The sequence below is a fragment of the Bos taurus genome, chromosome 5, assembly GCF_002263795.3.
Source record: "Bos taurus isolate L1 Dominette 01449 registration number 42190680 breed Hereford chromosome 5, ARS-UCD2.0, whole genome shotgun sequence".
Classification (NCBI taxonomy): Eukaryota; Metazoa; Chordata; class Mammalia; order Artiodactyla; family Bovidae; genus Bos; species Bos taurus.
The window spans coordinates 103,438,197-103,566,543 of record NC_037332.1 but is presented as its reverse complement, the minus strand read 5'-3'; the positions used below and the strand labels follow the sequence as shown (position 1 = coordinate 103,566,543).

The 128,347-nt window shown below is 50.7% G+C and overlaps 8 protein-coding genes, 2 long non-coding RNA genes and 4 other non-coding genes across 21 annotated transcripts; 10 read left to right on the top strand and 4 right to left on the bottom strand.

The window, feature by feature from the left end:
• The first annotated feature begins 12,189 nt into the window (after window positions 1–12,189).
• On the top strand, window positions 12,190–19,674 carry LRRC23 (leucine rich repeat containing 23). The gene is given in 8 exon segments (NM_001038199.2): window positions 12,190–12,357; window positions 12,849–13,021; window positions 13,106–13,215; window positions 13,666–13,919; window positions 14,736–14,866; window positions 16,402–16,538; window positions 18,506–18,803; window positions 19,355–19,674. Coding segments are annotated over 6 exon segments (1,029 nt in total). The 5' UTR covers window positions 12,190–12,357; window positions 12,849–12,898; the 3' UTR covers window positions 18,780–18,803; window positions 19,355–19,674.
• A 331-nt stretch (window positions 19,675–20,005) lies between these two features.
• ENO2 (enolase 2) lies at window positions 20,006–28,168 on the top strand. 2 transcript variants are annotated; one of them, XM_005207151.2, is made up of 12 exons: window positions 20,006–20,119; window positions 21,254–21,353; window positions 21,891–21,986; window positions 22,115–22,173; window positions 22,468–22,537; window positions 23,000–23,133; window positions 23,358–23,580; window positions 24,442–24,639; window positions 26,230–26,431; window positions 26,684–26,792; window positions 26,953–27,011; window positions 27,319–28,168. In XM_005207151.2, exons 2-12 carry the CDS (start codon window positions 21,269–21,271, stop codon window positions 27,386–27,388), a joined length of 1,305 nt encoding a protein of 434 aa, XP_005207208.1. In that variant the 5' UTR covers window positions 20,006–20,119; window positions 21,254–21,268; the 3' UTR covers window positions 27,389–28,168.
• An 8,396-nt stretch (window positions 28,169–36,564) lies between these two features.
• Window positions 36,565–45,246, top strand: ATN1 (atrophin 1). 2 transcript variants are annotated; one of them, NM_001205748.2, is made up of 10 exons: window positions 36,565–36,753; window positions 38,003–38,190; window positions 38,442–38,579; window positions 38,713–38,826; window positions 39,527–41,523; window positions 41,674–41,896; window positions 42,268–42,964; window positions 43,857–44,000; window positions 44,317–44,497; window positions 44,676–45,246. In NM_001205748.2, the coding sequence occupies exons 2-10, from the start codon at window positions 38,164–38,166 to the stop codon at window positions 44,707–44,709; spliced, it is 3,555 nt and encodes a 1,184-aa protein (NP_001192677.1). In that variant the 5' UTR covers window positions 36,565–36,753; window positions 38,003–38,163; the 3' UTR covers window positions 44,710–45,246. The 2 variants fall into 2 exon arrangements, with proteins under 2 accessions (NP_001192677.1, XP_005207191.1); XM_005207134.5 differs by lacking the exon at window positions 36,565–36,753 and having other exon boundaries at window positions 38,100–38,190; window positions 39,530–41,523.
• On the bottom strand, window positions 37,621–41,747 carry LOC132345344 (uncharacterized). The gene is made up of 2 exons (XR_009494640.1): window positions 41,659–41,747; window positions 37,621–38,156 (listed from the first exon to the last, which is right to left on the bottom strand). It is a non-coding gene; the product is annotated as an uncharacterized lncRNA (long non-coding RNA).
• Window positions 45,247–46,110: 864 nt separating the features above from the next.
• Window positions 46,111–46,172, top strand: LOC112446853 (U7 small nuclear RNA). The gene has a single exon (XR_003034939.1). It is a non-coding gene; the product is annotated as a U7 small nuclear RNA (small nuclear RNA).
• On the top strand, window positions 46,112–47,957 carry C5H12orf57 (chromosome 5 C12orf57 homolog). Of its 2 annotated transcripts, none has more exons than XM_059886300.1 (3): window positions 46,112–46,489; window positions 46,770–46,946; window positions 47,727–47,957. In XM_059886300.1, exons 1-3 carry the CDS (start codon window positions 46,438–46,440, stop codon window positions 47,876–47,878), a joined length of 381 nt encoding a protein of 126 aa, XP_059742283.1. In that variant the 5' UTR covers window positions 46,112–46,437; the 3' UTR covers window positions 47,879–47,957.
• Window positions 47,958–48,353: 396 nt separating this feature from the next.
• On the top strand, window positions 48,354–64,044 carry PTPN6 (protein tyrosine phosphatase non-receptor type 6). Of its 3 annotated transcripts, none has more exons than XM_005207130.3 (16): window positions 48,354–48,659; window positions 54,761–54,883; window positions 55,058–55,252; window positions 57,751–57,940; window positions 58,087–58,203; window positions 58,289–58,402; window positions 58,558–58,654; window positions 58,996–59,075; window positions 59,240–59,389; window positions 60,381–60,512; window positions 60,632–60,786; window positions 62,712–62,779; window positions 62,877–63,028; window positions 63,125–63,216; window positions 63,536–63,676; window positions 63,846–64,044. In XM_005207130.3, the coding sequence occupies exons 1-15, from the start codon at window positions 48,646–48,648 to the stop codon at window positions 63,648–63,650; spliced, it is 1,794 nt and encodes a 597-aa protein (XP_005207187.1). In that variant the 5' UTR covers window positions 48,354–48,645; the 3' UTR covers window positions 63,651–63,676; window positions 63,846–64,044.
• Window positions 64,045–66,986: 2,942 nt separating this feature from the next.
• Window positions 66,987–68,888, top strand: LOC112446758 (uncharacterized). Its single transcript, XR_009494639.1, has 2 exons — window positions 66,987–68,555; window positions 68,675–68,888. It is a non-coding gene; the product is annotated as an uncharacterized lncRNA (long non-coding RNA).
• Window positions 67,223–67,287, top strand: MIR200C (microRNA mir-200c). Its single transcript, NR_031344.1, has one exon. It is a non-coding gene; the product is annotated as a microRNA mir-200c (primary transcript).
• MIR141 (microRNA mir-141) lies at window positions 67,629–67,718 on the top strand. Its single transcript, NR_030864.1, has one exon. It is a non-coding gene; the product is annotated as a microRNA mir-141 (primary transcript).
• PHB2 (prohibitin 2) lies at window positions 68,858–73,469 on the bottom strand. Of its 2 annotated transcripts, NM_001046198.1 has the most exon segments (10): window positions 68,858–69,202; window positions 69,390–69,395; window positions 69,884–69,960; window positions 70,289–70,366; window positions 70,769–70,872; window positions 70,966–71,095; window positions 71,507–71,691; window positions 72,578–72,657; window positions 72,967–73,051; window positions 73,215–73,401. In NM_001046198.1, coding segments are annotated over 10 exon segments (900 nt in total). In that variant the 5' UTR covers window positions 73,342–73,401; the 3' UTR covers window positions 68,858–69,174.
• On the bottom strand, window positions 70,457–70,701 carry LOC112446882 (small nucleolar RNA U89). The gene has a single exon (XR_003034966.1). It is a non-coding gene; the product is annotated as a small nucleolar RNA U89 (small nucleolar RNA).
• A 114-nt stretch (window positions 73,470–73,583) lies between the features above and the next one.
• Window positions 73,584–79,279, top strand: EMG1 (EMG1 N1-specific pseudouridine methyltransferase). Of its 2 annotated transcripts, NM_001046197.2 has the most exons (6): window positions 73,584–73,884; window positions 77,724–77,825; window positions 77,939–78,080; window positions 78,411–78,469; window positions 78,552–78,701; window positions 79,014–79,279. In NM_001046197.2, the coding sequence occupies exons 1-6, from the start codon at window positions 73,717–73,719 to the stop codon at window positions 79,125–79,127; spliced, it is 735 nt and encodes a 244-aa protein (NP_001039662.2). In that variant the 5' UTR covers window positions 73,584–73,716; the 3' UTR covers window positions 79,128–79,279. The 2 variants fall into 2 exon arrangements, with proteins under 2 accessions (NP_001039662.2, XP_005207206.2); XM_005207149.5 differs by lacking the exon at window positions 79,014–79,279 and having other exon boundaries at window positions 73,593–73,884; window positions 78,552–79,007.
• Window positions 78,519–115,542, bottom strand: LPCAT3 (lysophosphatidylcholine acyltransferase 3). Its single transcript, NM_001024546.2, is given in 13 exon segments — window positions 78,519–79,870; window positions 80,107–80,229; window positions 80,345–80,503; window positions 80,581–80,728; window positions 81,151–81,317; window positions 81,488–81,574; window positions 82,099–82,207; window positions 83,011–83,189; window positions 83,565–83,602; window positions 83,723–83,816; window positions 84,462–84,568; window positions 85,326–85,433; window positions 115,334–115,542. Coding segments are annotated over 12 exon segments (1,458 nt in total). The 5' UTR covers window positions 115,479–115,542; the 3' UTR covers window positions 78,519–79,870; window positions 80,107–80,112.
• Window positions 115,543–128,347: the final 12,805 nt, after the last annotated feature.

Genomic DNA, 128,347 nt, shown 5'->3' with positions numbered 1-128,347 from the left:
GGATTAATTATTTCTTTAAGGTGACATGCTGTATAAACAAAGTGGAAAGGAAAACATTTTCAGTATTTATAAAGAACAAAAAGTTAATGTATCTGCGTGTTGGTTTTAATAGATGCCCACCAATTCTTTGATATTCTTCACTTCCTGGAGTGGAGCCTATTTCCTCTCTACTTGAGTGTGGCCTAGACTTAGTGACTAGATGCTGAAAAGAGAATAAAGTGGAAGCGATGTATGTGTTTTGGTATAGGGGCTTCCATCTTAGTCTCTTTCTCTCTTGGGAGAAGCCAGTTGCCTAACTGTGAGGACATTCAGGCAGTCCTATGGAGAAGTCCATGTGGTAAGGAACAGTCCTTTCAACAGCCATGTCACTGAACCATCTCCAGCCTCAGTCCATCCACTGGATAACTGTAGCCTCAGCTAAGATAGTTTTAGATTCCGGATTCACAGAAACTGATAAAATAAATTCCCTGGTATGAAAAATAAATGACCCAATCAAAAAATGGGGCCAAAGAACTAAACAGACATTTCTCCAAAGAAGACATACAGATGGCTAATAAACACATGAAAAGATGCTCAACATCACTCATTATCAGAGAAATGCAAATCAAAACCACAATGAGGTACCGTCTCACGGGAGTCAGAATGGCTGCTATCCAAAATTCTACAAACAATACATGCTGGAGAGAGTATGGAGAAAAGGGAACCCTCTTACGCTGTTGGTGGGAATGCAAACTAGTACAGCCATTATGGAGAACAGTGTGGAGATTCCTTAAAAAACTGGAAATAGAACTGCCATATGACCCAGCAATCCCACTGCTGGGCATACACACTGAGGAAACCAGAATTGAAAGAGACACGTGTACCCCAGTGTTCATCACAGCACTGTTTATAATAGCCAGGACATGGAAGCAACCTAGATGTCTGTCAGCAGATGAATGGATAAGAAAGCTGTGGTACATATACTCAATGGAGTATTAGCCATTAAAAATGCATTTGAATCAGTTCTAATGAGGTGGATGAAACTGGAGCCTATTATACAGAGTGAAGTAAGTCAGAAAGAAAAACACCAATACAGTATACTAACACATATATATGGAATTTAGAAAGATGGTAATGATGACCCTATATGCGAGACAGCAAAAGAGACACAGTTGCAAAGAACAGTCTTTTGGACTCTGTGGAAGAAGGCGAGGGTGGTATGATTTGAGAGAATAGCATCGAAACATGTATATTATCATATGTGAAACAGATCGCCAGTCCAGGTTTGATGCATGAGACAGGGTGCTCGGGGCTGGTGCACTGCGATGACCCTGAGGGACGGGATAGGGAGAGAGGTGGGAGGGCGGTTCAGGATAGGGATCACATGTACACCTGTGGTGGATTCATGTCAATGTATGGCAAAACCAATACAATATTGTAAAGTAGCCAAGGTAAGGAGCAGTGGCTGCGCTTTCCTGGAGCAGCCGTGAAGAGATACCCCACGTCCAAGGTAAGAGAAACCCAAATAAGATGGTAGGTGTTGCGAGAGGGCATCAGAGGGCAGACAGACTGAAACCACAATTACAGACAACTGGCCAATCTGCTCACATGGATGACAGTTTATCTAACTCAGTGAAACCAAGCCATGCCATGTGGGGCCATCCAAGATGGATGGGTCATGGTGGAGAGGTCTGACAGAATGTGGTTCACTGCAGAAGGGAATGGCAAACCACTTCAGTATTCTTGCCATAAGAACCCCATGAACAGGATGAAAAGGCAAAAAGATAGGACACTGAAAGATGAACTTCCCAGGTCAGTAGGTGCCCAATATGCTACTGGAAATCAGTGGAGAAATAACTCCAGAAAGAATGAATGGATGGAGCCAAAGCAAAAACAACACCCAGTTGTGGATGGAACTGGTGATAGAAGCAAGGTCTAATGCTGTAAAGAGCAATATTGCATAGGAACCTGGAATGTTAGGTCCATGCTGCTGCTGCTGCTGCTGCGTCGCTTCAGTTGTGTCTGACTCTGTGCGACCCCAGAGACGGCAGCCCACCAGGCTGCCCCGTCCCTGGGATTCTCCAGGCAAGAACACTGGAGTGGGTTGCCTTTGCCTTCTCCAAGGCATGAAAGTCAAAAGTGAAAGGGAAGTCGCTCAGTCGTGTCCGACTCTTAGTGACCCCGTGGACTGCAGCCTACCAGGCTCCTCCATCCATGGGATTTTCCAGGCAAGAGTACTGGAGTCGGGGTGCCATTGCCTTCTCCTGTTAGGTCCATAAATCAGGGCAAATTGGAAGTGGTCAAACAGGAGATGGCAAGAGTGAACGTTGACATTCTAGGAATCAGCGAACTAAGCTGGACTGGAATGGGTGAATTTAACTCAGATGACCATTATATCTACTACTTTGGGCAGGAATCCCTTAGAAGAAATGAGTAGCCATCATAGTCAACAAGAGTCCAAAATGCAGTACTTGGATGCAAGCTCAAAAACGACAGAATGATCTCTGTTCGTTTCCAAGGCAAACCATTCAATATTACGGTAATCCAAGTCTATGCCCCAACCAGTAACTCTGAAGGAGCTGAAGTTGAACGGTTCTATGAAGACCTACAAGACCTTTTAGGACTAACACCCCAAAAAGATGTCCTTTTCATTATAGGGGACTGGAATGCAAAAGTAGGAAGTCAAGAAATACCTGGAGTAACAGGCAAATTTGGCCTTAGAGTACCGAATGAAGCAGGGCGAAGGGTAATAAAGTTTTGCCAAAAGAATGCACTGGTCATAGCAAACACCCTCTTCCAACAACATGAGAGAAGACTCTACACATGGACATCACCACATGGTGAACACCGAAATCAGATTGATTATATTCTTTGCAGCCAAAGATGGAGAAGCTCTATAAGTCAGCAAAAACAAGACTGGGAGCTGACTGTGGCTCAGATCATGAACTCCTTATTGCCAAATTCAGACTGAAATTGAAGAAAGTGGGGAAAACCACTAGACCATTCAGGTATGACCTAAATAAAATCCCTTATGATTATACAATGGAAGTGAGAAATAGATTTAAGGGACTAGATCTGATAGATAGAGTGCCTGATGAACTATGGATGGAGGTTCGTGACACTGTACAGGAGACAGGGATCAAGACCATCCCCATGGAAAAGAAATGCAAAAAAGCAAAATGGCTATCTGAGGAGGCCTTACAAATAACTGTGAAAAGCAGAGAAGCAAAAAGCAAAGGAGAAAAGGAAAGATATACCCATTTGAATGCAGAGTTCCAAAGAATAGCAAGGAGAGTTAAGAAAGCCTTCCTCAGTGATCAATGAAATGAAATAGAGGAAAACAACAGAATGGGAAAGACTAGAGATCTTTTCAAGAAAATTAGAGATACCAAGGGAATATTTCATGTGAAGATGGGCTCAATAAAGGACAGAAATTGTATGGACCTAACAGAAGCAGAAGGTATTAGAAGAGGTGGCAAGAATACACAGAAGAACTATATAAAAAAGGTCTTCACGACCCAGATATTCACAATGGTGTGATCACTCACCTAGAGCCAGACATCCTGGAATGTGAAGTCAAGTGGGCCTTAGGAAGCATCACTATGAACAAAGCTAGTGGAGGTGATGGAATTCCAGTTGAGCTATTTCAAATCCTAAAAGATGATGCTGTGAAAGTGCTGCACTCAATGTGTCAGCAAATTTGGAAAACTCAGCAGTGGCCACAGGACTGGAAAAGGTCAGTTTTCATTCCAATCCCAAAGAAAGGCAATGCCAAAGAATTCTCAAATTACCACACAATTGCACTCATCTCACACGCTAGTAAAGGAATGCTCAAAATTCTCCAAGCCAGGCTTCAGCAATATGTGAACTGTGAACTTCCAGATGTTCAAGCTGGTTTTAGAAAAGGCAGAGGAACCAGAGATCAAATTGCCAACACCCGCTGGATCATCGAAAAACCACGAGAGTTCCAGAAAAACATCTATTTCTGCTTTATTGACTATGCCAAAGCCTTTGACTCTGTGGATCACAAGAAACTGTGGAAAATTCTGAAAGAGATGGGAATACCAGACCACCTGACATGCCTTTTGAGAAACCTGTATGCAGGTCAGGAAGCAACAGTTAGAACTGGACATGGAAAAAAAAAAAAAGAACTGGACAGGGAACAACAGCCTGGTTCCAAATCAGGAAAGGAGTACATCAAGGCTGTATATTGTCACCCTGCTTATTTAACTTATATGCAGAGTACATCATGAGAAACTCTGGGCTGGAAGAAGCACAAGCTGGAATCAAGATTGCCAGGAGAAATATCAATAACCTCAGATATGTAGATAACACCACCCTTATGGCAGAAAGTGAAGAAGAACTAAAGAGCTTCTTGATGAAAATGAAAGAGGAGAGTGGAAAAGTTGGCTTAAAGCTCAGCAGTCAGAAAACTAAGATCATGGCATCCAGTCCCATCACTTCATGGCAAATAGATGGGGAAACAGTATAAACAGTGGCTGACTTTATTTTTCTGGGCTCCAAAATCACTGCAGATGGTGATTGCAGCCATGAAATTAAAAGACGCTTACTCCTTGGAAGGAAAGGTATGACCAACCTAGACAGCATATTAAAAAGCAGAGACATTACTTTGTCCACAAAGGTCCATCTAGTCAAGGCTATGATTTTTCCAATAGTCAAGTATGGATGTGAGAGATGGACTGTAAAGAAAGCTGAGTGCTGAAGAATTGATACTTTTGAACTGTGGCGTTGGAGAAGACTCTTGAGAGTCCCTTGGACTCCAAGGAGATACAACCAGTCCATCCTAAAGGAGATTATTCCTGAGTGTTCATTGGAAGGACTGATGTTGAAGCTGAAACTCCAATACTTTGGCCATCTGATTTGAAGAACTGACTCATTTGAAAAGATCCTGATGCTGGGAAAGATTGAGGGCAGGAGGAGAAGGGGATGACAGAGGATGAGATGGTTGGATAGCATCACCAACTCAATGGATGTGAGTTTGGGTGGACTCCGGGAGTTGGTGATGGACAGGGAGGGCTGGTGTGCTGTGGTTCACGGGGTTGCAAAGAATTGGACATGACTGAGCGACTGAACTGAACTGATTGTGAAGTAATCAGCCTCCAATTAAAATAAATAAATTGATTTTAAAGAATAAAATAAAATAAATTCCCTGGTAGCTCAGATGGTAAAGAATCCACCTGCAATGTAGGAGACCTGGCTTTGATCCCTGGGTTGGGACAATTCCCTGGAGAAGAAAATGGGAACCCACTCCAGTATTCTTGCCTGGAGAATCCCAGACAGAGGAGCCTTTGCGGGCTACAGTTCATTGGGTTGCAGAGTCAGACACAACTGAGTGTCTCACCACAAGCTACTAAAGTCCTGCAAGCCATGTGGTCAGCCAAAGGAAAAAAAAAAAGAATTGCACCATAGATCCTCCAAATCCAGTGGCTTACCATTTTTTCTCTCATATAAAAAATAAGTCTGGGGACTTCCATGGTGATCTTGTTACTAAAACTCTGTGCTCCCAATGCAGGGGGCCCAAATTAAATTCCTGGCCAGGAAACCAGATTCCACATGCTGCAACTAAGAGTTTGCGTGCCACAAGTAAAGATCTTGCATCCCACAACGAAGATGGACGATCCTGCCTACCACCACGAAGACCTGGCTCATCCAAATAAATAAATATAAATAAATATTAAAAAAATAAGTCTGGAGATACACAGTTCAGAGCTGGTATGATAGCTTCATAATATTTCAGTATTCTAGTCTGCTTTCCACTTTTGTGGAAGAGGCTTAACATCTTTAGTCATCAGGGAAATGCAAATCAAAACCACAATGAAATACCACTTCACATCCACTAGGATAGCTACAATCAAAAACTATAACAAATGTTGGCAGGATATGGAGAAATTAGAACCCTTAAAAACTGCTGGTGGAAGTGTAATGTAGGGCAACTACTTTGGAAAAAGCTTGGCAAGTTCCTCAAAAGGTTAAATATAGAGTTAACATACGATCCACTTACAATTCCACTTATAGGGAAAAAGCTGCCAACAAACTAAGCTAAAATATCTGAGGTCCAGTTCTATTTGTAATAGATTTTTCAAATGAAAATAGTTTCTTCCTGGGGATTTTCATGTAATATTTTATTTCAGGCTCCTAGCAAAATGCCTGATACATAGTAAGCATTCAATATAGATAGTTGAATAAATGAATGAATATATTGAAACTATAAATATTTTTAAAATTTTTTAAATTATTTATTATTGGCCTCACTAGGTCCTTCTTGTTGCACTCAGGCTTTCTTTAGTTGTGGCAAGTGGGGCTGTTCTCTTGTCATGGCTCTCCAGTTCTAGAGGACGGGCTCAGTAGTTGTGGTGCATGGGCTTAGTTGCCCAGGAGCATGAGGAATCTTCCTGGACCAGGGATTGAACCCATGTCCCTTGCACTGGCAGGCAGATTCTTAACCAAAGGACCACCAGGGAAGTCCAAAACTGTAAATATTTAATGAATGAATGAATGAATATTTAATGTGGCAAAGAATCATGTCCTCCTTTGGAATCCATTAATTTCAGCATCAGTTCAGTTCAGTCGCTCAGTCGTGTCCAACTCTTTGAGACCCTATGGACTGCAGCACACCAGGCCTCCCTGTCCATCACCAACTCCCGGAATTTACTCAAACTCACGTCCATTGTGTCGGTGATGCCATACAACCATCTCATCCTCTGTCGTCCCCTTCTCTTCCCACCTTCAATCTTTCCCAGCATCAGGATCTTTTCAAATGAGTCAGTTCTTTGAATCAGGTGGCCACAGTATTGGAGTTTCAGCTTCAGCATTAGTCCTTCCAAAGAATATTCAGGACTGATTTCCTTTAGGATAGACTGGTTGCATTTCCTTACAGTCCAAGGGACTCTCAAGAGTCTTCTCCAACACCACAGTTCAAAAGCATCAATTCTTTGACCCTCAGCTTTCTTTATAGTCCAATTCTCACATCCATGCTGCTAAGTCACTTCAGTAGTGTTCGACTCTGTGTGACCCCATAGGCGGCAGCCCACCAGGCTCCCATCCCTGGGATTCTCCAGGCAAGAACATTGGAGTGGGTTGCCATTTCCTCCTCCAATGCATGAAAGTGAAAAGTGAAAGTGAAGTCGCTCAGTCGTGTCCAACTCTTCGAGACCCCATGGACTGCAGCGCACCAGGCTCCTCCATCCATGGGGTTTTGCAGGCAAGAGTACTGGAGTGGGTTGCCATTGCCATAGAGTTCAATATTTTGATACTCAGTATTATTTTTGTATTGATATTATTTCAGTATATAACTAACAAAAATGAAAATATACAGCTACACAAAAATTTCTACATGAATGTTCATAGTAGCATTATTCATAATAGCCAAAAAATTGAAAGAACATGTCTATCAACTGATGAATGAAGAAATACAATAAAATCTCGTATAAACCAGATATACAATAGAATATTGTTCAGCAATTAAGAGGGCTGAAGTACTGATATGAGCTATAATACAGATGAACCTTGAAAACATGAATGAAAGAAGCCAAACACAAAGAACTGCATGTTGTAAAACTTCATTTATATAAACTATTTCAGAACAGTTCTTTTTTTTTAATATTGCTATGATGTTTTATTAGTGGCAGTAAATTGTAACTTATTTCAGCAAGATTTATCATTAATGACAACCATATTACCTAAATATTCTGGATTGAAACAATATTTAAATAATTAAGTTATGTGCTTCATATCTGCACACATTAAAAAACATTTTATATGATTAAACACAAAAAGACTAAAACAATTTTTCCAATCAATTTTAAGTAAAGCAGACACCACAGAGCTGAAGAATTACACATTTTGACATAGGTAAGGCTATTTTTTTATGACCAAGTATTGTTTATAAGTTAGGTGTGCGTGCTTAGTCACTAAGTTGTATCTGACTCTTTGCGACCCCATGGATGGTAGTGGGTTGCCCTTTCCTTCTCCATAAGAACAGTTCTGTTAGTAAGAAAGAAGCGAAGAAAGCATATCAGGTAAGCAACTGGCAGTTTCCACCACAATTATTATTCAAATCATAAAGAGCTCCTACAAAGCAATTTTAAAAATTAGTGAATGACTCAGGAGCATGAGAAAGGACATGAAAAGGAATTTTGTAAAATAAATACAAACAAATACATAGACATATATTAATAAAAAAAAAGTCACTGACAATCAAAAATACAAATTAAAATAATAATTTTGTGGCTGTTTGATAATGGCTATTATCAAAAAGGGTCTTCCCTGGTGACTCAGCGGTAAGGAATCTACCTGCCAATGCAGGAGACATGGGTTTCATCTCTGGGTCCGGAAGATCACCTGAAGAAGGAAATGGCAACCCACTCCAGTATCCTTCCCTGGGAAATGCCATGGACAGAGTAAACTGGAGGGCTACAGTCCATGGGATCGTAAAGAGTCTGACATGATTGAGCAACTAAACAGCAGCACTCCTTGGGGGTGGACATGTTTATCCTTATTTCATAAATGTGAAAATGAAATCTCAGTAGAATGATATAATGTGCTGAGGCACCCAGCTATTGAGTGGTAGAGTAAGTTTGGAACCTGGTGACTTTGACTTTAAAACCTTGCTAGTACCATGATCATGACATATTGTGGAAAGCTCTTAGACAGGTGGGAATACCAGACCATCTTACCTGTCTCCTGAGAAACCTGTATGTGGCTCAAGAAGCAACAGTTAGAACCCTATATGGAGCAACTGATTGGTTCACGATTGAGAAAGGAGTACGACAGGGCTGTCTGCTGTCACCCTGTTTGTTTAACCTATATGCTGAGCACATCGTGAGAAATGCCAGGCTGGATGAGTTACAAGCTGGAATCAAGATAGGTGGGAGAAACATCAACAACCTCAGATATGCGGATGATACAACTCTGATGCTAGAAAGCGAAGAGAAACTAAAGAGCCTCTTGATGAGGGTGAAGGAGGAGAGTGAAAGAGCTGGCTTAAGACTAAATATTAAAAAAAACTAAGATCATGGCATCTGGCCCCATTACTTCTCGGCAAATAGAAGGGGAAAAGGTGGAAGTAGTGACAGATTTCCTCTTCTTGGGCTCCAAAATCACTGCGGTTGGTGACTGCAGCCATGAAATCAGATGATTGCTTCTTGGCAGGAAAGCAATGACAAACCTAGACAGTATGTTGAAAAGCAGACACATTACTCTGCCAACAAAGGTCCAAGTAGTCAAGGCTATGGTCTTCCCAGTGGTCACGTACAGTTTTAAGAGCTGGACCATAAAGAAGGAAGAATGCCAAAGAATTGATGCCTTCAAACTGTGGTGCTGGAGAAGACTCTTGAAAGTCCCTTGGACAGCAGGGAGATCAACCAGTCAATCTTAAGGGAGATCAACCCTTAATACTCACTGGGAGGACTGATGCTGAAGCTGAAGCTCCAGTATTTTGGTCATAGGATGTGCACAGATGACTCATTGGAAAAGTCCCTGATGCTGGGAACAATGGAGGGCAGGAGAAGAGGGAATCAGAGGATGAAATGACTGGATGGCATCACTGATGCCATGAACATTAACATGGGCAAACTCTGGGAGATGGTGAGGGACAGGGAGGCCTGGCGTGCTGCAGTACACGGGGTCGCAAAGAGTTGTACGACAACAACAAGGAGTACCATGATACTAAGTGAACAGGCCAGGGCAGGAGGTGATATTTCCTGATTTTCAACTCACCACAATCTCCATCAGACGCTTTTCCTGTTCTATAGTCTGTAAGATAACAATCACATGGCATCTTACCTTGTGACCTTGCCGTATCCACATCAGATTCTACAGGATTGATAACATCCCCCCTCCCCCTAGGTAGGAATTGTGTCATAAATATTAATCTCCCTTAGCCTTAGTTTCCTCTTCTCCCAAGTAGCTATCTCACAGGACTGGGGTGGAGATTCAGTAGCACTTGCAAAGGCATCTCTCGTGATGTATGGCACAAGCGCTCCAGAAATATTTGTTGCATCTCAACCTCTCTTTGCAATCTCCTTCAAGTCACACAGGCTTGAGTGCCTGGGTGTGGCTGTATTGGTTCTTGTCGATGATGATGATGATGTTAATGATCTTAGTTTCCGAACCAGGTATCAAACCTGTGCCCCTTGCCGTTGAAGTGCAGAGTCTTAACCACTGAACCATCAGGGAAATCTCACGATTATTATTTATATGACTGTGTTGGATGAGGATTATTATCCTAGGCTCCTGTTGGATTTTCTCCCTTCATATCACACAAAAGGTTTGCATCAAATGATGAGGATAGAATGGCCCCACGCTGGATTCAGCAATCCATAGAGCGCTTCAGCATAAGTCATACTCTTACTCCATCTCTATCAGTTGGTACCCGTAAGCCTATTTTACAGATGGGAAAGTGGAGTCTTAGGTAAATTGCTGGTAAATTGCTAGTAAATTGCAGATTTGTCAAGACTCCAACACAGAGCTTAAAATAACATTGGGCCTGGGAACCTTCCATTCCATGAAGCCATCTGCTAAAAGTCTACTTGAAAATAATCAATAGGTGGGACCTATGAGAAGGTGGGGGAACCAGACCTTGGTATTTCTCAGTCAGTTCAGTTCAGTCGCTCAGTCGTGTCTGACTCTTCGAGACCCCATGAATTGCAGCACGCCAGGCCTCCCTGTCCATCACCAACTCCCGGAGTTCACTCAGACTCATGTCCATCGAGTGAGTGATGCCATCCAGCCATCTCATCCTCTGTCGTCCCCTTCTCCTCCTGCCCCCAATCCCTCCCAGCATCAGAGTCCTTTCCAACAAGTCAACTCTTGGCATGAGGTGGCCAAAGTACTGGAGTTTCAGCTTCAGCATCATTCCCTCTAAAGAAATCCCAGGGCTGATCTCCTTCAGAATGGACTGGTTGGATCTCCTTGCAGTCCAAGGGACTCTCAAGAGTCTTCTCCAACACCACAGTTCAAAAGCATCAATTCTTCGGTGCTCAGCTTTCTTCACAGTCCAACTCTCACATCCATACATGACCACAGGAAAAACCATAGCCTTGACTAGACGGACCTTTGTTGGCAAAGTAATGTCTCTGCTTTTGAATATGCTATTTAGGTTGGTCATAACTTTCCTTCCAAGGAGTAAGCGTCTTTTAATTTCATGGCTGCAGTCACCATCTGTAGTGATTTTGGAGCCCAGAAAAATAAAGTCTGACACTGTTTCCACTGTTTCCCCATCTATTTTCCATGAAGTGATGGGACTGGATGCCATGATCTTCGTTTTCTGAATGTTGAGCTTTAAGCCAACTTTTTCACTCTCCACTTTCACTTTCATCAAGAGGCTTTTTAGTTCCTCTTCACTTTCTGCCATAAGGGTGGTGTCATCTGCATATCTGAGGTTATTGACATTTCTCCTGGCAATCTTGATTCCAGCTTGTGTTTCTTCCAGCCCAGCGTTTCTCATGATGTACTCTGCATATAAGTTAAATAAGCAGGGTGATAATATACAGCCTTGATGTACTCCAATCTATTGTTCCACGTCCAGTTCTTTTTTTTTTTTTCCACGTCCAGTTCTAACTGTTGCTTCCTGACCTGCATACAGATTTCTCAAGAGGCAGGTCAGGTGGTCTGGTATTCCCACCTCTTTCAGAATTTTCCACAGTTTATTGTGATCCACACAGTCAAAGGCTTTGGCATAGTCAAGAAAGCAGAAATAGATGTTTTTCTGGAACTCTCTTGCTTTTTCCATGATCCAGTGGATGTTGGCAATTTGATCTCTGGTTCCTCTGCCTTTTCTAAAACCAGCTGGAACATCAGGAAGTTCACGGTTCACGTATTGCTGAAGCCTTGCTTGGAGAATTTTGAGCATTACTTTACTAGCATGTGAGACGAGTGCAATTGTGCGGTAGTTTGAGCATTCTTTGGCATTGGGTATTTCTAGCTCTTGGTATTTGTCCACCTTTTGCTTCAGGGAATGAGTTGCTTTTGAATTCACAATACTCCTGCATAGAGGTAGTCTCGTTCCTTAAGGTCTCAGGTGACTTACTGGCTAGCCCCGCCCTCTGCCCCTCCCCTCAGTGTACTAAGTCACGCCCACTGGCTTTTTAGCCCTGGGCCAATTACCGCGCCCCATCCGGGTTCCTAGGACTGGGAACCGGGGCTCGTCACCAGGCAACCACTGGCCCACAGGCTTCTCGGCGGATTTTCAGTTCGCAGGTCCTCTCAACGGCTGCCAGCTGCGGGAGCCTAGTGCCCGGTCCCCCGTTGCCATAACAGCAGTATACAACGCCTCCTTCTCCCTTGTCCTCTACCAGACAGCTCTTCTCTCTCGGAGCCAGACCTCTCCACGACAGCTTCTGGTTGAGCAGAACCAGGGTCTGTGTCCCTTCTGCCAAAGAGGATTGAGTGGGAGGGTTGGAGCCTGCGTGACCGGCTGGTGTCCAGGAAGGGACAGGGAAACGTGGGATGGAAGAGTTAGAAGAAAGGACTGGAGCAGGGGTCAGGGATGGAAAGGGAGGGAAGATGAGATGTCGGTAGGGGATTCTGGAGAAGAAGGTGGCTTCAGGCAGAAGTGGGAAGAACTGGCGAAAGGGGAGCCCAGGAAGCTGGACAACTAGCTGCTGGAGGAATTGGAGCCACTGAGAGGGACAGAAAAGGTCGTGGGGGTCTGGGAAAGCATCCAAGGGGAAGGGATCCTTGGTGGGAAGTGTAAAGTGGAGGTTGGGAGTCAAAATGCGATGTTCACAGGGATGAGGAAAGAAGCATGGCTGGCAAGAGATCTGGGGGGTGATAGGGTGATGGAAGGGGTACCCATTAATGGAGGTGAAGGAGGGAGCATTGGCTAACACCGTGATCATCTCTCTCAGGGCAAGGACCCAGCCTGATCTGACTCCAGAGCCTTCAGCAGGGAAGACAAATGTCAGATGAAGATGACCTGGAAGACTTTGAAACAGACCAGGATGATCTGGAAAGGGAAGATGATGAGAAGGAGACAGAGGAGTGGGAGGACTACAGGAAGGAGGGAGAGGAGTCCGAGGATGTGAGAACTTGGAAGCGGAGGGATCTGGGGTTAGGGGCTGGGGTTGGGCTGGAAAGGCATGCCTGAGTCCACTTCCTCCTGCAGTGGATATCCACGCCCCTCACAGAGGACATGATGAAAGAAGGGCTTTCTCTGCTCTGCAAGACGGGTAATGGACTGGCTCATGCTTACGTCAAGCTGGAGATTAAAGACAGGTGTGTTTATGGGGGACCAAAAGCAGGCCAGCGTTGTGGGACCTAGTCTCCTTTCTCACCCTCCATCCTGGGTGTTTTGGCTGAGTTTGGATCTCTGTCATCCTGGGCCAGCTAGGAGGGAAGGATAGAGTCTACCTCTCAGGAGACTGTGACCCCCTGCATCAGAGCTGGCCTGCGGCATTGGAGGCTGTAAGGGGATAGGGTGGGGTGGAGATTCCAGCTGGACTCCCTCACTTGTCCTCCAGAGTGCCGGTTCTCAGCCCTTCACAGACACGAGGTGCCTGCTTACGGCTGAGAACCCACCTACCTTCTCCTTCCCCTCCCCGACTCGCCCATCTGTCAGTCGCTCTTCTCTCCACTTTAAGCCATCTTCACGCTGCCCTCTGCTTTAGCACCTCTAACAGCCCTTGCTGGATTCTTAACCCTGAGCCAGCCTCTGCTACCTCCTAGGGATCTGACAGACATCCACCTGTTGCGTTCCTACATCCATCTGCGCTACGTGGATGTTTCTGAAAACCACTTGACAGACTTGTCCCCACTCAATCACCTCACCCACCTGCTCTGGCTCAAGGCCGATGGCAACCAGCTTCGGAGTGCCCGGCTGAACGAACTGCCCTACCTGCAGATTGCCAGCTTTGCCTACAACCAGATCACTGACACAGAGGGCATCTCTCATCCTCGTCTGGCCAGCCTGGATCTCAAAGGTGGGGCCTTAGGATGGGCCTCCCACAATTCCTTCCTCGCCTGGGGCCAATAGCAGTGGGCAGCATGGACCTTGGCTATGCGACATAGCAACCTACATTATTCACTCACTCATTCAGACACCCGTGGCAGTTCACAATGACAGTTCTATGTGCTGGAGATATAGGAGTGAACAAAACAAAGAAATTCCCTATTCTTGTATAGCTTACGTTCTAGTTGGGGAAGGCAGGTAATCATCGATGATCACAATATTTAATTTTATTTATTTTTTGGCTTCACCATGCAGCATTCAGAATCATAGTTCCCCAAGTAGGGATTGAACCAGTGCCCCTGAGTGGAAGTGTGGCGTCTTAACCACTGAACCACCAGGGAAGTCCCAACGATCACAATAAATAAGTAAATTTTTATAAAGCGTGTTAAAAGGAGATAAGCGTTAAAAAAGAACAACAAAAAAAGGGAAAAGTACAATGGAAAAAATAGATCAGGGTAAAGGAAATGGGTGGGGGGAGGTGGAGATTTCAAACAAGTTGGCTAGGACAAATGTCATTGGGAAGTTGACACCTGAGTGAAGACTTGAAGGAGGAGAGGGAGTTAGCTGTATGGATTGTGGGGCACCCCTCATTCATGCCTCAAAGACTTAGGTGGGCACATCCCTCAGGCCCTTGGGCCACCAGACCATCGCCCCAAGGCCCTGTGGGTGTTACATCTGGAGCTGGCCCTCCTCGTATCCACCTGGCATTAGAGAAGATGATGCAGAGGCTCTATTGCTGAAAACTCGGGGTGGCCCTCTGAACCCTTCACACCCTCCTTCTCCTCAGGGAACCGCATCCACATGGTGACAGGTTTGGATCCCCAAAAACTGATCAGCCTGCACACGCTGGAGCTTCGGGGGAACCAGCTGAATAGCACCCTGGGAATCAACCTCCCTAAGCTGAAGAACCTCTTCCTGGTAGCGCCCTGGGTCACAGGGTGGTGGGTGCTGGAAAGGGGGCACTGTCCTGGGGGCCAGGATACCAGCTTCTAGAAGGTGGTGGTTTAGTCACCAAGTTGTGTCTGACTCTTGCAGTTCTATAGACAGAGGAGTCCGCCAGGCTCCTCTGTCCATGGGATTTTCCAGGTAAGAATACTGGAGTGGGTTGCCATATCCTCCTCCAGGAGATATATCCTCCTTCCCGACCCAGGGATCAAACCCTCTTCTGCACTGCAGGTGGATTCTTTACCACTGAGTCACCAGGGAAGCCTGGCTTCTAGTGGACTCACCTACTAACTTCATCATCCTTATGATAATTGGCATTATTTCCAAACACCGAGCATTTGCTTGGTGCCCAATGCTGTGAGGATGCAAAATCCAAATAGACAAGGTGTTCACCAATTAACAGGGCTAATAGTACACAACGTGTGGATGACATAGAGACAGTTTGCTTTGATACAGGTTGGGACACCATGTGCATAACTGAGGTACAGGCATCAGGCTAAGGAGGCCACTTAGGTGTCTAGTCTTTTAATTTTGGGGGCGGGGGCTGGGCCACATGGCATGTGGATCTTAATTCCCCAAACTGGGCTCGAACCCATGTTTCCTGTGCTGGAAGTCTTAACCACTGGACCACCAGGGAAGGTCCTGTGTCTAGTCTTTTAAGCCCTTGAGCTTCTTCATTCCAAAATGCTGCTGAAGCCATGTCTCCTTGGTGGAGCAGTGAGGCTCTTGGGCTGGGAGGTAGTGGGGGTGGGTTGAAGCATTTTCTTCATCAGAGGTGGCTGTGGTGGGCTGGATAGTAGGGTTTACTGCTAACCTTTCTGTTGGTTGAAAGCTTCTCCTGGATTCTTTACTATCTACATGGAACTCTACTCACCTCCACTCCCCTTTCTCACCCTCTCTACCTCTTAGATTTGCTGTTTTGCAAATCTAAGTAAAGAATCTGCCTGCAATGCGGGAAACCTGGGTTTGATCCCTGGCTGGGAAGATCCCCTGGAGAAGGGCATGGCAACCCACTCCAGTATTCTTGCCTGGAGAATCTCATGAACAGAGGAGCCAGGTGGGCTACAGTCCATGGGGTCTCAAAGAGTTAGACACAACTGAGTGACTGGCATGTGCGCATGCGCGCACACACACACACATATAATTCATTATTGGCTGTGCTGGGTCTTCATTGCTTTACTCCAGTTGCGGTGAGCAGGAGCTACTCTCTAATTGTGGTGCAAGGGCTTCTCATTGTGGTGGCTTCTCTTGTCATGGAGCATAGACTCTAGGGTGCCTGGGCTCAGTCGTTGTGGTTCCCAGGCTCTAGAGCACAGACTCAGTAGCTGTGGCAGGTGGGCTTAGTTGTTCTGCAGCATGTGGGGTCTTCTCTGATCTATGTCTCCTGCACTGGCAGGCAGATTCTTTACCACTGAGCTACCAGGGAAGCCCTGCCACATCTCTCTGATTTCTCTTCCTTTTCCCCCCTGCCCCCCTTTCCCAATCTATCTACTGTATCCTGGGTCTAGGCCCAGAACATGTTGAAGAAGGTGGAAGGCTTGGAGAACCTAAGCAATCTCACTACCTTGCATCTTCGAGACAACCAGATTGAGACTCTGAGTGGTTTCTCCAAGGAAATGAAATCATTGCAGTACCTCAACCTAAGGTATGCATCCCTCCAGGCCCACTTCGCCCCTACCCCTGGAGTCCTCTGGTCCTAGTCCCCCAGTTCCAGTCCTCTCACAGATTCTCCCCTCATCCTCCATCCTCATCCCTCCTTTCCTGACTGTCTTCCGCATCAGTCTTAATTGCACGCAGCACTGGAACCTTTGTAGCCCGAGACTCCTGAATCCTATTCACTCCACTCACATACTGAGAAGGTGCTATGTGCCAGGCCTTGTGCTGTGCTGGGAACCGTCTGAAGGAATCAGAGATGGTTCCTGTTCTCAAGGGACTCACAGTCTAGCTCCATCCCATATAAGTTTCTACTGCTCTTCTCCATCTCCTGGGCCCCAATTCCCCTTCCGATTTCCAGCCTCTCTTTTCCTGAGTCTCCCCTGTAAGGGATGGCCCCATACTGATTTCAAACACAAGGTGTGCTCAGATTTGAGGCAAGGGGAGTCATTAAAAGAATAGATGGAAAAAAAAAAAAAGAATAGATGGAAAGGCACTGAGGATCAGGCGAGACTTTACTGCAGCAGCTCCTGTCTGATGGGGGATTTTATGTGTGTAATCTTTAAGCAAAGATGTAAGGAAATTGCCTGCTTAGTCACCAAGGCCAAATCCTCTTCGAGGATGGCAGTGGAAAGAGAGTCTCTGAGTAAGGAGTGGTGGATGTACCTTGAAGCCCAGAGTCCTGCCCTGACTCCTGGAATTAGCTCTGCCATCTTGGTCTGTGCCACCTGTGCCATCTTGGTACAGTGGAGGGCGTATTGTTTGCCTGTCAATGGTATGCATGCTAAGCTGGTTTAGCTGAGACCCCATGGACTATGGTTTTCCAGGCTCCTCCGTCCATGGGATTTCCCAGGCAAGAATACTGAAGTGGGTTGCCATTTCCTTCTGCAGTTAATGATATAGATAGGGATAATGGACCTTCCTCAGTGGCTATTAACTAGGGGTATTTGGAAGTAAGTGTAGGACGGAGGGTTTGTCTCAGTGACTGGAAGGTGCCTCTGGGGCCAGAGACCTGAAAACAAGGACAGTCCAGCACACAGGGCATGTTACACTCCACACGAGAAGCACCGTGCATGGTTCAGCCCCTCCCTTGAGACAGGGCTGAAACATTTAAGCCTGATCTCACAAAACTGTGAGCCAAGAGCATGAACATAAACAGAGTACCATACAATGGGGGCTTCCCCATTGGCTCAGTGGTAAAGAATCTGCACAGGTTCGATACTGGGTCAGGAAGATCCCCTGGAGAAGGGCACGGCAATCCACTCCAGTATTCTTGGTGGGAAATCCCATGGATAGAGGAGACTGGTGGGCTATAGTTTATGGGGTCGCAAAGAGTCAGACACGACTGAGTGACTAACACACACTTGAGTTTCCTATAAAATGAAGCTGAGGTTAAGACCTACCCCTCAGGGTGATCGTGAAAATGTCTGTAGCTGAAACAGGGATGGTGGACCACTGAGAGGTGAATAGCTGAAGCCACTGAGCATGTATGCATGCACAGTACAATGAGGCGCTTTGGGGGGAAGCTTATTCTTTGGGCTTCTTCCTGTGGGAGCACCCAGACAGCACCGTCTCCATGAGCTTAGAGCCCAGTTTCTTCTCCGCTGGTTCTGGTCCCATCGTCTACCCTCTCTGATTAGACGGAAGCCTATCCTTGCAAGGGAGATTCCTCCCTCGTCCCCAGCTACAAGACAGGGTTGAGACCTAGCTTTGCTGTTCCAGAAGGAGACACACGAGACATTACAGAATAGACCGTGGCACTGAGGGTTCCCCAGGGCGGAACAGACTGGAGCAGGGTTGCCTAGCACCTCTGTCTGCGGCAAATCCAGCCAGTCCACGGAGGCCATGTTTCTAGAGGAACCAGAGTCCCGTGGGAGATTCCCCCGCGAGGCCCCAGGCCTGGCAGCTGGCCTCTGACACCCACGTTCCTTGGTGAACCCCTCCTGCCTGCACCGGCAGGGGCAACATGGTGGCCGACCTGGGGGAGCTCGCCAAGCTGCGGGACCTACCCAGGCTGCGAGCCTTGGTGCTGCTGGACAACCCATGCACCGATGAGAACGACTACCGCCAGGAAGCCCTGGTGCAGATTGCTCATCTGGAGCGCCTGGACAAGGAATTCTATGAGGAGGAGGAGCGGGCTGAGGCCGATGAGATCCGGCAGAGGATGAAGGAGGAGCAGGAGCAGGAGGCTGAGGTCGAGCCTGAGTCAGAACTGGACCAGTCATCCACCTAGCAGTTCCCCTGGCCTCCAAAGACAGTAAGGAAGGGGGTGGGGAGGCAGGAAAACCGGCTGAGGAGCTGTTGTAGGGAGGAGTTGGCTGGGGAAGGCAGAGGCAAGAAGACTTGGGGAGACCTGGGTTAGGAGTCATGGGTGTCTCACGGGGAGGAGAAAGAACCAGAAGGGCCTGGGAGGAGCTGAGAGAGGCAGAGGTGATATATCAGAAAGCCTGAGGAGTAAGCCCCGAGAATGGGGCAGCAGGCAGAGATGAGGGTGTGGCTGGGCAACCACACCTGACGGAAAGGCTGGGTCAGGGGCTTTGGTGGCGTGGGTTGGAGGCAGCATCTGAGGACTGGGCCTAGGGAAGAAGGTGGGAGAGGAAAATCCTGCACTAAAGAGCCGAGGCTAAAAATGACAGGACAGGGGCAGAAGGCGGATAGGAGGGCAGAAGGAGGTGGAAAGAGACAGAGGCTGTGAGCCCAGGGAAGGGTGGCAGCTGGCACTTCAGTGGGGCAGAGGCGGGGTGTGCAGGTGGGGGGCGTGGGGGGGTGCGGGTGGCCAGAGGCTCGGCTTCTACCTTCTTCCAACAGGTGATCGAGGGACGCTGGCCCCCAAAACTGAGAAGACCCCAGTCAGGGGGCGCCCCACACTTACACCCACCCTCATCTGGAGACAGAAGATGCCCACTTTTGTCCCAGACCTGGGAATTCATCACAGCGTACCGCCCAGGCTCCTCACAGGCATCTGGGCAGCGGTGACTAGGCGGCAAGCAGCCCCGGGGGGCAGGTCTGGAGGGAGCCAGGCCTCGATGGGCCCCGGGTGCTGCGTGAAGAATCTGCGGAGGAGCTGTGGAGGCGGCAGCCTGGGTGTGAGGAACAGTTCGCTTTTCCAATAAAGAGACATTGGGATACTTTGGTGTCTAATTCGGTTTTTGAGACACTTGAGTCCTTTGTGGGCTTTCCTGGCTGATCAGTGGCGTGAAGCTGACTGTTACTTTACAGGGGGTACTGGGTGTAGGTCTGAGCGCGCGTGGGCGGTGGGGGGCCAGGTCCTGGGTGGTCCCCAGCCCCTCCCACGTCGCTCTCCTCTAGCCCTCCCCGCCCCATCCCATCGGCGCCCCATCCCATCGGGCCCCCATCCGCGCTCCTGCGTGCGCCTCCGCCGGCGGCTCCTGACTCATCGGGGGCTCCGGGTCACATGCGCCCGCCCGGCCCTATCGGCGCCTCCCCCCGCCCGCCCGCCGCCCGCCGCCCGGGAGCCGCAGCCGTCGCCGCCACTCCCGCTCTCTCTGCGCCGCCGCCGCCACCACTGCCAGGCCCGCCGCCACCGCCACCGGCTGGGTCCGCAGCCCCGAGGTGAAGCCCCTCCGGCCCCCTCCCCTCGCCGCCGCGCCCCCGCCTCTCTTCCCCGGCCTCGCGCATCCCTCGCCCCGCCGCTCTGCGCACCTGCTCCGCCACCCGCGCCTCCCCGGCGCCTCCTGTCCCGTCCTCCCCGGGCGGCTCCTCTCGGTTTCAGGCCGTCGCCCCCTAGTCATGCGGGCGCCAGGCCTCTCCGCACCTGCGTGTGTCTCACTGCGCCTTTCTCCACCCTCGCAGCCCCCTCCCTGTGTCCCTCTGCCCCTCCGGTTCCGTGGAAGATAAGCGTTCGGGGTCTCCTGGGACTGTGCGTTTCTCCCCTGGCACATCCCTAGACGCGCATCGGGGAGATGTCTTCCCTCACCCTTTCTCAGCATCCCCAGACTTCCTCGAGACCCCCACGGCCCCTCCTCCCCTGCATCGCCCTCTCATCGCCCGTTACAGCGCCGCTCTCCTCCGCACGGGGAAGGGGGGTTGGAGCCGAGAGTCTGTCCAGGGCCCGAGGGAGGACCAGCCCAGCTTTGCCCCTCCGCACGGTCTCCCCTCCTTCTCCCTGCCCACGGCAACCCCAGAGACGGAGGACCCTCGCCCCGGACTCGTCTACATCTCTCGGGAACAGGCGGGACACACGTTTGGAGGGAGATTGGGACCTCGGAGTGGGGGCTGGGGTGTTAGCTTGGGTGGGATGGGGGCTCTGGAGGAGAGGCCCCCCCCACGCTGCCCAGACGACCCGTGCTCTTCTTGATGCCAAAGGAGAAATGCAAGCCTGGCGGCCGTACCGCCGCGAGGAGAGCTGGGGGCACCCCTCCAGCCGGCGGCCGAACTGCTGAGGGGGCAAGGGAGCCACTGCCGCGCCTCTCCCCTCCTCCCTGCGGTGTCCTCCCATCTCGTCGTTTGATCATACCCCGCCCCCCACTGCAGTGACCTCCCCTTCCTCACTGCATTGACCTTCTCCTCTCCCTACGGGCGGGGGGATCCCTTCTACCGCCGGCGACTGCACCCAACTCCTCCCCACCCACTGCAGTAACCTCTTTCCTGTCGCTCCCAGCTTCCCAGCCTCTGGCCCCTCCCACTGATCTCAGGCTCCACCCCTCTAAGCCTCTTATCTTTCTCCTTCCTTCCCTGCCACCCAAGGAGATCCTAGCCATCATGTCCATAGAGAAGATTTGGGCCCGGGAAATCCTGGACTCCCGTGGGAATCCCACGGTGGAGGTGGATCTCCACACTGCCAAAGGTAATGGGCACCTTCCCACAGCCCCAGAGCTGGGTGTACGGGCCTGGGATGGGAGGATTCCCAGTGGGGGTGCCCTGCTGGGCCAGGCTCAGGAGCCTAGAGTCTGGGAGCAGACCTTCCTTGTCCAGGGGAGCCGAGATAAGCCAGTTTCTGTGTGCTGGTTTATTGTGTGTGCTCTGTGTGTGTGTGCACCATATGTGTATGCTCTGTGTGTGTGTGTGTGCTCTGTGTGTGTGTACCATGTGTGCTGTGTGTGTGCACCGTGTGTGTGTGCTCTTTGTGTGTACACCGTGTGTGCCGCCTGCAAAGCTCCATTTCTCTGGTATCCTCCTTGTGTGTGTGGGACCTCAACTGGGTGGATGAGGAGGCCACCGCTTGTGTATCTGCCTCCGTGTGTGTGTATGTGTGTGTGTTAAGGAGCAGTGTGGGGAGCAAGCTGGATGTACCACAGGAGTGCAGAGCTGCAAAGCTGAAGGAATCCCAGGTCCCTGTGCTGTCCTCTCTCTCCATTCTCTTTCTGCGGCATTCCCCTCCCAGGTCTTTTCCGGGCTGCCGTGCCCAGTGGAGCCTCCACCGGTATCTACGAGGCCCTGGAGCTAAGGGATGGGGACAAACAGCGTTACTTGGGCAAAGGTGAGTCCCTTTGTCTTTTCTGGGCTCCCTGTCTCTCTGCTGGGGGCCTCATGCCCATCCCCAGCCCTCTTCCTGCATGCCTTCCTCTACCTGGTCCCTCCTGGCCTGACCTCTCCGCCTCTCCCTAGGTGTCCTGAAGGCCGTGGACCACATCAACACCACCATTGCCCCAGTCCTCATCAGCTCAGTGAGGCCTGCTCTTTGCTGGGGGTGGGGACTGGATCCTGGAGGGAGCCCTGGATTAGGGGAAGGGGATGAAGAGGGAGAAAGGGCCACCTCTGGGGAGTTATGGTTACTGAGGGAAGGGGGCCCGCTCCCATGGGGGCTTGAGTCCCCTAATCCAGACAGGCCGCTATCACAGGAACCTGGGGGAACCCTGGTGGATGTGAGCCTGTGTGTGGATGGGGGAGGGGTGCCTATATTAGGTGTCTTAGGGTCCAGCCTCCATCCTGGCTCCTGGTGATGGGGCCTCTGCTCACAGGGTCTGTCTGTGGTAGAACAAGAGAAGCTGGACAACCTGATGTTGGACTTGGATGGGACTGAGAACAAGTGTAAGCAGGGGCTGGGAGAGAGTGGGTTTGGCGGGGGCGGAGGGGGGCGTGGAACAGACTGAGAAGTGAAGGAAGGAAGGACAGCCCGAGGACTAGCCCTTCTCGTAGCCTCCTCCAGTGGGAGGGAGTGACATGAGACAGAAGGGAGAACTCTGCAGCATAAGGAGGGGGGAGTTGGTGGCAGAAAGTCTGGTCTCAGGGATGGTTACAAGAAATGCAGCTCGCTGCCCTTTCTGATCATACCCCGCCCCCTGCTACTTGCAGGATAGGATGGATGAGGTGTTACTGGACTGGGGCGGGGGTCTCCTTTATGGCTCCTTTGGGGAGTATATGAGATCACATGTGTAAAGTGCTTAGGTGACATAGTTAGCCTTCAATAAATGCTAGCTATTAAAAAAAAAATTGAGGGCTGGAAGGGGAAGGGGACATGTTTGATCAGTGCCTTCCTCTATAATCTCCCAGCCAAGTTTGGGGCCAATGCCATCCTGGGTGTGTCCCTGGCTGTGTGTAAGGCAGGGGCTGCCGAGCGGGAACTGCCCCTCTACCGACATATTGCCCAGCTGGCCGGGAACTCAGACCTCATCCTGCCTGTGCCGGTGAGCACCGTGCCTCTCCCAGGGGTGGGTGAGGAGGAAGCATGAAGCCTTGGGAGGACTGATGGGAGGAGAGTGATTGGGGCAGCTGTAGGGAGAGGACAGGGACCACGGGATGGAGGGTTCTGAGTCTGGAAGCTGGGGGAAGTTTGGGCTCTTGGGTTTACACTCCTGGGGGTGGAGAGGGAAGAGCTTTGTGACTTTTTCTGTCCTCCTGTGGCTCCCAGGCCTTCAACGTGATCAATGGTGGCTCTCATGCTGGGAACAAGCTGGCCATGCAGGAATTCATGATCCTCCCAGTGGGGGCCGAGAGCTTCCGGGATGCCATGCGACTTGGGGCAGAGGTCTACCACACACTCAAGGGCGTCATCAAGGACAAGTATGGCAAGGACGCCACCAACGTGGGGGATGAAGGTGGCTTTGCCCCCAACATCCTGGAGAACAGTGAGGGTGAGACCAAGACCCTACTCCCAGCTCCGTCTTGCTCCATTCCAGGACATCAGGAAGGGCCACATGCTTCACTGGGTCCCCAGGAGACCGCGTGAGGGTCCTTGAGTTACAAGGTCCCAGTCCTTGGAGTGGGTAACAGAGGGCCTAACAAATTCATGTGCAGGCCTAAGAGGATCACCTTTACCTGCCCAGCCAGATGTGTCAGTATCTGCAAGTTCCCATGGGAGCCCTAGAGGATTTTGGGAGGTGGTCCAGGTGACCTGTGGGATCCATTCTCACCATGGATTCTAGTTTGATGAGATACCCCGAACTCCAAATCTATCCCATCTCCACCCCAACCTCTTAGGCCTCTAGGATCCCTAATTTTTTCCCTGCCCTGGCAGAAACCTTAGAGTGAAGAGAAACTATACAGGCAGGTCGTGGCTGAGAGTTAACTTTTGGGGGCCAAATTGCCTGGATGTGAACCTTGACTTGAAGAGTTACTTCTGGTGATCTTGCTCTCTGAACAGTCTCTGTGCTTGTCTTTCTTATCTGTAAAACAAGAATAACAACAGCATCTACCTCTTAGCATCATTGTGAGGATTAAGTTAGATCATAGGTGTAAAGCGCTGAGGTGACAAAGTTAGCCCTCAATAAATGATAGCTATTAAAAAAGAAAACAAACTGTTATTAACAGAATTCCATTCCCCTGCCTTCCTAGAAGGTGGCCTGCTCATCGCAGTCCTGGGAATAACCCCAAAACAACCTTAAGCAGAACTCTCCCCAGCAACAGCCCTCCACCTCTGCTCTGAATTTCTTTCTTCCTCTCATTCCTCCTTGGCCACCCTTCCTGCTGATGACCTTGCTGTATTCCATCCCCAGCCTTGGAACTGGTGAAGGAAGCCATTGACAAGGCTGGCTACACAGAGAAGATCGTCATTGGCATGGATGTTGCCGCCTCGGAGTTTTACCGCGATGGCAAATATGACTTGGATTTCAAGTCTCCTGCTGATCCTTCCCGATACATCACCGGGGACCAGCTGGGGGCCCTCTACCAGGACTTTGTCAGGGACTATCCTGGTGAGACCAAGGGCTGTGGCCGGGGGAGGGTAGGGGGCAGGCAGGGGTGTGTTGGGGGCAACTCTGGACCTGATGAGTGCTGACCCAGGTGCTTGGTAGAGATGTCCTGAGAAGAGCCTGAGAACCAGGGATGGCGTGAAGGGGTCTCCTGCAGAGGCTGGGCTTTGGATGTCCTGTGAATGGGCAGGAACCCATGATGAATCTGTTCCATCTGCTTTGAATCCTGATTAAAGTCACAATCTCTGAAGCTGCTGGGGTCATGGGGCGGGTTTGGAAGGACCTGGGCACAGTAAGGCTTCCCTGGTGGCTCAGTCAGGAAAGAATCTGCCTGCAATGCCGGAGACCTGGGTCCAATCCCTGGGTTGGGAAGATCCCCTGGAGGAGAACATGGCAACCCACCCTAGTATTCTTGCATGGAGAATTCCAGGGACAGAGGAACCTGGGGGCTGCAGTCCATGGGATCACAAAGAGTCGGATACTACTGAGCAACTAAGCACAGCACAGCACAGGCACGGTGAGAGGGTGACTGGAACGAGCACAGTTCAGGATGTTCAGTTGATAAAACCGGATGCTGGGGAATTCCCTGGTGGTTCAGTGGTTAGGGCTCTGTGCTTTCACTACCGAGGGCACAGGTTCAACCCCTGGTTTAGGAACTAAGATCCCACAAGTCACCAGCTCAGCAAAAAAAAAGAAAACAAAACAAAACTGATGCTGAACAGGGCTGGACTGTTGTATGGGTGAAGAGGAGCTGAAGCACCCTCCCCAGGTCTGCCAGTGACTCTTATCCCTGGAATGGAAGCAGTTGGTTTCCATTTCCTGAGACATAGCAAGAGAAAGTAGGCATAAACTGCAGAATGAAAGGTTTCGAATAGCCATGAGGAAGGGCTCCTGGTAGAAAACAGGAAAATGCAAAGAAAGGTTGTGAGAAAGTTTCTGAACCCTTGTTTTTTTTGAAAGGTTTTGTGAAAAAATCAAGATAAGAATGAGTCAGGGGGAACTTCCCTAGTGATCCAGTGGCTAAGACGAGGTGCTCCCAATGCAGGGGGCCCAACCAAGACCAGGCACAGCCAAATAAAAAATAAATATAAATAAAATACTAAGGGGTGGGATGGGGAGGAAGGTGGGAGAGAGGTTCAAGAGGGAGGGGACATAGGTATACCTATGGCTGATTCATGTTGATGTTTGGCAGAAACCAACTAGATATTGTAGAGCAGTGTGTATTAGTCCTTCAGTCGTGTCGAACTCTTTGTGATCCCATGAACTGCAGCCCGCCAGGCTCCTCTGTCCATGGAATTCTCCAGGCAAGAATACTGGAGTGGGTGCCATTTCCTTCTCCAGGGGATCTTTACGACCCAGGGATGGAGCCCAGGTCTCCTGCACTGCAGGCAGATTCTTCACTGTTTGAGCTATCCTTCAATTAAAAATAAATAAATTTAATTATAAAAAATATTAAAGAAAAAGAATGGGTCAGGGGAGGCTTATTTCAGAGGGGAGGAGGCTGAGTTGGCCAGGGAATCCAATCTGTCCATGCAGGGACTCTAAGCGGGGGCGTTCCCACCTGACGGAGCCCCCTCACTGTTCTCCCAACAGTGGTCTCCATTGAGGACCCCTTTGACCAGGACGATTGGGCGGCCTGGTCCAAGTTCACAGCCAATGTGGGGATCCAGATTGTGGGTGATGACCTGACAGTGACCAACCCCAAGCGAATTGAGCGGGCGGTGGAGGAGAAGGCCTGCAACTGTCTGCTGCTGAAGGTCAACCAGATCGGTTCAGTCACCGAAGCCATCCAAGCGTGAGTGCCTCTGGGCCCTCCCCCCCTCAACCCGTTTCTGCAGGATGTGTCCTGCCAGCACCCCACCCCAGCCTTGCCCACAAGTGCAGGAGGAGGCAGGGAGCCCTGAGGCTCTCCTGGTTCTCCTCCCTCCATGCCCCCTGATTCTCTCCACCCCCACCCCGGACAGCTTCCCTCCAGATGTTTCTTGACCAATGTCAGGGCTGGGGAGAGCGTGTGGGCTGGGCTTCACTGCTGCTGCACCGAATGCAGGTGCAGGCTGGCCCAGGAGAACGGCTGGGGGGTCATGGTGAGTCACCGCTCCGGAGAGACTGAGGACACGTTCATCGCTGACCTGGTGGTGGGGCTGTGCACAGGCCAGGTGAGCGCCAGGGAGCCCTTTGTGCAGTTGGGGGGGTTCTAGGCTCAGGTTGCTCTCCTTCCGGGTGTTTGTGGGCATCATGGCAATTTCGAAGGAGTGTGAGCTCTCCTTCATGGGGTGAAGGTGGCTGCTGAGCTGTTTATCTTTTGGGATATTTCAGATCAAGACTGGTGCCCCATGCCGTTCTGAGCGTCTGGCTAAGTACAACCAGCTCATGAGGTAAGGGAGTCCAGGGAATGGAAACCCAGGGCTCAGAGAGTCACAAGCTATGTTTGGCCACCGTTTTGTCTCCAGTGCCCAGGGCCTGGAGGACAGTAGACATCCAGAAAGTATTTGGTTTTGAATGATGGGTTTACAGATGGCCTGATTGACGGCCCATGGGAAGCCAGGGAATGCCCTCACTCAGGCCAGGCCCCAGGAGCAGGTAGTGCGAGGGGCTTGGAGGATGTGGCAGGGGGACTCCTGGGAAGAGAAGCAGGGTCCTTCTGCTTCGCTGACTGTTTCCTTTCTGACTCGCCTCTCTCAGAATTGAAGAAGAACTAGGGGATGAAGCTCGCTTTGCGGGACATAACTTCCGCAACCCCAGTGTGCTGTGAGCCCCCTCCCTGCCTGGAGATCTGGAACCCCCTCACTCCGTCCTCTTCCTGGATCCTCTTCTTTCCGGTCCTGCTCGGCTGACCCTCTGTGCTGCGCCTTGGCTGGTCCAGCCTTGCTGTCTCCGCGCTCCCACCCTCTGGGTTCCGCGCTCTCCGCCTCTCCCTCCTTCCTCTTCTCTCTCCTTGAAAACTGGCCATGGACTGAGGACCGTAAGGGGATTCACAGAAGACTCACTGGGGTCTGTGTGGAGCGTCTGGGTTGGTTGTCGAGGTGTGTAGAGGGGCCGTGTGTTGTGTGTGCTTTGCGCCGAGTCCACGTTTCCAGGCTGCTTATGAAGCAGGAACTGGGCAGTGCTGAGTGTGAGTGCTGGGGAGGGCTGGCTGCCTGCTCAGGCCAGGTCTAAGGCTCCACTGTATTATTTATTCGTTTATTTATTTTTCATTCATCTTGTTAATGAATCACTTCGCCATAACTCCGGTGCCAGAAAACTGGCCTGACTGGAGGGGGAACCACGTGTCTGTATTTCACGTGACTGTAGGTTCTGAGATGGCCTGGAGTGGGGGTCCTGCTGGAACTGGAAGGGTAGCAGAAAGGGGCCTCAGCGACGGCTCCTGGGCCAGAGGTGGGGCTGTGCACCTGGGGACTTGTCCCCTGTCCCTCTCCCCCCAGCCCTAGCTTCCCCGTTCTTCCTCCAGCTGCCCCCGTGCCATGTTTCACAGCTGCCAGCACCTCTGTGGCGCTGAAATGAACACTTCCATTAAAGTCTGAGTCACCGTGCATTCCTGTGTCTGAGGAGTCTTACTCTAGTAAGAGAGAAAGAGGGAGAGAACATGGAGCTCCTAGAAGTGGTAAAACTGGATAGCAAAGCTGAGAGCTGGGCTTCCCTGGTGGCTCAGTGGTAAAGAATCCACCTGCCAATGAAGGAGACACGGGTTTGATCCTTGATCCAGGAAGATGGCACATGCCACAGAGCAACTAAGCCCAGTGCACCACAACTACCGAGACTGTGCTCTAGAGCCCGGGAACCGCAACTCCTGAAGCTCACATGCCTACCTAGAGCCTGTGCTCCGCAACAAGGGAAGCCCACACACCGCAAGTAGAGAGTAGCCCCCCCAAAAGCCCGAGCAGCAATGAAGACTCAGCACAGCCAAAAAGAAAAAAAAAAGCTGGAGAGGGCACAGAAAGAGGAAGCAATCCAGCAAATAAGGTCAGGAGGATGGCACTGCCTATACTTCCCTGGCTAGGTGGGAGCTTGTTGGCCTGCCTTCCCCCCTCTCCCCTCCCCAGGGGGGAATTAGGATTTTTAGGCTGGGGTCCAAGAATTCCTAAAAATATCAAACATTGTGTGTGTGCACATTTTTGGAGAATGGGATCCAAAGTGTCTGCAGATTCACCAAGGCCCTTGACCAGAGAGGTGATGGAGCTGGGGACGGGAGCTCCTCCAGTGTATAAGGCCTCTCCCAGATTGAGTCCTGGAGCTCCTGGGATGGGCCAGCACTGTCTGGGCAGCGCCCCCTGCAAGCTGCAGAAGCCTGAGGACAGGTAACTTCCAGTAAACTGGAAATTCAGGACCTGGGGTGATCAACAGGCCCCTGGCTGGGTGAGCCTGCGAGCAGGGGGCCAGTGTGTGACTGGAGACCCACTATCACACTCTGGCTCCAGCAAAGCCCCAGCTCTGAGACAGGAACGCAGGAACTACCTGGGGGCAGGGGGAGGATGAGCCCCCTCTTTGTTGTTATTTGGTGCCTAAGTGGTGTCTGAATCAGTAACCCCACGGACTGTAGCCTGCCAGGCTCCTCTGTCCATGGGATTTTGTAGGCAAGAATACTGGAATGAGTTGCCATGCCCTCCTGCAGGGGATCTGCCCAACCCAGGGATTGAACCCACATCTCCTGCATTGGCCGGCAGATTTTTTTTTTTTTTTTTTACCACTGAGCCACCGTCTAAGGCTCGGCTACCTGGCCCGAGTGGTGGGGAGCTGCGGCCACTAGAGGGAGCCAGGGCTCTGCAGGAGGCCGACAGCACCGGAGCCAAAGCGAGGGTGGGAGGAACTGCAACGCTGCTCCCTCTGTGGGCCTCCCACTCGGTTTCTACTCTGAGTTCTGGTCCTGGGCCCCCTCTGCCATTCTGCCCAGCTCCGGGACTGGAAGAGGATTCCACCTCTGTATGGGCAAGACCCTTTTCTCCGTTTTCTTTCCCGTATCGCTGACAACTCAGCCCTTTTCAGCCAAAGGGTTTCTTGCCCCAACCTCTGTGCCTCTTCGTTCCAGCGGGGGCATCTCAGCTTTCCCTGCTCCCATGTCCCCTGGTACCCCTTTCTGTTTCCCTTGGGGCACCCCACGCTTTACTCTGGGGCCCATTGTATGCACCTTTCTTCAGTAACTCCTAGGCTGACTCCTGGCTGGAGCCATGTTTCCCAAGCTCTGCCCTCTTACCTTGATCTGTCACCTTCTCAGCGGCCCCCCCTCTCCCCACCAAAACCCCTCAGGTACTGGGGTGGATTGGGTTACATCTCCCCCTCCCTGGGCCTCCCAGGCCCCTCTCTCCACTTTCCTTATGTGCCGTTGCCTGGAAACTGGTGGATTGTGGGGAGATGGGGCCAGAGAGGGGGAGCTGGGGTGACCAATGATGGTGGGGTGTGTGTGATGCTCCCTGAAGCTGAACTGAATCCAGTCCTCAGGTCGGGGAGGATCTGGAGGGGAGAGGCCCTGGCTTCTCTTTTCACTCTCCTTTTCTTTTAGGCTCAGATATATCACCATCCAGGTCAGTGGTAAAGAATCTGCCTGCAATGCAGGAGGAGACACAGGTTCCATCCCTGGGTTGGGAATATCCCCTGGAGAAGGAAATGGCAACCCACTCCAGTATTCTTGCCTGGAGAATCCCACGGACAGAGGAACATGGAGGGCTACAGTCCATGGTGTAGCAGAATCAGACACGACTTAGGGACGCAACAACAACATGTCACCATCCTAGCCGATCCCTTAGTGGTTAAAAAAGGAAGCAGAACGGCTTAGCCTGGAAGGGAGTTGGGAAGAGCCTGGGCCAGGGCCCAGTGGGGGACTGAGCTGGGTAGTGCAGAGAGAGAGGAAAAGCAATGGGGAGGGGGGACCTCGGGGAGAGGAGGAGTCTTCGAGCAAAGTTGGGGGTGGGGAGAAGGAGCTGGGGTCCTCCTAGGGTGCAGTGGGCAGTGGGTGGGCGGGGTGGAGTTGTCTAGAAAACCCTGAGGGATAAGGTGGGCCTGGGGTAATAGAGTGAGTGCCAGCTGATTCTAGAGTCTGAAGAGTGGGAATTCATTCCTAGGCCAGGGAAGGCTTCCTGCTCAGGCTCCGGGTGCACAGAATCTATTTAGCACTTCTGGGTATTCCTAGAGCTTGGCTGAGCTGGGCCTGGGGAAATAGGAGGCAAAATCTACCAGTTGCTCCATAACCAGTCTCCTTCCTTCTCTGGAGGCTGGGTGGTGGTGGGGATCCCACCTTCAGGGCCCACCCTCAGCCTCAAGCCAGCCCGCTGGCACAACTACCCCATCCCCGCCCCAAATCTGGAGTGCTAGCGAGGGCTCCCAATCCTGACTCCAGCTCCAGCTCTTCCCGGTTCCCAGCCTGCCTCCCTCCCATTCTCTGGCCTTCCCAATCTCTGCTGCCAAAAATCACCCAGCGTCTTGGTGTCCTTTGTCCTGAGAGATGATGCTGCTTGGCCTGGGGCAGGGAGAGAGCCCAGGAGACCCTGGGGGGTGTGTGTGGACCGGGGGTGCTAGCCTCCTGGCTGAAGACTGGGAGTGGCTGGGGACTGTCAGGGGCAGAGGCTCCCTGGAGAGAGTCTGTGTTGGAATGGTCTCCACATTAGAATAATCAGGCACTTGAGGTTGTCTCCACACGGAGCCTAGTCCCCACCCGACCCCCCCACCCCCAAGTACCGTGAGTGATGACTTCGGACAGATTTGAGATGGAAAATGGAGCTACCGCCAGCCATCGGGCCTGGGGAGGGTGTCCCACTTCCATAAATGAACGTCTTCCCTCTGCCAGCTTGTCCTACTCATTCCTACCGTTGCCTTCTCCTGCTTCCCTTCCCATGTCCACCAGCTTGTCCTCCTCACGGACTTTCCCTCTTAGGGCCAGCAAAGGCCTAGACTGCTCTTTTAAATTTCCTCCTAATCGTCTTTACTTCCTCCCCTCCTTCTATCGCCCTTGTCTTGCCCAAGAAACTCTCCCCAGCTCTTTCAGAACCCGCTCCGCACCCCCGAATCCGGCCATCCCAGTCTCCCACCTTCCTCTCCCACCCAGAACCCAGTGCCCCTTGGAATCTGCATCTAGCCCCACCTCCTTCATCCTTTCTTAAGGCTGTAGTTTTCCTTCTTTCTCCACAGGACATTTCTAGACTTGTCACTCCCCCAAATTCTTATGTTCTCTGTTCTTTCCCCAACACCCATCACCCACAGACTCTTCACTCTTTCAGAAACCCATCCTCTCGTATATGTCTCCATCTTGTCGATTTCTTCCCCTCCTTAGGACCCCTAACTTCATCCCATTCTCTCACAACTGCCTCCACCCCCCACCAACAAACCTCTTCCGCTATGTGTCTGCCACAGATGCTGTCACCCCAAGCTTCTTTCCCCTGGTCACATCTCATTGCCCCCAAGAAGCTCCATCCCTCCAACCTCACCCCATCCCCGCGGCTTTGCCACACACCCACAGCCTCCCCCCTCACCTCCGCCACACACCCCTAGGCCCCCCAAACTTCTCCAGCCTCCCCCATAACGGCCCGCGCCCCCCTCCCCACCTAGACCTCTTCCGCGCCAGGACCGCGGGCTCCCCGCATTCCGCCTCGGCGCACCCCTCCCCGCGCCCCGGGCCCCTCGGCCTCGGTCTCGGCCAGCTAGCGCGGCGCCTCCCCCTCTCCGGATCCCCTCCCCCCTCGCCGCTCGCCTCGCGCTCCCTCCCTCGCGGCTCCCTCCCGGCCCCTCTCTCCTCCGTTCCTCCGCGCTCCCTCCTTCTCCCTCTTCCTCCCTTCTCCCATCCCCCTCTCCCAAGCTCCCTCCCTTCGCCGTCCGCTTTCCTGTGCGAGTCGCCGGACGCGCCGCCCAGCCCGCCCGCCCGCAGCCCCGCATCGGGCAGGGGCCTGGGGCCGGGACCCGTTTCGGGGGTACCGGCGGCCTCGGGGAGGGGCCAAGAAGGGGCGAGGGAGACGACCGCCGGGCAGGGGCGGAGGCCGCGGGCGGAGGCCGCCTGAGGGGACCGGGGATAGCGGCGGTGAGGGCTGCGCCGGGCGGGCGCGGGCGGTGGGCGGGAGGCGGCGGGTCGCAGCCGCGCGGAGAGCCGGCCGGGCCGCGGGGGCGGACGGCGGCGCGGCGGGGGCGGGTGGCGCGGCCCGGGCGTTCCGGGTGGCCTGGGGAGGCGGCGGGCCTGGGGAGGGGCCGAGCGAGAGCAGGGATCGGGATTTGCTCCGGAGGCCGGCGCGCGACCGGGGCCAGGTGGGGTAAGAGGGGGGATGGGGGCCGCCCTCCGGGGGGGTTGGGGCCGCCGCCGCCGCCGTCGCGGCGGCGACTGAAGCCGGGAAGAGGAGAGGGGGGCGGGGGAGCGGCCGCCGCCGCCCCCCGGAGGCGCCGGAGCCCCGAATCCGCTCGGAGCCAGCCAGCCGTCCCGAGCTACAACCAGGTAAGCCCTGCTGCCGCCTGGGCCTCGGGCCCGCCGGGGTTCTGGTCCGCGGCTCCCCACCCCCACCCTTCCCAGTTCCCCCTCCCGCTGCCGCCGCCGCCGCCTCCATTTGTTATTTTTCCGATCTGGTCCCCCACTGCGGGCAATGCCCGGCTTGAGGCTGGGGGCTCAAGGGGTGGGGCCGGCCCCCGAGGAGGGAAGGGGGTCGGGGCACTTGGAGGATCTGGAAGGTAGGGGGAGGTGGGAGGGTCTCAGGAGGAGGGCCAATGGGGCAGGAGGGTAGGCAGGACCCCGAGACCCAAAGAGGAACGCCGAGGTTGGAGTTTGGCGGAGGAAAAACGGGGTGCCTGGTAGGGGGCTTTGGGCGAAGGTAAAAAGAAATGGAGAGATGGCAGCGAGGTGGAGCATGAGGACTCCAGGAGAAGCCCCGAAGGCCCAGAACCCGGGTGTCAGAGCCCGGGGTTCGGGGTGCCAGGTATAGAAGGGAGGTGGGAAATGGGGAAGGGGTGTGGTAGATAGATAGAAAGGGTTTGTAGCTGATTGAGGGAGGAGATTGGAACCTGGGGAAACCGGGACTCGCTCCGAGAGGGCCGCCTTTGAGAAGAAAAACCCGGCGTATTCTGGGGTAGAAGTGGGAAGGTGATGCCTTTGTGACTCAGTTTTCTTTCCCCAACTCCGGGTCACCTCTGACCCTGTTTTTCCAATTCCAGGCGTAGGTACTTCTTGGAGAGGGGCATGTGGGGCCCCAGCAGTGTGGTTCCTCCTGCAAGTGATGAGGAAGACAGGACCCCTGGAGGGAGACTTGGAGGGAAACGGTTTCTGGGAGGGTGGCTTGGAGTGAACTGGGCAATCTTACAGGCACTCCAAACAAGTTGTGACCCCCACCCCACAGATCCCCAGAGCACCCACTGCCCCTCTAGCTGTGGTTTCTTTAAGAGGGGGTGGATCTTGATTACTGTTTTGTGCTCAAAGATTTCCCTTTGTGCACGCACTTCTCTCTACTGGGGTAGGTACTCTAAGCTCCCTTCCCTGAGGGTGCCATCGGAGGACTGGAGTTGCTTTGGCAACTGGAAGGGGAGTGGCTGACAGATGGACCCCTGGGATGGACTCTTGAGGGGTAGGGTCTGCCATTTTGTTGCCATGGCAATGATCCAGTGGGATGTCCAAGAGATGGGGGCTCAGAATCTTGACGGGGGCCTCAGGTTTTTACTGTGTCCTTGGGACTCTTGGCTGAGTTCTGGAGGATGTTTCTGGTGCTGCTGGTGGAGAGGAGGTTCCTCGGGGCCTCCACCATCCTCCATCCAGGTGTCTTTGGGAACAAGTAGACATATTCCTTGCAGATCATGTGTGTTTGTTCAAGTCCTTCCTCTTAGGCATGGTGGGAGGATAGAAACGCTCTTGGTCCTAGTTATACCACCCTTGGCAGTTCGTTATTAGAGACTTAAAAAAATATATTATTTATTTTTGGCTGCGCTGGGCCTTCTTTGTGGCGTGCGGGCTCTTTTTCCTGTACACGGGCTTTCTTGAGTTGCAGTGTGCCCGCTTCTCATTGCTGCTGGCTTCTCTTGTTGTGGAGCACAGGCTCTAGGGTGCTCAGGCTCAGTAGTTGTGGCATACGAAGCTTAGTTGCCCCATACGAAGTTTAGTTGCCCCGCAACATGTGGGATCTTAGTTCCCAGACCAGGGATCAAACCTGTGTCCTCTGCATTGGCAGGCAGATTCTTAACCACTGGACCACCAGGCAAGTCCCGGGACTTTTTGTATACAGTAGTCTTTTTGCTTCTTCGTGCAGGTTTTTCTCCCTTTTCTTAAACTTGAGTCTTCCTTCCCAGGTATTCCTTTTCCTCTTTCCCAGACTGTGTCCATAGTGACCCTTTCCCTCAGCCAGCCTTCGACCTTCTATTTCTCCCACCTTGTAAGCATGGCTAGGCCCTCCATGCCCGTCCCAGGTGAGAGTGGCCCAGGGGAGAGGGCTGTGGAACAGCTGGTGTGGTGGGCTTCAGGACTGGAGCCAGGAGATGTGGTTCCTGGTCTAGTCCTGGCTGCACCTCTGAGTAACTGTGACCTTGGGCAAGTCACTTCTCTTTCTTTGAGCCCTGGCCTCACTGACGAAGGGTCACAGATAAGATGGTATCTGAGGTCCCAGTGACAACTGTAGATCCTGAAGCTTAGGCCCTACCTTATTATCTGCTGGTCTGGGCTGCACTGTTATCTAGGACTGGTTTGTTAGTCTGGAAGTTCTGGAACGATGGTGGGGGCTGGGCCTGCGTTCCTGAAATTTACCCTGCAAGCCCATCCTAGAAAGCCTTGTGCCTCGAGTGTATTCCTTCTGACCTCTATTACATTTCTCCCTTAATTTCTTTTCCTGTTCTTACTTAGAGCTCTTTTTCCTTATTTTTCATATTTCCACCTCCCCAGTCTGGCCTTTATAATTTTACTTTTGCAGTAAGGTGCTGAAGGTGAAGGTGCTTAGTTTTTTGCAGACACACAGTAGGTGCTTTATAAATTGGAATTACAGTGACAGACTACTAGAGCAGGAAGGAAGGTAGTTAGCTCAGCTTGTAGGTGCTAAAACAGGCTCCCTGTTCAGGAATTTATGTATAACCCAACCCTATCTCCTCCTTTCTTCTGCCACTCCTCCTCCCCAGGGTCACCTACCCTTTTATGACTGCTTTTCTTCTTCAGAGCTACCCATTGCTAATTTTATCAGATAACTGATTAAAAGTTGAGCTGAGGGAGGGGCACACTGGGCTTGCTCTGTTCTTCAGGTACCTCCATTCCTGCCTTTCCCTGACTCACCTACAGTGAAGATGGTTCTGTGATAGGAAGACAAGTACCCTCCTTTATAGGGGCTGCCAAAAGACACACAAGTCACTATCATCTCTCTTGTGCTTTTGTTAAGGTTGTTTCCCCCTTTTGTTATGTTGGGTTTTGTTCTTTGGGTTTTGGTGGGGGTGGGTTGACAGTATTAGAAAATCAATTTACACAGCAGCTCAAAAATGTGGTAATAATTGTAGTGGAAGAGAAATGGCTGGGAGACTGGGCAGAGCATCAGTTGTAAGCTCAGACCTGGGCTCTGACCCAGCTATTTTGTGACTTTAAGTAGATTTTTAGTAAGTTTCCTGGAAAAGTTAGGCTCACCCCTCACTGCATGCCTCAGGAGGGTTCAGTGGAGGTGAGTGAGAAGGAATTACTCTGTATTCCTTGGGAAAATACACTATAGCATACAGTGTATTTTCCACTATACAGCATAGTGGAAATACTGTTTCCATAGCCAGGGCTTTCAGCTCAGAGTAGGTGGCTAAGCCTGCTCCGTTCCCACCGAGGCCAGCAGCACTTCATTCGAGAAGACCTGCTAAAGTCAGTGGGTTTAAAGGTCAGTAGTAAAAAGAGACCAGAAAACCCATATGTACTGGACATTGCGAGGGATATAGAAAGGAAGAAAACAGTAAGAAAATATTATTTTTGGGGACTTCTCTGGTGGTCCAGTGGTTAAGAATTTGCCTGCCAATGCAGAGGACACAGGTTCAACCCCTGGTCTGGGAAGATCCCCCGTGCCATGGAGCAACTAGACCTGTGAACCACAACTGTTGAGCCTCTGCTCCACAACAAGAGAAGCCAATGTGACAAGAAGCCGGGGCACAACAGCCCTCCTGCAGCAACCAAAAATAACTAAAAAGAAGATAGTACTTTTGCTCTCAAAAGCTCTTATGGTAAGTAACATGGAGAGATGTGACACTTAGCAGGAAACACAAGTGTAAATGAAAATTGCTGACTGTGTAGATATGGATATATACGGAAACATATAGATGTATATAGATGGGCTATGAGGAGCTGGGAGCCCCTGTCTAAACCAGATGGGAGGGCAGGCTTACTTATGTATAAACTCAGAATGTTTGCTCAGTGATCTCCACTGATTTGGTTGGTAAAGTGAAAGCTCTGAGTTTTCCTCCAGGCTTAGGGGACCTAAGCACTGGAGCGGGGGCTTATGAGACTCAGAATTGAAGTTCAGCACTTTGGGGACACCTCAGTTTGGTCTTGGCATTGGTAGGGCTGCGCGCCTTTGCAGTGTTGAATGGGACATTGTTCTCCCACCTACTCTAATGTGAAGAAAGATTCTTTTCATATCTCAGAGACTGATCTAGGCCTTCTGAGAATTCTCCTCACCAACTTCTGATGAGAGTATAGCTAAATACTGAAAAAAGAGCGTGCGCTTGGAAGTCAGGGGGATGGGGCTTGATTCTGGCACTGTCTCTAGTTCCTCACTGTGTACTCATCGCGTGAAGTTGGGCAAGTCACAATCACAGTCTTTGATCCTCAGTCTCCTCACCTATATAATGGGAATAATGACTAAATCCTTTATAGGGTTGGGCTTCCCTGGTGGCTCAGCTGGTAAAGAATCCGCCTGCAATGTGGGAAACATGGGTTCGATCCCTGGATTGGGAAGATCCCCTGGAGAAGGGAATGGCTACCCACTCCAGCGTTCTGGCCTCGAAAATTCCCTGGACTGTATAGACCATGGGGTCGCAAAGAATCGGACACGACTGAATGAATTTCACTTTCAGGGATGGTTGTAAACATGAAATGAAATTGGGCTTTATGTCAACTAAGGGCTTGACATAAGGCACTCAATAAATCAGCTTATATTTCAGGTACATCTCTTTGTGCTCCTTTTGTAAGGCTTTGTGGAATTCCGTGTGCGCATGTATTTCCAAGGGGGAAGTAGTGTGATCTCCTGAATTGGGGCGCATAGAAACTTCTGCGCTTTCTGCCTTCCAGAGAGATGAAGGGGATGACATGGCCAGCAGAGGTTCCCTCACTTACAGACAGCTGGAGCGGCCCATGGGCAAGCCAGCAGTGTGTCATGGCTGGGCTGCCCACTCAGCCCCTTGACAAGTGCAGCAGTACCCCCTTCAGACTCTGTTCACCAGTTTGGAGACTCTGATGGTCTTTTTCCAACAGGCTTCACTGCAGACAGGCCCTGCAAGTTCCAGGTGCTGAAAACTCGGAGAGCCTGCTTCTTGCTTCCCAGGCCGTAGCTGGGGGGAACTTAGGGTGAAGCAGAGAAGTTTCTGTATCCAGCTGCCCGGGCAGAGGAGAATGGGGTCTCCACAGCCTGAAGAATGAAGACACGACAGAATAAAGACTCAGTGAGTAGGAGGAAAAATGAGAGACACAAGGCCACGGTCAGGGAAGATTCTGGCCTGTCCCCGTGCCCCGCTCACCCCAGCCACCCTCCTCGACTCTTTCCTCCCTCCTTTCTTCCTCCCCTGACAGCCGAGCCTGGCTTTGAACCCCATCCTTCTGCGACAGCCACTGGAGGAGAATAGAAAGAAGGCACAGGATGAAGTGAGGTGTAATGTAGAAAACCACATCATCTGCTCACTTCCTTCTCCTTCAGATGTCAATGAGGAGTGGACGGAAGAAAGAGGCCCCTGGGCCCCGGGAAGAGCTGAGACCGAGGGGCCGGGCCTCCCCTGGCGGGGTCAGCACGTCCAGCAGTGATGGCAAAGCCGAGAAGTCTAGGCAGACGGCCAAGGTATTCTGTCCCCACGTCCTGCCACAGGATGCCCGGGCACTGGGGCTGATGGTGTATGTGTGTGTTGGGGGGAGCTTCCTGTCTGGCCGAGGGCACCGGTGGAAGTACAAGATAGGAATTTTCTTTCTAACAGAAAGCCCGAGTAGAGGAAGCCTCCACCCCAAAGGTCAGCAAGCAGGGCCGGAGTGAAGAGATCTCAGAGAGCGAAAGTGAGGAGACCAATGCACCAAAAAAGACCAAAACTGAGGTGGGAGACCCATGTCACCATCATGACCCATTTTCTTGACATTCTTTCACTCAAACTTTCTTTCACTCACAATTCTTACTTTAATTTTGTCTGCAATATTAGAGAATAGTCTTATCCGAGTGCTTATGGAAGTGGTCTGTCTGGATGTGTCAGATCTTTAGGGCTCTGGTCAGAGTGTCAGGTGACCAGGCAGTGCCAAAGAGGAATGGGTAGAGCACGGGGGATTCTAGCCTCTCCCTTTCTAGGGCCTGGTTTTCAGGCAGGGTCTGGGGAGGAGATCCAGGGTGAGAAGTCTCAGTAGGAGGAACGAGTAAGTAGAGCATGCAGAAGCAGTCTTTTTAAGAACCAGTGGTTTCTGGGATGTTTAATTAGAAGGGTAGATGAGATGAGAGGATGGCAGATGGGCTGGTGGAATATAAGGATTTGGGTTCAGCTGTGGAATGGGAGGAGATGCTAGAGATGGATGTCTGAGGAAGGAACTGGTTTGCCCTGCGGGAACTCGAATGCCTGCTAGGGAGCAGCGGAGAGACTGCGAGAGTGGAGGATCCCCAGAAGGCCAGGCGGTGGGCTTAGCAAAAGTACTCTTCCTGTTGTGGTGCAGTGGTGTGCTGTGGATGGGAAATCATTCTGTGCCAGCAAGGCCCCAAATCCAGGGGAGGCAGGAAAAGCAAAGGCCACCACGGCTCTCCCTCTTGTGCAGCAGGAGCTGCCCCGGCCCCAGTCTCCCTCCGATCTGGACAGTCTGGATGGGCGGAGCCTCAATGACGATGGCAGCAGTGACCCCAGGGACATCGACCAGGACAACCGGAGCACGTCTCCTAGCATCTACAGCCCTGGAAGCGTGGAGAATGACTCCGACTCGTCTTCTGGCCTGTCCCAGGGCCCAGCCCGCCCCTATCACCCACCTCCACTCTTCCCTCCCTCCCCTCCACCACCTGACAGCACCCCCCGACAGCCAGAGCCTGGCTTTGAACCCCACCCTTCTGTGACACCCACCGGATATCATGCTCCCATGGAGCCCCCCACATCTCGGATGTTCCAGGCTCCTCCAGGGGCTCCTCCCCCTCATCCACAGCTCTACCCTGGGGGCTCTGGTGGGGGAGTTTTGTCTGGACCCCCACTGGGTCCCAAGGGGAGTGGGGCTGCCTCTTCAGTGGGGGCCCCTAGTGGGGGTAAGCAGCACCCCCCACCCACCACCCCCATTTCAATATCAAGCTCTGGGGCTGGTGGTGCTCCCCCAACGAAGCCACCTAACACTCCAGTCGGTGGTGGAAGCCTACCGTCTGCGCCACCACCAGCCTCCTTCCCCCACGTGACACCAAACCTGCCTCCCCCACCTGCTCTGCGACCCCTTAACAATGCATCGGCCTCTCCTCCTGGCCTGGGGGCCCAGCCACTACCTGGGCATCTCCCTTCCCCCCATGCCATGGGGCAGAGCATGGGTGGACTTCCTCCTGGCCCGGAGAAGGGGCCCACTCTGGCTCCTTCACCCCATCCTCTGCCCCCTGCGTCCTCTTCAGCCCCTGCCCCCACAATGAGGTATCCTTACTCATCCTCTACTAGCAGCTCTGCAGCAGCCGCCTCTTCCAATTCTTCTGCCTCTGCCTCTGCCTCCCAGTACCCCGCTTCCCAGGCACTGCCCAGTTATCCCCACTCCTTCCCTCCCCCGACCAGTCTCTCTGTCTCTAATCAGCCCCCCAAGTATACGCAGCCTTCTCTTCCATCCCAGGCTGTGTGGAGCCAGGGTCCCCCTCCACCTCCTCCCTATGGCCGCCTCTTAGCCAACAGCAGTGCCCACCCAGGTCCCTTCCCTCCTTCAGCTGGAGGCCAGTCCACAGCCCACCCATCAGCCCCAACACATCACCACCACCACCAGCAACAGCAGCAGCAGCAGCAGCAACCACCACCACCACATCATGGGGGCTCTGGGCCCCCTCCCCCTGGAGCATATCCTCACCCCCTGGAGAGCGGTGGTTCCCACCATGCACACCCCTATGCCATGTCTCCCTCCCTGGGGTCTCTGAGACCCTATCCACCAGGGCCAGCACACCTGCCCCCACCTCACAGCCAGGTGTCCTACAGCCAAGCAGGTCCTAATGGACCCCCAACCTCCTCTTCTTCCAATTCCTCTTCCTCCTCTCAAGGGTCCTACCCGGGTTCACACCCCTCTCCTTCCCAGGGCCCCTCAGGGGCGCCCTACCCCTTTCCACCGGTGCCTCCGGTCACCACTTCCTCGGCCACACTTTCCACGGTCATTGCCACAGTGGCTTCCTCGCCAGCAGGCTACAAGACAGCCTCCCCACCTGGGCCCCCGCCGTATGGCAAGCGAGCCCCGTCCCCAGGGGCCTACAAGACAGCCACTCCACCTGGATACAAGCCGGGGTCGCCGCCCTCCTTCCGAACGGGGACCCCACCGGGCTACCGAGGCGCCTCGCCGCCCGCAGGCCCAGGGACCTTCAAGCCGGGGTCGCCCACCGTGGGGCCAGGGCCGCTGCCGCCTGCGGGGCCCTCCGGCCTGTCGTCCCTGCCCGCACCGCCTGCGGCCCCTGCCTCTGGGCCGCCCCTGAGTGCCACGCAGATCAAACAGGAGCCGGCGGAGGAATATGAGACCCCCGAGAGCCCGGTGCCCCCGGCCCGCAGCCCCTCGCCCCCTCCCAAGGTGGTAGATGTGCCCAGCCACGCCAGCCAGTCGGCCAGGTGAGTGCCGGGGCGGGGGTTGGGGGTGGCGAGCGCGGGATGGGTCCCCCGTTCGTGTGATGCTTATCAAAGTACTCCAGGCCCTGCTCTCGGCCGCCAGTGGGGGTGCTGCTCGCAGGGCTGAGCGCGCGCTACCTCGGCGCCCGGCAGGTTCAACAAACACCTGGACCGCGGCTTTAACTCGTGCGCGCGCAGCGATCTGTACTTCGTACCGCTGGAGGGGTCCAAGCTGGCCAAGAAACGGGCCGACCTGGTAGAGAAGGTGCGGCGCGAGGCCGAACAGCGCGCGCGCGAAGAAAAGGAGCGCGAGCGCGAGCGGGAGCGCGAGAAGGAGCGCGAGCGCGAGAAGGAGCGCGAGCTGGAACGCAGCGTGGTGAGTGCGTCACTGTGCGCGCCTCCCGCCTCGGGGCCGCCCTCTACGCGACTCAGAGAGTTTCAAGGGGGTGGGGCCATGCGCCACCTGTCGGACAGGAGGAGCCATGGCAACCCAGGAAATGGAGACCAGAGGATTCCAGCGGCAGGAATTGCATCCCTGGGCTGAAGAAAAGAAAGGCAAGCTCAGGTCAGAGTACCCGTGGATCGTAGGAAGAGCATCTCTCCTCCGCAGGAAGAGAAGGGTCTGGGAAATCCCTGGTAGGCCGAGTTACAGTAAGCTGAGGCTTTAGGCATTCAGGTGCTGAGACAAATTAGCAGCTGAGGACCCGGACCTGCTTTGTTGACCCCGCGTCTCCCTGTGTCCCACAGAAGTTGGCTCAGGAGGGCCGTGCTCCAGTGGAGTGCCCATCTCTCGGCCCAGTGCCCCATCGCCCTCCGTTTGAGCCGGGCAGTGCTGTGGCTACAGTGCCCCCTTACCTGGGCCCCGACACTCCAGCCCTACGCACCCTCAGTGAATACGCCCGGCCCCACGTGATGTCTCCTGGCAATCGCAACCATCCGTTCTACGTGCCCCTGGGGGCAGTGGACCCGGGGCTCCTGGGTTACAATGTCCCGGCCTTGTACAGCAGTGACCCAGCAGCCCGGGAGAGGGAGCGGGAAGCCCGTGAACGAGACCTGCGTGACCGCCTCAAGCCTGGCTTTGAGGTGAAGCCCAGCGAGCTGGAACCCCTACATGGGGTCCCTGGGCCAGGCCTGGATCCCTTCCCCCGACACGGGGGCCTGGCTTTGCAGCCTGGCCCCCCGGGCTTGCACCCTTTCCCCTTCCATCCGAGCCTGGGGCCGCTGGAGAGAGAACGTCTAGCTCTGGCAGCTGGGCCCGCCCTGCGGCCTGACATGTCCTACGCGGAGCGTCTGGCAGCTGAGAGGCAGCATGCAGAAAGGGTGGCCGCCCTGGGCAATGACCCACTGGCGCGGCTGCAGATGCTCAACGTGACCCCCCATCACCACCAGCACTCCCACATCCATTCTCACCTGCACCTCCACCAGCAGGATGCCATCCACGCAGGTGAGACTCCCTTGTCCTTGGCCAGGCCCTTTGAGATCACCTTGCACCCTGGCAGGTCATTGGGCGCTTCTGTTGCTCAGGCCTGGACTTCCCACCCCACGTCTGGCCTAAGCCGCTCTCCTGAGATTGCTGCCCTGGTCTTTGCCTCCCCAGCCTGTCTCCTCTTACCCCAGCCCTACTGCAGAGACCCTGCCCCACACCTCAGCCCCATTCAGGTCTGGCGTCTCCCCCCACACCCCATGGTAGAAGCCAGAGGTGGAAACCTTTAAAGGAGTGCGACCTTCCTCCCCTCACAGCCTCTGTCCCTGAGCCCTTCTCATAACTATTTCCTTGCTTCTCTGGGTTCAGTTCTATTGTTTCTTGCCATTTTCTCCATCCAGGCAGAGGTGTTTCATGTTCCTCTCCGAATCTACAGATCTGTGACCTAGAAAGCCCTGTGGCTCAGGTTGTGGGATCACAAGTGACAATGAGCTTTACCCACAATGAGTCTTTCTACCATTTTTCTAATTGTCAGAACACTGCCCCCATCTAGCCTTACAATCACATTCATTCCAGGCTCCTTGTGCTGTCTTTTAAGTTCCTCTCTGTCTCATTTCCTAAACTTCCTTTTCTCTTCCATCTCCTCTCGGTAGTCCACTCCCTATTCCTCAGGTCCCTCTGAGAACTGGAATCTCCTGTCCTCTGCCATCCGTCCGTCCGTCCCTCCTGCAGTAGGGTCTTCCCCTGTCCATCTCCCAGACCCCTAGCCCCTCCATTGTGCCTTTTTTGCTTCACTGGATCACCCTGTGTTTGATTGTCCACCTCTCTTCCCAGGCATGGAGCCCTTCACCCAAATGCATGGTTTTCCCCAAACCTGCCTTCTGTTGACACCTTCCTCTTCTCTACCCTCCAGCCTCTGCCTCGGTGCACCCTCTCATTGATCCCCTGGCCTCAGGGTCTCACCTTACCCGGATCCCCTACCCAGCTGGGACCCTCCCCAACCCCCTTCTTCCTCACCCTCTGCACGAGAACGAAGTTCTTCGTCACCAGCTCTTTGGTAAGGATGGAGGTTGGGGGTGGGAACAGTCTCTCGAAAGAATAGAGGAAGTTAGGTGCTGGAATCAGTCTGATTGGGCTTGGGGAGAGATGAGGAGGTGGCGGGAGGAACTGGGAATGGAAACTGGACGGCGGAGGCCCTGGCTGAGAGGCACAGATGTTAGGGTCAGGCTCAGAGGCCTGGATCCTAACCACCTCTGGCAGCTTGCAGGACTGGCTGTCACCTAAGTTGATTAGTTGCGGTTCTTCTGTATGTACAGTGTCTGGCCACCTGAGTACCTCATCAGTCATGTGGCCCCTGCCCTTCCTGCCCACAGCTGCTCCATACCGGGACCTGCCAGCCTCCCTCTCTGCCCCGATGTCGGCAGCTCACCAGCTGCAGGCCATGCACGCACAGTCAGCTGAGTTGCAGCGCTTGGCGCTGGAGCAGCAGCAGTGGCTGCACGCCCATCACCCGCTGCACAGTGTGCCGCTGCCCGCCCAGGAGGACTACTACAGGTACCACAGGGTGCCTGGGACCCACCGGAGGGGGCCCGGCGGAGGGGATGCACCCCAGCCTGCCAGGGGTGGGTGTGGCCCCCGCGGGAGGGGACCCATCCTCAGTGAGCGGGGCCGGGTCAGGATGGACCTCAGTCTTTCTCCCCCCCACCCCCTACTCTGCCCGCTCTCCCCCCAGTCATCTGAAGAAGGAAAGCGACAAGCCGCTGTAGGACCTGCGATCGAGAGAGCACCGTGCCCCTGCCTCGACCAAGGAGGCCTCTCTCCCCGCCTGCCACTCAGAGCCTCCGGGGTGCGGCTCAGGCCCCGGGCCTCGGGCTTCTGGGCAGGAGGGAGGAAGGGACAGATGCAAGGCCGAGGCTCCTGTGGTGTGCGGAGGCGGGGAGGGGGTGGGTGGGGGGCAGAAAGCGCACAGTATCTTGGACCGGGTCCCTCTCCCTTGGCCCCCGACTTTCTTCCTCCCCTACGTCCAGCCCCCCGCCCCCACCCGTGGCCGCTGCCCGCCCCCCACCCCTGGTGTGATTATTTCATCTGTTAGCTGTGGCTGTTTTGCGTAGCATCGTGTGCCGCCCCTGCCCATCCCCAGCCGCCCCCCCCCCCGCCCCGTGTGCGCCCCCTCACTGCGATGTATGACCCTTGCCCCTCCCCCACATTAATAATTTATATATATAAATATCTATATGACGCTCTTTAAAGAACATCCCAAACGAAACCAACCAAACAAAAACATCCTCACGACTCCCCAGGAAGATGTCTGTGGCTGTTTCTTTGTGGGCTGTGGGGCGTGGGTGGGGGTGTGGGTCTCCGCGCAGTGACACCTTGAGAGAAAGCCGTGCGACCTCCCAGAGACCAGCCCGGAAGTGGGTAGGGACCCTGGCGAGTTGGAGAGGGGACTCAAAAAGAACCCGGGGTCCTGGAGCCCTGGCTCCGCCATAAGGGGGTGCCGGGGCAAGTCCCGACCCTTTTCCCCAAAGCTGGGCAGTCAGAATGCTGGCGGCCCAGGACAGCTCTAGGGAACTACGCAGACTCGGGAGGCGTTTCTGCCACTGGTCCCACAGCTAGGAGCCTCCGGGGACCCGAATCCTTTCGGTTGAGTAGCTAGAAATGGTGATACAGCGGTTGAGTAGCTAGAAATGGTGATACAGCGGAGGTGCAGGGGGCGTGGCTGCAATAAGTTTAGAACCCAGGTGTCTTAACCACCCTAAGGTTGCGGGGAGAGGGAGTGGGGGGACAATTTCAAACGCCCAGAAGGGAAGGGAAATTAGAGGGCGTCACCTCACACCTCGACGCAAGACCATTTTAGGAAAGCGCAGGAGCCGCCGAGCTCTTGCTGCGAAGCCTTGTCTGCGTTCTTAAAAACTAAAGGGGGCGTGACTGGCTTCCTTATCAGCCAATCGGCATCGGGTCATTTGCATAGGGCCCCATCCACCGTTCGTAAACTCTAGCCGCGAAGGATTTAAGAGAGTTCCTTAGAACACGGTCTTCCCCTCCGAAAGTCGCAGTCTGCCTCGTTATCTGTAGAGCAATAGGAGCTAGGAACCGGCCGTCGGGGCTCACCCTCACTGACAGCGGGGTTGGTGGCTATGCCGTGCGATCTCCGGGTGCTACGTCTGCAGTGTTACAGCTCTTTTAGAATTTGTCTAGCAGGCTTTCCGGTTTGCACCGGAAAGCCCCTCCCACACAAGTGTTTATGAACAATAGAATAATATGTGGGTGGGAAGCTTGGTTTTTTTTGATACGGGTTTTTTTTTTTTTTTTGGTCTACGTGTTTAGTCCGTTCTTGACGGAGAAGACCCGGGAGGTTGGGATTCTTGTCTGGAAATTTCCGGCTCTGTCTGATGTAGTTTCCCGTTCGCCTCCCTTCTTTGCTGCGAGGGCCGCGCTAGGAGCTGGTTCGTTTCTTGCCAGCTTGTCGTTGCTGCACGTGCATCTTTTGTCCCATGGCGTCCGCCTCGGCTCAGTCCGCGGCCCTGAGCGCCGAGCAGGCCAAGGGTGAGAAGCCTCCCATTTGCCGGGTGGGCTCCTTTCTCGAGAAGGGCGCTGGGCGAGAGGTGTGACTGCATTCGCTGGGAAGTGGGGGCGCGCGGGGACCATCCTCTTTTTAGAGGGGCCTCTTTGCCCTCAGCGAGGAATTCGGGGGCCGAATTTATCGGGTTATTACGGCTTCAGTTCACTAATCCGCTGCCCTTTTCCTTGCGCTGTCGCTCGCGTCGGCCGGACTCGGATTCCCACTCGCGGCGGCGACTCCTCCCTGGGCTGCATCCGTGCACAGTGGTCCTGGCCGAGGTGATCCAGGCGTTCTCGGCGCCGGAGAATGCTGTTCGCATGGACGAGGCTCGGGACAACGCGTGTAACGACATGGGCAAAATGCTGCAATTCGTGCTGCCCGTGGCCACGCAGATTCAGCAGGAGGTTATTAAAGCCTACGGCTTCAGCTGCGATGGGGAAGGTGGGTCGGACGGGGGTCGGCGGTGAACTGGGTCGAGGAGAGGACGATGGATCTGTTGGGTCCCTGAGCCGTCGTCCCCTTTCTCGCCACACGGCGGCAGACACAGTCTAACAGTGTTGGCGCTCAGAGCCCAGGGTCTGCTGTGAACTTGAGCCGAGAGGTTAAGTGCATGTTGTCGTTACCATTAATTATACTGTTATTCCGTTTTAAAATGAGAAATCAGGCTCTGCTAGTAAACCAGTGCTGGAGGCCACAGGAGAACTTCCTATGAGCCCCATTTTGATGGCTTTTAGTGAGATGTCTATATGACCACACACTTATGCAGCCCCCGCCCCAAAGTGTTTCAGCTAATCTGAGGGCTGGCTAATCTGAGGGTTCAGTTTCTTGGGTGAGATCACCGAGTTCTCCAAGAATGTTTATCGATTCCGCCCAGCTGGCCCATGATCCTCCTGTGTCCTGGTTATAGACTGGCGATCTCGTTCTGGTGGGTATGCATCCTTTGGGCTCTTGTGACTAAACTGCTAAAATGGTTAATCTGATCCTGGGAAGCACACTGCTCTGGGATGTATTCATTCACTGCATCCCATCCGGTCGTGCCTGGTGTAGACCAGGAAATAGTTTATCCGGACCACGCAGGGCATTGCCTGGGTCTTGTTTTGAAGACAGCTACCTGGCCAGAGGGGAAGCAGCCATCCACTCCAGCTCAGACTGCTCCCTCCTGCCATCTTGGGCACATCCGTCCCTTGTGGATGTGGACTGATGCTTCGTTCCCCTTTGCAGGTGTTCTTAAGTTTGCCCGCCTTGTTAAGTCTTACGAAGCACAGGATCCCGAGATTGCCAGCCTGTCGGGGAAGCTGAAGGCTCTGTTCCTGCCGCCCATGACCCTGCCGCCCCACGGGCCTGCTTCGGGTGGCAGCGTGGCCGCCTCCTGAGGGCTGGCCCTCCCATAACACTGCTGGGGAAGGGAAGACCTAATTGTACCGCAGTATAATAAATGTGCCTGTGACTTAGTGTTGATGTCTGTTTTTTGTGACCCTGACAACCTCTATGTCCCGCCTTATTCTCTCTTGCCTTTCAGGCTGTCCCATTTCCCTGTCCAGATCTTTCCTGTGTTCCTTCAGGGCTGGACCCGCTCCAGGGTAGACTGCAGAGTGGGAGGATGGGCCGGCCCCTCAACCTCCCTGGGTGGGGTGGCCTGCACAGCCTTCACCCCCTTTGAGCAGTGGGGCTTTCTGGACTTTTCCTGAGGGCCCTGGGCTTCTGTGCTCCTGGAGACTTCCCCATTGGCTGGTGCTCCCTCTTGGCCAGGGTGACTTCCTGGGCTTTGCCCGCAGCACCCAGCTTCCTGCGGCTCGGTTGGCTGGCGGGCCAGGTGGAGTTCCAGGTGGCTCCTCCCTTCCCCAGGGAGGGAGGCGGGGGACAGGCAGGCAGTGCTGGCCTGGCGCTAGACTGCTGAGTGGGGCTGGAGGGAGAAGCCAGCTGCTGAGGCCAGCTCCGCCCCACCTGTCCCTTTTCCGGGGTTATTTAGTCCAGGGGCTTGTCCCCGCGGTGCCTGTGGCCTGGCGGGCAGCATCGAGAGGAAAGTGGCTGGTTTCTGAGCATTCTTCCTCACCTGGCTTGGGTCCCTGCACAGCTGCGCCACGGGGCTCAACCCCGCCCCCTGTGCCTTCTGCCTGGGACTCCCCACCCCTCTGGGGAAATGCTGTCCCATGGGTAAGTCCCCTGCTCCATCTGGGTAACGGGGGGCTCCTGTTCATTCGGGAGGGAGGGGCGGGGATCCTGCTCATTCCTGACAGGTGCATGACCATGAGTGCGACCTGCCCCTGCCCCCTCCCCAGGTCACTTTTCCCCCACAAGATGCCAGAACTCCAGCCTTGTTCATGACCGTCTGACCCACCCCCCTTCTCTAGTACTTTCTCCCTGACAGATGCATATTTATTCTCACCAAATTTCTTTCTCTGCCTTCTAGTCCCCTGCTTCTGTCTTCTGCTAAGGACACGTTCCCTAGGGAGCTGAATGTCACCTGAAACATTACAAATCTGAAAGGCAGACCTGAGAAAGATGCCCTGTTGCCACTAAATGTCCCAAATCCTTCATTCCTATCTCCCTCAGTTTTCCTTCACTCCTCTGCATCAATTCATTCAGATACTGTTAAGTATCTATTGTATGCTGGTGCTTTTTAGTTTTTAAATTTTTTTAAAGATTTTTTTTTAATGTGGACCATTTTTTAAGTCTTTATTGAATTTGTTACAATATTGCTTCTGTTTTATGTTTTGCTTTTTTGGCCCCAAGTCATGTGGGAGGGATCTTAGGTCCCCAGTCAGGGACGAACCTACACCCTGGGTATTGGAAGGTGAGGTCCTAACCACAGCCAGGGAAGTTCTGCCAGGTGCTTTTTAAGGTGCTGCCAATACTGTAACAAACAAGAGAGACACAGTTCCTGCCTTCACGGAGCTTCACGCAGGTGGAAGGGGACAGACTGCCCAAGGAACCCATTAAATAGGATAATTGCCGGGTCTCAGAAGTGTTACCCAGAAAATAAACCAGCTTCACATGCTAATAAGGGACTGGGGTGCCAGTGGCATCACTGGCTGGAGGGGCCAGGGAGGGCTTTCCTGAGTCGGTGACTCAGAAGGTGAGACCTGGATGAGGAGGAAGAATCAGGCTCCAGTGCTGCTGGCAGAGGGAATGGCCAGTGCAAAGACCCTACTGTGGGAATAAACTGAATGATGGTGCCTGGAGGCAGAGTTGGCCAGTGAGGACAGAGGAGGGCTGGGTCACGTGGGGCCTTCTTGGTGTTTGGATACTACAGTGAGGACCTGCTGGGCGTCTTGGTGAGTTGGTAGGTTGGTCACCCCAAGTCCAATAAGTTCTTGCTTCTTATATTCACTTGCTCTCAGTGCACCCCTTGTCTCCTTCAGCCCCAGTGTCAAGATTCTTTTTAAAAAAAATAAAAATTTATTTTAAAATTTATTTTATTAATTATTAATGTATTTAGAAATTATTTATTGATATATTTATTTATAAATTATTGATAGATTTATTTATAATTAAATTACTTATTAATTTATGTGTAAACAAATGATTTATTGGTAGATTTATTTATAAATAATTTGTTTATTGATAGATTTATTTATATATAAATATATTTATTTATTAGTTGTGGCATGTGGGATCTAGTTCCCTGATGAGAGGTTGAACCCGAGCCCCCTGCACTGGGAGGGAGGAGTCTTAACCACTGGACCGCCAAGGAGATCCCTGCTGTCAAGGTTCTCATTGGGTCTTCTGGTCCCCAATCCCTTCCATGCTCCTGCCTCCATCATTTTCCTGCCAGATGGTTGGCAAGTCCTTTCCTGAGAAAGAATCCTTCCTTGGTTCCTCAGGCTAGCCCTGTGAGACCCTCTGCCAAGGGTCCCAGCCTCTCAGAGCAGCTCAGCTCAGCCATAGGGCCCGGCTCACAGCCAGCACTATGCTCGTGGGTCCCGTGCCAGCTCCCCAGAGGCCTCTGAGGGAGGAGCCCCTCCACCCCGGCCTCGTCGTGGGCTGTGCCCACACCCTGCCTCCTCCTCCCACAGTGGGTGGTGCAGTGGGAAGGACAGTGGACTTGTCAGACGTCAGACGGCCTTGGTTTGTTGCCTACCCCCTTCCTAGTTTGTGACCTTGGTCCAGTTACTTCTCTGAGCCTTAGTTTTTGTTTCTAAAGTTGGGCTAACATGGACTTCCCTGGTGGTCCAGTGGTTAAGAATCCATCTGCCAAGGCACAGGACATGGGTTTGATCCCTGGTCTGGGTAGATTCCACACGTTGAAGGCCAACTAAGCCCTTGGGCCACAACTACTGAGCCTTTGAGCCCCAGAACCCGTGCTCTGCAAAAGAGAAGCCACAGCACTGAGAAGCCCATGTACCTCAACTAGAGAAAGACCACAAGCAGCAGGGAAGACCCAGCACAGCCAAAAATAAATAAATAAAAATAAAATTGGCTAACAGGACCTACTAAATAGGGTTGGCATATACATTAATAATGTCACATAAAAGCTGTTCATACTAAAAGCTGACTTCATATTGGCTTTTTATATCAGCATTTGGGAAATATTGTTAAACCCATTTATCAGGTAGGGATACTGAGGCCCAGGGAACTTCAAGAGCTTTCTAGAGATTACTTTGTTTGCTCTTCCAGACTGCCTGTCTTTCTGCATCCCCGTTGATCTTCATCTCTGCCTTTATCTCCTTGCTTCCCAAGTGAGTAATTTTCTCTTCTGAATTAGTAGGCCCTTACTTTTTTAACTTTCAGCTTCCTTGAGCCTGTTTACCTCCCTTTAAAAAAAAAAATGGGGAAAATAATTCCTAGATCCGGTAGTCTAGTGGTTAAGAATCAGGGGACATGGGTTTGATCCCTGGTCCGGGAAGATCCCATTTGCAGAGGGACAACTAAGACCGTGGGCCACAACCACTGAGCCCTGAGGGATGTCTGAGGCCCAAATGGGAGTGTGTGTGTGTGCATGTGCAAGCGCTCTGTGAACTCCAGAGCACTTACGCCAAGGGAAGGGTGGTGCTTCTTCTTTATTTTCCTGCCAAGGGACAGTAGAGACTGTACATACCATCCCAGTGTCTGTCTGCCTTCTGACTTGACACCCTTCAGAGAAATTCCTGTCTCTTTCATGGTCAGGAGTTTCTGGGTACCTAGTTAGTTTCTTTTTTAAAATTCCAGAGGGAGAGCGGCTTGTGGCCACTGTACAGGGGGTGTTGGGTGCTACGTAGGGACCTGCAACTTTGTGGGTGGTTGGGATGATGTGTCCACGTGTGGGTGTTTGCACCTGACTATGTGCATGTGTAGATGGACTTGGGTGATGAGGTTGCCTTTAGTGGGACTGGGTGTGCCTAAGTGGATGCTTGTGTGTGCGTGCGTGCACTCATGTGTGTGTATACTCATCTGTACGTGACAAGCAGGGTGTGCATGGGTAGGACTGGAGCTGGGCTTGTGACCATGTATGTACATGGGTCTGGATGAATGTGGTCATTTGACACATGCTCTGTGTGAGACATGGTGCTAAGTTTTAACCACTTGGAGGTGAGCCATACCAGCTGTGGACCTCCTGTGCTGGAGGTGAGGGGCCCCTGTAGTGGAGGTGATGGTGTCCATTCTCTTCCTGCCCCCTGCTGTGAGGGAGAGTTCATAGTCTTTCAGGGCTACTGCCTAAGATAGAGGTAGTCAGTGTTAGACCATGAGATAAACAGATCAAGCAGGGTCTCCAGAAATCCTTTCTGGGGGTGGGGAGGGCGGTGAATTGATATTCAAAAAATGATAAAATAGCCAACATAAGAAAATAGACTTTCATTGGGCTTGAATAGTTTGTTATTTATTTTTCCTTCTTTTTTGAGGCATAGCATACATGATGTGCTTGAATACTGAACATCACATTTACTTCATCTGTGTACACACCACTCAGATCTGCTATCCCAGAAATTGCCATCTCCCAGTCAGTATACTTATTTTAATGAAGGGATGACATGCCCATGCTACAGTCTTCAAAAAGGTGGACTGAAGGGACTTCGCTGGTGGTCCAGTGGCTAAGACTCCAGGCCCCCAAGGCAGGGGGCCTGGGAGAGATGCCTGCTCGGGGAAGTAGATCCCACATGCAGCAACTAAAGATCCTGCAGGCTGCAATGAAGCTCAAAGATCCTGCATGTCACAACTAAGACTTGGTGCAGCCAATTAAATAAGTAATAAATACAAAAATATTAAAAAAAAAAAAAAAAAGGTGGAAGGAGGGAGAAGGAAAGGTCCCTCCCAGCGCTTTCCTCCAGCTACCCGTTCTGGTCCCTTCCCTAGGGAATCCACTCACAGGGTTTCTTGTGTATCTTTTTTATTTTAATTTTGGCTGTGCCCCAGGGCTTGTGGAATCTTAGTTCCCCTACCAGGGATTGAACCCTTGCAGTCTGTAGTCCTAACCACTGGAAGTGTCCTAAACACTGGACTCCCAGGGAAGTCCTCTCTTGTGTATCTTGCACTGGGCTTCTTTCCTCTTGCTTTGGTTTGGCGGTATGTTTGTATTTGGAATTAGATGGAGTATCACAAGCTTTTAGTGTTTAGGGACTCCCCAGGTGAATGGGCCCTGAGAATAGGCCATGGCCAGATCTGGGTGCCCCTCTGCAGCCCAGGAGACAGGCCCCTGGTCAGAGTCCTGAGCTCCGTTGGATTCAGACCAGACCCCCTCAGCAAGAACCTACAGTTCAGACTCCAGTGGATCCATCCATAGGGCTGGGGGCTCTGGCCCCACCTGCTTCCCATTCTGCTTCTCACCTGACTGCAGGGTTGGGGAATGGTGGATGGCCCAAAGGCCGAGGACAAGAAGTAGGGAAGATGCCAGTTGGACAGGGCTGCTCCAGGGTCATTTTGTCCAGCCCTCTGTCCCAGGGCACCTATTCAGATGTGTGTGTCGAGGGAGGGTTTCTATCCTTCTAAGAGGCATCTGCCCAGCCTAAACAGTTAGGAAACTGCCCGCTCCCACTTTGGCCTGATTGGAAGAGTCTCTCAACCTCTGTTAGTTTTTTTTTTTTTAAATTATTTATTTATTTGGCTGCACCGAGTCTTAGTTGCAGCATGTGGGATCTAGTTCCCTGACCAGAGATCAAACCTGGGCCCCCTGTATTAGGAGCAGAGTCTTAGCCACTGGACCCCTAGGGAAGTGCCGCCCTCCCCAACCTTTTTAACTTTTTCTTTTCTTTTTTGAAATTTACTTATTTGGCTATGTCCAGTTTTAGTTGCAGTACACAGGATCTTCCATTGTGGTACACAGATTTAGTCATGGCACAGGCTCAGTTGCTCCAAAGTATGTGGGATCTTAGCTCTCTGCCCAGTGATCGAACCTGTGATGCCTGCCTGCATTGCAAGGCAGATTCTTAACCACTGAACCACTAGGGAAGTCCCTTAACTTTTTATTTAACTTCTTATTCTGTTCTCTGAAGCCCTGAGGCCTGGCATATAGTAGCTAAAATCACTAGCTTTGGAGCCAGGCCGTCTGGTTTGCACTCTGGTTTGCTTTATTGACCGTGTGGCCCTGGGGCGAGCTGCCTTCAAGCCCAGAGCCTCAGGTTCTTTGTCTGGAAAATGGGAATAATGAAGGTACCTGCTTCACAGGGCTACCGTGAGGACATATCAGATAAGGCAGGTAAATACTGCCCAGCACAGTGCCTGTTGTCTAGGCAGACTCTACTAATGATAGTTGCCACCCTCACCATTATTATTGGTTTGGACCAGGGAAGGCTGCATGGACCAGGAAGAGATGGCGCGTGACTGTGTGGGTTCCTATGGACCAAGCATGAGCTGGCCTAGGGCGCTGGAGGCTCACGTGTGTTCTTATTCGGGTGGTCGTATGCGGAGGGCCACCCTCCCCAGGCCTTCGATGGCAGGCGTGTGGGAAGCGGGTCCTGTCCCCACCCCCACCGCCACCCCGTGCTTCTCCCTGCTCTGCCCTAAAACGAGAAGTGAGTGAGTTCCCCCAAGGGGTCGGCCGCGCCCCTTCCTGTCCCCGCCCTGCCGGCTGCCCCAGGCCAGTGGAGTGGCAGCCCCAGAAGCAGGACAGGACGGGGCTGGGTGGCGAGGTGGCCCGGGTGCTGATAGCTGCCAGAGCTTAGCCCCAGCGTCCCCCGCCTGCCCAGACTCAGCGGCACCACCCCGTTGCCTGCAAGCCTTCACCCCACTCCCCGCCCCGGGCACCCCAGGATGGTGAGGTAAGGGCCGGGCACCCATGGTAGGCAGGAGGCAGGGTGCCCCAGGGCCCTGGGGCCTCTCCTCACCAGCCTCCCGGCCCCCAGGTGGTTTCACCGAGACCTCAGTGGGCTGGATGCGGAGACCCTGCTCAAGGGCCGAGGGGTCCACGGAAGCTTCCTGGCACGGCCCAGCCGCAAGAACCAGGGTGACTTCTCCCTCTCCGTCAGGTAGGTGGCCCGCGGCTCCAGCCGGGGGTGGGGTGCCAGCCCTTGGCTGCTCGTTTCGCTTCCCCAGGCTCTTGGATGTATCCACCCCAACCCTGCCCGGGACCCCCACCGCCCCCCACCACCCGACCTCCACTCTCCCTTCCACTGGCCTTACCTCCACTGGGTGCCCTGCAGGGTTGGGGACCAGGTGACTCATATTCGGATCCAGAACTCTGGGGACTTCTACGATCTGTATGGAGGGGAGAAGTTCGCAACGTTGACGGAGCTGGTGGAGTACTACACGCAGCAGCAGGGTGTTCTACAGGACCGAGACGGCACTATCATCCACCTCAAGTACCCGCTGAACTGCTCAGACCCCACCAGTGAGAGGTGAGGGTCTTCGCTCCCTGGCCCGCCCCACCGAGAAGTGGGCTGTCCTCCTCGCCTTGGGCCTCTTCCCCCCGTGTGATCCATGGGCTCCCTTTCCATCAACTCCTAGGAAGCAAGAGAAGGTTGCCTGGCCCTTCTCCAGGGTCCCTGTGCACCTGCGCCCCAGGCCCTACCATTGCCAGAGAGGCCTCTCCTCGTGGCTGTGTCTCCCAAATGGCCGGCTCTGTTGTTAGAAAGATGGAATCTGACCTCTTGTAACTGTTCCCTCCCCAGCACGGGTTCCTATGGTTGAGGAGGAGCGTAGGGGTCAGCGTGTATGAGGACACGCAACCTCATCTCAGTGTCCCCTGAGAATGGGTCTGCCCTCTGGGGCTGGCTAGTGCTGGACTAGTCCCTTGACCAGACCCACATCATTGAAAACTGTCATAGGGGTGCAAGGGCCTTGTAGCTGGGCACAGGACAATACTCTAAGCATTTCCCGCCCATCTTTCTGGTTTCAAAGATATGGTCCCCAGAACTGGGCTGGCTACTCCCCAGGTGGTCTCCCCAAAGTGTGCGCAGACCCAAAGACTCTGCATTTTATGGGCGGGTTGGGGGGTGTCTCATTTTCCAGTTGTTTCTCCATGATAGCTCCTATAATTAGGGGAAGGGCAGCTGAACAACTCTGGGTTGTTATGGGGGATTTTTTTGCACACTCCTAGGGCCAAGGCCACTTGTCCTTGTCCTGTATTTGTGCATCGATTGTCGGAATGATTCTGAACCTGGATTCTCTCAGCTTTCGGTCTTTCTGAGATGCGTGCCTCCCAGCTTGCACCGTATTTTATTCAAGTCACTGGCTAAGACTGAGAACTGGATGAGGCTGGGGAAAAGGCCCCAGACCCACCCCTGGAGACCCTTTTCCCCATGAACATGCAGCCAAAGATCCATTTCTGGTGAAGCCGCCTCCCCTAGGAGGGAAGCACTTGGATGCCCTTGCTGGTGTCTGTCCTTCCCTGGTGTTCACTGCCTCTCACCCTCTTCCTGCACCCCACCTGCCACATTCATGGGGATTTTCTGCCCAGATCCTCTTAGGTTCTTCATGACCTGGCCTCCTCCTTGTCCACAGCCAGGGTCCGGCCTACTGGCTGCTGCCAGAGGATGGGTGGATACAGGGGTGGTTGAAGATGGAACTGCAAGAGGGATGGAGCTGAGAGGACCCCCTGGGGCCTGGGGTCAGGGTTCAAATTGTGGCTGGAAGAGGTCAGGGACAGAGGGACTCAAGACCAGGGCAGCTGACTTAAAGAGGGGCTTTTGGTTCCCCACGCCAGGAGGCCTGGATCCACCCTTGACCCTGGGAACCTGTGGGGAACGCTCTTTATCCCAACCTCTGCTCTGGTTTGCTCTGGTTCTTGGCCTTGGCAGCTGCCCCTCCTCTGGGGGGAATTTGCATTTGTCCCCTCAATGGCTAGCTCTTTGCCTGTGGTCAGCCTGACATTTGCATGGAGACTTCCTCATCCTGTGGGGCCTGGGGGAAGAGGGTTAGCCCCCTCCCCACTGCTTGAGGGCCCTGGTCTATCCCTGAGTGGTGGGATATGGTGGCCCAGGGGTCCTGCACGGGCTGGGGACTCTGGAGGTCTCCGAGCTGCAGTCTCCTCTGGGCTGAAGTACGACGGGGTAGGACAGACTGGCCCCCTCCCTCCTTCCCCCCATTCCTGCGGTTGGAAAATGCCCCCCCTTCCCCTGTCCCTGGGCTGAGGAAACCTCACAACCTCACTTCTCACTCTCTCCCCAGAAGGAGTTTTGTGTTTTTTCCATCACGTGGTTTCCTGTGGGGCTGGGCATTGTGGGGCTACAGTTTCCTCCTGGGAAGGGGGTGTGTTGTGGGGAAAGGTCCTAGTTCTGCTTTCTGCCCCTCTGAGCCCCTCGAGCCTCCCCCCCCAACACTGAACCCCAGCAGCCCCTTCAGTGACATCACCTGGGGAACCCCAAAGCCCCCAAACCACTATTCACCCCGCGGGCTTGTCCACCTTCCCGACCCCCAGGGGGACTTCTCCCCATTTCCCCTCCCTTGTGACTTCCGTCTCTCCCAACCCCATTGCTGTCTGTGGTTTGGCCTCCGTCTGCATTTCTGCTTCCCTCGCCTAGCCCTGTCTTTCATGGAGACCCTTCCTGGGTTTCTCCCCTCTGAACATTCTGGATGTGGCTGCCTTTCTGCCTGTGTCTTAAACTTGCAGAGGTGGGCTTGCTTAGAAGTCCTGAGGCTTGCCACTTATCAGCTGGGGCCTTGGGCCAGTGTGCAACTGCCCAGCCTCAGTCTCCTCATCTGCAGAATGGGTAGTACCTACCTCTTAGGTTTCTGTGAGAGTGACGGACCTACTCATAGTGGCGGATTTGAGAGCATGTAGCAGAGCTCAGTTCAGCACATGGCAGGGGCCCAAGTTCCCTGCCCCCTCCCTGAGTGTCTGCCCAGCGCCCGCCCCCGGCCTCAGTCTCATTTCCCCGGATGCCGTCTTCCCTAGGTGGTACCATGGCCACATGTCTGGAGGGCAGGCAGAGACTTTGCTGCAGGCCAAGGGGGAGCCTTGGACTTTCCTTGTGCGTGAGAGCCTCAGCCAGCCTGGAGATTTTGTGCTGTCCGTGCTCAGCGACCAGCCCAAGGCTGGCCCCGGCTCCCCGCTCAGAGTCACCCATATCAAAGTCATGTGTGAGGTAAGGCCTCTGGGCACCAGGGAGGCACCCCGCTGGGGGTTCCCTCTGTGCCCACAGCCATACCCTTGGGGAGGGGCAGCCTGGGCTTTGGTCCAAGGCTCGGGGTCCAGGCAGGGAGACAGGTGGCCTGACTTGGAGCCCCTCAGGGCGGACGCTACACAGTGGGGGGTTCGGAGACCTTCGACAGCCTCACTGACCTGGTGGAGCATTTCAAGAGGACGGGGATCGAGGAGGCCTCCGGCGCTTTCGTCTACCTACGGCAGGTGAGGGGTGGGCCTGGCTGCCTCCTCCCATTCCCTGAGCCTCTGAGCTCTATAAGCGGCTGACTTCTGGCCTCCCCCACCCCAGCCATACTATGCCACGAGGGTGAACGCGGCTGACATTGAGAACCGGGTCTTGGAACTGAACAAGAAGCAGGAGTCAGAGGAGACAGCCAAGGCCGGCTTCTGGGAGGAGTTTGAGGTTTGTGATGGGACCAGCAGGGTGAAGGGCGTGGGGTCCCAGACAGACCCCGTCTCCTCGCTCCCCATCCTCATGTTAGTCTGCCCCATGACCTCTCCACCCATGGATGCCCCTCTCCTGGGCCTGAGGCTCCATTTCCCCAACTCGTCCCACAGAGTCTGCAGAAGCAGGAGGTGAAAAACTTGCACCAGCGGCTGGAAGGGCAGCGGCCAGAAAACAAGAGCAAGAACCGTTACAAGAACATCCTTCCGTGTGAGCACCCTGGGCAGCCTCCAGCCCGCGCCCAACTCAGGCAGCGTCCACTCACCCAGGAGATGCCTCTCCCCTAGCTGACCTCCCCCCATCTCAGACGGTCTCCTTCCCCAGCTCTATGAGGGACCCCCACCCACAAGGGCATCCCTCCTTCCTCCAGGCTCCCAGAGAATCCCCTCATACCCCACCCCACCACCTTCTTCCTCTGAAACCTCCAGCCCACAACCCATGTGGGTCCCCCACACCGGCCTGCCCACAGGGCTTCTGGGCAAGGATGGCTTGGGAGCTCAAGAAGGGTTTCTGACCCAGGCCCTTCTTGCATCCTTTCTGCCCACTCCCAGTTGACCACAGTCGAGTGGTCCTGCAGGGACGCGACAGTAACATCCCTGGGTCTGACTACATTAACGCCAACTATGTGAAGGTCGGTGTGCTCGCCGGTCATGGTGGGGTGGGGACGGGAAATGGACCCCGGCTCCTGGGGATACTGGGTCCAGAGACATCGGGTGAAGCCAGAGCTGTTGCCATGGGTGAGTGGGTGGGTGGATGAGGGGCTCACAGTCCTGCTCGTCTCTGCACTCTGTCCAGAACCAGCTGCTAGGCCCTGATGAGAACGCTAAGACCTACATCGCCAGCCAGGGCTGCCTGGAGGCCACGGTCAACGACTTTTGGCAGATGGTGTGGCAGGAGAACACCTGCGTCATTGTCATGACCACCCGGGAGGTGGAGAAGGGCCGGGTAGGCTGAGCCCCGCGCTGCCCCCACCCCCAGGACGACTCCACCACCATTAAGCTGGAGAGACACTTAGGGGCACCTCGGAGGGCAAGGGCCCGACCTCCTTGGGGAACTGAGAAAGAAATCTGAGTACACGATAACTCCTGGGTCTCTGCTTCCTATGTGGGACTCCCCTGACCACCAGACCCAGATTTCCAGAGGCCTCCATCCCTTAAGTGTCCCCCCGCCCTGTGCCCACCATCTCCCTCAGGGTAGTAATCCCTCCTCTCCACTCAGCCTCATTACTCTCTCTGAAGTCGGTCCCAAACTGTCACCCCCATGGGCAGGCTGCCCCCTTGCACGGCACCCTTTGCCCTGGAGTGGCTGTGACCTGTGCAGAAGTATGTAACCTCTGCGTCAGGCTGTCCCCCCGAGGACCCTGGTACTCAGGCTCGGTGGCTACCCTCCAGCCCTCACCTCTGACCTGCCAGGCTCCTTCAGGTTTCTGTGCCTCTGCAGCAGCTCATTTCTCCTAGGAAGTGACTTCCTCTCTCCTCCCTATCTCTGCCCGACAGACTCCTCGTTGTTTATAAAGACCCGGCTCACATGCTCCCTCCTCTGTGAAGCCATCCCTGATTTCCTCCGTTACCTAGAGAGAGAATTAGTCTCTGCCTGCACCCCCTTACCCCGGGCTCCTCAGCAGCTCAGTTCCCTGGCTCACCCTTCTCTCTGTGAGCTCCTGGAGGCACTGGCGCACCAGGCTGTGTCTTACTTGTGTCTGGCACTCCAGCCTGGTTGGTGCGGCTTCAGGTGCGAGGCCTATACCAGCCAGCATGCGCGGAATGACTTGTTGAACGGCTGATCAGGTCTCACCACCTGGAGCATGCTGAGCCAAGATCTAAGCCTCTGACTCTTGGCCAGGTCACCCATTCATCTGTCAGATGCTACGGGGCCAGCACCGGGCACTCAGGCCCTGCCTCTGTGCCTTACATCCCCCACCCCCCTCTCTTTTCAGAACAAATGTGTTCCATACTGGCCAGAAGTGGGCAGTCAGCGTGTTTACGGACCCTACACTGTAACCAATTGCGGGGAACACGACACAACTGAGTACAAACTCCGAAACTTACAGGTCTCCCCGCTGGAAAATGTGAGTGTCCCCTGCTCCTGCCCCAGGCTGGGGGCCCTGCTCACGCTCATTCTTCTGGGTTGGATAGAATGAAGCCACGTTGGGGAGCAGGGCACATTGACCCTATGTCCTCCACCCAGGAGAACCTGATTCGGGAGATTTGGCACTACCAGTACCTGAGCTGGCCTGATCACGGGGTCCCCAGTGAGCCTGGGGGTGTTCTCAGCTTCCTGGACCAGATCAACCAGCGGCAGGAGAGTCTGCCTCACGCAGGGCCCATCATCGTGCATTGCAGGTGAGAGTGACAATGATGTGATATCGGTGATAATAATCCAAGTAGTAGCTGGCAAGTGAGTACTGCCAAGCGCCCTGCACTGTTGTAAGCGAATTACACGAGAATGCATTTAAAGCCTCCCAGGCCCTCCACCTCTTCTGGGTTCCCTGATGGCTTCCAGACCCATGGGTGGAACTTAGCTTGAACCAAGCCCATGGCTTGAGCCTGTGCCTGGCATGGGGAGTCTCCATAGAGATATGGCGTCCGGTCCAGTCTAGTTCAACCTGCCATGTGCAAATGAGGAAATGGGCCAAGCCTCTTGTCAGGTCACTGCTGGTCCGTGGGGGGAACCTGGAGCAGGGCTCACGGTAGACCCAGGTCCTGGTCACTACTGTTTTTTCACACATGCCTACCCACGGTGTTTCTCCTTGGGGTCGGTGTGGCTTCCCAACTCTTCTCTTTACCGTCTGCAGCCATGAGGTGGAGGGGTGCCGAGGCCTCTTCATGCCACTCCTATTTCTCCCTTCCTGCCAGTGCCCCCAGCTCAGCCCCTCGGCTCATGCACCACTAGGTCCACTGGAGCTCCCCATGTTCATGTTCGGGAGACCCTGCTGAGCTGGGGAGCTGAGGGAGCAATGAGCAGCAGGGGCCCCAGCAGGTCGCCTGGCCTGGGTGGAGGGGAGGGGATAGGCAGGGGTTGCTGGACAGATGTAGCTTCTGTAAATTCCAGCTCCTCCACTCCCTGGCTGTGTGATCTCAGACAAATGACTTCATGTCTCTGATCCTCAGGTTCCTTATCTGTAAAGTCAATGTTTCATGGGGCTGTGGCAAACGTGAAACCCTCTCACTGTGTCTGGAGTACAGTAAATGCTCCAGAAGGGGGGTCGTTCATGTTTTTATATCTCCCGTGGTGGGGACGGGGGTCTGTTTCCTTCCCTTCCCTTCCTGCTCCCTCCATGTGACCCAGGCTCTGAGGGCAAGGACTTCCTCCTTCTGTCCACCAGCTCTTGTGTGTCCTGGGGCAGGGCTGGGTGGGGTGAGCCTGGAGGTACCCCCCACGTGCTGTCTCAGGGACTCTACCTCCAGGGACAGGCCCATCGCCAAGAATGACCCGGCTGCCTGTGCCTGCCCCCCCCCACCTTCTTGAAATCCCCATGGCCTTAATTTAGACGTTACAGGAAGGAAGTGGGTGAGAGGGTGTTATTTTTAACAATCTGGGTTTGAAATTAGACAGTGCGACTTGGGGCATCGGCCTGACTGGCCTAGTGGTGGAGGTGAAACTGGGGTCTCTGTGGGGTCTTGAGGCTGCTGGGGTCTGTGTGCCCAGGGTGTGGCAGCAGAGGGTGGGGAGGAGGGGAGACCTCCTGTTAGCTGCTCCCCAAGTCTCCTGAGCCCAGTGGCCTCGTGGCCCGCAGGCGGGAGAACTGTCCTCACCCTGCTGTCAGGATCTGAAGAAAAAGGGAGATGCAGCCTTACAGAAAGATGGTCCTCATGTGAAGAGGGCAGCCTGGCTCGGGCCAAAGCTGTGGGAGAGGGCCCGGGAGGCCAGGGTGCCAGGGTAGTAGGCAGGACAGGTGGGATGGGGTCCCAGGTCTCCTGAGGTGGTGGGGGCAAGAGGGAGAAGTGGAAGCAGGCGGTGGGGCTGGGAAGGACTGGGATGGACATCGGGGAGCAGCGTCTTAGCACTTGTGTGCAAGGCTCTCCCCCCAAATCCCTTGGCTGGAGGGATGAGCATGGGTGCAGAGTTGGGCAAACCCCTACCCTGCCTGCCCGACCCCCACCGCACTGACCCAGTCAGGTTCCAGCAGCTTGTATCACTGACCTTTCCCTAAGCTCCACCCCTGCCTTCTGCCCGCTCCCTAAGCCCCGCCCCTGCCGGCGCCGTTTAAGCCCCTGGTTCCCGGCCTAGGAGGGCTGGGCCTCTCACGCGCCCCTTCTCTCCCTAGCGCCGGCATCGGCCGCACGGGCACCATCATTGTCATCGACATGCTCATGGAGAGCATCTCCACCAAGGGTGAGGGTGACCGGTTGGGGACGCTGGGTCTGGTGGGAGAGCAGCCCCCGCCTTCGCCTCCGCTTGGGGCCTGACATCCGGCTGCCCTCTCGGCCAGGCCTGGACTGTGACATCGACATCCAGAAGACCATCCAGATGGTGCGGGCCCAGCGCTCGGGCATGGTGCAGACGGAGGCTCAGTACAAGTTCATCTACGTGGCCATCGCCCAGTTCATCGAGACCACCAAGAAGAAGTTGGAGGTCATGCAGGTGCGAGCAGAGGGGCCTGGCTGGGCTGAGGGGGCCAGTGGGCGTCATGGGGTGCTGCTGGGACCACCGGCCTCCCAACCACACCTCTCCCCGCAGTCCCAGAAGGGCCGGGAATCGGAATACGGGAACATCACCTACCCGCCAGCAATGAAGAACGCCCACGCCAAGGCCTCCCGCACCTCCTCTAAGTGAGTGGCTCCTGCCTAGCCGGACCTTCCTTCCCAGGGAGGTTCGGGTTCAAGTATAAGCTTAGTTCTTACAACCTGTATTCACAAGTGTCTTCTGAGTGCCCTTCCACGTGGGGCCTGAGCTGAGTACACTGATGTGTGAGGTGGAGCCTTTGCCCCGAGGAGCTTCTAATCTAGTGTTAGGACACAGTCAGGGCTGGTGTCCTTGCTTTCCTGGCCTCAGTTTGCTCACCTGTGAGATGGGTTGACCCCATGTCACCCCAGGCTGGTGCTGGGGAACCCTGCCCCTGTCTCCTGACCCGCTGGCCCCGCCCTGCAGACACAGGGAGGACGTGTATGAGAATGTGCACAGTAAGAACAAGAAGGAGGAGAAGGTGAAGAAACAGCGGTCAGCAGACAAGGAGAAGAACAAGGGCTCCTTGAAGAGGAAGTGAGCCGGGCTCGTCCTGGGGCGGCCATGGTACGGCCCTTCCCTGGCCTGTCCCTGGGGCTTCCCAGCTGGTCTTTCTGCCCTGGATAGAGGGGGCGGCTGTGGCCTCACCCTGCCTTCCCAACCCCACCAGACCTGCGCCTTGTCCCCCACTCCAGGTCCAGCCCCGGCCTTATCCCTTCCTCCCTTCCCTTTGCAGCCTCAGCCCGGTCTCTGCAGAGGCCTCCAGTGGATGACCCACAGCCTGAACCTTGGAGCAACACCCCTCCCCCATTCTATTGTAATTTAAATGGCCGTGTGCCCACCTCCCTCTCCTGGGATCCTGTATATAGCCCCGCAAGGCCCCAGGTGGGGCCAGGCCGGTCTCCTCTTGTAAATAAAGCCTCTAGGTCACTGTGTGTGGGTCTCTAACTCTGTGTGCCTGGCGGGAGGGGGAGGCAGGCAGGGAGCCTTCACAGTCTAACAGGCGAGTGTGAGCATGGGCCTGGTCTGGCTGTCTCTTCCCTTTCTTTAAAGCGGAGGGTGATCCTGCCAGGGTGGTTGTGAAGATCACTGAGATCAGGGATGATGATATAACTGGCAACAATAATTCATCACACTTTTTTTTTTAAACACATTGTATTTATTGGATTGCACTGGGTCTTGAAGAATCTTTAGTTGCATCAGGTGAACTCTTAATTGCAGCAAGTGAGATCTACATCCTCGACCAGGGATGGAACCTGGGCCCCCGTGCCATGGAAGTATGAAGTCTTAACCACTGGACCACCAGGGAAATCCCAATTCTTGGGACACCTTGGCATGTGTCAGGTGCGGTTTAAGAGACTAAAAGCATTGTGGACTTCCCTGGTGGTCCAGTAGTTAAGACTCTGAGCCTCCAGTGCAAGAGGTACAGGTTAGATCCCTGGTCAGGGAACTAAGATCCTACAGGTCATGTGGCGTGGTCAAAAAAAAATGTAAAAAACAAGACCCCCCCCCCCAAAAAAAAAAGAACAAAACCAAGACTAAAAGTATTGAATCGAGGTACCTGTATCATTCCGATTTTACAGTGGGACAAGCTGAGACACAGAGAGATTAAATAACTTGCTCGAGGCCACAGGACTGTTGAGCAGTGAAACTAAGATTTTAACTCAGGCCGTTGGGCCCCAGAGCCTGCACTCCTGGAAATGCAGCCGGGGTCACACTGAGGGGGACACAACCACATTCTCTGGCCTGACTTCTAGGTCCAAGCGCTAAGAAGATGGATCAAGGCCATTTAGCACAGGCCCAGAGCCAACCCGCCTGCCGTCCCTGCCCTCTGGACGCCTGGTGCTCTCAGGACCTCCTGGCTCCTCCCTTCCTGGGGCCACTGCTACCTTTAGGCTCTTGGTCAGAGTCTTAGTTTTTAAAATAATGTATTTATTTGATATCTGATTGTGCTGGGTCTTCATCGCTGCTAGGGGTTTTCTCTATCTGTGGCGAGTGGGGGTTACTCTCTGGTTTCGGTGTGTGGGCTTCTCATTGTGACAGTCCTGTTGCGGGACATGGGCCCTAAAGCGTTTGGGCCTCAGTAGTTGTACCGTGTGAGTGCAGTAATTTCAGCTCCTGGGCTCTAGTGCACAGGCTCTGTAGTTGTGGCACATGGGCTTAGTTGCCCTGTGGCATGTAGGATTTTCCTCGTCCAGGGATCAAGCCTGTGTCCACTGCATTGGCAGGTGGATTCTTCACCACTGAGCCACCAGGCTTCCCTAGTTTTATTTTTGATCACTTTCTGTGTGTCCGCAGTGGACAACAATGATTCCTGCTTCGTGTTAAGGCTTTATGTTGATTGAAAGTGCTGGTCTCCTGGGGAGTTGAGCCTGAGAGAACCCCACTCGGTAATGCCCGGTTCCCTGCTGCTGGGCCGGCTGAGACTGGGTGGTCATTTGCTCAGTGGACAATTTCTGTATTGAGTGTCCCCATGTCCCTAGCACTGGAGCAGTGGTGGGGCGAGATGGTGGATCTGATTGTTCCTGTCATTGTGGAATTGAGGAGACTGGTGGGAAAGGCAAACCCAGAAACAGTCCACAAACAGAGAATAAGTAGACAAGAATTAAGAAGGAAACAAACAAAGGTGGGCTTCCCAGGTGGTAAAGAACCCACCTGCCAGTGCAGGTGACATAAGAGACTTGGGTTCAAGCCCTGGGTCGGGAAGATCCCCTGGAGGAGGGCATGGCAACCCACTCCAGTATTCTTGCCTGGAGAATCTCATGGACAGAGGGGCCTGGCAGGCAACAAAAGAGTGGGACACCACCGAAGCAACTTAGCAGGCACACAAACAAGGGTGGAGGCCGAGAGCTGGGATTGGGCAACTCGGCAGGCAGCTCAGCTCCCTGGAGGCGTCACCCTCCAGGGGGTGCGAGGGTGGAGCATCACCTGTGCGCCTCAGGGCCCCTCTCCCAGCAACCCTTTCATCCCAACTGAGCTGCACAAAAGAAAGGCGGGTCCCACACCCTCGAACCGCCCTGGGCTAATTGCCGGAGGCTGGGACTTGGCTTCTCCTGGGCTTCGAGGTGGGCCCAGGGGTGGCTCTCCCTGGTGAGGTGCCTGGTCCTTCTGAAGAGTGGAGCGGGGGACTGCGCCCAGGGCTGCAGAAGCCCTCAGAACTCTAATTGGCCGGGTCAGTGCAGAGGTTCCTGGCCAGGAACTCAGGACTCTTGGCAGAAGCCCCAACACTAAGGGTGAGGACAGGGAGGTGCCCCTCGGAGACCCCCCTGCCCTCCGCAGGCTGGGATGTTCTGGGTGGGGGTTGAACCCAGTCCCTGCAGAGCTGAGTCCCCTCTGACCTCAGGATCTCTGGCAGAGGACTCAGGGGAAAGGATTGGCTGGGGGGCAGGAGCGGCTGTGGGGTGAGGCCCAAGGAGGAAGGCGAAGGGGCTCAAAGGCAGCCCTGTCCTTTGTTCTGGTGACAAGGCCTCCCTGGCCTAGGTCGCGGATCCAAGGAGGCAGGAATCAGAGGAGAGACTGTGGCAAAAGCTGGGGGCCTCCGGTGGGGTGACTAGGCCTCGGAGGAGGTGCCTGTGGCTGGCACTGGGAGGGAAGGGGTTAAGGCAGCGGGGTGCAGCCTATGGCCGGTGGACACACCTGTGCGCAGGGGCGGCGGGCGGGGCCCAGGTGAGGAGCCTGCGCTGCCCGGCAGGAGAGAAGGAAGAAGGAAGAGTGGAGGCCAGGGCGGCTCCGAGGCCTTGAATCCTGGGCCTTGATTCCCCTTGCTCGCCGTGGCCCATGCTCTCTGGGGGCCAGGCGGCCTGGTGACAGGTAAAGGCCACTGGGAGAGGGGTCCTGGGGCCAGGCTAGGGACTGCTGAGGGGGTTTGAGGGTGGGGAGCTGGTGTGTGGGGGCAGAGACTGGCTTTGGGGGTGGTGGGGAAGGGGCTCCGGGTGGAGAAGAGATGGTGAGGGGGCTTCCGAAGTTCTGCTCGGGCCTCAGTGGATCAACAACCCAGGGTGGGGCTGGTGGCCACTGCAGGCTCACCCGGAAGTGTCCCCAGGGACGCGGGTGGTGGGGGATGGGGGCCTGGGCCTAGGACTGGCTCTGGATGGGTGGCGGGGTGGGGGCCCCCGTCTTACCCAGCAGTGTTTGGGTGCTGGTTGGGAGTCTCTAATACTGCCGGGTAATGATGGAGGCCCCTGTCTCAGTGCCAGCGACGTCCACCGCCTCAGGGGCTCCCTGCGCACAGCTGCTGGCGTCCCCACTCCCAAATCTCCCCCCACCCCCAGCCCTGGAGGCCCCTTCTTCTTGAGCGGAGGGTGCCTTGAGAGAGGCGGCTCTTGGCTGGCTGGCTGCCCACAGAAGGGACACAGTGGCCCCAGCCCCTCCCCGAACCCAGAGAGATTTGTCATCTGGAGGATCTAGGACCCACAGCTGACCTGGAGTTTAGGATTGGCTAGTAGACCTTCAAGAGACCTCAGCTGGCCCGAGGCCAGGGTCCCTGGAGAGACTGGCCAGCTCCAGCGTGGATGTCTGTGACCGGCTCTGGGTCCATCTTCCAGCACAGTGTTGGATGGTCTAATGGTGAAGCTCCTAACACTGTCTGGTAAAGATGGCCCCCGGCTGGTGCCCTCGGCAATGACCTTCAGGGAGGCCTGAAGACTACGGAGGCCTCCGGACCAGCAACCTCTGACCTTTACCCTTGGGGAGATGGGGGAAGTCACTAGGAAAGGGAAACAATAGGAGGAATCAAAATGGCTGCCTCGGAGCCCCAGGGGATTGGACACTCCAGGCACCTCCATCCCCTTCCTGCCTCGGGGATGTGAGGGAAATGAAAGCGTGGACCGGACTCTGGCTCATTCACCTCTCCCCTGGAACTCCCAGCTCCTTAGGGCTTTGTCTCCCTGTCTCCTTGTCCCTTTCATGACAGTGAGCAGGGGGCAATTAATCTAATTTCTTCAGAAGCCGCGAAGCAGCTGAAGGTGAGCCCCGGCTCTCTAACCCGGTCACCAGGACCTCCCTGACTTGTGCACACACTTCTGCCCCAGGTGCCAACCATCCTCCGGTTCCCACTCTCCCCTGTCTCCCTTAATACAATGGATGGGACACGGGTGAGGTGGCACGTGGGCACAGCCAGTGGGCTCCTTTCTCTGCTCACTCAGTGAGGGCAGCATCGAGGAGGAAGGAGGCGCCTGGTCTGCGGGGTGGGGGTGGGGGCCGGGCTGTGGGAGTGAAGCCCACCTCCAGAGGGCAAGCCCTGGCTGAGAAGTGCGGGCAGCCTGGGCAGGTGACATGATCCTTAGGGCGGGGGTTTGAGCACGTAAGCCCTCTGGTGAGATCAAGTGGTCTCTCCATAGTTGCGTGGAGCCTTGTTACCAAGGAAGCAGCTCCTGTTGGGATCATCAGATTTTTGGTCTAGCTCAGCAAAGCCACAGCTGCTCCGGCCTTAGAAAAGGAGATGTTGGTAAACAAAGGGGAGATGCGGTTTAGGAGGGCGGGGCGGGGAGTGCAGCTGGGCCCGGACCCCAAGGCCCGCGGTTCCCACCCTGGTCCTGTTTTGGATCCTGCTCTGCGGGCTTATAGGGTGAGAGCAGCTGGCCTGGCTCTCCCGACCTGCCCCCGCCAGCATCCTCGCGCCCCCTGCTGGCAGAGACGGAGAAGGACCCGGGAGTGCGCGGTGTGCGCGTGCGCATGTTTGCTTCCCCATGCGTGCCTGCCCGGCCACACTCAAACACCTCACTCAAACAAACACCGGGAGGCTTTGACTTCAGCTTCAGTAATAAAAATTTATTGAGAATTCCTGGGGTGGTGGTTATCGCCTCCGGACCACGAGGGAGGAATCAACACCGTAGCAAATCACTGAGAAATCACACTGTCCCCAAACCCCTGGCCAACACAGGGAGGAAAGTCATTGTCCCAGAAGTGGTCAGTCTTTGTTCATCAGAAGGGTTGGGAGGAGTGATGCAGAGGGACCATCTCATGATAGCAGGGTGGGGGTGGGGTGGGCCCCAAGTGACTCCTCAAACACCAGGGCAGAAACAGATCTACTTCCTCCCTGGAGGCAGAGTTCTTGGTCACCAGGCTCATTTCTTACCCTTGATGAGGCTGTCACTGTGGAAATGAGACAGATGGTGACATGATTAGGGAACACACTTGTGAGAGGCAGAGCATCTCAGGCCACCCACTCCTCCCCAGCCACGGGTGTGTGGGTGGGATGGTGAGAAAGGGGAGCTGGTGGGGGAAAGGCAGGTACTGGGAGATAAAACCCACAAGCAACAAGGTTTTGTCCACTACTTACCTTCCCCTGAGAACACCAGGTCACCACATGAACAGGAAACACAGAAAGACAAAAGAAAGGTACATGTGATTGACAAGTTTCAGGCCCCACCCAGCTCTAACCCCCTCTTCCATCCCGAGAAAAAGGCAAGCCTGCTGGAAGCCGGAGTCTCGGGCTCTGGGAAGGAAGAGACTTGCTCCCTCAGCCACTGCCAGGTCTCATCTCTGTCTTCCTAGCATGCTTCGGTGCCCCAGAGCAGCTCCCCAGGACAAGGACTGAATATCATCTTTCACTGCTTTTCGGTGAAAAGCGCTTTACACAATCCTATTTGATCTCATAAAATCCTGTGAGACTCAAGGTCGGAATTATCAACCACCCACTTTTCTAACTTTGATCCAGAGAAATGGTGTTTTCCAGGGTCATATGAGTAGGCTAGAACAGGTTCTAGAACCCGAGCAGCCAGACTCCGGCCCCTGATCTGTGTGGAGGACCCAGGGGAAGGCCCTGTCTCTCACCGGGTGAAACTTTCATCCTGTAGGTTGAGCACGAGGTTGTCAGCAGTGAGATAGATACGATTCTGTGAGGTGGCAATCTACAGGGCAGGAAATGAGACAAATGTTTGCACAAGGTCTTGCAAAAAAGACCTTGATTCCTACCCCTGCAATTCAATAACCACTGACGGAACACCTGGGGGTTAGAATAGGGATGCCGGGATGAGCGCCCTGGTTTCTGTGCTCACTCAGGGAACCAAAGCAACGAGCAACGGTGACGGGTTAGGTCCACAAGAGGCATGAACAGAAGGTCAGGGGAGCCCAGAGGACTAATTTTTGATGAGAGGAAGAGTGTCAGACAAGCCAATTTGAACAGAAATCTGAACAAGGAAGATTCTACTTCCCTCCCTTCAACGTGTGCACACTCACCGTCTTGGAGATGTTCTGGGCTGCCCGGATCTTGCGTAGCTTGATATAACCTGGGTTCTTGCTCAGGGCCTCTCCCAAGTGAGCAGGATGCAGTTAAGGGGCCACACGAGGCCAGATCTCAATCGGGTCCGGTTCTGCCTACTCCCTCTGCTCGGCCCTCCCCTGGGCTGTCAGATCCAAGGTTGCGCTCACGTGGCTCGTGCCCAGCCCCACCTGTCGGCCTCCCTGCAGGCAGCTGCCGGGAACTGGAGGCAGCAGTGGACGTGGAGGCAAGGCCAGCTGCGCTGTTGATCTGCCTCATGGCGGAGAGCCAGCCCTCAGGTGCCCCACCAAGCTCTCAGATCCCACTCGGAACCCCCGCCCCCAGGGGTCGAAGGGCACGGGTCGCATTCGCCTTAAGTCTCATCAGCCAGCCTACAGCGGGGGAGGCAGAGCGGTGTGCGCCAGAGCTGCGCTGGCGGCGCTTCTGGGGAAGGATATCATCCGCGCCGCCTCGGCCTCACCCTCCGCCTGCACGATCTTCTGCCGCTGTTCCTGCTTTGCCTTCTCCACCAGGAACTGGGCGCGCTGGGCCTCCTGCTGGGCTGTGGCGGGAGAGAATCGGGGTCACAGGGATGTGAGGCGGTGGGAACCCAGTCGCGCCTGCCTGCTTCCTCGGACGCCCTCGCCTGACTCACCCACTTGTTTGGCTTCCACAGCGGCCGTGTACTCGCGGCTGAAGCTCAGCTCGGTGATGGCTACGTCGTCCAAGATGAGGCTGAAGTCCTTGGCCCTCTCGGTCAGCTCCCGTCGGATTAGCAAGGACACCTGGGGGGCGGGGGCGGACAGGAGAGGGGCGTTGAGGGGGCCGGAGAACTGAAAGGAAGGCGTGCTGCCGTGACCACGGGAATCCCAGATCTCTGGAACACCGCAGGGGCACACTGATGCTCTCAGAGTTCCTCACTGGGCCCGCCGAGCTGGAGAGGCCTCGGTCAGACTCCTAACCTCCACTCTTTCCAAAACCGTGTGTGCGGGTCTAGACCACGGTTCTCCCTCCCTGCCTGACACTAACCAGGCCCGGCCCTCGTTCCCCACACGGGCCATCAGCACGGCTTTTTGGGTGGATGGGACCTCAGGTTACAGTCCTTTCCTAATGGGCTGCCTTTCCTAAAAGCTCATCCGCGGGGCTTCGGAGGGAAATGCTGATGCTGTGGGAGGGAAGGGTAGCTGGAGTCAGACCTGGGCCCGTTGAGTGATCAGCTGGGAGGCGTTGAACTTGGCCACCACGCTCTTGAGCACCTCGTTGACAATGGACGGCAGCACTCGCTCCTCGTAGTCCAGCCCCAGGCGCTGGTACATGCTGGGCAGCTCCATGGCATTGGGTCGGGACAGCACCCGCAGGGAGATGTTCACCATTTGCAGGTCTAAGAAAGAGGTCAGAAGTGGCTGGGCGAGGCTATGGGGGCTCACCTGGCCTCTCGGCAAAGCCGCCCTCCCTAGGCATTTTCTCCTGTGCGTGCTTCCCTGGCTACCTAGGGCAATGCCCTGTGGCCCAGAATGGCCTTGGGCGGAGGAGAGTGAGGAGGCTGATGAGAGGTGACTCAGCACAGGCCAAGTGCATACCTGTCCATGGTCAAATCTTCTCTACCCATGGCCCCTCCTCCAGAAACGCTGACTTTTTTTTTTTTGATGCTTCACTGAAAGTTGTTACACTGTATCGTTACCACCGGTCTCCTGAACTAGACAGTAAGGACTTGAGAACAAAGACTGTTTTGTGAATCCTTCATTTTTAAGGCCTAGGGTTTTGGGAATTTAAGAAACCTTCACTGAAGATAATGCAAAAAAGTACATTACAGGTGAGCTACTTGCCTCATTGTGTGTGTGTGTGTCTGTGTAAGAGTTGATCTGGGGAATCTCAAAGGCACAACATCTGTGAATGGTCTAGGAGGGAATAGGTGCCCTAGGGGATAGGTGGGACCAAGTTTCCCCAGAACAGAATGTACCAGTAGATTAATAAATCAAACAGCTAAAGAAAAGTTTTAAAGCGAGGCTTTGACCTAGGTAGTGAATAAGACAAAAGACAAATAATGCTCGTACTCAGTTTACACTAGGGGGGAGGAACAGTTGAAAACGAGCAAATGCACAGCATGTCCAGAATGTATTGCTTTAATCCCTGGAGCAGGTGCTTTTATTGCACCTTGTTTGCAGAAGTGGAAGCCAAAGCCCAAGAGATCTGACACAACCATCTTCCCCAGTCTCTGACCAGGCTCCCGTGTTTACTGTCAGGGACGCCCCAGTGCCCAGACCTACCTTTGGAGCCTGTGGGGGAGGAAATTTTTCGGGGTCTGGCCCGAATGTCATAGATGATGGGGTACTGGAACCAGGGGATCCTGGAGGGGAGGGAACAGGGATAGGGGTTAGGAAGCTGCGATTTCACTAGTTCTGCCCGGATTTCCTTCACCACGTGTTTCTTGACCTGCTCCTCCTCTTAATGACCACGGTCAAGGAGAAATTTTCTTCTCCCTTCGGAAAACAACAGTATGTGCTGCTGGAGATTTGGGCAGCACCACTGTTCGGGGAGATGGGGTGAGAAGGGGAAAGGGCAGCGCTGAATCTCGCTGTCAGTCTTAACTACAGGTACTGGTGGGTCGACGTTCAAGGGTGATGGGTCAGGGTCAGTCAGCTCTGCCCGCCATTACCTGAAGTGAAGGCCCTCGGCCAGAATGGTGTCCTGCTGCACCCCTCCGATCCGATTAAAGAAAATGGCTCTGTGCCCTCCTTCCACTGCAGGGAGAGGGGTGGGGGTCAGTCCAGGCCGGGCTCAGAGTACGTGCCAGCTTCTGGTGGGGCGGGGTGAGGGGCTGGGTGAGCGCGGGGCCCCGGTGGGGCTGGGAAGGGGTCCAGGGAAGGTTGGCGGGAGTCCGGAGAGCGGGCGCAGGTTGCTCACCGGTGAACACGGATTCGCGGATGCCGTAGGCCACGGCGCCGGCCCCCAGCAGTAGCTTCAGCGCCGTGCCCATGCCCCGGGGCCCGGAGGGCAGCCGTCCGGCTAAGTCCTTCAAGTTCTGGGCCATGTTCGGTCCTGAGGCCGGCGGTAAGAAGGGGGTGCCGGTCCGTCTCTACCGCGCTCCCGCTTAGGGATGGCACCCTTCACACGAGGGTCCGGGCCCCAGGTGCTCGCGGGAGAAAGGGCACCGGAAGTGTGCTCCTTTCTAAACCCTCCCCGCAGCCCACGGCGGACCGGAGCTGGCGCACAGGAAGTACGTATACGGAAGTCTAGCCCCTTTCTGGAACCCTGCCCTCCCAGAGAGGCTTCGCAAGCGCTAGACGCGGAGTCGTCGCCATTTCTGAGCGCCCACTTTCGAAATGGCAGACGGAAGGAAGCTGGCGATTGGGGCGAGCTTGAGGCCGGTTTAAGGACGTTACACAATTTCCGATCCGGATGCAAGATGGCTGCGCCCAGTGGTGCATTCCAACCTCGTGAGCGCCGGGCTGCGGAGCAGGAAGAGGACTGGGATGCCGTGGTGCCTAAGCGGCCCCGACTTGGGGCGGGAAGCAAGATCGGAGGCCGTAGGCTCATTGTGGTGCTGGAAGGAGCCAGTCTGGAGACAGTCAAGGTACACTCGGACTAGGAGATGGAGAGCTAGTGGATCGATAGGATGGGATCCGGTGTGGTGAGGGTGGTGGGCTCAGGGGGTGATGGATGGAGAAAGCAGAGACGGGTGAAACATGCTTTTGGAGAAGGAGTGGCCTAATCGACTGCCTCTTCGTTTAACATCCTGGGTTGGCAGTACTCGTTTTCTTTGCTCTTGAATCTCTGTGCCGCTCACATCCTTGCTTCCGATTGATTTACCAGGATTCTGTGATAACCCTAACCCCAAAAGTCGTCTTAGAGGAGAGGTTACGTCCCTCGCGTCGTTCCTCGGTTCATCCTAAGACAAATTTACTGGGCAAAGGGGAAAGGTAATTACTGTAGCTCAGTCAGTTAAGTGGCTCAGTCGTGTCCGACTCTTTGCGACCCCATGAACCGCAGCACGCCAGCCTCCCTGTCCATCACCAACTCATGGAGTCCACCCAAACCCATGTCCATTGTGTCGGTGATGCCATCCAACATCTCACTTCTGTCGACCCCTTCTCCTGCCCTCAATCTTTCCCAGCATCAGGGTCTTTTCCAATGAGTCAGCTCTTCGCATCGGGTGGCCAAAGTATTGGAGTTTCAGCTTCAACAGCAGTCCTTCCAATGAACACCCAGGACTGATCTCCTTTAGGATGGACTGGTTGGATTTCCTAGCAGTCCAAGGAACTCTCAAGAGTCTTCTCCAACACCACAGTTCAAAAGCATCGATTCTTTGGTGCTCAGCTTTCTTTATAGTCCACCTCTCACATCCATACATGAGTACTGGAAAAACCATAGCCTTGACTGGACGGACCTTTGTTGACAAAGTAATGACTCTGCTTTTCAATATGCTATCTAGGTTGGTCATAACTTTCTTTCCAAGGAGTAAGCGTCTTTTAATTTCATGGCTGCAGTCACCATCTGCAGTGATTTTGGATCCCAGAAAAATAAAGTCAGCTGCTGTTTCCACTGTTTCTCCATCTATGTGCCATGAAGTGATGGGACCAGATGCCATGATCTTCGTTTTCTGAATGTTGAGCTTTAAGCCAACTTTTTCACTCTCCTCTTTCACTTTCATCAAGAGGCCCTTTGGCTCAGTCGGCCCACCCTTTTATTTGTAAGGACTTAGTGTTTTGATTCTCCTTTATTACTACTATACATTTCAAAACACTGTGTGGATCAGGTTATCAATACGTCTTTATTTTTACCTATCATTTGGCTCTTCTCCCAAATAAATCCGGCAGTTCCCTGTCTTAAATCTTTGTGCAGTGTTCTCATTCCTTTTGACATTGTTTCTCTTGCCCTTTAGAGCTAAACTTGTTCATTGAGTAGAGCCAGAAGAAATAGCACAAGTTGGGAAGTCAGACTTTAATTTTAACCCAGAGTCTTACACTTATTTTAAGCGTCTGATTCTTGAGAAAAGTTTGTAGTCAGTTTGTAGAACTCAGTTAATAGTTTGCAGGGGGATTGTAATGAAAGTGCTTTAAAAGTAGTACATTTCCATAGTAATCTAGGTGCAGTTCTTTTCCACCTTTCTTTCCTCAGCCACCATGGCACTTTATTAAGGTTGCAGTTTAGAAAACTTTTTAAATGACCAGCTAATCAGGTTTCATTTTCTTCTATGATTGATATTTCTAACCTAATTATAGGTTCACATATTCATCCCTCCAGCCTGTTAGTTCTCAGATTCACTTAACCACTTCGTTTCCTGGTATGTTCTGTGGGGATGATGGTATTTGTACCTATTTTACTATATTGTTGGGAGGATTAAAGGAGTTAATGTGTGTAAAGGATTTAGAATAATCTTTTGTCACTTGGAATTAGTTGTTACTGATTCAGGTTACTTATTAAGAAGCTGAAAAGGTTGTAGGTAACTTAAAGTTTCTAGAACATACTCCAGAGTAAATTAGGCCAGTTGTCATTAATGATACTCCAAGGGTGATAAAACCCGTTGCGGAAGTTGAAGCTGAAGGTGGAAGTCTTCTGTACTGTTAGCTTTTGCTCCCTTGTGCTGGTCCCTCGTGCTTCTGCCAGCCTCATCAGCCTGCTCTGTTTCTTCTTTTTTTTAAAAAATATTTATTTGGCCGTGCTTGGTCATAGTTGTGACACATGAGATCTTCACTGTGGCATGCCGGATCTAGTTCCCCCAGCAGGGATCTAATCTGGGCCTTAGTGTAGAGTGTAGAGTCTTAGTCACTGGGCCACCAGGGAAGTCCCCTCTCCATTTGTTTTTTGTACTCCAGCCTCACTGGCCTCCTCTAAGCTCTTTGAAAACACTAAGTTCTCTTAGACCGTAAGGCCATTGCAGATAATGTTGTGTAACTGCAAGCACCCTTTACTCAGCTCTTTGCCTCATTATTCCTACTTAATGTTTATTCATTGGACAATTATTGAGTCTATTATGTTACTCATTCTTCAATTATTAAGTGTTACTCTCTCATAGAAATGATTCCCTTCCTGGTATAAATCAGGTCCTCATAATCCTTTAGTGAACCATTTAGTTTTCCTTCATGTTTATCACAATTTGAATTAAATATTCATGTGGTTGGTTGTCTTTTCCACTACAAGGCTATAATAAGGACAGAGAATAAGGTTTTTTAAAATTCTTATATCTCCAGTACCTACTACAGAATACACATGGTATTCATTCTTTGATTATTCTAATTAGTGGTTTACAAGATTAACCACAGCCCACAATAAAAAGAAAAAAATTACATGGTGAGCCAGTGTGCACACTCAGCTATATGAAGGAGAAAGTTTCATAGTCCTTTATCTACCATGACTGCATTTGAATTACTCTGATGTCTTCTGTTCTATTCCATTAAAAGAACAAAACCTTGGTTATAACTTACTAATGAGTCAAAACTAGATTCATCTATTCAAGAGGTTCTTTTCTGTCCTTGGAATAGGAAATGGCAACCCACACCAATATACTTGCCTAGGAAGCCCCACGGACAGAGGAGCCTGGTGGTTACAGTCCATGGGGTCACAGAGTTGGACACAACTGAGCACGCACATGCATAGAAGAGTGTTCCGTGGACCTAACTCTTGGCCCTTTGTTTTTGTTCTCTGTGACATTTTTATGTCACTTACTCAGTTAATTTCAAAATCTATATGCCTCTTCCCCTAAACCTTTTGGAGTCATAGCTCAAAATGTTGCCAGACATACAAATGTTGTATTGATACATAAAAACTTAGCCTTTCAAAACTATATTTGTACTTAAAACTTTTTACTGACCACCCTAATGCTCCTCAGGGCTCCAATTTGTAATTGTTTCTTTTAGCTGTTGCTCACACAGCTTAAACCTGGAACCATCCCCTTTTCTTTTACTTCTGAGAATGTTCCTTGGTTATACTACCTTTGGCCTCATTAGAGTTTTCACACTTCTTCCTGTTCAGAGTTACAGCTCTTCACATTGTGCATGCTTGTTTTAAGCAGACTGAGGGTAGTGACCATGTATGTTTTGCCCAGTGTGCATGTAATGCTTTTGCTCACTAACCTAACTTTTGCCTGGTTCCAGAACCCCTCACTGGCTTTGCTTGATACCCATAGGTTTTAAAATTAGATCCAGTTTAGAGTGTGTGGAATCATAGGCTGCCCTCTTCCTCCCTCTTCCCTCCAAGATCAGTGATGGGGGTAGGCGTGGGGAAGATGTGGGCAAGAGGATCCCCTGCAGGATTTGGGCGCCCCACCCCAAGTGTCTTATGTATAGATCTGGGGTGGGCCTGAGAATCTGACTGTTGAGCAAGTTTTCAGATGCTGCTGGTTTGGGGACCCCTCTTTGAGAACCGGCATTCCAGGGAAAAGCAGCTGATGCAGCTCTTGTTCCCTGTTCTCAGGTGGGGAAGACATATGAGCTGCTCAACTGTGACAAGCACAAGTCCATGTTGTTGAAGAATGGCCGGGACCCTGGGGAAGTGAGGCCGGACATAGCTCACCAGGTAACTCCAGGGGGCGGAGCTCAGGCCCTGGGGCCTCTGGACAGAAGGTAAGGCAGCTGTAGGGCTTCTTTTCTGTCCTGACTGTGCCCTGGTCTCCACCCCACCTCCCTCAGAGTTTACTGATGCTGATGGACAGTCCCCTGAACCGGGCGGGCTTGCTCCAGGTTTACATCCACACGCAGAAGAATGTGCTGATTGAAGTGAACCCCCAGACTCGAATTCCCAGAACCTTTGACCGCTTTTGTGGCCTTATGGGTGAGAGAGAAACTTGGCAGAATTGATGGAGGGAGGAAGAGGAAGGGGAATAAAGTGTGGAGTTTTTTAGGTGGGGGAGGGGTCATGTGAGTGACTCCAGAACCAGGGGTCTGCACTTTCTTCCCATGTGCGTGGGTTCCCGGCTGCAGAGAAGGGAGGGGGGCCTGTCACTGCACAACCAGCCTCGTGCTTGGCAGCTACTTGTTGAGAACATCTCATTTGTGTGGATGCACGGAACACGTGGAACCCAGCTCACCTAAGGGTTTTCTGGTTTTCTGGCATGAGAAGCTGCGTCTCCACCTAGCTCTGAACTCTGTTTTTCTGTCCTAGTTCAGCTTTTACACAAACTCAGCGTTCGAGCGGCTGATGGCCCCCAGAAGCTCTTGAAGGTGAGGTATTGTTACCTACTGGTTGGAGGTGGTGTTCTGGGAATGTTTCTGGGGCTGATTTTTATTTATTTATTTTCTTTAGGTGATTAAGAATCCAGTGTCAGACCACTTCCCAGTTGGGTGTATGAAAATTGGCACTTCTTTTTCTGTCCCGGTCGTCAGTGATGTGCGAGAGCTGGCGCCCAGCAGTGACCCCATTGTCTTTGTGGTGGGGGCCTTTGCCCATGGCAAGGTAAGGCTGGGCTCAACTCTCAGATTCTTCACGGAGCTGAAGTTTAGCACAAAATCCCGAGAGCACTCAGCATCTTTGATGATCCTTAGGAGTTGGGAGGTAGAGGGTAAGGAAAAAGCTGAGGGGGTTGCACCTCCTGCCCCCGGCGCATCCTGTGAGGAACGCTGGGGTGTGCATCATGGAACTAGTCCTTCTCCATCCTTTGCCCACACTGGTGGTAAACAGCGCTATGAGATGGCAGTTTTTCTGCCCTAAAGAAGGGCTGAACCTGTGACGGAGCGACCGAGCCGCTGACGGATGCTGTTTCCTCAGGTGGACGTGGAGTACACAGAGAAGATGGTGTCCATCAGCAACTACCCGCTCTCTGCCGCCCTCACCTGTGCAAAAGTCACCACTGCCTTTGAAGAAGCGTGGGGGGTCATCTGACAGCAGAGCCTGGTCCCAACAGACACTGCGAACATTGCTTCCCGCCCGTCCTCAGTCGACTGCTGGAAGACCCCCTCCCTGCACCCAGACCGGGGTCTGCGGAAGTCCAGGCTGTAGCCTGCTGTTTATTTTATAAACGTCGTTCTTGTAAACCTGGTTGTCCTCTGAGAGTTCCTAAACTTGGCAGCAATGCTGTGACCTGGTGTAATCCCTCAGACCTCAGGAAGACCCTTGAGGTTACGGTGTTTGCAGTCTGGTGCCCTAAACGAGGGAGCCCTGATTGTTTCAGCCATGGCACGCCTGGAGGGCGTTTGAAAGAAAGTAGCCGGGGCGCCAGCCGTGAAAAAACAAACAAACTGAAGTGATTTTATGTGGTACAGTCAGTCCAAGGTAGAAAAGTGGAGCAGGCGGGGCCTTGCCCCTCCCTTCCCCCCATGGGGGGGCGGAGGCAGCGGCTTGGATACAATCATAGTAAATTGGCAGAAGAAAAACACAAGTTCCTGGCTAGAGGGGGAAGAGATAAGGCAACGTGCATGGGGGAGCCCAGAGGAGGGACGTGGGCCCCTCTGCTCCTCCCACGAGAGTTTCCCCTTTGGCCCCAAATGGAGACGTGGCCGGCGGCAGAGGCACAGCTGGGGAGCCCCGTCTTCCCACACCCGGGCTTCTGGTTCTCTGTGCTCCAGGGCGGAGGAGTGCTGCGAAGGGAGGCGGGTTGTTGGTGTGCCAGTCCTGCGGTGGGCCACCTGTGGGGAGAAAGCGGGAGGCGTTGGCATCACTTCCTGGTCTCCGGGCCCCAGCCCTTCCAGCTCCCTCCGGGCACCTCTCAGAGCAGTCAGTGCCCCATACTGTGTTTCTGGAAGCCAGGCCCTGTGAGGTTCACCCCATCTTCCCAGGACTACCCGTCCCCCGCCCTACCCCACTCTGTGGCTGTCTTCTGTGACCTGATAGTTGACGCTCAGTTGTAGGGAGGTGTACTTACCAGGAATTACTCCATTTTCTTTAACTTCTCTTTCCTCGGCACCATCACTTTACGGACGTAAGGCAATATGAATAGTAGACTCAAGAAGAAGACGTGGCCAAGGAAATAGATGGACTTGTACACCTGTGGGGACACGCAGCCTCCGCGGTAGATGACAGCCTGGAACTGTCCCCGTCCCCGCCGCCTGTCTGACCTCTCAGCAGTCCCTTCCCCTCCTGGCGGGTAGGCCCCTGGCTACCTTCATCCACTTGTCCCACGTGAAGAGGCAGAAAGCGGTCATCGAGTAACCCATGAAGAGCCAGTGGATGGTCTGCTGCGCCAGATAGTAGAGGGGCTGCAGGACGGTGATGGAGGCCAACCTGCTCAGGACTGGGCTGTCTCGAATCAAGCTGGCAGCCTGGGGAGGAGGGAACGGGCTCACTCAACCTTGCTCCTCTGCTCAGGCCCCCTCTGCCCGCCATCCTGAAGGCTCACCTGTCTCTCCACAATAACAATGAGGAACTCCATCTGGAAGCAGACCAGGTACCCTGAGTGGAGGCCATGCCAGAGCGCCAAGAATAGCAACGAGAGACCCTGGGATAGAACTTTATTTCCGAGGAACTTGAGTCGTTTGAAGAAGTAGCTAGAGAGAAGGGTGAGAGAGGATGAGCCTCAGATCCATCCTGCCTCCTGGCGCCCCCAGTGGGGCAGGAAAGCAGTGTGCTCTGGTCACTTTAGAATGAAAGGCAGCCAAGCTGATGAGTCACAGTTTAGACAGAGAACAGATTGAACGAAGGCTCAGCTGGGGGCCCTGCTTGGTACAATGGATGATGACGGATGGCCTGCCTGGTGGCGAGGCTGCAGCGCAGAGTGGGGTGGGCCAGCCCTGTACCCAGGCCGCTAACTACCTTGTTTCTGTTTTTGAAACATAACAGGAATGGTTTTGGGGGCGTTGAGTTGGGGACAAGAGTGGGCATGGCTGGGGGTGTCAGAGTGCCTGGAGGGGTCCGTCTGAAGTGGGGAAAGGTGAAGAAGTGATGATGCATCCCTGCCCCGGGTGCTTACCGAGCCACCCAGGCGTTGGTGTTGATGTTGAAAGAAGCAATGGTGCCCGTGAAGCGGGGGGTGGTTTCAAAGAGCCACACCTTCATGTTGGCGCAGGCATCCCACTTGGCTGTCCCATACTCGTCCAAGCCATTGAAGCCCAGCCCCGTCAGAATGCACACACCTTCCTGAGGGAGCCAGGCCATGGGTGTCGCACCGCCACCTGGCTCCCACTCCTGGCAGGTGGTCTGTGATCCCGCCCCTCTATCCCCCAACACGTTCATCCCCTGTGACCTCACCCCCTCTACCCCTCACCCCTGGCAGGTGGTCCCCTGTGACCCCACCCCTCTCTCCTCACCGTGACCAGCCAACAGGTGACATATTTGTACAGCACAAACTTGCCCCAGATCAGCATGTACATGCAGCGGAACCAGAAGCTGCCGTTCTTGAGAGAAGAGAACGTGGGTGGGTTAGGAACGCCGCCAGGCCAGGAGCCCTGCCTTGCTCTCCCTCACATGTGCGGCTGACTACTCTGCAATAGGCCAAGGGGAACCCCTTGGAGACGCCCCGAGACAGTGGGGCCTCACCTCCTTTCCTAGAGTGGGGGCACTTGGGCCACAGGCGCTGGGGGCTTTAAGGAGATGGAGCCGAGCCAGCATCTCTCCCCGGGTCCTGAGCTCCTAATGCCCGTCTGCCCAGGGCCAGAGGGGCTTGGCCGGGTCGCCTGGCTGTTAAATGAGCCCAAGCTGAGCTGCAGGGGGAGGTTGAGGTGCTAATACGCACCTGGCATGGCCCTGTGCCCGCAGGGCTGTGCAGTGCTGGCTGATGGACGCCAACTCTCAGGTCTACAGCAAAACCAACAGGCAACTGTGGGTGGTGCTCCCACCTCTCAGCTATCTACGGGGGTCCTGGCCTGGCCACTGAATATCTCTGGTGCTGTTGTGCCGCTGCTGCTGACAAAGCACTCACTTCGTAGTCGTCGCTGAGGAGATAGTCTTCGGTGATGTGGGGGCTGAGTAGGGTGTAGCCCACTAGGTAGACCAGGCCCAGGGCCAGGCGCCGCAGAGCAGGTATGGTGCTGGAAAGGGACAAGCAGGGTCACGGCGGGTGATGGCAGAGGCCCCTCCCTCTGGCCTTCTAGAGGGTGAGCACTGCCTCAGCTGGGCAGGAGGATGGAGCATGCAAACCCTGAGTCTGGGTGCTTCCCCTCAGGTCCAGCGGACCTCTGGGTCTCCCCGGTGTGCTTGGGCTATGTGGGGACTGAAAGCCCGATGCAGAGCCCAGCTTTGGATCTGCTCCCTTCTCTCCTGGCTGGATCAATGCTCAGACAGGCTGGCCAAAGTTCTCAGCAAAGGGATCTGCCTGGTAACTTGATCAGTTTCCTGATTCCTGGTGGCTCAGATGGTAAAGAATCTGCCTGAAACGTGGGAGACCCAGGTTCGATCTCTGGGTGGGGAAGATCCCCTGGAGAAGGAAATACAACCCACTCCAGTGTTCCTGCCTGGAGAATCCCATGGACTGAGGAGCCTGGCCAGCTACAGTCCACGGGACTGTGAAATACATAGATTTTGATGTATTTATCAACATTTTTTAAACTGGGAAGGTGGGTTTTAAAGGCAGGGACATGACTGCTTCAGGCAAAATCCTATGGCATAAAAGTGTATTTTGACGTTTGTACCACAGGGTCGGGAGGGATGGTGGGAAGTGACCCAAGCTGACAAGTGCCCACTCCCTGCAGTGAGTAGGCACGGAGTGCCGCCGGTCACAGGGCGAGAGCCTGACTCACGGCAGAGAATGCGGCCGGCCTTTGGGAGGTCACTTCAGAAGCGGCTTTGTTGGGTGAGAGGCCTGGACGGAGGTCTTGATGAAGGGGGCGATTACCTGTTTGGTATCTTCCCTGGGACATCAGTCAGCTCTCCCCGCACCAGCTTCATGTAGTGGTTCATGGAGAACTGGGGCCCCACCAGGAAGGCTCCATAGAAGTAGGAGAAGCCGGAGATTTCCAGCAGGGAGGGGACACCCCGTATAGCGTATATCTGCTGCTCGGAGGTCAGGGATTTCTGCGCCGAGAAGAGAACGAAGAGTTCAGTGTGTTCAGAGCCAGTGTGAGGGCTCCCCGCCCTGGGGCCCCACTGAACTGGGTTCTTCAAACAGAACCTCTTTGAGGGGATGACAATATGGAGAGGAGTTGGTGCTTCAGGGGGAAGTAGGTGTGTGTGGGGTAAGTTCAGCCATGGCCGGCTGCTGCCCCCTTCTGAGGGCCTCCCTGGCCGGATCTCTGGGCTGTGAGCAAGAGCTGGACTCAGGCAGTCAGAAATGGTGATCACACCACCCGGCCCGAGGGCGGGAGGGGAGGCCCCGCCCCTGATGATAACAGCCATCCTCCTCCCTTTGGGTTAAACTCCTTCACCTCTCTGCGGAGGCAGGGTACTTACCTGATCCTTCCCTCCGTCATAGTAGTCCATGGCCAGACCTGAGCAGAGAGAGAAGGTGTGGGTGGAGCAGAGGGAGGGGGCACAGGATTCGGCCAGTGGACTGAGGGTGGGTGGGAGGATGGGAGGGGCGTGGGTGCCAGAGGGGACCTGCCACTCACCGATCAGCTTCAAGGTCAGGACACAGTGTGGCATTGTCCACTTGATGTCGTAGGTGCCGGTGGCTGTGTTGTAATATCCGGCCAGAAGGTAGCCCTAGGAGAGGGGCAAGTATTTATTTATTCCGCCATCACTACAGTGCATCTCCCACTGCTCTGAAATCCAAGGTATTCTTTCACTTTTCCTTTCTCTTGCTGTAGAAACTGAACCTGTAAAGGGGAAGGGATGTCCTCAAGGTTTCTCAGCAAAGTGAGGGCTAAACTGAGTATTTAAAGGATTAAAAAAATTTTTTTTAATTTTTTTTTTTTTCTGCCTCACCGCATGGCCTGTGGGATCCCAGCTCCCTGACCAGGGATTGAACCCTGGCCCCAGGGCCCTCAGCAGTGAGAACTCAGAGCCCCAACCACGGGACCACCGGGCACTTCCCCAAACTGACAATGTAGATGCTCACATTCTGCAGCTCATTCCAAGTGGGTCTCCCGCTTTGACTTTGAGGGACTCCCCTCGTGGACAGATGGCTGCGCTAATCCCGACAGGCTCAAGAGCCCTGACGACGGGGTCAAGAGGGCTGGCCTGCAAGGGACGCTCCCAGGGCCTCTAGACACTGACCCAGAGCCTCGCTGCTGAGGGTCGCTGTGGATCTCCTGGTCCACGGCTTCTTCTCCACCCCAGCCCCTGTCCTTCCCCCGCCCCCAGCCCAGCCGGCTGTGAGCTGAGCTGCCCTGGGAGAGACACGTTTACCATCTGGACGCAGAAGGTGGTGAGCACGGCGGTGATGGTTCGGCCCATCAGCCGGAGGATGAGGAACTGCAGCACGATGCAGAGCAGGGAATGGTAGAGCTGGGTTCCTGGGTGTGGAGCAGAAAGCACACTGTTGCCTGTTTTCCCCCCACCCCCCTTGCATTTCCACCCTTCCTGACACTTCTGAACACAAGAATATATACAGAAAAAAAAAAAAAACTTTGGTATTTGGATCTTTCTTCTTTTTAAGGAGTCTCCTGATTTGGAGGAAGAGAAGGAAATTAACTGTATAAAAATACAGGACTGCCAGGGAGCGCTTGTATTTCTGGATGTTGGGCCTAAGGGATGCTCCTGGCGGAACTGCTTGGGTCTGTTGGCCAGTTCTAGCCCCAGCAGAGACAACCGGTGCCTCTCTGTGGATGGCGACTCGTAAGGGTTGCTTTGTTGTTTTCGTCACTAAGTCGTGTCCGACTCTTGCGACTAACCCTATGGAGTGTAGCCCGCCAGGCTCTGTCCATGGGACTTCCCAGGCAAGAATACTGGAGTGGGTTGCCATTTCCTTCTCCAGGGGATCTTCCTGACCCAGGGATGGAACCCTTGTCCCCTGCAATGGCAGGTGGGTTCTTTACCGCTGAGCCACCAGGGAAGTCCCTCTGGTAAGGGTAACCATTCTCAAAATGCTTTTATCTGGGAGAGAAATGTACATGAAGGGAGAAGCTAAGCTGTGTTCCTGCCCATAAAACCCTCTCTTTGCTCCCAGAGCATCACAACTTCCCTCTCCATTAGATTCCCTCCAGGACGTTTTGTCTGGGTCTGTTCCTTCTCAGGCTCCCTGTAATTGTGGTGCTAACTAGGTTCACTCACCAAAATTATAATAAGCGATTGAGAGGCCCGTAAAGGTGTGGAAAAGGTGGATGAGGTAGCTGTCCTTGTAGAAAAGGTAACGCCGATAAAATAAAGCGAAGGGGTAACCTGGATGGGGAGAAAGAGCAATAGAGGGTTACTCGTGCCTGGTGCCCTCCCGGGTTTGTTCTGGAAGTTGATCTGGCATAACACCCAGCCCAGAGAGGAACGAAAACATGCAAACTAAGGATGTCTACAAAGACAGCAACAGCACCCCTAATTATCAAAAGAAGCCTCTTTGTAAATACAAATTTAACATGGGAGATATTAATTTTATATTGAGGCAATACAAACTGGGTCCTATGACCACATTTCCTTTACCGCTTATTAAATATTGCTAGGAACTTTCTCTTGCATTTTTCTTAGATGATATAAGGGGCTGAGAGTGCCCAACTGTGCCCAGAAATGCCATTTTATACCTTGATGATCTATTATAATTCCATTACTAGCAGAGTACTGTCAGTCACATTATTAAGAGGATAAATACAAATGGTCCCTGGCTACAGATGGGGTTGCTGTTGGCATACACAGCTGCACAGCAGTTAGTAGGTGGGTACTCTTCACACACTTGAGGTCTGGGCACTGCCCAAGCTAGTAAATCCATTTAGGTATGCTGGAAAAATATCTTCTGAAGCCATGATTCAAGGTATGGTCCCAGGGTTACGACTGAACTACAGGGGATCTCTTGATGGCCGTGAACTGAGGATGCACAGCCAAGGGTTGCTTAGCGAACAGGGTCAACAACACTGGGTAGTCCTAAACTAAAATTAACACGTTGCCTTGTTTTACTGCAGACTCACAGCCAGTGTTCCTCACATCACATCATGAAACCTGGCTGACGGGCTTGGCAACCTTCCTCCTGTAGTGCATGAGTAGAGAGCTGGGGTCCCTCCTTTTGTTTGGAAGGATGCTTTACCCAGTCTGTCATTGCATAATTAGTGTTCTTGAGTTAGTCATGGTTTATAGCTGCTGCAATTCTTGCATTTTTGGCTGTACCTTGGGCCTTGTGGGATCTTAGTTCCCAGACCAGAGGTTGAACCCAGGCCTCCAGCAGTGGAAGCTTGGAGTTCTAACCACTGGACTGCCAGGGAAGTCCCTGCAATTCTTAACTTTTCAATTGTAAGTTGCAGGTAATTTATCACTGGTGATATAGTTGTGAGTTTGCTTAACTGCAAAGCTTAGATGAGTGTCATACATAAAGTGTTGAATTAAGTGAATGAGTAAATGGATAATCATGTTATACATTAGCTGATGTTCTCCTAATTATTTTTCCCATGACCTTTTTTTTTTTTTTTTTAAATACTTATGACCACAGGGACTTCTCTGGTGGTCCAGTGGCTAAAACTCTGTGTTCCAAATGTAGGGGGCCCAGGTTCGATCCCTGGTCAAGGAACTAGATCCCACATGCCGCAACTAAAGATGCTATGTGCTGGAATTAAGATCCAGCACAGCCAAATAAATAAATAAATAATAATAAAACAACTTCTGATCACAACCTGTATACTTATGTACCCTAGTTTTTTCACACAGCAGTGTATCAGACATTTATCTTCTTCTCGGTGGCAGGATCTACTGGTGTCCTTCGGATGCTGCTCTCATAATGGGCTAGGCTCTTTATCAAATATATAGCTTCATGCAAACAGTTGACTCTGTAGATAATTCTGTGATGACTGGCTCCTTTGCTCATTCATTAATCCAACAGATGCTTATTATGTGCCCACTACACGCCAAGCATTCTGTTTATGGAGCACAGAATGAGGGAGCGGGTGGCATGGAATGGTTTATGTTCTAGCCACCTAAGGTGAAGTGATGTAGGGCTGCTAGTCGAGGGGAGGGAGGCAACTGTGACCCTTTCACAGTCAGATGAATGAGTAAAGGAATATGACAAGCCTCATACGTACCGCGTGGGCAGAAATTTTGTGGGACTGAGCAGCAAGAATTGCTAAGAACCAGACCCAGGTACTAGAAAGTATATATAAACACCCAAATGCCTTACATCTTTTGTCTTTTATTTTTAATGTTTTAGGAATAGGGGCATAAATGAACAAAAACAACAAATAGGGTGGATCTTAATTACCTAGAGTACTCATAAAAAAGTTCCAGACAGCTAAGAGTTTACCCTTTAAAGCACTTAAAGGGTTAAAAACCTTTAACCAATTGAAATCACTGAAACCCTTCATCATTTGGGATGCTTGAAATTAAAAAACACAACACGCATTACTCTGCCTCCTTAAACTGATATAACTGGACATTTCCCTGGTGGTCTGGGTCATAACTGTTCTAAAGGCACAATGGCTTTAGGACCTACCAGGTGCGCGCACACTGTCCTGCATTCTGAGTCCTTACGTCCATTTGCCGTACTTTTCTGCCCCTTTCTTTGCTATTCAGGGATCTATAGTCACTTCTTGATCTTTCAGTGCTGAGAATAATCGCTCTTCCTACTTCTAATTTCCAGCAGGCCTTAGAAGTCTTAACTTTGTTTTAAAGGTGCAAAACAGACAGACAAGACCTAAGACAAGAACAAAGGCCTTGGTGTCTTCCTTGCAGACTTAGTGCCCAGCTCTCGTAACAGCTGTTCTGGCATTCAAGGCCCTTTCGCTGTCTCCTATTTTTGGGTGTATCTGTGGGGCGTTGAGTTGGGTGAGGAGTTCCATGCAGGTGAAGTCTGATTGCACACCAGGAAATGCATCAATAAGGAGATGGAGTAATTGGGAGAAAAAGAAGAAGAGTGCAGCAGTCCAGGTTACCAAGGACAGGAAGATCATCAGAGAGAACAGTGGCGCCTCCAGGCTCTGGAAGCCACTAAGGGGAGGAAGGAGCTGTGCTGGGCGAGTTGCTGTGACAACCTGGAGCTGGTTGTCAACACGGTACCCTGCTCCCCGCTGCTGCTCAGCTCAGCAAGCTTCGGAGCCTGGCTGCCATTCATCCCATCGGGGATGTGCTGTTTGGGGGGAGGGTGTCATCCTACAAGCTGCTTCTGAGTCTCAGTGCTGCTGTGTGGGAGCCAATGCTTGATACAGTGGCTACAGTCACCTAAAGAATTGCTGAAAGAAACCAACAGAAGCAGCTCTCACCCGCCCACCCGCCCGTCAGTCTGATGCAGTAGGTCTGGGTGGCCCTAATGGGCAGCCAGGGCTGAGAAGCTCTGCCTTCCTAAACCCTCGTGCAGGGCAGGTCCTGGGGAGAAAACCCTGAGCTCGATGACTGGGGGCTGCTGTTTTCCCTGAATGGCACCCAACAGGCAGAAGTTTGTTCTCTAAACCCGGTATGGAGGCTTTTTAGAGATTGTGTGGTCCCCACACTGGAACAATTTCTTCTATTTGATTGTTTGTTTAAAGGGGGACCCTGGGGACTTCCCTGGTGGTCCAGTGGCTCAGACTCTGTGCTCCCAATTCAGGGGGCCCGGGTTTGATCCCTGGTTAGGGAACTAGATTCCACAAGCAGCAACTAAGAGACTGCATGCCACGACTAAAACCCAGCACAGCCAAATAAAGAAATAAATATAAAAAAAATAATAAAGGAGGACCCTGCAGAAACTTATTAGCAGACGAAGGTTGAAGATAAAATCTGCACCCTGAACTCGGGATTCCCAAACTAGAATGGGTACATGCCAAGAGCAGACTGGAAGGCACTCACTATGCTGTGACCCTACAGCAGACTGCTGGGAGGCACTGAACTTGGCCCCTTCAGGCAGGGGTCCCCAACGTCCGGGATCCAATGATCTGAGGTGTAGCTGATGTAGTAATAATATTAATAGAAATAAAACACACAATAAATGTGCTTGAGTCAGCCTGAAACCACCCTCTACCCCTTACTGCCTTGGTCTTTGGAGAAAACTGTCTTCCACGAAACTGCTCCCTGGTGTCAAAAAAGTTGGGGACCGCTGGCTTCAAGGATCCCGGTATATGGAACCTATGTACCCAGCTGGCCTCCCCAGCTTGTCGCCGGTCGTCTCCTCAGGCCCCACTGCCGTCTGAGTCAGAAACTCGGATCTATTAACTGAGATCGCTAGTGGAGTTCCTCCCTCTCTGAGATCTAAGAGTTGTGAAATTACTCATTAATCCTAAAAGGTCCTGAAGTTCCATGTGAAGAAATAGAAATGGACTGCTTTCATTCATGTCTGATGAATTTCTTTGCCTCTCATCCTGTTTTGCTATTTCTGGGCTCTCTGGGAATATGATACGACCCTGTTTGATCAGGCAATGGTTCATGTGACCTTGATGAACAGAAAACAGAGCATGTTTTGGCAGGTGTGAGGAAGAAGACAGAACTAGAACTGCTACGTGTTGTCTTAGCCAGGCATTGACACTGGTTTGTACCAAAAAGATGACAACCACCTCCAACACCACACCAAGAGTTCAGAGAACACCCTCAGCATATATACAGTAGCCGCTGCCAAACGTTTTGGTCTCAGCACTGCTGTTTTAAAAATCATGAAAAAAAAAAAAACTGAAATAGAGTTAATTTACAATGTTGTGTTAGCTTTAGGTATACACAAACTGATTCAGTTATATGTGTGTGTGTGTGTGTGTGTGTATATATTCTTTTTTAGATTCTTTCCCATTATAGGTTATTATTAATGTAAGACATTAAATATATCTTCCTGTGCTATACAGGTGGTCCTTGTTAATTAGCATCACTTTACACTCTTAAAAGCCTTCCGCTGCAGGGGCCATAGGTTTGATCCCTGTTTGGGGAACTAAGATCCCATATGCCATGAGGCACAGGCAAAAGAAAAGAAAATTAAAAGTTTTAAAATTATTAATTCATGAAAAAAAAATAAACCTATTACATGTTAATACAAATAATGTACTGTTAATGAAAACAGCTATATTTTCTAAGTCAACCATTTACATAAAAATAAAACCATTTAATGAAAAGAATGGGATTTTTTTTTTTTTTTAACAGATATCTGGCATTTGCTAAATAGAAGAAGGCTGGATGCTCAAAACTGCTTCTGAATTCAGTTTGTTGTAATATGTCATTTAGGCCAAAATATATGAAAAAAAAAATCTGGCTTCACAAAGATATACAGCTGGAAAGAGAATCTTAATAGCCTTTTCAGATAATTTTGGATATTCCGTCTTTGATAACATACAGAAAATCAAAACTCAGCAAATAAGTAGTTTCTTAAAGGCTAGTTGTAATATGGAATTTGAAATCCTATCAATGAGCTTTTCACACTGTTACATTAAAATCCACAGGTCTCCCGTGAACTATGAATAGATCTTTTAGCCAGGTCTGGTTTTTTAACAGTGTGCATTGGTCATTGGTAAAATATTGGTTCACTGAGTTAGGGAGATCTTTCAATCTTGAGACATCCTTATAATATAATATAAAAAAAAAATCACATTTCTTAGTATTACCATTGATTTTCAGCAGAGAAGTCTTTATAAAATGGGAAGTTGTCTAGCTCATGGTAGCAAACACAAGTTTTGGAAAATTCAAATTTTCACTTGAAAGCTTGAAATTTATCATTGATTACAAACACTGTCAGTTATGTTCCTTGAAGTGACAGGCTTACTTTGCGCATTTCCAAGAAACTCTCTGCCAAATGCCCAGTCTAAATAACCAGCATGTCTGTCAGTCGTTCTTTCATGTGAAAATGGTGTTCTGTGAAAGAGAAGCTGTCAGCTCATTGTGCAGTTTGAGCCAGTGCACAGGTGCTTTGCCTTGAGACACTTCTGCTTTGGGACAGAGGGTGTTCCATGCATGTGTCTCATTTCTTCAAACAGAATGTTAAAAAGACATGTACTCAGGGTTGAGATTTTATGTTTCATCCAGGACACTCTTCGGTTGTCGTTCAGTTGCTCAGTCGTAGCTGACTCTTGGTGATCCCATGGACTGCAGCACGCCAGGCTTCCCTGTCCTTCACTATCTTCTGGAGTTTGTTCAAAGTCATGTCCATTGAGTCAGTGATGCCGTCCAACCATCTCATCCTCTGTTGCCCCCCTTCTCCTCCTGCCCTCAATCTTTCCCAGCATCAGGGTCTTTTCCAATGAGTGGGCAGTGGATGGATCTGTGCACCCCCCGCCTTGTTTTTTTTAGCATTTATTTTTTGGCAGCATTGGATCTGTGCTGTGGCACTTGGACTTAGTAGTTGGGGCTCGAGTCCTTCTCTGCTTGCGGCACATGGGCTTAGCTGCCCCCAGGCATGTGGGATCTCAGTTTCCGGACCAGAGATCAAGCCCATGTGCCCTGCACTGGAAGGCGGATTCTTAACCACTGCATTGCCAGGGAAGTCCTGGCTCTGCCCTTTCTTGACCGACTGCATGGTGAAGAATGTAGGGTATGCTGGTTCAGTTTGGTGTCCACACCTTCACTCATGCTTAGGGACCAGCAGAGTTTTTACCATCGCTTCTGCCCTGTCAAGTGCCAATGACAAAAGCAAATAACATTTTAATTTTATTCTGAAAAATAACTTTAAAGTTCTCAGGGACCCATAGGAGTTCATGGACTACACTTGGAGAAATGCTGACACAGAATGGTGTTTTGGCTTAATTTTCCTGGTTAAAGCACTCTAAATCAACAGGCTTTTCTTCCTCCCTCCTTTCCTCAACTGCTCCTTCTGTATTTTTTTTTTTTTTAATTTATTTATTTGGTGGCACTGAGTCTCAGTTTCAACATGTGGGATCTAGTTCCCTGACAAGGGATTGAACCCGGGCCCCCTGACCAGGAGGGCAGAGTCTTAGCCACTGGACCACTAGGGAAGTCCCTCCTTGTATATATTCTTTTTCTTTTTTGGAAAGTTTCTCTGTCCTTGGTTTTGAGATATCAGTTTCCCTCTTTTTTTCTTATTCTATTGAGATGTATTTCACATACCATCAAATTCATCAGAGTGTAGGATGCAGTGGTTTTTAGTATATTCATAAGGTTGTATAATGTCCCCACTGGAGTGTCTAAATTCCAGCATGTTTTCATCCCCCCCCCCCCCCCCCCCCAAGAAACCCTATCTGTGTTAGTGGTCACTCTCCAGGCCCTGGTGACAAAGTCACTTTCTGACTCTACAGATTTGCCTGTTCTGGCTATTTCATAAAAACGGAGGCATACCGTATGTGGACTTTTGCATCTAGCTTCTTTCACTCAGTGTCATGTTTTTGAGGTTCGTTTATGTTGTACCATGTAGCAGCACTCCGTTATTTTTTTATGGCTGAATAACATTCCTTCGTTTGGACAGATCATACGTCATTTATTCAACCATCAGTTGATGGACATCTTGGTTGTTTCCACTTTGGGGGTATTAAGAAGAAGGCTGCTGTGAACATTCCCGAGGCGTATGTTTTCCGTTCTCTTGGGTATGTACCTCGGAGCAGACTGTTTGGCTCACTCACTGGCTGAGCAGCACTTCTCAGTTGGTGGTGCAGATCAGTTTTTAAAATTTCCCATCTGCCGTGGACCATACTTCAGTAAAGTACAAAGTCCTGGGCTTGGATGATGTGGCACTATGGAACTCCTGTGAAAATCCCTAAATGTTCACTCTTACTCTCCGCTCGCTTTGAGCTTTGACTTGGCAAAGGGTGGTGACAAATTGCACCAACCTCTCCTTTGCCTCTTTCACTGAAGGCTTTTTCTTCTGACTCCTAAACATGGCTGACCTCCAGAGTCAGTCCCGACCCTCTGCTATGCTGTCCACACCGTCTCGTTGGAAACCCCATCTACTCTCATGTAATTTAACGTGATCTTTATGCCAAAGACAACCTCACACCTTTAATCCTGACCTCTCAGGTTTCAGTTCCACATTTCCTACTTCCTGGTGGGGCATTTTCAGTTTGATATCTTGCACCATCTCTAACTCTGTGTAAATAAGACATGGGCTTTCCCCTGAATCAGGCTTCTCTCAGCTTCTTTGGTTGATTAATGATGTTACTGCGCTCCGGGCCACACAGCGACATTCAAAGGCTTTAAGTTGTCTCCGCCTCTTCCCTTTTTCCTCAGTGCCCATATCTAGTCACCAAATCCTGGTTTGTTTTTGTTTTGGCCACACCACAAGGCTTGCAGGATCTTAGTTCCCCAACTAGGGACTGAACCCATGCTCCCTGCAGTGGAAGTCCAGAGTTCTCAGCCATAAGGACCGCCAGGGATTTCCCCCACAAAATCCTGTCCATCCCTCCTTTCCAATGTCTCGCGCCACCATTGCATCCCCTTCTTTCCCATGCTACATCTGCAGGGAAGGCCCTCAAATGCTCCCCCTTCAAGTCTTGCCACAACCTCATCTCTGCCTGTAGCTGCATCCCCTGACATCCTCCACCAGGGGGCTCTCCCTGCCATTCCTGCTCAGAAGCCATCAGTGACTCTACCTGACCACTCCACACAGCATCAGCCCCCCAGTCCAAGATTCAAGGTCTACCTTCTAAATTACATTTCTGGGCAAAGCCTCCACCCTCCTCCTCTAGCTAACTGCTATGCTAGTTTCTTCTCAAGCATGCCTTGTGTCGGGAATTCCATGGTGGTCCACAGGTTAGGACTCTGCGCGCTCACTGCCAAGGGCCCTTCAGGGTTCAATCCCTGGTCAGGGAACTAAGATTCCACATGGAATGTGGTGTGGCCAAAAAAAGAAAAACCCAACCAAACACACAAACCACAACAATGCCCCCCTCCCCCCAAATCCAAACAAAACATGTCTTATGTCTTTAATCTCTAGACCTTCACTCATGCCGGTCCCTTTGGGTGGGATCTTCTTCAACTACCCCTCTAACCAAGTGAAGTCCTACCCATTCTTGAAAAACACTCAGTTCAAGTGTCTCCTTCTTTAGGGTTACTATAGACCACAATTAATTCATGACCCTGCACATTATGGACTCCTGCCTTAAATACATGGTGCTTAGGACAAAGACTTATTTGGCAAAATCATTATGTAATACAAGTTGCCATTCCTTACACTAGTGTTCTGTATTAAAACTATCACAAGTTCACAATCTCCTTTACTAAAGTTCTTCTGTGTCTTTGGATCTCCCATAGCATGCTATCCCTGCATACTTCATTTTCTGATGGGTTGACCTACAGTAATTGACACTTAATAGTGGTTTGAGTGTCAGTTTCTTCATCTGTAAAATGGGGACAGGACCTGCTCCAGTGATTATTGTAAGGGCTAAAGGGGATGGGGAAACAGTGTCAGACTTTATTTTTTTGGGTTCCAAAATCACTGCAGATGGTGACTGCAGCCATGAAATTAAAAGACGCTTACTCCTTGGAAGGAAAGTTATGACCAACCTAGATAGCATATTCAAAAGCAGAGACATTACTTTGCCGACAAAGGTCCGTTTAGTCAAGGCTATGGTTTTTCCAGTGGTCATGTATGGATGTGAGACTTGGATTGTGAAGAAAGCTGAGCGCCAAAGAATTGATGCTTTTGAACTGTGGTGTTGGAGAAGACTCTTGAGAGTCCCTTGGACTGCAAGGAGATCCAACCAGTCCATTCTAAAGGAGATCGGTCCTGGGTGTTCTTTGGAAGAAATGATGCTAAAGCTGAAACTCCAGTACTTTGGCCACCTCATGTGAAGAGTTGACTCATTGGAAAAGACTCTGATGCTGGGAGGGACTGGGGGCAGGAGGAGAAGGGGACGACAGAGGATGAGATGGTTGGATGGCATCACTGACTTGATGGACATGAGTCTGAGTGAACTCCGGGAGTTGGTGATGGACAGGGAGGCCTGGCGTGCTGCAATTCATGGGGTCGCAGAGTTGGACACGACTGAGTGACTGAACTGAACTGAACTGAAAGGGGATAATGCATATAAAATAGTCAGCACAGCCTAACATATTGTAAGCAGTCACAAAGTCTCACACACACACATGCAGATTCACATAGAGGGAGTCTGTAAACTAGGTCTTATCTGAGAAATTCTGATGCAAGTGGTATCAGGGGTTCCAAATCTAATCTTCTTTCCATGTGACAATCAAATGACTGAGGGATTTTCTTCCCATCTTAACTTTAAAAGAAGAGTCATTGTGTATTTATTTTAAAGATACTGACTCTGGCTTGCCAAGAGCACTTTTTCTAAAATGCAACGTACGGTTAAATTAAAGCACTGGATGGTTAGAAGCACACCAACTCTGAGGTTAAGATGAGATTTGACAGCCTGCATCCCAGTTCTGCTACTTACTAGCTGTCCCCTTAGGCTGGTTGATGAGTTACTGCTTTTGGTCCTCAGTTTCACTAGTAGAGTATCTAGGTCCTGGCTCATATTTCAACCTGGTCCATATCAGATGCTCAGTGAGCGTGAGATGGCATCAACCTCTCCTTTAACAGAGGCCTGCCCAGCAACCTCAACCGACTGGCTTCTAACACCGTGAATGCCAACGGCTCTTGCACGTCCACCTCCCATTGAGGCTCTCCCCTGAACTTCACACTCGTGTGCCACGTGGAGTGGGTACCCGCCTAACGGGACACCTCAGACGTAACAGGCCCCAAACTCAACTGCTGATGTCCTTCTCTCAGCTAGCCTGCTCCTCCCCTGGCTTCCTCATTTCAGCAAAGCCTTCTGCTCAGCCCTTCTGCTCACACAAGGCTGAGGCCCTGCCACCTTCCCCTGCTCCTGACCCCCTCCCCTCCCCCAGGCAACCCTATCTGTCAGCAAACCCTGTTTATTCTATCTGCAAAGTGAACCCAGAATCTGACCACTTCTGCCCCTGGTCCATGTTGGCGCCATCCCTGGCTTGTGTTATAATTGTCATCTCCTGACTCATCTCCCCCAGTGCATTCAGTCACACTCTGCTCAGCAGGAGCTGAAGTCCAACCAGAATGCCAAACTGAGCTGCTCACCCCTCCCCCACTGCTCTCTGACTCATCTCTGACTCTGGGACGCCCTTCCTGGAATGGCAGACTTGTGCAAACCTTAGAGCCCTCACATTAACATGTTCCTGGCTTGGGATGCTCTTTCACCCATGAGCTCAAGTACCTCCAGCGCTTCAGGTTTTTACTGAAATGTCACCTTATCGGTGGGGCCTTCCCTGACCATGGTATCTTGAGATTGCACACGTTGCCCCACCCTGTATGCCACCAACACACACTTCCTGTTTTTCTTTCCTACTTTATCTTTCCTATTTTCCCTTGGCACTTACTACTTTTCCACATGCTGTATATTCTACTTATTGGTCTTTGAAGGCAAGATTTTTGTCTCTTCCCCCCCCTCACTGTACTGCAAGTGCCTTGTAGAGTTCCTGGTACAAAAAAGTTCTCAAAAATATTTGTTGACTGGATGAGAGAATAAAAGAATGAATGAACAAATACTCTGTATCCTAGGGAGTGAATAAAATATGTATTGAGCATCCATTATGTGGTCAGCAATGCATTAGGCAAAAGGAGACTATGGTAGAGTTGTAAGAGATGCTTTCAGACTCTGAAGGAGCATTTTAGAGAGAAAAGAATACCAAGCAATGATGTTGTATAAATGCTAAGTGATGGAAATGGCAATGTTGTAGAGGTTGGAGAAGACAAGAGGTCAGTAATGAACAGATAAGTCAGGATGAGCAGAGAAGAAACAAGGGAAGGGAGTTCCAAGGCAGAATTATGTACTAAAGACCCAGAGGCAGGAGAGGGCATGGAGCAGTCATGTCACAAGACCGGGCTGACTACAAGACGGGGCAGGAAGGTTTGGAAAACCAGACAGAGTCAGAATTTTATATAATAGGGAAAAAAAATCAAGAGGATTGGACTTCCCTGGTGCTCAGAGGTAAAGAATCTGCCTGTGTCAATGCAGGAAATATGGGTTTGATTCCTGGGCTAGGAAGATCCCACATGCTATGGAGCAACTAAGCCCATGGGCCACAACTACTGAGCCTGTGCTCTAGAGCCCTGGAGCCACAACTCCTGCGTCTATGTGTCACAACTCCTGAAGCCTGAAAGCCCCAGAACCCATGCTCTGCACAAAAGAAGCCACTGCAGTGAGAAACTGAGAAATGCAACTAGAGAGTAGCCCCCGCTCACTGCAATGAGAGAAAAGCCCGTGCAGCAATGAAGACCCAATGCAGCCAAAAATAAACTGAGCTCATCACCTCTGTTTCCGGTCTACTCATTTCTGCCTTGGCCCTCAGCAATGGGGTAACATACCCCCAGCCCAGGCCAACTCACCCTCACCTCTTGTAAGAAGATCTGGTTCACAGGGTCAATGGGCTCCTTAGAGTCAAATGACTGAAACTGATCTCAAACTCAAAATTCATGCTTATTGTCGGAGGTAAAGGGATGGGAGACAGCGGATCCCCCCCAAAAGGCTATGTCTGTCCATCACTGCTCTTAGGGATAGTTCACTGACAAAATTATGGCAACTCTGGAATTTCTAGCTGAAAAAGATGGATGAAAAAACCTGTTTCAGCCTTATATCATCTGGATGCTGAAATTTTCCTAAATCATGTAATGTTCCCACAGATAATGGGTATTTTGCTTTGCACAATGGAAGGCCACTTTCAGGATCAAGTTTCAGTTCAATTTTCCTAAGAATCACAGACTAGAATATAAAACAGGACTGCTTTTGAACATGGCTTATTTGTATTATTTATTTATCTTTGGCCACGTGGCATGTGGGATCTTACCTCCCCAACCAGGGATAGTGCCCGCGCTCCCTTAATTGGAAGTGCAGAGTCTTAACCACTAGATGGCCAGGGAAGTGGCCATCTAACGGCTTATTTGGTATTGACAGTTTATTTTTTATCACATATTTCCACATGCTAGCTTTATCATGATTATTTCCACTGTGAAGAACTGCCATTCACATTTGTTTTCTTTCACCAAAGTGGAGATTCCTCATACTGAAGAACTATACAGAGGAAAGCAAGACGGATGGAGATAGGAAGGAGAGTGAAGCCCTGTGTGACTCTGGCTCTTTGTGGTGATAGGTAACTGATTGGTTACTGACCACACTGTCAGACGGGGGAACACTGGGACATTATGGACCTGGAGGTGGGGTGACGCTCACCTCTGGAATTTGTTCACAATGGTCCTGTCTCTATTCAGCAGATTAAGCCTTATTGATGGTATGGCCAAGGTGATAACACACCTGCCCCACTCCAACAGTCCTCTATGGCTCAGGCTGAGTCACATGCTGAATGGTTATTCATAGGATTCAGATTCTTTGAACCCATGAAACCTTATAAATCACTGACTCCAAACCCTTTATTAGAGATAGAAGAAAGCAAAGCCCAAAGGGACTAACTGGCTTGCTTCAGGTTAATAGAGCAGAGCCCCAGTTAGAACCCATATCACTTGATTTCTATGCTGATACTCCTGTCTCATGCTTTGGCACCTGGCGGAGGCCAGCAAATACATCACTAGTCACTGCTGTTGTTCAGTCACTCAGTCATGTCCGACTTGTTTTGACCCCATGGGCTGTAGCCCGCTAGGCCCTTCTGTCACGGAATTCTCCAGACAAGAACACTGGAATGGATTGCCATTTCCTTTTCCAGGGGATCTGCCCGACCCAGGGACTGAACCTGCATCTCCTGCATTGCGGGTGGATTTGTTACCACTGAGCCACCAGGGAAGCCTCACTGGTCACTAGCTGTGCACTTTTAAAGCTATGGCTATGTTAATCTCTGATTATCTGTTCACAGACACATGCATGCCCATGTCTGCTTATCATCCTATCTAAAACCATTTGAAAACTTCATCTCTGCTAAATTTAGGTACTCCTTGTTCTTTCTTTCTTCATCAGTTCTTGGGGATGCTCCCTGCCTATCTTCTTAGGGTGCAATTCATTTCTGAAAGGGACCTCCAGCTGAGTATCTTAAATGTTTTGATGACTGTAGAATAGAATTCAGGGATAAATGATGAAAATGTCCTCAGAATAAGAACAGAGGGGGCATTTTAAGGGTAAACTAGTAAATGGCTGTTATCTGTGAGAAAGGAAAAAGGCTCTTATGAAGGTTGCAAAGTTTTTTTTTCTTTTAATGGGAATTCCCTGGAGGTCCAGTGGTTAGGACTTGGTGCTCTCAATGTTGAGACCCAAGTTCAAACCTTGGCTGGGGAACTAAAATCTCATAAGCCGAGTGGAATGGTGTGACCAAAAAAAAAAAAAAGGAAATATTAGTTTTTTTAGTCACTTAACCCAAACAACCTAAACCTGAACTGCACCCAAAGTCCCATCAAAAGTCAGTTTTTTATTGTTGCACTCAAGCCAGGGGCTCTTAGCAGTTAACAGGCAAGGCCATGTTAAGATTAGCGCCAACGATACAAGCTGGCAATCGTGTGTGCAAACTGGTGCTAAGGCTGAGAAGTTATGATGTTATGATGAGACAACAGACTGACCCTGAAGCCACGTTCCCTTGTATGACCCCACCGGGAAGAGGTACTCACTGGCTTCTGAGCCTAGGAAAAGTCAGCACCCCACCATCCTACCCCACCATCCTGGGTCAGGGGCCAGCCCTCAGGACTATCTCAAGCCTGATCAGATGCTCAGAACTATTTGTGAATGTTTGTCTGCACAATTACAGTCTTTTCTGTACTATTACAGATTGTGCAAATGGTCACATAGTTCTTTTGTTATGACAAAAATTTATAGACTGAAAGAATGTTAAGGCTGTTGACTCGCAGGCTAGTTGCTAGTCACTGCTGACTAGTGGAACAGGACAACAGATGTTGGCCGACCCTCAGGCACTTGAACACACCGAAACGCCTTTCCTAGCAGATACCAGCCTGAGGCTTACATTCAGAGAGTGGTTTTTTAAATCATATTATAAATCTTTGTAAATTAGCGAACCACTTGGTGGCAACTTCTAGCCAGATTATCTGATTGGAGCTAGACTCAGGAATGAAGAGTAATCTGGTTGAGAAATTCAGCTTTGCCGCTTGGGCAAATCACTTAAGATTCTTTGTACCTTGATTTCTTCACGTCTAAGGTAGGGATGTAAAGAAAGGCACGCCCCCCCCCCATTCCAGTTTTTCAAGGACCATGCCAGCAGCCACTGCAGCTGCCCACCAACGGTGTACCTAGCGGGGAATTCAGGATGGAGAAAAACTTGAAGGCTTCTGTGCTTTGGATACTGGCCTAGATAGTTCAGATGTATATCTAAGGGACAGATGCAATGAGTCCAGATTCTTGCGTCTTCACATACACAGAAAGGCACTAAAATCATTAACTTGAGACGTCTGCTCTTTGTGACTGGCAGTAATCTTTTGATGCTCAAAGTATGTGTTAGCTACTTAGTCGTGTTCACCTCTTTGTGACTCTACCTACTGTAGCCTACAGGCTGCCCTGCCCATGGCATTCTCCAGAGGAATCTTCCTGACCCAGGGGTTGAATCCGGTCTCCTGCACTGCAGGCAGATTCTTTACTGTCTGAGTCACCAGGGAAGCCTCTCTGAGGCTCAACTACATGCTTTTTTCCAAGCAAGAAACATTCACATATTAATACGTCCCTGATCTCTTTGGAGCCTTCCTCAGAGCCACCCGAGAGGCGGTCTTCCAGGCTATGTTCCTCAGTTAAGGCCCTGAATAAAACTGCACTTGCCATTTCTAGGTTGTGTGTTTTTCTTTTAGTCAAGAGGCAAAATACTAGCCATCTTGCAGGCTGTTGCGCAGATTATAAGAGAAAATATCCATAAAAAAGCATCAAACATGTACTTCCTTGAGGCCACTTAAGAAATATTTACATATGAGCAAATATTTTTTTTTTTTTTGAGCAAATATTTTATACAAGCCTATCTATACTTAACTTCTTAAAATCTGAGTAAGCTCTTTTAACCAGTTTTAAGACATACACTCTCAGGCTCAAGCCTCTAGCCTTGAGCTAGGGGTGGGAAATTTTGGCCTTTGCCCATCTTGATCCTATTTTAACTAAATTAAGTCTATAGCAAGTTTCAAAAATAAAGCTCTGAGTTGCCCCCAGAACTCCCAGGAAGAAGGCGATTTGCCACTAAGTTCACCCAGCTTCATTCAGTCTGAGGCCCTTCCTCTGCAAGGGTCTGTTTGAGGCCTGGGTGTGTATGTGTGTGTAGGTGTGGAGGTGGGAACTAGCAACATGCTCATGTGGTCATACATTGTTATAAAACATGTAAGATATTTTTATATTCTTTTTCTTAAAGAAAGTCACCAAGATTATAGAATTTTCAGGTTCTACAAATCCTGGATTATTAAAAAAAAAAAAATCAGCCACTACAACAAAACTAGGCATTTGTTGTCATTGTCAGTTAGTTGCTAAGTGGTGTCCGACTCTTTGCAACCCCATGGGCTGCAGCACGCCAGGGTTCCCTGTCCTTCACCATCTCCTGGAGTTTGTTCAAATTCATGCCCATTGAGTCTGTGATGCCGTCCGATTATCTCATCCTCTGCCATAAGATCTTACAAAAAGTCCTGAATGAACATTCGAGCCAACTCAGTATTTCAGACCCAGGAAGCCTGTTTAAGTCCAGGAAGGGAAGGAGTGCTGAAGTCACCTACCAGAGAGGTCTATCAGCTGGGAGCACAGGCTCAGCACAGGTCAGAGAGAGAGGCGGAGGGCTGGCCAGGCCTGCAGAGTTCCCAGCCTCATCTTCTCTGCTCTGTCCAGTCTGCCCCTCCTCTTACTTCTTATCTTTCGTGTCTTGTGTTACTGCTTCCTCCTCTTCTTTCCCTGTTATAACGGCCTGAAGTCTTCTATTCCCCGCTTCTCAGCTTTTACACTTCATGGTTCTCTCTCAAAAATCTTGAATTAGTGTGCGGCAGCCTGAGTTTTTTCCCCTTTTGATTCCTGGCGCTGGTTTTCAGTGGAGAAACTGGAGTTCTTCATTCCTGTTGTGACTTGATCTGGCCAGGGGTTGCCCCAAGGCTGCCAAGTGGCTAATTAGCTTTACACAACCCTCTCGAATAACTTGTCTTGGTAATTTTCCTCCCTCCCTCCTGTGAAGAGTTGCCAAATCTAGGCTTGTAAGTACAAACAAAGCAGGTGAGACTTCTTTTTCGCAACAAGTATTCCAGCAAGTGAAACAATAAACTCTTCCTGAACCAGCTGGGATTCTAACAGGAGAAAAGACAATGGCATCACACCCTCTAACTGAACCTATGAATCCGAGCGGCTGTGGATATTTGTTGGGTTCTGTTTCTCTACCTTTGTGAGCATACCTACTCACTCTTTATTCTTCAAGTCTGTGGATTTGGTGAATTTTAGTACATTCACAATGTTGTGCAACCACACCCACTACTAACGCCCCAATACCTCCATCACGCTAACCAGAAACCCCACACCTCTCAGCCGTCACCCCCAATTCAACCCTCCTCTCATCCCCACCAGCCACCAATCTACTTTCTGTCTTTATGGATTTGCCTCTTCTGGGCATCTCACATAAACGGGAGCAGACGTTACGTGGCCATTTGTGTCTGGCTTCTTTCGCTCAGCACCATGTTTTCAAAGTTCATCCACGCTATAGGAAGTATCAGTACTTCATTCCTTTTTATGGCTGAATATTCCATTTTATGAATATTAATATTTTGTTTATCCATTTGTCAGTTGGGTCATCCATTGTTTGTCAATGATAATAATGCGATGAATATGTGTGTACAGGTTTTTGTGTGAACATATACATCAACTCTTTTGGTAACATAATTAGGGGCGGAACTGCTGGGTCCTACTATAATACGTGCTTAACTTTGAGAAACTGCCAAACTGCTTTCTTCAGGGGCTGTGCTGTTTGACGTACCCACCAACCACCCATGAGGATTCCAATTTCCCCATATCTTCACCAACATTTGTTTACTCCTTTTTTTGGTTACAGCCATCCTGGTGGGTGTGAAGTGGTATGTCCTTATGACTTTGATCTCCATTTCCAAAGACTAAAGATGCTGAACATCTTTCCATGTGCTTATTGGCCATTTGCATGTCTTCTTTAGACAAATGTCTATTCGTATTCTTTGCCCATTTTTAAACTGAGTTGTCTTTTCATTGTTTAGTTATAAGAATTCTTGATATGTTCTGGATACTAGACCCTTACCAGATAAATGATTTACAAGTATTTTCTGTCTCTCTCCTTTTCTTTTCTGTTTCTCATTTCTTTTCACTTGCTTTATAGTATCCTTTCATGCAAAAAAGTTTAAAATTCTGATGAAGTTCACATTATCCCTGACCATCCATGCTGAAAAAAATCCAATTTCTTTATCAGCATCTCAGTATTACGTGAAGATTTGGGAAGAACTTTAAAAACTATTTAAAATTTTGTATTTTATTTATTTATTCTGGCCGCACCCTGCGGCATGCCAGGATCTTAGTTCCCCAACCAGGGATCAAACCCACACTCCCTGCATTGGACGTATGGAGTCTTAACCCTGGACCGCCAAGGCAAAGTCCCCAAGTTAGGTATTTTAGAATATAATAAAAGCATATATACCTTAAAAATATAAAACGAGATTAAGACTTGAAGAAGTTTGAAGCTTCTGGTGAGATGATGACCTGGCTCCCTATAATTACTGTTAGGCTCTTAGAATAAATAATACAAGTGCATGCTGTCTAGGTGGGCTTCCCAGGTGGCTCAGAGGTAACGAATCTGCCTCCAATGCAGGAAACACAGGAGACGCGGGTTCGATCCTTGGGTCAGAAAGGTCTCCCAGAGGAGGGCATGGTATACTCACTCCAGTATTCGTGCTTGGAGAATCTCCATTGACAGAGGAGCCTGAGGGGCTACAGTCCATAAGGTCGCACAGAGTCGAACACTGAAGTGACTTAGCACGCATGCTACATAGGAATTCTTAGGCTTTACTTTTGTTTCCTTCTGTCGGAAGAACTAAAGAAGAACTAAAACATGGGTTCAAATTATTCTTTAGCTAAAGACTGAGGGTTCCTAGTAGCCCTTCTGGTTCACTATTTTTAATTGGGGCCATGTATGTTGTATTCCAACTATAATCAATCTTTTCCACCAGAGTCTGAGGTATACACCACGGGAGCCTTAAAGGGCGCTGTTCCAGCTGGCCTCTGCTTGCTGGCTGGCAAACAGAAGTATTATATTTGTGGACAGTAATCCAGAATGGTGTCCAAGCCCATCTGAGTTTAGAATCGCTATCACAGCAGAAACTGGAAACCTCAAGGGCTATAAGCCACTGAGCACGTCTACATGGAAGCCACTTCTTATTACAGCAATACAAATACACAGCGACCAGAGCTCAGCCTTCTGGGAGCTCATATCCTCCTCAGATTTGCACACAACGTACTCAAATGAGTTCTTTCTTTTTTTTTATAGTGAGCTTAGTTGTCTACAAAATTACTATCTTACCACTTATAATTTTGTGTAGCAGGTATGACCATGTATGCTTTTCTTATCGAAATGCCATAGCAATATGATAGATACTTGATACTGAAAGCATCTTTAATTGACAAAAGCTTTTTATTGTTAATTTAAACTTAGCCTGTGCTTAGTGTGGGGTATTTAAACTGTCCACTCGACTTCATGCGAATCAAGAACAAAACCTGAGTCTTACCACTTTTGGCCTGAACTTCTCTCTGCTTTCTGACAAACGGTCCCTACAATTAGAATGCAATGACATTTCCATCAGAAGTCTCTATCGCTAACAATTATGGTACATGAGGTTCTCAGATGGAATCCTTTGTTCAGGGGGTCTGGAGTTTCACGAATCTCACTTATGTTCAAAGCCACTCCTTGAACAGGGAGGAACTTAGATTTTAAAAGCAATCCAGGGACTTCCCTGGTGGTCCAGTGGTTAAGACTCCATGCTCCCAATGTAGGGGGTGTGGATTCAATCCCTGGTTGGGTAACTAAGATCCCACATGCTCCACATGCCACACAATGCAGCCAAAAAATAAATAAAATAAAAAGCCATCCGTTTTAAGCCAAAAGGAAATCCTTATCCAGAAACTACTCATCCTTAATTTTAGTTTCTTACTTGCCACCTTCCCCATTCTAGCTTTGAAAACAGGGAGAAATAAAGATGTATACAGCATCTTTTGGGATACACAGATCTTAAGCTTTGAGGTCTCTAGGCAGCTATTACTGCTTCACCAAGAGAACTTTAGAACTCTAGAACTTTAGGGATACACAGATCTTAAGCTTTGAGGTCTCTAGGAAGCTATTACTGCTTCACCAAGAGAACTTTATGTGGGCCCTAAGTCTCCTTGCCCTTGTCTTCAGTAACTGCAGGGAAAATGTCAACACCCTTCAGCCCCTACCTTAAAAACTCTCTGCTTGAGGAGAACAATTCACCTAGAACTGCATGAGGGCATCTAATTTTTGTTAGAGCTACAGGTCACAACAGAAGGCCTGGAGAGATTATCATCTCTATTATCTATCTGATAATAGATTATCAGATATCTTATGTTCCCAAAGACCAATTTTATTAAAGATGAGGTTAGCACTGTATCTGATAAATTTTAAAATTATATTTAACTCATAACAAGTGGCAATAGTTTGAAACAATACAAAATTTAACTGCATTTAAAAAAATAATATAGTCATCAAAGAGCTTTCTTATTTGATAAGAAATCTGAGCTTATCTATCTGACAAGAGATGATAATGATATAATAATGCCATTAGTACATTAACCCTATGATTCAGTAATAATATTTGGAGATGTTAGCAAATGGGGAAACCTAAGCCAACAAAGGTCTGTCTAGTCAAGGCTATGGTTTTTCCAGTAGTCATGTATGGATGTGTGAGTTGGCCTATAAAGAAAGCTGAGTGCCGAAGAATTGATGCTTTTGAACTGTGGTGTTGGAGAAAACTCTTGAGAGTCCCTTGGACTGCAAGGAGACCCAACGAGTCCATCCTAAAGGAGATCAGTCCTGGGTGTTCACTGGAGGGTCTGATGTTGAAGCTGAAACTCCAATACTTTGGCCACCTGATGCGGAGAGCTGACTCATTTGAAAAGACCCTGATGCTGGGAAAGATTGAGGGCCAGAGTAGAAGAGGACAACAGAGGATGAGATGGTTGGATGGAATCACTGACCCAATGGACATGGGTTTGGGTGAACTCCAGGAGTTGGCGACGGACAGGGAGGCCTGGTGTGCTCCGGTTTGTGGGGTTGCAAAGAGTTGGACATGACTGAGCGACTGAACTGAACTGAACTGAAAGCTATAAAGAATCTGAGAGCATTTTGTTTATTCCAAAGATCGCAGGATACAAGTTTGACATCAACTGTTACAAAAAAGGGACCTGAAGCCACACATTAAGCCTGCAGTCCTCAGACATGCGGGGAAGCATATAACATGGACAGCTGTTAAAACACGGATCACTGGGCCTCATCCTGAGAGTCTCTCGTTTAGTCCCTCTGAGAACCTGACTGCCTAACAGGTTCCTAGCAGGTCTGATGCTGCTGGTCCCAAGACCACACTTGGAGTCTCCTTAGAAAGGAAGGAGATGAATATCTACTGAGGGAAGGGAGAGAACAATTATTTAAAACTATCCTGGGTCAGGCTTGGCCAAGGATCGATACAGTCTATTTCACCTGGTCCTCAGAGCTTCCCCAGAACAACGCTTCTTTCTCACACTTGGCCAGAGCAGAATGAGAGCGAAGGGTCTGCCTAGGCAGTTCTCTAGAAACAGGCAAGCTCTTCGATGACTATATCATTTTAAAAAATGCAGGTCGACTTTGCATTGTTTCAAAATATTGCTGCTTGTTATTAATTAAATATAATTTAAAAATATGTATCAGACACAGCGCTTAACTCTTAACCTCAATTCTTTAGTCAAATTGGCCTTTGGGAACATGAGGAAAAGGATGGCTGAAGCTCAGTAACTGGTCGATGGTGAAAGAGTTGGCACATATTTAATCTTACTGTAATTATTTTGTGGCTGCAATTATTTTTGTGCATGTGTGCTTAATCACTGGATGGCCAGGGATGCCGGAAGCCAGCATATTGCATATTGAGTGCATATTGCATATTGAGTGCAGCACTTTCCACAGCATCATCTTTCAGGATCTGGAATGGCTCAACTAGAATTCTATCACTGCCAGGAGCCAGCATGAGGAACTCCGCCCGTGGCAAAGGTCATGAGGAAGGAGGCTCGGCATATGCAAATGCGGGATCGAGCCTCAGGCGTTCTCCTGGAAATTCTCGAGCATCTACCCCCAAAACCAGAGTCTGCCTACTTTCTGCTTTGTGCTCTCACCTACACCTCTGACTTTACTGGCGGGGGGGGAGGGGGCGGGGAGGGGGGGGCTGTCCCCCACTACCTCTCTCTGAAAAAAGAGTTAACTTATAGCTCCAGTTAATAAAGTTCCTGGGTGTGATAGTGTTTCAACCTACAAACTCCTTTGGAAGTCCTCTAGCCTGCCTGAATAGATTTTTCTGGCCACATGTGATCACTCAGAGCCTCCCAACTGTGAGAGGCATGAGATGTTCTAAACTGTCTAAATACAGAGTCCTTTGAACAGTTAAAAGATTGATTAGAAATTGTATTGGTGAAGGGTTTTTCACTTGTTGGGCCAATGTTTGCTGCTAAGTCTCCATATCCCTTACCTGCTGTGTCCCTGGCAGTGTATTGATTAATATAATTGGTGTAAGTAGTAGCTTTAATGTTTGTAACCTTGGACCCTTGAGTTAATTCTTTTCTTGATTGAGCCCACCACACCTTTACCCTATAGGAATGCAACTTTATCTAATGCTTTTGGAGGGTGGCTCCTGACTTTGGAATAATCACCTTTAGAGAAAAATAAGTTTCTTAAAATGTTAGCAGGCCTCCTGGCCATAAGATGATGTAAATCACCTGAACTTTTGCATATGATAAGTTTGAAAGCCTGGCTTCTGATTAGAACCAGGAACTGCTGTCCTTGCATGACTCCACCCCTTCCCCCATTATCCTCTATGCACAACTTAAGGTATAAAAACTACTTTGGAAAATAAAGTGCGGGCCTTGTTCACCGAAACTTGGTCTCCCCATGTCACTCTCTCTCTCACTCTGGCTGAATCTCCATCTGGAGCGCAGAACCCACCATGCTTACTAATTACGCCTGGGCTTCTAAGATCCGACAGGGGAGGCCTCAGTGTCTCCTCTCCTTCGGGAGAACGGAAGGACGCCTGTGGCCTACGTAAGTGGTGCAAACTTCTTGTCTTGAAGTTTTATTGGTCTCCCTCATAAACCAAGCTACTCAGCCTCTTTTCTCCACTGAATTTCCTCACTGAGCTATCCTCATTCTATTACTCTTTATATCTTTGATAAATATTTAAATAAATAAGTCGCCTATGCCGTCTCTCCTTCGAATACCCTGGATCAGCCAGGGCTGGACCCCGGCACAGGGAAATCCCCCAATTTAATCTTAATTAATTTTAGAAATCTGCATCTAGGCCTGCAGGTCTGTAAAGATGCTTGTCCTGCCAGCTCACTCTGTCACACAGCACCCCCACCACCACATCCCCCCGCCCCCAGCCCATTCCCCGCCCCCTGAAGACTCAATCATGCTTTCCTCTGCAGCTCCTTTATGGAACCTCTGGTGTCCCAGCCAAGCTGGACTGCCTGCTGTTCCTCAGGTCTTCCTCACTTTTCCTGCTCTCCACATACATGCTCATTATCCTTTGTTGTTGAAAAGTTCCCCTTTCCATCTCCACCTGACTAGAATCTTCCGTGCCTTTTAAGGTCTAGCTGAAATGCCATTTCCTTTTTCAAGACCGAACCCCATTTTTAAAAGGCTGCTGGATGGAACTCCTTCAGTGAATTCCCATGGCTGCCCAGACAGATTTCATGTCAGTGGGCATGTAATTGCTTTGTTAAATTACCCTGTGGATAGAATCTCATGGGCCCTGTTTTACACGTCTCTGCAAAGAAATGGGCTTCCCAGGTGGTGTAGGAGTAAAGAATCTACCTGCCAGTGCAGGAGACACAAGAGACGCAGGTTCAATCCCTGGGTCAGGAAGATTCCCTGGAGTTGGAAATGGCAACCGACTTCAATATTCTTGCCTGAAAAATTCTATGGACAGAAGAGCCTGGTGGGCTACAGTCTGTGGGGTCGCAAAGAGTTGGACACGACTGAGTGACTGAGCACTCATGCACACTGCAAAAAAATGGTTCTGTTTGACATTAAAGTTATATTGGCATTCAAACATGAAGTTTTGTGCAATATAAGATATTGGAGTGTAGATTAAAAAGTTGGAAAAATATATTTAAAAGAAATCCCCAATAGGAAGCTTTAAGTTATGATAAAATTTGTGGCTATGAATTAGAATAAAGATAAAAGTCTAAAATGAAGAATGGACCTAGCCTTTTGGGACGAGATGAGACCTTGAAAGTCTTTAGGATAATCTCCTTACTTCACAGTCATAGGATTTTTGGATCATGCTTTGTATTATGGTCAGAAGTCTCATTTGTCTCATTAATGCTGCTTAGTTTCCACCGTGCCTAGCTGAGGGGTCTTCATTTTGCTACTTGAAAAAAAAAAGCTTTTTGCCCTGAATGATGGATTTAGTTGTGAAGGGCCAGGCCTGACTCTGGTCCAAAGGGAGCTGAACTGTGGGACCTCCTTTGATTTTAAAGGTCGCTAACCATAGTGGTGCTGATTCTGAAGCTCCAAGGAATGAGTCCTCACCTGCAAGTGCCACTTTAGATGAGTCTACCAGCCAAGCCGCAGTCGTGGCCAAGCCTGAAGGAGGAGCTTGCACTAGGTGGGGTGACCATCTGCTCCATTTGGCTGATGCCATCTTTGGCTGTTGAGAGGTACCTAACATGCTGATTACATCTTGGTTCAGTCATGTAAAGAGTAGATGATACCAAGGGCCTTTGTCTTTCCCATCCCACACGCTCCTCCCAGTCCCAAGGTGGTAAAGAGCAGGGGTTTCAGAGGTGGGCAGAAATGGGTATGAGCTGGAGGTCTCAGCTTCCTATCTGCACAAGGAAGCTAATAAGAGGGCTGTATATAACTTAGGGGTAATTGGCAAGCCAGGCGTGGTATTGTTGAGCGCTTTATAAATGTCAGCTACCAATGCCATTATTACCACACTCTAGATTCTCTCTGGCATTTCAGTCCCTCCCTGATTCAGTTATGATACCACTGAAAAGTGAAAATGTTAGCAGGGTTGTGTCTGACTCTTTGTGACTCCATGGACTGTAGCCCCCTAGGCTCCTCTGTCCATGGGATTCTCCAGGCAAGGATGCTGGAGTGGGTAGCCATTCCCTTCTCCAGTATTGACTTCTAAAACCATTATCTTTATCAACTGTTACCAGCTATTATCAATCGTTATCAACTGTTTTCAAACTCAAGACTAGGCTTCACAAGACAAGCTGGAGGTGCCCTTGGAACCTAAAGCCAGTCCCAAAACTAGGTCATTCCCTGGCACTGAACAACATCTAACCCTCACTTGACCTCTCCACATTTGTGAAAGTCACCATCACCTTTTCAGCTCCCCTGGCAGAAGGCCTGAGCTTGTTTTTTTTTTTTTTTTCCCACCCCTCAACTATTATACTTCTTTCTCTCTCAGGCAATCAGTTGCCAAGTCATTCATCCACACTTTCACTTATTCAGTAAATATTTATTGGGCCCTTTCCACAAATCTTCCCTGGTGGCTCAGACGGTAAAGCGTCTGCTTACAACACGGGAGACCTTGGTTCGATCCCTGGGTTGGGAAGATCTCCTGGAGAAGGAAATGGCAACCCACTCCAGTATTCTTGCCTGGAAAATCCCATGGACGGAGGAACCTCGTAGGCTACAGTCCATGGGGTTGCAAAGAGTCGGACATGACTGAGCGACATTTACTTTACTCTTACTTTACTTCTACTTTACTTCCACAAGCCAGGTACTGTATTCAACTGATGAACAGAACTTAAAACGATTGCTGCCCTCATCTGCACATATATAATCACGCTTTGGCATGGGTACTCATTCGGAAGGGGATTTCAGTCCAGAGGAGAAAGTACAACATGGCACATAACTTAAAATGAGAGGCAGGAAAGGACTCTGTGAGGAAGTGGCAATCTGAACCAAGGCCCGAAAGAGCAAAAGGCTCGGTGAGGTGGGTAATGAGCACAGAGCACTCTTGGCAGTCGGATCAGCAGGTACCATGGCTCAGGTGGGAAGGGCCTGATGCCTTTTCTGATGGCATCAGGACTTGGCCACAAGGCTGTGAACTTGCTCAGGTCAAGGCTGGAGTGGGAGATTCCCAGGGATGTATGGAACCTCTGGTGGGGGCTGAGCCAAGAGAGGCATGGGGTTGGGTCACCCTGGCTGCGCCGGGGAGAACGGACTGAGTGGACAGGAAGAAACTAGAGAGATCTGTCCAGGGGCTATTCGGGCAGTTCTGGTGACAGATGGTCAGTGGCTGTGATGATGGAGGGAAGGAGTGTATCTGAGGCACAATTTAGAGGTGGTGCTGATAGAACTCGGTGACTGGGGTGAGAGCAGAGTGAGAGGGGGAGGTGATAAGGCTGGTTCCTGGGTTTCTGGTGCGTTCAGCTGTGTAGATGAAAAGTAGTCACAGAATCTATCTTCCAAACTACTCTGTACTCCTGGATCCGCTCCCAGGACAGTGCTGGCCCATCGCTCTCCTTTCAAGTATCTGCGATGGCTCCTGATCACCTGCTTCAGTAAGCACACACTTCTTCCCCTAGCTTTCAAGGATCCACAACCTACATTTCCAGTCTTTTTTTTTTTTGAATTTTCTTGGCCGTGCCATGGGGCACGTGGGATCTTAGTTTGCTGACCAGGGATTGAGCCCACACCTCTTGCACTGGAAGTGCGGAGTCTTAACCACTAGACCAACAGGGAAGTCCCTTCCAGTCCTATTTTCTACTACTTCTCTACTTAGGTCCTGCTTCAGTCCAACTGGACCACTTCCTGTTCCTGGAATGTGTCACCACACGTCCTTGCCTTGGTCCCTATTCCTCACCATCTCAGTCTGCTGAAACCCTATTCAACTTTCAAAGTTCATTAAAGGTCCAGTCGTTAAACCTCATAAAGCTCTGGGAATCTCTGCTGCCACTTAGAGTGCCACCTGTTATTTTGGTTACGAGAGGACTTATCACCTGCCTGTTCCCTGCCCCCAACAGACCACAGGTCATACCTTCGGGTGCCCAGCCCCATTATTCATCCTGTACCACTGCCCTTTCCTTTGCAGGGCCAAGCACAGTGCTTCACCCACAACAGGTACATTTTGCTGAATTTATTTGGAACAATTCATGTTGCTAATTATGCTAAGGAACGAGGAGACCTGAGTTGTTGAACCGGAGATGTTTTCCAGTGGCATCTGCCAGCACCAGAGCTCACAGCAAAATTTATCTTCCACCAAACTCCTGGCAATCAGACGCAAGACAGACACACACATGCCCCTCTTGACAGCGTCCTCTGCCTGTTTGAAATTCTTCAGTGCAAAAGTGCTCATAAACTTACCCTTTCCTTGCAGCACCTAATAGAAAAAAATTACAGCCTCTAACTCAGGAGTTTTAAAACTGCTTGCTGTAACCCATTAGTGGGTCTTGAAATCAATTTAGTAGGTTGTAAATGATACTAAAAAATAAAATAGAAAATAGCTAAGCACACTACCTATACTCAGGATGAGTAATGTTTCCTGAAACTTCTGTTTCCAATGCAAGTATACATCTGTGTGTTTACTGGGTCATGATGTAAAATGTTATTTCTCACCATGGGCCCCAGTTCAAAAGGTTTGAAGGCTAACGCTGGAGAGACCAAGATCCACACACAACTCAAACAGGGAAAGATGTTAGGGAACCAGTAATGAGACTATCTAACTAAAACAGTGAGACATTCATATTTTATCCCCTTAAGATGTGAATGTCTGATATACCTAACTCTTCAGGGGACCTGCATTTCAGTGCTTTTAACCAAAATTAATCTCGTTAGTAGAAAGTGAGTCAGAAATTGTTTCTAACTACAGGCCTTTCGGTACCTCAGGCAAGGATTTCCTCCAGTATCCCAGTTCCCCAGGAGAGGTGGTTCAGGAACTCCATTGCTGAAAGGCTACTGGTTTCTAGGTTACAATACACAGAAGTGATGATACTTTTGTAGGAGAAGCATATTTACAACCAGAAAAATGCACCCTTTCTTCCATGTACTTGTCAACAAGCTTATCAATGTATGTTTCTGTGTATGTATGTAACCTAAACCTAGAAAATACAATCCTATATATCCATGTGTGAAACTTAGCCCTGATCAATTTAGGGGTCAATGTGAACCCCAATTGACCTAAAAATGAGATATACTATGAGTTACTGAAGGCAACAACACATGTGGGCTAGGAAGAGGGGATGTGGGCCATGGTAGGATGGGCAAGGGGGTTCAAGAGTGTGATGGATGTATTATACCAAGTTTTTATTACCTTGATGCTTGGTGGTAATGAGAGGATGAGGTTAGGGGGTAAGCTATGGAGAAAACAACTTTCTAGACAGGTGTATGCCCCATGATAGTACACAGTAGCCCACTACAAGTGCACAGGCTGTATTTAATTATGTCATCACTAAAAAGACAGATTCCAAGCCTAATTCTAGCCGCAGCTCCGTTTAACAGGTTGTCCCTTATAATTTGTTGCTCCTTGTGTTACAATCTCCATTTATAGTTGAGACATCAACAGCTGGCTTCTTAATGAATGAAATGTAAACACTCTTAATTGTCAATTATAATCCCAACAAATAACTAGGCCTGGAAAAAGGGAGAAGAAGTAGGAAGTTCAAAGCTGATGTGGTGCAAAGAACCCTAGATTGAAGTACTGATAAATTTGGGTTAGATCTGGGTGGCAGCAAGTAAGTTCCACAATCTAAGGTTCCTGACAAGTCTAAAATTTTGTAATTCTACAAGGGAGGGTAAAAGTGATCTTTATCTGGAAGAAAGAAAGAGTATCTTGGCTTGATGTGTGATGAGCAAATGATAATGATATTACCCAAGGTTGTTTAAATATGAATTAATGCCTTTCCCATTATCTAGATCAGATTAGCACCCTTTAGGTGATATTACATATCAGTGTCTCTACCGACTATTCCATAAATTCCAAATTTCTTACCAGTATTTAAGGCTTTCCACATCTGCCCAACTTTATCTCAAATTTGTGGTTCAGACCTGCTCCTGCACCCACCCTCCCCAACAAGTCTTGTTTAATTCTTCACCACTCCTACTCTCCTAGCTCAAGTCCCATAACCTTCATAAAGCCTTCCAACTACTCAAATATTTAATATCAGCTTATGACCTTTGAATTCCTACCAGACTTTATAGCAACCCTATCAGATAGGCATTATTATCTCATTTCATAAGTAAGGAAACTAAAGGCCCCAGAGAAGTTAAGTGGTTCACCCAGCATCTTAGTTTGTGAGCAGCAGGACTGATTTGTTTGCCCTCCAAGTCCACACACTTTTTTTTTCTTACTGTGCCATGCTGCTTCATCTATTAAAAAAAAACCATAGAGGAAGGATGCATTTAAAAAAGCCCATAAACCAGTTACAATACGGTTTGTTGTGACATAAATGCAAATATACCACATCCTTTGAACTACGTGTGTAAAACACGCTTGGGGTAGCGTGAATAGTTTTTAAGGGGTTGCCAGCCCTGTTTTCCAAGCCCAGTACTAAAATAATATTCCACGGTAAATGACAGGTGGGTGGCTAAGGACAAGAAAAAGCAGTATGGTTAAAAGAAGAAATTAGAAACGGGACAAAAAGATGAGAGTGTAATACAAGCTGGCAATGCACACAAGAGACACAGAATATGCAAGCATGGAGTATGGGGCTGAGCGGGTCCATAGGACTAAAATATCTAAGTTTGGGAGCCTATACCTGCCAATGAGAAGCGCGCGTGTCTGAGGGTTGATATTAATAACAGCAGTACACATGGACAGAGAGTAGAACTCAAGAGAGAGACAAATAAGGACAGGTCGTAGGGACACAGGGCAGAGCATGACAAGATGAGGGTGGTGGCGCCCAATGAGGGGCCAGAAGGGTACAAGAGGGGTCGAAGGGAAAGGTGAAGAAGGTACAGTGCCCCCAGACTCCAGAATAGTGTCATCTTCCTCTTCACAGCTGGTTGGTATGTGTGAGGATTGACACCCGCACCCCAAAAAGCCCTCCCCGTGGCTCCGGGAAGAGGGCGAGGTCACGTCCCCGTCCCCCGGGGACTCCGCGAGGGGTCCTTACCTAGGAAGATGGAGATGATGAGCCGCAGCGCCTGTTCTGACGCGCCCAGGGACGTCGCCAACTTGTTAAGGCTCAGGTCTTGGAAACCCCACAGCAGCCCCCTCGTCAGCTCCGCTTCCATGTCCCCCTCGGCTGCGGACGCCATCTTAGCTCCGGGCGTCCCCCAGGGACCCCTCTGCTCCGCGCGCCCCGAATGTGGGCACAGCGCTGGAGCTTCACCCCCAATTCCGGCCCGGAGCCCGCCCACGGCGTGCGCATTGGCTGCGGACCCGCCCAAAGGCTCCGGGCTCAGCCGGTCATTGGTCAGCCCGGGCCGGGGGCGGGGCCTCACGCGGCAAGGTAGGCCGGGGGCGGGGCCTCATATTTGTAAGGCAAAGGTGACTCGGCCCGAGAAAGAACGCGGGGCAGGCCGGGGGCGGGGCTTGGAACCGGGAACCAGATCCGCGATTGGAAAAGTAAGAAGCCGGCGGCGGAGGACTGTACAACTCAGTTCTAACAGCTCGGGGGAGGAGTCGGGGCGGGCGAGAGTCCTGCCGGCTCGTGCGCTGCCTCCCTATTGGCTGAGACGGAGCAGGCGAGAGTCGGGGCGGGGGGGGCTGTCACCCGACCGCGAGGTTACTCTCGGTCGCAGGCGCGCCGGGGTTACTGGGGCATGTAACGGGAGGGCGCGAATTCCTGCGGCGGCCTCGCGAGCGCCCCCTAACGGCGCCGCAGCTGTTCTTGAACCGTTAGACACGCCGCCTTCCCTCCCAGATCTAGAGGACCACCCCGGTGCCCTCAGCACTCTCTACCTGCTCCTTTGATTCCGTGTAACTTCCTATATTAAAACGTTGCCTTCCTCCGAGAGGCGATGATATTAAGCTACGCTGATTTAACCGTTAGGCTTTTCATTAAAAATTAAACTAGTTTGTCACTAAGTAATACAGGTTCAAGATCAAAGTGCAAAGAGGATAGAAATTGGAGACAAAAGTCCTTTCGTCCCACCTTGCTTCGCATTCTTACTTCCAGTGTTCGGATCAGACTAAAAAAAATGTGCTAGGGCCTGTGCTGGGCTCTGAGCCCAAAGCTATGGAGTGGAGATGGTGCACGGACATATAAGGTGTTAATGACCGTGTAATTAATTGCAAGGGAAGGAAAGAGCTCTGAAGGAAAAGAAGAATGTTCTGTGATGTGAGAATATGTAACAAAGAAACACCAAGTTTTTAGTGATCACTGGAATTCGTGGAGCATTCTTGCACAAGTGCAACTTCTACTTCTGTAGCACTTTGCACTTTATGCAACACAAATAGTCATATTATTTCACCTAGTTGATTATGAAATCGGTTATTTACAGACACAGAGGCTTGGAGAAATTAAGCAACCTGCTAAAGTTGTTAAAGTTTAAAAGTGTTAAAGTTCACCTCTCTCCTCTTCAGGGGGAGACAAAATAAAAGAAAAAAAAAATCGGAGAAGTCAAGAATAATATAATTTCCCCCTTAGAGGGACTTCTCTGGTGGTCCAGTGTCTAAGACGCTGCCCTCCCAGTGCAAAGGACCCAGGTTCCATCCCCAGTCAGGGAGGTAAATCCTGGCTGCCACAACTAAAAGGTCCTGTGTGTCCCAACGAGAATGAAAGATCCTGCGAGCAAAAAAGACCTAGTGCAGTCAAAAAAATCTGAAACATAAGCACGGCTGAGTCTGGGTGTATTCCTTCTTGTCCTTCAGAGGCTGTCTCCTTTGGTACTTATCAATCCCATGCCTATTTTTATACTTTATACAATGTATATATCCAGAAACAATTTTAATATAGTTTTGCATGCTTTTAAACTTTATAATTACAGCAGAATGTATCATTTTGAAACTTGTTTTTATGATTAACATCTTTATTGAGGCAGATTCATGTTTTTATAGGTAGCTGTAATACAGTCATTTTAATTGTGATTTAACATTGCCTTGTATGATTGTGCCACTTTTTCATGATCAAGTTGAGGAACACTTGGATTGTTTCCTATTGATGTATTTCTTTTATTACAAACATTGCTGCTGTGGACATTCTCCTTTAAGCAACAGTGAAAATTTCTCTCGGACTGTAACTCCAAAGTTTTTTGTTTTTTTTTTTTAACTGAGATCTGTTGCTCAGTGGTAAAGAATCCACCTGCTAATGCAGGAGATGCAGGTTTGATCCTGGCCTGGGAAGATCTCCTGGAGAAGGAGATGACAATGCACTCCAGTATTCTTGCCTGGGACATCCCACGGACAGAGGAACCTGGTGTGCTGCAGTCTGCGGGATCACATAAGAGTCAAACACAACTTAGCAACTAAACAACAACTACTGTAGGAAACATGTTGCTATCCAGTATGCACACGTGTTCATACACTACATAACATATACGTGTAGTACTCACACTATATGCACACATCACACACTGCCATGCTATGTATATGTTCTCTGATACTTTCTGTTCTAATTCATTAAAAAAATAATCAGGATCCACCAACTTGATATCATTACTTGCTAGTAGTTCATGATTCTCAGTGTTAGAAACACCCCTCTAGGGTTTATAACCAGGAGAGGAATCACGAGTGGTAACATTTGCTCACCTTCAATTTTACTAGATTTTGCCTAATTGAAGTGTTTGGCTAAATGTTAAGACCCTTAAAACCTTTGATTTTCTGAATACGTAAAAGATATTTGTTAAAGCATCCAGTCAGCTAGACCCTGTGTAAAAACAGGAGTCAGTTTCTTCCTTATATCCAACTCAGTAATATGTCTGCCCCTTCTCACACCTCTGGTGTTCCAAGGCAAGGGGCGGTGTGGCAGGAGGCTGTGTCTCCTTTGACACAACAGGTGCCTGTTTACCTTCCCCTTCAGGTACTTGATTGGCCACATTCCCTTCATTCTTCCTACTGTTCTAAGGAAGCACCTGTTCCTCCAGTTACATTGGCTGATGAGCTGCTGATTGGGAGAAGATTGGGATTCTATGACCTCTTTATAATTAAGCACATTCGTGGGAGGCTTCGTACGTAAGTCAGGTTCTGTGCTGATCCCTTGATGCAAAGATGGCTGAGACAGCCCCTGCCCACAGGAAGTTCTGTGTCTCGACATGGAAAGATAATTAGAAACCAGAGTGGAAGTGTTTGTGTAGAAATAAGCAATGTATTAGTGAAATCCCTCATTTCTTATGACTGCTTTTCCCTGCGCCACCCCCCCCACCCCTTCCCCCTTTTTTTTTTAAATCAGTTTCAGTATTTCCTTCTACTCCCTTCCCTCTGGCTCCTTGACCTCTATTATCTATTACTATCTGCAAGGCTTCCCATCTTAAAGTTAGTTAGCTGCTCAGGCTCAGTCGTGTCTGACTCTTTGCGACCCTATGGACTATATACAGCCTGCCAGGCTTCTCTGTCCATGGGATTCTCCAGGCAAGAATACTGGTGGTGGTTGCTAAGTCGTGTCCGACTCTTGAGGTCCCGTGGACTGTAGCCCGCCAGGCCCCTCTATCCATGGGATTCTCCAGGCAAGACTACTGGAGTGGGTTGCCATTTCCTCCTCCAGGGGATAGTCTCAACCCAGGGATCAAACCGGGGTCTTTCACATCACAGGCAGATTCTTCCTCTGAGCTACCAGGGAAGCCCTCCCACCTTAAAACACTCTCCTTTTCCCTGAGGTGTCTACCCTCTTTTCCTTTCCCTCCCTACCTACTTGTGGAAAACCTGTTTTTTTGGAGTTCACTCAATATCCAGGTATGGATTTACAACCTCTCAACCCTTGGCAGTAAGCTTGGGACCCTGTGACTAGTTATGGCTGATGGACTGTATGCAGAAATGAAGTGTCATTTCCTGGTCAGGGAGGTGAAGGATCAGGATGACTCCGAAATTTCTCTCTTTTGATAGTAACACGTATGGAGGACAAGTGTTCCAAGATAGAAGAAGCCACGCAACCTGCTTCTTGCTCAATGTTTAGCTTGAATGAAAAATATCTGTGAAGCCCGAAGATTTAAAGTTATTGCTTTAACTTGCCTGGACTAATACATGGAATTAGTACACCAGTCTTTATCCCCATTAGAACTTGGTGTTCTTTTATGAAACTATTCACTCAAAGACCCACTATTCCTTAGTAGTTACGTGTACGTTCCCCCCGAGGCCGAGCCAGACCTTGTGGGGCTCCCGGGCATGGCGTGGCGGCCTTTCTGTCCCCCATTTCTTTTTTTAAACATAATTTTATTTATTTATTTTCAGTTGTGCGGGTCTTTGTTGCTTTCAGGACTTTTCTCTAGTTGCGACAAGCAGGGGCTACTGTCCAGTTGCAGTGTGCGTGCTTCTCATTGCAGTGGCTTCTTTTGCTGTGGAGCACAGGCTATAGGGCACATGGGCTCAATAGTTGGTTGCTCCCGGGCTCTAGAGCACAGGTTCAAGAATTGTGGCACACAGGCTTAGTTGCTCCACGGTATGTGGGATCCTGCCAGATCAGGGATCGAATCCAAGGTCTTCCGCAGTGGCAGGCAGATTCTTTCCCACTGAGCCACCAGAGAAGCTCTGTCCCCCATCTCTTGGAGGCAAGACCCTAACCTCCATGACCTTCCCTGATTTCCAAAAGGTGGATTCAAACAGTTTCTTGATTGAGGGAGAAGCAATTAAGGAAACCACCTGAGGCCAGATCAAAGGGATCAGAGAAACTCATCAGGATTAGGAGACCCACCACCTGAGGTGAGATTAAGGGAGTGAAAGCCCTGCTCACATTCTAATCTTATCAGACACCCCACCTTTGATCCACTTTCATAAAAAGCTTCCTCAACTTCTCTGGAGTTGAGACACATGGTTTTTCAAGGCAGAACCCCAGTGTATCTCCCTTTGCCTGACAAACAATAAAGCTATCCTTTTCTATTTCACCCAGAACTCTGCCTCCAGGATTGATTTGGCACCAATGTACAGAGAGGCCGAGCTTCTCTGTCTCATATTTTTTAAATAACTTTTTTATTTTTTGGCCTTGCCACATCATGTTGTCATGTGAGTGTATGTTCCTTGGTTCTTTGTCTCGTCACAACAAAGATTTGGAGCAACGGACATTAAAGCCCTCGGTGCATCACAGCTCTTGGGTCTTGGACAAACCATGTTACAGCTCTTAGGCAAATCAGTGTTATAGCTCTATTTTATTTAGAAGATAGCAGGAGTGTGTGTGTGTGAGAGAGAGAGAGAGAGAGAGAGAGAGAGAGAAAGAGAGAAAAGAGCACACGCACGTGGGAGAGAGAGTCTATGAGAAAGCGCTTTGGCTCCTCCTTTTATATGTTTTTTTTTCCTCCACCTGGGCTTGCCCTATGCAAATTGGGCTTAGCCAGGAGTGCTGTTTGTTCTGTTTGTTCTGCCTGAAGTCTTCACTCTGGTCCTCAGACCTTCCTTGTCTTTTGGCCACCGCCATTTTGGACTCCTTTTCCCTATTCTACCTACCTAACAATGTGTAATCTCAGAATCCTGACCAGGGATTGAACCCGTGGCCTTGGCAGTGAAAGCTCAGAGTCCTAACCATTTTACTGCTTGGGAATTCCCTGTCTCATATTCTTCCCTCCCTGCCCCCCCGCCCCCGCCAACAGCATTCTTGATTTCATGGATGAACTCTGTTATATTAACCTTCTGAGAACATGAATTAGGGATTTGGGGGGATTTCTTAAATGTTTATATTTCTTCTTTTCTTCTCAGTATTTTTCCTTTTCCCTCTGGGTTTTTGCTTTCTGTTTATCTCTTTTAGGTCTTCTAAGGCTTCCCTTGTGGCTCAGCTGGTAAAGAATCTGCTTGCTATGCGGAAGACCTGAATTCGATTCCTGGATTGGAAAGATCCCCTGGAGAAGGGAAAGGCCACCCACTCCAGTATTCTGGCCTGGAGAATTCCAAGGACTGTATAGTCCGTGGGGTCTGAAAGAGTCGGACAGGACTGAGTGACTTTCACTTTCTTTCACTTTGTTTGTTTTAAGATGCTGGTCATCCTTTCATATACAAACAAGGCATTACAAAGTTGTTTGGATGTATGGGCTGTGAATAGGGCTTGTTGCCTGGTGAATTTCCCTGAAATTGATTGGGCTGGGAGTTCCCCTTTTGACTGAGAAACTTCCGAATGTCAGTAGGTGGAGGGTTTATTCTCTAGGATTATTCAGCCTCTTCTGAGAGGAACTTGGGTATGGCATAAGCCCTCTTGGAGGAGGTTGTCATTAACCCCACCATAGAGCTGCCAGAACTTACACAGTACTGGGACATAGACTCTTGGAGGGTACAAACAGAACCTTGTGCACCAGCACCCAAGAGAAAGGAGCAGTGACCCCACAAGAGACTGACCCAGAATGGCCTGTGAGTGTCCAGAAGTCTCCAGTGGAGGTGTGGGTCGGTGGTGGCCTGCTGCAGTGTAGCAGGATATGCATGGGATCTTTTGAAGGAGATCACCATTATCTTCATTACCTCCACCATAGTTTGGCCCCAGGTAAATAGCAGGGAGGGAACACAGCTCCACCCATCAATAGAAAATTGGATTAAAGATTTACTGAGCATGGCTCTGCCCATCAGAACAAGACCCAGTTTCCCCCTCAGTCAGTCTCTCCCATCAGGAAGCTTCCATAAGCCTCTTATCCTTCTCCATCAGAGGGTAAACAGACTGAAAACCACAGTCACAGAGAACTAACCAATATAGTCACCTGGACCACAGCTTTATCTAACTCAATGAAACTATGAGCCATGCTGTGTAGGGCCACCCAAGACAGATGGGTCATGGCAGAGAGTTCTGACAAAATGTGGTCTGCTGGAGAAGGGAATGGCAAACCACTTCAGTATTCTTGCCTTGAGAACCCCATGAACAGTATGAAAAGGCAAAAAGATAGGACACTGAAAGATGAACTCTTCAGGTCTGTAGGTGCCCAATATGCTACTGGAGATCAGTGGAGAAATAACTCCAGAAAGAATGAAGAGATGGAGCCAAAACAAAAACAACACCCAGTTGTGGATGTGACTGGTGATGGAAGCAAGGTCTTATGCTGTAAAGAGCAGTATTGCATAGGAACCTGGAATGTTAGGTCCATGAATCAAGGCAAATTGGAAGTGGTCAAACAGGAGCTGGCAAGAGTGAATGTTGTTATTTTAGGAATCAGTCAACTAAAATGGACTGAAATGGGTGAATTTAACTGAGATGACCATTATATCTATTACTGTGGGCAAGAATCCCTTAGAAGAAATGGAGTAGCCATCATAGTCAACAAGAGTCCAAAATGCAGTACTTGGATGCAATCTCAAAAATGACAGAATGATCTCTGTTCATTTCCAAGGCAAATCATTCAATATCACAGTAATTCAAGACTATGCCCTGACCAGTAATGCTGAAGAAGCTGAAGTTGGACAGTTCTATGAAGACCTACAAGACCTTTTTAGAACTAACACCCAAAAAAGATGTCCTTTTCATTATGGGGGACTGGAATCAAAGGTAGGAAGTCAAGAAACACCTGGAGTAACAGGCAAATTTGGACTTGGAGTACAGAATGAAGCAGGGCAAAGGCTAAAAGAGTTTTGCCAAGAGGACACACTGGTCATAGCAAACACCCTCTTCCAGCAACACAAGAAAAGACTCTACACATGGACATCATCAGATGGTCAACACCGAAATCAGACATTCTTTGCAGCTAAAGATGAAGAAGCTCTATACAGTCTGTGAAAACAAGACCAGGAGCTGACTGTGGCTCAGATCGTGAACTGCTTGTTGCCAAATTCAGACTTAAATTGAAGAAAGTAGGGAAAACCAGTAGACCATTCAGGTATGACCTAAATCAAATCCCTTATGATTATACAGTGGAAGTGAGAAATAGATTTAAGGGACTAGATCTGATAGAGTGCCTGATGAACTATGGACAGAGGTTCGCGACATTGTACAGGAGACAGGGATCAAGACTATCCCCAAGAAAAAGAAATGGAAAAAAGCAAAATGGCTGTCTGAAGAGGCCTTACAAATAGCTGTGAAAAGAAAAGAAGCAAAAAGCAAAGGAGAAAAGAAAGATATACCCATTTGAATGCAGAGTTCCAAAGAATAGCAAGGAGAGATAAGAAAGTCTTCCTCAGTGATCAGTGCAAAGAAATAGAGGAAAACAATAGAATGGGAAAGACTAGAGATCTCTTCAAGAAAATTAGAGATACCAAGGGAACATTACATGCAAAGATGGGCTCAATAAAGGACAGAAATGGTATGGACCTAACAGAAGCAGAAGATATTAAGAAGAGATGGCAAGAATACACAGAACTATACAAAAAAGATCTTCATTACCCAGATAATCACAATGGTGTGATCACTCACCTAGAGCCAGACATCCTGGAATGTGAAGTCAAGTGGGCCTTAGGAAGTATCACTATGAACAAAGCTAGTGGAGGCGATGGAATTTCAGTTGAGCTATTTCAAATCCTAAAAGATGATGCGGTGAAAGTGCTGTACTCAATATACCAGCAAATTTGGAAAACTCAACAGTGGCCACAGAACTGCAAAAGGTCAGTTTTCATTCCAATCCCAAACAAAGGCAATGCCAAAGAATGCTCAGACTACTGTAAAACTGCACTCATTTCACACACTAGTAAAGTAATGCTCAAAATTCTCTAAGCCAGACTTCAACAGCACGTGAACTGTGAACTTCCAGATGTTCAAGCTGGTTTTAGAAAAGGCAGAGGAACCAGAGATCAAATTGCCAACATCTGCTGGATCATGGAAAAAGGAAGAAAGTTCCAGAAAAACATCTACTTCTGCTTTATTGACTATGCCAAAGCCTTTGGCTGTGTGGATCACAATAAACTGGAAAATTCTTAAAGAGATGGGAATATCAGACCACCTGACCTGCCTCTTGAGAAACCTGTATACAGGTCAGGAAGCAACAGTTAGAACTGGACATGGAACAGTAGACTGGTTCCAAATAGGAAAAGGAGTACGTCAAGGCTGTATATGGTCACCCTGCTTATTTAACTTATATGCAGAGTACATCATGAGAAACGCTGGGCTGGATGAAGCACAAGATGGAATCAAGATTTCTGGGAGAAATATCAATAACCTCAGATATGCAGATGACACCACCCTTATGGCAGAAAGTGAAGAAGAACTAAAGAGCCTCTTGATGAAAGTGAAAGAGGAGAGTGAAAAAGTTGGCTTAAAGCTCAACATTCAGAAAACTAAGATCATGGCATCCAGTCTCATCATTTATGGCAAATAGATCAGGAAACAGTGGAAACAGTGACTGACTTTATTTTTTGGGGCTCCAAAATCACAGTAGATGGTGACTGCAGCCATGAAATTAAAAGACACTTACTCCTAGGCAGGAAAGTTATGACCAACCTAGACAACATATTAAAAATCAGAGACATTACTTTGCCAATAAACTTCTGTCTAGTCAAGGCTATGGTTTCTCCAGTAGTTGTGTGGATGTGATGTTTGGACTATAAAGAAAGCTGAGTGCCGAAGAATTGATGCTTTTGAAGTGTGGTGTTGGAGAAGGCTCTTGAGATTCCTTTGAACTGCAAGGAGATCCAACCAGTCCATCCTAAAGGAGATCAGTCCTGAGTGTTCATTGGAAGGACTGATGTTGAACCTGAAACTCCAATACTTTGGTCCCCTGATGTGAAGAGCTGACTTATTGGAAATACCCTGATGCTGGGAAAGGCTGAAGGCAGGAGAAGAAGGGGACGGCAGAGGATGAGATAGTTGGATGGCATCGTCAACTCCATGGACATGAGTTTGAGTAAACTCCGTGATTTGGTGATGGACAGGGAGGCCTGGTGTGCTGCAGTCCGTGGGGTCTCAGAGTCAGACACAACTGAGTGACTGAACTGAACTGAACTGAGACGAAGCTGCTGGTCTCCTGCCTGGAGGATGTACATCCAGTTTTTGGGTCCACATCTCTCCCTTATTCCTTGCAATAGTGTTAGTTGCTCAGTCGTGTCTGACTCCTTGCGACCCCATGGACTGCAGCACACCAGGTGCCTCTGTCCATGGGATTTTCCAGGCAAGAATACTTTGTTCCTTGCAATGCCTAATGTTTTTAAGTCTGGAGTTTTTGCTGTCCATTTTCTGGGTGAATATAATTCTCTGTCTGGTAGTGGTGGGGTTGGGTACTTACCTGGCCTTGGTGGTGGGGAGGGGGCTTGAGCGTCCAACTTTTTGTTTCTTTTTTTGGCTGTACCTCTGGCATAGAGGGTCTTAGCTCCCTGACCAGGTTTTGAACCCATGCCCTCTGAGGTGGAAGCATGGAGTCTTAAGCGTTGAGGGGTCCAACTTTTTGGAGTCCAGGCTTTCGGGCCAGTCCTCCCGTTTGGGCTCTTGGTCAGCTGCCTCCCCTGGGTTGTCTCATCACTACTCCCCCGTCTTCTTTCCATTTTCCAAAACTGCATTTAAATGTTTCATCTGCTTTTCTTCTATTCACTTTGTTCCTATAGATTTGTACCTTCCTTAGAAGGAAATGGCAACCCACTCCAGTATTCTTGCCTGGAAAATCCCATGGATGGAGGAACGTGGCAGGCTCCATGGGGTTGCAAAGAGTTGGATATGACTGAGCAACTTCACTTCACTTTTACTATGTTTTAGTGGGATTTTAGGCACAAGAGGCAAGTTGATCTGCCATCTTTATGAGAAAATTTCCTCAAAAAGTTTTTTTTCTTTTTAAAAAATAATTATTTATTAGCTTTAAAATTTTTGGCTGTGCTGGGTCTTTGTCTAGTTTCCGCAAGGGAGGGCTTCTCTTCCTTGATGTGCTCAGGCTTCTCATTGCGGTGACTTCTCTTATTATGGAGCACGGGCTCTAGTCTCCGGCTCAGTAGTTGTGACTCTTGGGCTCTAGAGCACAGGCTCAATAGTTATGGGGCTCAGAATTAGTTGCCTCATAACATGTGGAGTCTTTCCAGATGAGGGACTGAACCTGCATTGGCTGGCAGATTGTTATCCACTGCACTGCCGTGGAAGTCCCCTCTTTGTTTTAAAAATATTCCTCTAATGGTCTACTTAGGAAAAGTACTTTTAGGGAATTCTGTGGTGGTCCACTGGTTAGGACTCTGTGCTCTCACTGCCAAGAGGCCAGGGTTCAGTCCTTGGTTGGAGAACTAAGATCCCACATCCCATAAGCTGATGACCAAAAACAAACAAAAAAACTTTTAGATAATCTATTTTTTGGAAGACTTTATGTCTTTAAAGAACATGCTTAAGCTTCTGTATTAGTCTGCGTTCTGCTGAGAAACAGAGCTAATAAGTGTATATATATCTAGACTAATACAGAAGCTTAAGCATGTTCTTTAAATAACCCTTGAACAACAGATGTTTGAACTGTGTGGGTTCATGGCTATACAGATTTTGTTTTACTGTATACATACTGTGGTGCCACACGATCCACAGGTGGTTGAACTAGTAGATGCGGAATCACCAATAGGGAACATCGACTATATAGTTACACACAGATTTTCAACCGCCTAAGAGGTTGGATGCCCCTAACCCCCATGTTGTTCAAGGGTCAACTATATATTATATATATTAAAGCACTGGCCCTCGTGAATATGGAGGTTGAGAAGTCCCAATATTCATACTTGGTAAACTGGAAGCCCAGGAGAGAAAATAGTTGAGTTCCAGTTTAATTCTGAAGGCCCGACAAGCAGGCAAGCTGATGGAGTGATTTTTATTAATAGTCTAAGTTCCAGTCCAAAGGCAGTGGACCAATATTCTTGCTCGAAGGCAGGCAGAGAACAAATTCTCCCTTACTCAACCTTTGATTCTGTTCAGGCCTTCAAAGGATTGGATGAAGCCCACTCAATTTGAGGAGGGTGATCTGCTTTTCTCAGTCTTAATATTCCAATATTTATCTCATCCAGATAAACTCTTAGGCACACAACCAGAATAATATTTAGCCAACTATCTGGGCCCACATGGCCCCCAGGTAATTGACACATAAAATTGAGCATCACGGGTCTACCCCTGTCAACTTGTACTCTTTTGCATCTCCTGAAGCCATTCTTATTCTCCAAATAAAAATAACAACAAGGTCATCATTCCACCAAACATGATACAATCATCCTGTGTGCAACTGAAAATGCAACCAACCCCTTCCCCAGAAGAAGAAGTAAAGTCCTTGAGTGATGTTTGCTCTTCTCCTTGATCTTTCTTTTGAAAGGAGAGTTATGACCAACCTAGATAGCATATTGAAAAGCAGAAACATTACTTTGCCAACAAAGGTCCATCTAGTCAAAGCTATGGTTTTTCCTGTGGTCATGTATGGATGTGAGAGTTGGACTGTGAAGAAGGCTGAGCACCGAAGAATTAATGCTTTTGAACTGTGGTGTTGGAGAAGACTCTTGAGAGTCCCTTGGACTGCAAGGAGATCCAACCAGTCCATTCTGAAGGAGATCAGCCCTGGGATTTCTTTGGAAGGAATGATGCTAAAGCTGAAACTCCAGTACTTTGGCCACCTCATGTGAAGAGTTGACTCATTGGAAAAGACTCTGATGCTGGGAGGGATTGGGGGCAGGAGGAGAAGGGGACGACAGAGGATGAGATGGCTGGATGGCATCACTGACTCGATGGACGTGAGTCTGAGTGAACTCTGGGAGTTGGTGACGGGCAGGGAGGCCTGGTGTGCTGCGATTCATGGGGTCTTGAAGAGTCGGACACGACTGAGCGACTGAACTGAACTGAACTGAACTGAACTTGGTCTCTCTTAACTTAATTGAAAGTGAAAGTGAAGGTGAAAGTCACTCAGTCATATTTGACTCTTTGTGACTGTATGGTCCATGGAATTCTCCAGGCCAGAATACTGGAGTGGATTGCTGTTCCTTTCTCCAGGGGATCTTCCCAACCCAGGGATTGAACCCAGGTTTCCCACATTGCAAGTGGATTCTTTACCAGCTGAGCCACCAGAGAAGCCCCTTAATTTAAATAGTATGATGTAAAATTAAAAACATATCTGGGAATTCCCTGGTTATGACTCCACACTTTCACTGACAAGGACCCAGTTTCCATCCCTGATTGTGGAATCAAGATCCCACAAGCAGCATGGCATGG

Bases quoted from the DNA above. Each gene is read 5' to 3' on its own strand.
- ENO2 (XM_005207151.2), top strand. From the start codon at position 21,269: ATGTCCATAGAGAAGATTTGGGCCCGGGAAATCCTGGACTCCCGTGGG. The intron at 21,987-22,114 runs GTGAGTCCCTTT...GCCTCTCCCTAG, and splicing joins ACAGCGTTACTTGGGCAAAG to GTGTCCTGAAGGCCGTGGAC. The intron at 26,793-26,952 runs GTGAGCGCCAGG...GGGATATTTCAG, and splicing joins TGGGGCTGTGCACAGGCCAG to ATCAAGACTGGTGCCCCATG.
- PHB2 (XM_059886393.1), bottom strand. From the start codon at position 73,341: ATGGCCCAGAACTTGAAGGACTTAGCCGGACGGCTGCCCTCCGGGCCC. The intron at 70,367-70,768 runs ATATCCTTCCCC...CATCCTGCTCAC, and splicing joins AGGCCGAGGCGGCGCGGATG to TTGGGAGAGGCCCTGAGCAA. The intron at 69,961-70,288 runs GTGAGTGTGCAC...CCTGCCCTGTAG, and splicing joins CCCAGAACATCTCCAAGACG to ATTGCCACCTCACAGAATCG.
- C5H12orf57 (XM_059886300.1), top strand. From the start codon at position 46,438: ATGGCGTCCGCCTCGGCTCAGTCCGCGGCCCTGAGCGCCGAGCAGGCC. The intron at 46,490-46,769 runs GTGAGAAGCCTC...ATCCGTGCACAG, and splicing joins GAGCGCCGAGCAGGCCAAGG to TGGTCCTGGCCGAGGTGATC. The intron at 46,947-47,726 runs GTGGGTCGGACG...TCCCCTTTGCAG, and splicing joins CTTCAGCTGCGATGGGGAAG to GTGTTCTTAAGTTTGCCCGC.
- PTPN6 (XM_005207130.3), top strand. The intron at 58,655-58,995 runs GTGAGCACCCTG...GCCCACTCCCAG, and splicing joins TTACAAGAACATCCTTCCGT to TTGACCACAGTCGAGTGGTC. The intron at 62,780-62,876 runs GTGAGGGTGACC...CCTCTCGGCCAG, and splicing joins GGAGAGCATCTCCACCAAGG to GCCTGGACTGTGACATCGAC.
- EMG1 (XM_005207149.5), top strand. From the start codon at position 73,717: ATGGCTGCGCCCAGTGGTGCATTCCAACCTCGTGAGCGCCGGGCTGCG. The intron at 73,885-77,723 runs GTACACTCGGAC...CCCTGTTCTCAG, and splicing joins CCAGTCTGGAGACAGTCAAG to GTGGGGAAGACATATGAGCT. The intron at 77,826-77,938 runs GTAACTCCAGGG...CACCTCCCTCAG, and splicing joins GGCCGGACATAGCTCACCAG to AGTTTACTGATGCTGATGGA.
- ATN1 (NM_001205748.2), top strand. From the start codon at position 38,164: ATGAAGACACGACAGAATAAAGACTCA. The intron at 41,897-42,267 runs GTGAGTGCGTCA...TGTGTCCCACAG, and splicing joins GCGAGCTGGAACGCAGCGTG to AAGTTGGCTCAGGAGGGCCG. The intron at 44,498-44,675 runs GTACCACAGGGT...CTCTCCCCCCAG, and splicing joins GCCCAGGAGGACTACTACAG to TCATCTGAAGAAGGAAAGCG.